At 39.6% G+C, this 112,412-nt stretch overlaps 3 protein-coding genes and 1 long non-coding RNA gene across 10 annotated transcripts; 3 read left to right on the forward strand and 1 right to left on the reverse strand.

The window, feature by feature from the left end:
* Nucleotides 1–1,030: 1,030 nt before the first annotated feature.
* HIBCH (3-hydroxyisobutyryl-CoA hydrolase) lies at nt 1,031–40,620 on the forward strand. Of its 3 annotated transcripts, XM_051622965.1 has the most exons (14): nt 1,031–1,073; nt 1,980–2,022; nt 2,749–2,889; nt 4,347–4,431; nt 5,267–5,347; nt 7,161–7,213; nt 20,837–20,915; nt 24,897–25,042; nt 25,995–26,081; nt 28,036–28,094; nt 28,871–28,952; nt 33,617–33,736; nt 34,880–34,913; nt 39,433–40,620. In XM_051622965.1, exons 1-14 carry the CDS (start codon nt 1,042–1,044, stop codon nt 39,546–39,548), a joined length of 1,158 nt encoding a protein of 385 aa, XP_051478925.1. In that variant the 5' UTR covers nt 1,031–1,041; the 3' UTR covers nt 39,549–40,620. The 3 variants fall into 3 exon arrangements, with proteins under 3 accessions (XP_051478925.1, XP_051478926.1, XP_051478927.1); XM_051622966.1 differs by lacking the exon at nt 33,617–33,736; XM_051622967.1 differs by lacking the exons at nt 28,036–28,094; nt 28,871–28,952.
* Nucleotides 10,246–12,174, forward strand: LOC127386251 (uncharacterized). Its single transcript, XR_007889845.1, has 2 exons — nt 10,246–10,306; nt 11,877–12,174. It is a non-coding gene; the product is annotated as an uncharacterized LOC127386251 (long non-coding RNA).
* A 630-nt stretch (nt 40,621–41,250) lies between the features above and the next one.
* On the reverse strand, nt 41,251–69,419 carry LOC127386250 (small membrane A-kinase anchor protein-like). Of its 4 annotated transcripts, XM_051622980.1 has the most exons (5): nt 69,381–69,419; nt 65,314–65,384; nt 60,126–60,200; nt 49,535–49,608; nt 41,251–45,050 (listed from the first exon to the last, which is right to left on the reverse strand). In XM_051622980.1, the coding sequence occupies exon 5, from the start codon at nt 44,882–44,884 to the stop codon at nt 44,633–44,635; it is 252 nt and encodes an 83-aa protein (XP_051478940.1). In that variant the 5' UTR covers nt 44,885–45,050; nt 49,535–49,608; nt 60,126–60,200; nt 65,314–65,384; nt 69,381–69,419; the 3' UTR covers nt 41,251–44,632. The 4 variants fall into 4 exon arrangements, with proteins under 4 accessions (XP_051478940.1, XP_051478941.1, XP_051478942.1 ...); XM_051622981.1 differs by lacking the exons at nt 60,126–60,200; nt 65,314–65,384; nt 69,381–69,419 and adding an exon at nt 54,340–54,503; XM_051622982.1 differs by lacking the exons at nt 49,535–49,608; nt 60,126–60,200; nt 65,314–65,384; nt 69,381–69,419 and adding an exon at nt 54,340–54,503.
* Nucleotides 69,420–81,813: 12,394 nt separating this feature from the next.
* On the forward strand, nt 81,814–88,868 carry MSTN (myostatin). 2 transcript variants are annotated; one of them, XM_051622969.1, is made up of 3 exons: nt 81,814–82,321; nt 84,303–84,676; nt 86,963–88,868. In XM_051622969.1, the coding sequence occupies exons 1-3, from the start codon at nt 81,949–81,951 to the stop codon at nt 87,341–87,343; spliced, it is 1,128 nt and encodes a 375-aa protein (XP_051478929.1). In that variant the 5' UTR covers nt 81,814–81,948; the 3' UTR covers nt 87,344–88,868. The 2 variants fall into 2 exon arrangements, with proteins under 2 accessions (XP_051478929.1, XP_051478930.1); XM_051622970.1 differs by having other exon boundaries at nt 84,600–84,676.
* The last annotated feature ends 23,544 nt before the right edge of the window (nt 88,869–112,412 follow it).

The following is a 112,412-nucleotide window of genomic DNA, read 5'->3' on the forward strand; positions in this document are numbered from 1 at the left end:
CTACATTCAGGGCCAGGTTGGATGGGGCTCGGAGCCACCTGGTCTAGTGGGAGGTGTCCCCGCCCATGCAGGGGCGTTGGAACCAGATGATTTTAGAGGTGCCTTCCAACCCAAACCGTTCTACATTTCTACCTAAAGCACTGTATTGTTATTTACTCCATGGCTCATCACACTTCTCACTATCAGTCTCATGCTGGTACGTGTCAGCCTAAAAAAAAACCAATTTGGTCTGACACAGGTGCTGAAATAAAAGCGAATTTAGTGTTATGGACTCCTACTATGATGTCCGTAAATTCTCAAATGCCTTTTTTAACCGGCAGTTTTTCCTGGCTGCAATTCCTGAGTACACTGACCCAGAACACAGGCCCCGTTGGAGCTCACAGTTCTGCCCCAGCTGCTCTGGGGCAGCACGCGCGTTGGCTGCTTAGTCCCTGGATTTATTCTCCCCGATGCCCAGTTTTTGGCGGGATCTTAGGTTAGAGCAGCTCCTCACCCCTGGCCTGTGTGTCAGGAGGGCGGGACGTGCGCGGCAGCAGGTGCAGAGGATGAGGAGAAACAACAGGAGCGGGGGGAAGGGGGCAGACATTAAGGAGCAGGTGCTGGTGCTGCAAGCAAAGCACCACCCGAGAAGACACAGCTTCACCTCGCGCCCTCACACCCTCCGGCCTCGCCGCTCCGGCCCACAGCCCGTCCGGGGAAGGAAAACTCCTCGGGTAACTACCGGGAAGGGGCCCGCAGCCCGCCTCGGTCCTGCACGGGGCGGGAAAGGGCTGCTCGGGGAGGGGGTCGGGGAGGGGGTCGGGCAGCCGCCCCCGGGACCTCCCGCCCGCCCTCAGGGACGTCAGAGAGCGGGGAGGGGGGACACCCAGGGTCGGGCTGCTCCGCAGCGCGGGTCCCGCAGGGAGGAGCAGCCTCTCAGAGCCCCCGCTCCCCGCGGCAGGACGACCCGCAGGGCGGAGGGGCAGGGCTCCCGGCAGGGCTCCCGGCCCGGCGCACGCGTCCTGCCCCGCCCCGCAGCCCCGCCCGCCGCCATCGCTCGCCATGGCGGCCCGCGCCGTGGGGCGGCTGCGCAGGTAACGGGGCGCGGGGCCGCCCTGAGGCGGGGAAGCTGCTCCCGGTGGCGGCTCCGGGGCGGGGAGCGGGGTCTGGGCAGGGCCTCGGAGGTCGGGGATGGTAACACCCCCCCCCCCCCCCCCCCCCGAACTGGTGTAAAATAAAATACAGGCCTGGGTTCGCGTTCCCGCTCCAAAGCGAGCGTGGAAGCAGAGTCCTCGGGCGCCAGGGTGCGGGCCCGGGAGGCGGCGGGGCCTTGTGCTCTGGCGCAGCTGGAAGGTGCGGCTTCTCTTCTAACGTTGAGGCAAGGCAGGTATTTCAGGCCCAGCAGATGCCGTCGTTACCTGCCTTCCTTAACAGAGTACACTAGTACTTCATAAATAACAGCCTCATTACTTAGATTGGCTGATGTGCTCCCAAAACGCCTCAGCCGGGGTGCAGCTGGTACACAAACCTTTCCCGCTGGAGAAACATACAAGGGCAGGAGGGCAGGCCTGGTGTCGTGGAAGCTTTGGAAATGTACCAGTGTTTGACAAGATTTTTGTTTGTTTGTGTTTTAAATGCTAGTATTTAAATGCCCAGGGAAAGGCTGTAAATGTTTACGTTACACACCGTGCTAAGTGGAAAACGTATCCCCGAAATTATCTGTGGTGTTATTTCCAGGTTCTCCTAAACTGGAATTGAACACACAAAAAAACGTTGGTAGTTTTCAGTGCTATCTGCTGTTTGCTAGTAAGCAAAGAAGTTTCCAACTGTTTTGATATAAAGATTGTGCTCTATTTTTACTTGATTTTCAAAAAGAGAATGTAAAACTGTTGTGTTCAGCAGTTTTTCTCACAAAGGTTTGCTTAGCTCAGCAGTCATACATTTGTGGGTTATGTGGCTGGCTTATGGTTTTAGCTGTCTTTTAAATATTTCTTTTTCAGGCTGAAGCCATTCAACAGGCTGCAAGTAATATTGCAACATTTGGTAAGAACAGCATTTTGTTTTGGCTGAGCTGGAAGTTTTTAGGACTCTTAACTCCCGAGACAGACAGTACATGTAACTACTGTGTATGCTCACAGTGATTTTGAGTAATTTCTTGCTCAGGCATGATGTTGATCACATCTTTAAACATTTTGTCACATGTTTCTGTTATACTGCAAGTTACATTATCTTGGCCTTACCTACTCTTACAGTTAATTTCTATCTTGGTTTCCATATATTCCTTAAGCATAATTCAATAGTGAGATTGATATCTATTGTGAAAATAGTATAGTGATTTGTTCTCTTACTGTTAAAAGTTGCAGACAAAGCAATGTGCACATTTGGTTTTGCAGTGTGAAACTGCAAGTGGGGATGCCTGGAACTAATATTGTCGCAGGCATTTTCAGAATACCAGATCTTAAAAAAACATGGGTTTGTGTTTTGTTTTATTGTTAAATTATCTCAGATGTCATTGTCAAAGAGTGTGTGGCTTAAACACTTGTCTGAGGGTTGTAACTCTGAAGGACTCGAAGTGATTTCAAAAGAGCTATTTAGGGAATGCAAATAAATCTCGAAATACAGTGGGAAAGCCTTAGCATACAATTCTAAAATGCTTGTTTTATGATCTGAAAGTAGTGTGTTTGGGGAGTCTATTTTCCTAAACACTCTTGTAACTATATTACCCAAGGTGTCTAGCTGATTACGTTTGCTTTGTTTTTTCATCTACAGAAAATGTCTAAGCATACAGATTTGACAGGTGAAGTGTTGTTGGAAAAGAAAGGAGGTGCGGGAATAATAACTTTGAATAGACCCAAGGCTCTCAATGCACTGAATCATTCTATGATCCAACAAATTTATCCACAGATAAAGGTTAGTAGCTCTGCTTCTACCCATCTACTATACATAGGTTATCAGAAACCAATTTTAAACTTCAGTCTGAAGCTCCTTAGTGTACTGATTTAAAGAGAGAAAGTCATTACGGGTACATTGGCCAATGAGCTCAGTTTTGTAGACAGAGAAAGAACAGTTTCAAGCAAGTTTAATGTGTTTTCTCCTATTTCTAAGAAAAAAGCTGCCAGACAAAGTTAAATTTATCATCTGGATACATAAGAGACACCTATATTAAACCCAGGACTGAATTAAAAGTGCTCAGAGTTCTTACCTTTTGGCAACAGCCAGCTGGTCAGTCAGCGCACACCAGTTCCGGCCTGTCCAGGGCTGGTGTCTTCTTGATTTGGTACATTTTGTGGGGAGGCTGCATGGCTGAAATAAAAAATACAAATCATGAGGAAGCAAGGTGCTGTCAGTGTCATTTCTTGTGAAGATCATTATGGATTTAGAAGCACTATTTCCACAAAGTAGTGAAGTAATGTGTCTAAATTTAGGCATGCAAACAGACCTTTTTAATGTAATGATATTATTTATCATATGCAAAAGGTCAAACTTATTAGATACCAGTACTGGATGGATAGTTGCTTGTCTTTTGGTATTTTCATTGATAGTTGTGCTGCAAAGCCATGCATTCTTTGAAGAACATTTAAAGAAAAAAAATAACTTAATCTGTAGCGCTGAGTACCAGGCTTTCTTTGAAGCACAATCTTGTAAGGTGGCATAATTTTAAGTACAGTGCTTGTATATAGAAATGTCTTGTCTCTCTTTTACCTGATTCACTTACTTGAAAAAGGGATATACAAGCATAGTTTAAGGAGGGGGAGGAAGCCTGGAGAAGGCCTCTTTTTCTCAATATGGTTGCACCACTGCTGAAATCTTTTAACAGTGTATTTAATTCAGACCACGCCCCTCCATGGCCTTTGTAGCTAGAAAAACATCTGGACACAAAATTGATTTGATCCGGTCTTCGATGAGCATCAATTGCAGTCATTTTAACAAAATCCATCAACAACTTAAATGCTGTGTTCCTTGCCATGCGTCTTAGGTTTATGCAACTTTCATTATTTGGCCTGAAGCATTGTTGTTATATCTTCCCTATTCCCAGCTTTCTGCCTCACTATTGTGTTCTCATTGAGATTTAAGTCAGACCCTGTTTTAGGGAGCGAGTGCTACCTTTCTTCAGAGGTCAGGAGCTCTGCATAGGCATTTTTCTGAAATGTGCAAAGCAGCTCTGCTGATCTCTGATGTCAAGACTGAGTATCATGCGGGAGAGGCAGCCAGACATTTGGTTTTCCAATTTCAGCTTAAGACAAACTCCTTTAAGTATGGTTTAATCTGCTTTTTCAAAAAGCAAGAGAAGAATTATAGGCAGTATATGGAGAAAGCATTTTTTGCACAGGCTTTAATCTTACCTGGAAACATTTCCTTCATTTTAGACTTGGGAGCAAGATCCTGAAACTTTTCTAATAATTATAAAAGGAACTGGAGGAAAAGCTTTTTGTGCTGGGGGTGACATCAGAGGTAAGGACTGTAGTCAGTTTAACATTTGGCATATCTTTTGCATTGATTTCCTTTATTTACTGTGACTTGGGTAAACAGAGGCTTGCTACACAACAGCAAGAGATTAGTTATGCTAGCTTCTGCTAACACCTTGGTGTGTAGATGCTATTTATTTCTCAGGAGACAGCTGTTGGAACATTATATAAAAGAGTAAGAATTTGGTTTTATTAATAACTGGCAATAGCAGGCAGTCATTCCTGGGAAGAGAGAGTTCTTGTCTTTACCACCTTCTGAGATTTTCATGACTGACAGCTTCTTTACAAGAAATTTGAAGGGTGGTTGGTCTGTTATTACTGGATAATTTGTGTGTGATGTTTGAATTAGAGCTGGCTAGATAGAGAGCTGACAATGGTGATCAATGTATCTGTGATTGCTTTGTAACTACAAACTGTAGGAAGTCTACAAACAAAGTTAGCAGTTGTTTTAAATTTTAGGTGAACAAGCAGCACAGGTTATTGTTAAATTATGCTTTGCTTTAATTGACTTCTCATTTTTAGTATTCAGAGTCTTCAGTATAAACAGTTTTAAATGCCTGTTGTATATATATGTATGAAATGTCACAAACAAGATTACCAGACATTAGAAGGGGTTCCATAGTATAGAAAATGCACAGCACTTTCACAAGTACATGACACACAAAGTCTCCAGCATAATAGAATTGACTCAAATTTGAAAGCAGGATGAAGTTGCTATTTGATTACTGAAGGAAAAAAACTAATGTGATATTAATTTTATACATGTTATTGTATTTTCTATTGAACTTACAGTTATCTGTAGAATTTTTATTTCTCTTAAGCCATCACAGATGCAGGAAAAGCTGGAGACAGACTGGCACAAGATTTCTTCAGAGGAGAATATACCCTGAACAATGCCATTGGTATGTTTAATAGCAAATTGTGAAGCAGTACAGTTTTCGTAATAGTGGCTTTGAATGTAAATTTCTCTCTTTGCTGGTCTATAAAAGACTGTGATAGCATAAAGGTAATTTTTTTTTACCAAGTTCAGTAGCGGTGGTCTAGCATATTTTTATACCTTGCGCGCAGAATTTGTTTCTTTTGTTTAAGCTAATATTACAGCTTCCTTATCCCATCCCATTGTTCTGGGTAGTTACCTGTCCACTATGGATGTCTTAGCTACAGACAGTGCAGTTCTGCACCAAGTGTCATTGATGTGCTTCAGAGAAGACCTGAGATAGAAACAGATGCTCAGAAAATAATGACTCAGAAAGCAGATCAAATTATATTAAAGCTTTCAATTTAAATAAATTGCAGAAATGAATACTCAAGCTAGGAGTTAACTGCCTTAGCTTATTGCAAAGAACCTAGGAGTATGTGTTCTTAAAGAATCTAACAGCAAAGACACTGGGTAAAGGATATTAAGGAAGGATATTAATGCTTTAGGGTGAAAGTCAAGAATTGAATGTTTTGGTGAGAAGAAACTTCTCTAAACCTACTTTAATTTAATACAGTGTGAGTTTTTAAACATTTTATCTGGTATTACTAGGAGAGGTGAAAATGTTGCATATCAACTTAGGTTGACAGAAGATTATGGAGAGTAATTTCTGCAAAGTTGTTTTTACATTATTGGACAGAGTTTCCAGTTTTAGTATGTTTATCATGTATACTTCTTGCCTTCATCACGAAAAAACAGTTTTAATGTTTCATGTGCTTGGGAAAAATTCGCACTGTGTGGCAGTTGGACTAGATTATTGTTGTAGGTCCCTTCCAACTAACTATTCTGGTCTGTTCAAATATTGCAAGGGTACATACTTCTCTAGAAATTTAGTTCAAGTACTAGCATCTAGAGCCCATGCATTAGCTTATATGTTCAGCTAAGAACAAAGTTAAAAATGGAATTCTGTTTAATTTTCTAGCTATGAATTTGAAAGCTTGAAGTGCCTTTTAGTAGAGTACTTTTTCTAAACAAGGATCTGTAGTTTCTGCAGAAAAGCCAGCAACATGGTTACAGGGGATACCCATATCAGCAGTCTGATTGAACTTTTAAGACTGATCTGAAAACATTGAGAATGAGGCAGCAGTTTCATTCCCAGTGAACTTCGGCATCTTTCTGTGAATGGTAACTAAAAGCATCACATCTTTAGTTTCATGCCTCCTAAAGGCCCCAACATACAAAGTTGATAGGCAGAATTCTGGCACTTCAGGACATAATCATCTTGACCTGCCTGCACCATATTCAGGGTTTTAACATGCAACAGAGTTGGCAAGACAGAACATGTTTGCATTGCAGTAGTTCACTGGCACATTTTGGCTGAAACCTACCAATGCGCCTGGCTTTGTAGTCAAGTACTGGAGTGCAGTACACACTGTTGGGTGTGGGATGGGGTGAAATCTTTTGTACCCCAGTGTCCTACAGAGCTATTTCTAATAGCCAAATGTGGCAACTCTGTCAGGTGATCACCCAGCAAGCAACCTGGCATTTAATGGTTGTATAATGTTCTCCTACAACACTCAGAATGCAGTAAGTCAGTAACTGGTTTTTCTTTTAATTACTTGAGAATTACATGAAGTATCTTCATTGTAAGTTGAAATTTTGCAGTTTAATTTAATTTACTATTTATTTTCTGTTGCTCTTGCTGAAGGAGCACTTGAGGAAGTGTGGCATGCATGCAGTTAGTCACAGGTCCAGTCTTTTGAAAAAAAAATCTACAATTCTTTTTACATTTTTTACAGGCACTTGCAGGAAGCCCTATGTGGCACTTATTGATGGCATTACAATGGGAGGGGTAAGTTAAGTGCCTTGGTGTGATATAATTTGTTTTAAAGTAATATTCTGTACTTGAGTTGAATGAAGTGCACACATGACATTTCAAACAATTCAAGAGCAGTCATTGCAATGTGAACCTTTGTCTCTTGCTTGTCAGGGTAGATGGCTGCTCTTCTGATGCTCCTGCTGTTCTGTGGTAGCTAGAGCAACTGCTTTCTCAGAGGGTCTGGCATTTGTGTTGAAAACCAGAGCAGAATCCTGTAACTGTAGGAAAAACCCCTCACAAAGGTTTTCCAAACAGCAAAGTGTGAGTTTGTAGATCATACAAGAGCTGAGAATTTTCCACTCAATTTGTATGAAAAAATGTAACTATATAAAAATACACCCAAAGTATGACTCCTTCAAAAATTGGAAAAATACTGTTCTAATCTATAACAGACATTTGTAAGATCAGTTCTGTATTTGTCAACAGATTCTCTGGAAATAGATCTACTTTCTCACTTCTACAGTACTCCTAAAACATGAATGAAATCCTGGTTCTTCCCCAACCCCTGAAGGCTGCACCTTACTACTAAAGCAACATGGAGAAGGCTTCATCACATGGCTAGTTATATACTTAGTGCTAATAATTTTTTCAGCAGTTGTTGGCTTTAAACACCATGAGTAGGTAGTTAGAAGGGCAATACCATGCTTTTCTACATGCCAAAGTGCTGTTCTCTTCAGTTTGACATCTGTTGGATAAATTTGTATCATAGCAGGGAATAGAATGTTATTTTGAACAATGAGTTTGACAGTAAAGTCCATCTGCCATGTTGTCATTTAGATTTATATTGTTTTCTTGCATGTCAGTATGATATGGGTGTACAGTCTATTTAAATGAAGTTTGTCAAAGACAGCATGGAAGAAATGGAACACAACATGATCCATCACCTGTCATGACACTTCCCTTTCCATCTTGCCTTACATATTTTGTTTGTGGTCTTTTCAACTTGTGATCTAAACATGCAATAGCTCTCTTCCCCTTTGCTACCAAGCCACAAAAGTCTCAGCCAGATAAAGGCCTTCCTAAAAACAAAGATTACATTCAAGACCTTGGCTTTAGAAGCAAACGGTTTCAGCTTGGGCTTGTAAGTCTCAGAGCACCTCTTAAACACTGGTTTCACTACAGACCAATTACCTATTAGTGGAAGTGCAAGCAAGTCAATCTCAACCTTGCTCAGAAAAACAGCAGAATGCACGTGGAGTGATGTTGTTCTAATTTAAATTAAAACCAAACAGCATATTAGAAACTCAGCTATTATGTGCTAGGTAGTGAAAGTTGCTACTGGTGCTCAACGGTGAAACTTGGAATTGTATGAAAAAATAAGCTGGTTTCCCTTCAGCATTGTGGGCTGGAGGCTGTTAGGTGGCTTTCTTGGGAGCTTAATTAGCCAACAGATGGGGCTGTGGAGCTTGTTTTCTGCAGCCCTGTAGCTTGTAAAAAATTATATTCAATATAAATGTATCTTTTAATCTTTTTGTACTTGTTCAGAGCACTAGGCTCAAGTCACAAGTATGTTTGATGAACCAGATTACTCAAATTTACTAAAAAAAGGGAAATAAGTTACAAATACCGTGTTTACTGCTAAAGGGTGTATACTGTTGAAGGTCATACCAGCAGATACTCTCATGTTGCTAAAAACTACTGTTCAAACTATTTTGGTTGACTTCTATCACAGATTTTTATTTCATTGAAATTAAGTACCTGGAGCAGCAGACAAGAAATGCAGAGTACTTAAACATACTCCTTCAAAAATGGTCTTAAAAATTATTGTCTGTAAATGAGGTCCTAAACTTGGGCTTCTTGGTTCTAGGAAAGTCCCAGTCTTTTCCTGAGTTCTTTGCAGATTAATATTATAAGCTCAGTCCAATCTGTGGTTTAAACAGAGCTTTAGCACAAAATATATTACTGTGTCACATAATCTCTTAAGAAACAGAGGATTAATAAATCTGTTTCAGAGCCAAATAAAGGACACTGGACAGATTTAAGTGATGACTTTCAGATTATTTGGCTTAGAATTCAAGGTGAATATTTGACAGAGGGGGAAACAACAAGAAAACAGGGCATAGATTTTTTGAAGTTAATATGGTCCAGGGTGCTGGGATACCTTTATGCAAAGCACACTTAATACTTCTGTGGCGTATTGCCAAAGCAGAAGTACATAATTTTCAGGGGCCAAAGACCATTGCCTTTAGGTTAGAGAGGAATCTGAAACTCCATGTACAAAGTATCTCCTTCCTTAGTATTATATTCTAGAGCATGTATGATATAGAAGCTTCCTGAGCTAGGTTTTATTTCAGAGCCACTGTGCTAAATAACTGTCAGTAATTGTACTCACCTCTCTATTCATGTAGTATTTTTTGACATTAAATAGGCTTGATTTTCAGAAAGGCCTTTGGCAGTTGGTTTCACAGCTGCATTTTCTGCTGTGTGTAAAGCATTTTCTTGCTGTTTCAGGCCTATTGGCCAATATTATGGACAATGCTTACATGCTTATTTGCTAATAAGGCCAAAATAAGCCCTATTACTGATGAGTAAAGACTGTCACTCAAATGTATGAATTCTTGGCTTTGGACAGTTAAATACAGGATTTAATCCTTTAGTCTGACCTCTTACACAGTGTGTTTGCTAAGTTTGTTTTAGCAGGTTATGAATTTATAAAAGTTATGCCCTTGTGTTACATGTCTTGCTTTAACAATTAATGCTTTGAGTTTTAGGATTAGGAAAAAATCTTGCTGCAGGGCAAGTAGCTTTTAACTTAATATAGTAAGATTTTAACATAGTACTGCACAACACTTTTAATACAGAAATAGAATTCAGTGGAGTTGCTTGTTCCCTTAAATCCTTTGCAAAGCCCTATGCTTTGAGTTATTGCAAGAACCTGATTTTTTAATCTTCGTGTTTAGGGGGAGCAATAGGAAGTTTGAACTTTAATACAGTTTGCAATTTAAAAAGATAAAGGTCAGCTGATGTTATTTCAGCCCAACTCCCTCACATTCTAGGCCCCAGTCTATGAGAGTGCAGTACTGGCTGCTTTGATCTTTGTAGAGAAGAACCTGGAGTAGATGGACTGTGAGTATAAGAATACAACCTGTTAATTGGTCTTTGGATTCATCAGTGGCTTTCCATTTGTTCTGTCAACACATCTAGCAGTACAGGTTTTTTAGGCAAGTATTTTTACTTAAAATGAGAGTCTACATCTAAGTTACTTACATAGAGTATCTTTAAAGTGACTGTTAGAGGGTAGAATTTTTAAGTACCTGACTGTATTAGTCAGTCAGGTAGTAGTATCAAATATGTTAAGCTTTAAACTACACAGAAGTATAGAGGTGAAAGGAGCCTCAGAATTATTCTTTTGCTCTTGAAATATGGTTAACTATAGTTAGATGATTGCTTAGGTATTTGCCTAATACATTCAGAACTCTCTAGCAGCAGGAATTCTGTTTAATCTTCATATCCCACCTGAGTGCTTAGTTGTTCTTTCACATTAAGATTCCCTAGTGTCTAATTTAAGTCTTCAGTATGTGTAATCAATATATTCCTATCTTAGTCACAGCTCTCTAAGAACATTTTGAGATATTTCATTCCTTGCTCCCAGCCATCTCTCTTTAATAGGGATGAGGATAGTTACTCAGCCTTTGCTATAGACAAGTCTCTTGGTCTGCTTGCAATCCTCTGGAATCTTTCCAGTTTGTGTACTTTACAGTTCATTACCAGAGAGCAGACAATATTTCAGCTGGAGGACTCATCAGCACCAAGTAGAGCAGAATAATTATCCCCCATATATTACAGAGATAGTCTGTCACAAATAGGTCATGTAAAGAGTAGCCTCTCAAAGCATCAGGTGCTAGGAGGCCACGACTGTAGTTATTCTTAAAGCTTCACACCTTTTTCCTCCTTGCATAACAAGCTCCAATCACAGTACATTTCTATATCACAGAATGGGCTTACCTTTTATCAATTTTTAAATCTTCTTCCTCAAACAGAACTTGTTTGTCAAAGAGTCAGTGTTGTGGAGCTCCCCTTTTCCTCGAAGACTACACAGAAAAAAACCAATCAGCACTCATTTCCTCTTTCAAGAAACCCAAGTGCTGTATCAGCTGCCTTTGCCTTTTATAGCTAGTATCAGGCTGCTGAGGCTTCTCAGGTGTATTGAATGTGGGCTGGGTGGATACCATCAGCCTTGTGGTGCCTGCTGCTGGAGACTGCTGTAGCATCACACCTGAAGTAGTTCTTTTTCAGCAGCATTGCATTATTATTTGTATTTAGTTCATGGTTTCTGTAAACCCCTGATAAATCTGTAGGCATTTGCTGCACAGAAAACATGCTTGTAACCTCTGCATTTGATTTTGCTCTCCTAAGTGTAGTTCTTTTCATTGTGTTAGTTTCTATCTGAGCTTCAAATTGAGGTGGTTTTGAATTTGGATCTTGCCCTTCAAAGCGTCTGCCTTCCCCGAAAGTCATCTGTCATTTCTAGAAATCCTTCTTATTTCATCATCCAAACAGATAATAAAAATAGCCAATGAAGATTCATTAGTGATTGACTTCTGTAAGAGTTCAGCTAGGGTGCCCTCTCCTTTTGACTGCAAACTGCTGGTAACTCTTAACATACTTTCAGATGTTTGTGCCCTCTGTTTCACAGTGCTACCACCTACGCCCTGCTTCCCCAGCTTGGTTATGAGAGGACACTACACGGTGCACGGGGAAGCATCAGAAACATCACAACCTTGCTTAGTTGAAGTTTGCATCTTTCCTCTCTCATTATTCTCTGTTGCATCATGTAAAGTCCATTTGTCTTATCAAGGGTTTAAGAAGAATTTGAGTTTTGGGAAGGATGACTTGTTAATCCTCTTCAGGAAAAAGTGGAACACTTCTCTGCTTTAAGCTTTTACTCTGCTTTAATCAATAAAGACTTGTCAAAATGTGAATTAATAATTTTCTGGAGGGAGTTCACAGTGTTTTATTTCAATTTCAGCCTCACATATTTTTGAAATTTTACCTCACAACATTCTGGAAAAGTTTTATAATTGTAAAAGTTTGTTCAGTAATGCTTTGTGTATTTCCAGTGTTAACTCTTTATAATAATGTTCTGAGACCTATGGGGAAAGACTTGCTAGAGATTTATAACAGATGTGTGATTTTTCTTGGTAGCAAAGTTCTTACATAGGTGCAAGTAAAGGCTTGATGTGCAAAATATTAGATTAACTGCAAGCACTTGTGAAATCAATCAGCAGTCTTTGAAAACAGTTCTAAAAAGTCCCCTGTGCTCTTGTATGTGTTTAGGGATATTTGCTGCCAAAAAATACATGTTGGCATGTCACAGTGGGAATTGGCCTATTTCCCATGGTTGCCCTCTATGGAAAAAAAAAAAATAGGCATATTTGTGTATTTCTTAACTGTTTGAAGTTCTGGCATGGAATAAATAGCTTCAAGCTGTGGAGGAGTTTGCTCCAAAGGTATCATATGAGGTGGTTGTATTTTAGAGGAATCAGTATTTCTAATAGAAATCATTCTCAGTTATAGAAATAAGAATTAGGTGAAAAGAATTCCAAATAAAGGAATTTCTTATAAGGAGAGGTGAAGTAAATTTTCAAGAGTATTTTAGGAGTTATTTTTACACTTTGCACTGCTTGCATGTAATTTAAGCAGTAACACTTTTTTATAATGCTTATTTTAGTAGAAAAAAATATCTAAGAAGTTTCCTAGTTCAATATCTAAAATCCCATCTGCATCTTGCATTTTTCTAAACTATTTAAATTTGAAATGCTATAATGGGGAAGATGTTCAGTCAGTATTTTGTTTACTTAATATATTTGTTATTTATTTTCACATCTGTATATTACCTTATGTAACATTGCCTATATATGAGTGCTCCGACAGATCTGGAACACATTCATCAAATAAAGTGAGGGATTAGATATACAGTAATAGTTTAAGAGAGTTCACTGTAACTAGAAATTTAATTCACAGTGAACACTTTCCAGCAGCTAAATTAATATGTTTTCTTGAATGATGTTGTTAGAGGCTCTCTACAGATTCAAGAGGGATTCTTCCAGTATAGTTGCAAATGTCTAAACCTATACTTGATCAGGATTTGGTCAGCAGCTCTTATACATTATAGTTCTTATCTTGTAAATTAGTAGTGATGTCATAAGCAGCTTGTATGTTTACATTTTAGTCAACAGAATTCCAGTACTCAAAGGAGCTGGAGTTGAGCAATAGCTGTCCTTACCTCCTGTCCCCTTTTCCTTCAGACTGTGTAGCTGTAACTCTTAAGAATGTTCTTTTCAGCATGAACATACATGTGAAATTGGTATGCAAAATATATTTTTGTCCTTGTTTCTTCCAAAATATGTTTAAAAAAAGTGAACATCAGTGCTGAATTTAAATTCCATATTTGTAAAATGGCATTATTTGGGGTTTTTTGTTTGCCTGATGTTCTGCAGTCAGGACCACAGCAGCCTAAGGAAAAACACCTTTCTTACTGCTGCAGATAAAACCCACAAAACTCTTGATTCCCAGGCTTCCCAAGTTAGCCTCTGAGTTACAACCAGCTGGACTGCTGTCGAAGGTGGGAGGAGGAAAGAGAGGGAATATCTCAGAGTATCAGTGGTCCACAGCCTGAATCTGCCCACTGCCAAAACCAGTTCCCAGTGATGTAAAAGGAGGAGAGAGGGGTCAGCCCTTGCTCTCGGTGCCACTTATGGGTATGGACACCTATGCAGACAGAGGCTTTCCTTCTGAGCAACTTGCTTGGCATTACTGTCTTCTATTGCAGAGTGGTGAAACAAAATACTTGCGAACATAACACCTGATGTTTGCCTCTTCTTTTCCTTAAGAAGTACTTAAACAAAACTTGTGAGCGTGTATCTACAACCGAAGTTAAAAAAAAAAATAATTAAATATTGGCATTTCAATATGTTTAGTTGACGTGACTGAAGCCTGAAAGAGGAAGGTGGGAAGTGTGAAGACAACCAGCTGCTTTACTTTGTCATGATCTCACTTGAACTATGAGCCGTTAGTAGAGAATCTCCAGAAAAAGAAGCCAGGCAAATATCACAGCCTGCAATAATCGCAGCTGCTTACATGAATGTTTGAGTTAGGTGTTTTCTGATTCTCCTCAGGTGTATAAAGCACAATGACAGGGGGGAAGCTGCTCCCTGTTCTCCTCCACAATGTGTCTTTCCATCATGTATTTTTTTAAATTTATTCACTTTTAGGATGTATTCACTTTTAGGATGTATTCACATGAGTTGTGTGCATACAGCTTTTATATAGAGGTGTAGATGGCAGCGTCTGAGGCTAATCTTCAAAAACTAGGAAACATTAGAATTAACCATATCAGTAAAATCTCACATTTTTTGCCCACTTATGATACAAATTTAATTAGAGAAGTGTGCATTCATGAGGTGCACAGGTGGGTATTGCTCACAGAACAAACAGCTATTCATTTCTTGTTTAATGTGCTGCAGAATTTATTGCAAACTATAGAAATTCTGCTTATTAGTCAATATAAATATATACATATCATGCACTTTGCATGACTAACTGTAGTGTAGAAAAGTTTGTGAAAAATTACTGTTTTACATAACATAGCACAGCTCTTCTAGACTGCAGTGAACATGATTATCCCTTTAACCCCTTTTTACAGCTAGGAAACTGGAACTAGAAATGTCAATGCTTCTTGGGACTTTTCCTGATTCTTCTTTTTCTGACTTCTTATAAATACGTCGTGCCTCTTGTCAGTCATCATGCCCTGAAACTTGAATATCTTTGGTTTTGCTTTAATTTATGCTCTAAAATCTGCCCTGAAGTAAAAGTAATTTGTCACACTAAACCTAGATAAGCGGCTTTCCGATTTTCTCTCTTCCTCTCCCTGCCTCTGGAAGCTCATGCATGTGTACCATGTAGAAGCTTGTTGCCAATGCTCCCAAGCTGACAGCTGCTTTTACTATAAAACAGAACACAGATTTTGCAGCTGTTGCACTTGGAAACCAATCTTTGCGAGATTGACTTATGCACCACTTTGCTTTTGTATTACAGGGTGTTGAAACCAGTGCCGAGGCAAAACTAAGAAAGGATTCTCCCTTTGCTGTTGTTGCAGTGCATTTACCATCTGGCACTCTGGGCTGCCTGCTAAGCTCCTGGGTATCAGCCTAGGGACAAATGGTGCCCTTCATTTTGCAGCTAATCCGACTATAGTATCAGCAGCTCTTGACATCAACAGAAAAATAACCACTGAATCACATGATGTGCATGTGATGTTATTCCCCAAAGGGCTGTCTTGAAAACAAGTGCTTTGAATTATGGATCAGTACTGGTGCAGTAAGTAAAATTCCCCTCCCTCTCCCAAATCCAAGTTGTTTAACGTACACCACGAACAGGAATGGAGGCTACTCTCTTGCACCCAGAAAAGACAGGCAGAGTTCCTGAACATACATTGTACGGATGTTGGTATTATACAATCGTCCTGCACTTAGTATTTTAGAATGACAGAGCAAGTGTTTGTGTTCCTGCACAATATACTGACATACAGATCACATCACAGTGCAAACATCATTTGTCCTCTCTGAGACTGAAGCTGAAGTTTTAAGCTGCATTTTCTAGATTTTTTTTTTTTCCTGAAACCTGTGCACGTTTAAGGGAGGTTTTATTTATGGCTTCAAGGGAAGCGTTCCTACCCCTGCACTGTTGACTGTAATTGCAGAGATTTCTGCAGGCTTCTGCACAGATTTGTTCTTTCCATTTAACACCAGACTCTCTTGATAAAAGCTCCACTATTTTTCTCCAATTCTAGGCCTTCATGTAGATGCCTGATCTGATATTTAGAGTTCTTTCATTAGTCCCCTCTCATCTCCTTTATTATAGGTCAAGGACAAAAAGTTCAGAAGATAATTATCTTTTGTCTGCTTCTGCTTCCTTTCATATTTCTGCTAATTTTTTTTCTCATTTCCAGAAGAATTTGAATGCTCATTTTCTCCTTGAATTAGTTATAATCTCTTACACTTTTAAAGCACTTTTTTCCCTGAGAAATAGATCATTACAAAATCTCCTCCATTTGGTCTTGTCATCCCGTATAACTGCCTTTGTAAATAAAATTCTGTTGCACGTGACTGTCTTTAAGAACAAGAGGTGTTTCTTAAGTTTTAAGATAAACCCTAAAATCTCGGTATGTGTTGACACAAGTTGCTGAAACGTTCTCTTCCACCTGCCAGCCCTCCCAGCAGACATTCAGATGTGGTACCAAGAGCTGGACATAGAGATTTATTGATGTAGCTACATTTTTAGGTGATGGAGAGGGACAAAAGGGACAGAGCTTGTCTTCCAGAATTTTAGAAATAATAAATCCCCACACTTCTTACCTTTTTCTGAACATACCTGGCCAGTTAGGTATAGCAAAACATTAGGAAACACCATGGGGGAAAAAAGAATGCTTTCAAATGTAATACTAGAAAAAGTTTCACTTGCCAGTGATTCATTACTTTTGTTACAACCTTTTCAGATCTAAGTCTTCTTACATCTCTTTATGTTGCAGCAGAAATCTTGTGTCCTTAAAATTTCTACTTCCTCTGACATGAAAGAGTATTTTTTTAAGAGACATAGCTGTTGATGCCAGGAAGTTTTGTATGCTTACTAAATTTAAGTCTTAGAAAGTAATAAATACCAGGTAGTGAAAAAGGAAGAAGGAAAACAAACATTCTTAATTCTGGAAATAAGTTATTTCAGAAAATTCTGAGTAATCAGAAGGAACTCTTGGTAGAAGTTTTTATATTTGCTTGTTGTTTTTGAGCTGCAGTGCCTGTAGGCCAGACTGGACCATGAGACCAAATTGTCCAGTCTACTCTTTTTTGCCTTGGAGAAGGCAACATGCTTGGGAAGAGAGGACATGGAGCTGCAGGCACTCAATCCCTTCTGGGGAGGCCTGTGTGGAACTGCCACTGTGGCTTCTGTCTGGCCCAGCAGCTGGAATCACAACACTGGTGTGGGTGCTCACCTTCAGACGGCTGGATCAGACCCTGCAGGTAATGCAGGGGAAAAATTCAGCTATTGCACATAACTATCCTAGTACAGCCCATTTGGGATCTTTGATAAATTTTGGCTGTAGAAAAATCAAACACGAAAATTTCAACCTAAATTCTATTGATAAAGGGCACTCATTGTAGTAGCACTGGTGCACAAGAATGGCCTAGGGTTTTTTTGTGGTTTTTTTTGTGGTGGTTTTTTTTGTTTGTTTGTTTTTTGGCTAAATTTCACTGTAGAAAGAACCTGACCTAAATGATGATCATTAACATAGAATCACAGAATCCTTTTGGTAGAATGAAGATCATCAAGTCCAGATGTTAACCCAGCACTGCCAAATCCACCACTAAACCATATCCCTCAGCACCATATCTACACAGCTTTTAAATACCTCCAGGTCGGGTTAGTTTAAATAATTAGGGGTCATGAGAACACGATTGAAACATCAGCTGTTATTACAAATAATCTTTCTCCTGTCAGCTCAGTGTGCTTCTGTAGATATTTGGACTGAGAATCTCTAATACTTAATGGAAATGCTTACTGGAAATACTTACATGGAAATAAATATTTTATATTTAAGTTATATTACATTAATATTTTATAATAATATGTTACATTTTAAAATACCACACTAAATAATTGAAAAGTTCAGAAAAAGCACTGTCTTTAATGATATTTTTAAAACACTTGTATAGAGTTGATTTGCTCCAAGTCATCTTTCTCAAGTGGTGCATAACATTAATGATAAAGATTAATTTCGATCCAGTTTAAGATTTTCTATGTTGAGATGCAGAGGGTAAGGCTCTTACATCAGTGATTTTTGATCTAATACAGCTATAACCTCCTGCTGCTTCCTTAATCAATTCCACCAGCTTACTTCACCATCTAATGCTTTTGAAAACATTTTTCTGCACCTGGGCTATTTTTATACATCTGTATTCAGATATATTGTTGTGTTATGCTCAGTTTGTTTGTTGGTTACCACATGTCTTCTGTGGTTCTAGCCCTGCCTGGAACTTCATTCTCATGCAGTTAAAAATTAGTGTAGTAATTGAATTTGAACTGTTACAACAGGACTTTCACTGTAGACAATGTTAATATTCACATTACTATAAAATTGTTTGCTTGCACAGCTAAAAATATTTATTAGCCTAGTGAAGATGGTACAAGCAACATTCCTGAAGGCCTTTTCTGTTTGTGTTTCTTTTATTCTGTCATTTCTACCTTCCTTGGCAGTGATTCTTTTACAGTCTGAGTTGGTTATTTACTAAATAGACAAGTGTGATTTATGGTTTTGCTGTGACACAGATCCACTTTTCTGTGTGTGAACAGATCTTTATGTATGTGATTCAGAAAGACCCTATTTAGTTTGCTCTGTATCATTCTCTGTTGTGGTGGCCTCTCAATTTCTTAATAACTCCCATAGACGTGATAAATTCTCTGATTTACCAACATAGGTCATTCTCAATTTAAGGTAATACAACTTAACTTAAGATTTATAGGAGCTGTGTTCCATTTCTTCATCTCCTTGTAATTTGTTTTTAATTTGAAAAATTATTTTAATAAGGTTCTTTATCCATCATGGGGAAAAAATGGAAATAAATGATACATTTTCTGTACGGAGTCATATAATGAATTTTGGAATATGACACTGAGTAGGAAATTATGTGTGTGGGAAGTAAAATTCAGAAGTTTGTTGATGAATTCAGATGAAACTGCCTATATTATGTGCCTTCTGGAGGTGTACTGAGTCTACACTGTTTTTAAGAATAGGATCTTAATATCCATGCAGTAATTAATCTTTAATTTGTAACCAAACACCTTCGTGGCCAATCTGTCTCTAGTGACACAGTCAGACCACCATTTCTGCTCTTATCCATGTTTTTTATTACTATATAAGCCCTACAGAAAGATTGTTTAAATTAATTGCTTGTTAATTTCTTAACTTCTAGCCTTGTTCTTTAAGTATCCTTTACAAAATTCAAACATTCAGGTGTTAGTGGAAAAAAAGTTTCATGCCAGTATTAAGATAAATTACCTGGATTAAAAACCAAGCCTGACTCAACCATAGGAATCTATTATCTTGGAAATGTCTGAAGGAAGACATTAGCTTTAATATATATTTGAAGTTTATGAAAGGTAGGACTCTAACAGTGCAGGATATAGTGTATTTTAATAAAGACATTATAGCATCATGACTTGTGTGTAATTGGTGGGACTATTTGGTTTAGTGAGCACAGCCCAACTGCAGATATTTTAATAGTGTGAAAGGCCTGCTAGGTGAGACTTGCCCAGCCTAAGATTTCAGTTACAATTTAAAAAGTAAATTAAGAAATCCAGAAACAGAGGAGGCATGCATTTAGCTTCTGACTGGAAGAGTTTGTTCTTTACAAAGGATACTATTGAAGTAATACAAGAATCTGTCCTCTGTATCAGATGGAGGATGCTAAGCACATGCAGTGAATGTATTAAAATAACCCTTTGGGAAGTTGCAAATACATGAAAGCATATGATTACCAGTTGAATAAATTACTGGGGTTTGTACTCACAAAGCATCAACTCATTTTTATCTCTTAATTTTATCTTAATGCTGGATTATTTAGAAATGTTCTTCAAAGAAGTAAGGACATATTTCCACCATTTTTTATAATGGATAAGAAGAAAATACAGTTTTAGTCATTTGAATATACATATGAAACTAAGCTCTTTTCTATAGTATAAAACTTGAAGGCTGTCTAGGAAACAAATCCAATTATGGCTTCAGTGCTTGAGAAAGTTAAATCTGATTTAATTATTTCAAAAGAAAATTACCTCTTTCAACTTTTTATTCTTAAAAACCTGCAGTTATTTTTATGACTATAAAAAGGAACAAGCTTGGAAGAGAAGCTCTCTTCATGGAGTTCACAGAAGCTCTTCTGCTCTTGAGGGAAATGTCTCATCAGGAAAGACTGCTAGAGTGGAGGGCTAGATACTCAGAAATATGAATTCTGTTTCTAACTTTGAGAACAAAGTTCCCCAGGTTAAATGAGTTTCTAACCACAAACTTTGAATTTTAATCAGTAATGCTGAAGGCTGTTCCTGCTTCAAATATTGATAAAGTAGGTAATTATCACATTACAATAATAGTTATTTATTATTTCTTTTGAAACTAGTGTAGTTACAGCTTTGTGCAATTCATACGTGTTCCAGAAGTATTGGTGTATTTGCTGTTGGTTCTTTGAAGTATCTGCAAAAATAACGTGAGCAAGAGGATGTCAGCTCCCTTCAGAGTCTGATGTAGAAAATGGGGTCATTTGTTTCTGTTGTTGCTGTCACTCGTGGGTGTTTGAAGTTAATCTCTGTGTGACTCATCAATCTTTTAAAGCATAGAATGCTATTTCAGCCAAATTATAATGGTCATATGATGCTTCATTAGTGTTTGAACCATAAAAAGCCTTTTAATATTTTGTTGAGATGTTCATGGTAAGTATATTATCGTTCAATTGTAGAGCAAAGCAAGAGGTGCATTACATAGTATTATGGTTATGATTATTTTTACTGGTAACTTTATAACTGTATTTTTTGCTTGTACTTCTTGCACAGGGAGTTGGCCTCTCAGTCCATGGACACTTCCGAGTTGCTACAGAAAAGACACTTTTTGCAATGCCAGAAACAGCAATAGGTAAGTATTTCAACAGCTTATCACTTGTTCATGTGTTTAAAGTGACACTGTTTGTGTAATCAGGATGAAATGTCTTTGCCTGAAAGCAGTGGCAGTAATGAAAGAATTTGAAAAAGGAATTAAGAGATCACCATGTATGTAAAGTATTTTCTAATAAATTAATAGAAACTTGCCTGCATTATGGGAGGCTGATCACTGAGGTTCTTAACCTGGAGTTTACTATTTAGAATGATACAAAGACAGTCAGGATACTTTTTCTTTCTTTTTTTTTTTTTTTAAAAATGGAAGTAGATCTGAGAAACTGGAGTCTTTACTACAGATGTAGGCAAATAGTCTGAAGAACCCAGTGCTGATATGTCAGCTTTTCATTTGGAACTCAGTGCATCAAACTGCCTGTACTACAAACTGATCTACGGTGTTAATGGGACAGATTTTGGAATTCCAGTTTTTCTCATATTAATATATTCATTAATGTTAGTTCTCATATTAACATATTAATATAATAGATATTAATATATACCATTATAATTGCGTACAGATGGTGTGCAGGTTAGATCACAGTGTCATCTTTTCTGTTTTTTTTTAAATAGCAACATGTACTTTGTGCTTTTTGATATTTGATCCTACAGCTTCTAAGTCAACTCTGAGATGTAAAAAAAAAACCCACAAAAATGTGTCTCTCAGAGCTACATGAAGGTGGTAGTATGGCTCAAGAAAAGTCAGACTAAAATGAACCCTCCTGTGTCATCATTCACGTTTCTCTTCAAGACATTCCTGGCACCAACAGGGTATCCACACAGAGCCTATTATTGTCCATATTGTCCATATATACTCCATTTGTGCTTTCATTAATGTCCAAGTCCCTTGTCCTTACTTATCAACAGTGTTTACAAAGAGTGCTCAAAGCCTAGAAACTATCCTTCAGTTCCCGTCTGCAAAATTTCTAGTTTATACGCAGCAAGGCAGCTGAAGGATTGTTACATAGTTCTTATCTTTATGTCCTCAAGCAGGAGAATGAGGCAAGTCTGTAGTATGTGGTTCTGTTGAACACATCTGTTCAGAATAGAGAACCTTATCTGGTGGTTTAACAGCTTAAATAGCACCAGCCATGGTGCTCTTAGGTTCAATCCTAGTTTCACCTCAAAGAATTAGTTGTAAGGAGTGGTGACCATTGTTTTCTTCAAAGAATTTCCAAATAGTTACATAATGTTGAAACTAAGACAATGTAAAAAATAATTTAAAAATCAGGACTCAGTTTTGAATAGAGAATAGAAGTTAAAATGATTCAGCTTTTGATGAGACTGTTTTAAGTAAAAAAATGTCATTATAACTGAAGTTTAAATGCATGCTTAGGTAATGATTGGATATTTGTAGTGCCCCCTGCTAGTCATGCTTTTTTGTATTTGTAAAGGGTGTCTTACACATTATCTACTGTTTATTGCTATCCAGCCTGTATGAAACATTGCACAAGGCTTATTCTGACATTCTTAAAGTATTATATGAGCTGTATCAAGTAAAATAAAACATAATAAACACCCCAAATGTAAGCAAGCTCATTATAATTTTGAATCCTGAACACAATATTAGAGCAATTCCTGCTAGCTGATAAATGCCCTGCAGTTTTTCTGAACACATAAGTTTGTGATGAGAAAAAAAACTATTGCAACCCTCTACATATTTTTATCTGCTGAAGGAGAACGTAGTAAACTAAATAACTCAAGAGTTAATACAACGTGAATTTGCTAAACTCCTGAAGTTCATAATCAGATGTTAGAAAACCATTTGAAGGAAGCTACTGTTTTGGGTTTTTTGAAAACTAAACAGGTAATGGAATTATTCTAATAATAAATATACCTTCTTTGCTTTATTATTCAAAGGTAAAGATACAAGCAGTTTTATATTGAAAAAATACATATGCTTTACATGGATTCCTTGTGTTAACAAAGACTTATTTAAAGAAAAATAGACTGTGAAGACATATAAAGGAAAAGCTTAGAACTTGCATGGGAAAGGAAGTAATTAAAACCCTTTTAGGATCAGTTGGAAATAAAATCTCTGAAATCTGTATGGATTTAAGGGCTTAGCTGTTTGGATCCCTGTGCTGTATGTTTGAAATGTCTAGCTATCCAGATATGGTATTAATGGATTTTTTTCATATGATTGCTTATCGCAGTAGGCATTACACCTTTTCTGTGACATGAAAACAAAGCACTATTTCAGCTGCTACATTTTCACACAATTATTCTGCAGTCATACACCACCATGAACAAAAAGATATAGATAGATATGCCACTTTGCAAGAAGAGATAAAAGGCAGTTCTAGATCATAGGGTTGGAAACATCAAGATAAAGCACTGGAATGCAGTTTAGGTGTAAGAGGGTGTGGAAAAATCACTGATGGGAAAAACAAAAGATGAAAGCATATGGCAAGAAGTGGGCTTGAAGGTAATGTTATAATAATAGTGGACACTTTCTTGTATGTCCCTCTATGTTTTTGTCTTCCTATAAGTCATGTACCGATAAATCCCCAACCACCTCTGCATGATAAGGTAGGAATACAGTAGTGCTACCTTTATTTTATGCTTGGCATAAGAGTTTTACAGTTGGGGTTACAGTGAAGTGTGTTGCATCCCTCTTGGAGCACAGACTGCAAGTCAGCATTGCAGGCATAGGCTGTTAGCCTGGTCAGCCCAGCAGACATTCAGTTCTTATTCAAGTAGGGATTTGAGAATTAATATCGAGGGACCAGTAATTTTCCACATCTACTTGTAATAGGGTCTTTCTATAATACATGCATTGACTCTTTTGTGACTAAAAGCAATTACTGGTGAGTGAAAAATTACCACCTACTGTCAGAACTCCATTTAAACTGCTTATGTACATCTTAATCTTCCCAGTGAATCTCTCTCCTTTGGCAAGTATTTACTGTTTCTTATTGCTCATTTGTATTCTTTTAAAATTTATTTCAATGTGTCATTTATACTCTCAAAGTGAAAAAACCCAACACCACAGCTTTAATCTCTTAAAAAATCTTTCAGTTTCATTAATGCACCATTGGTGATTATTGAAGTAGTAATTGGACACTGCTTCTTTCCATTTTGATTTTGGAGATTGAGACAGCTAAGCTGAAGTTTTCGTAAGTATATTAAAAGTTAGAAAGTGTTTCAATTTACTTTGTAGGTAATTAATGTATATAACACAGTAAGGATATATTTTAACTAAGTTTAATCATTTAAAATACCAACTTCGATAACAATAGTTGTATTTTTCAATAACGACTTTTAGAAGTCTTTTAAATTTTATTCACAACTTTTTATTTTTAAAAATTACCCTACTCTGTAGATTTAAAAAATGTATATTAATGTAGGGGAGTCACTAAGCTGGAAAGTTTTAAATTTTTCCAAAATGCAGGTTAGTCATAGAGCCAGGTAATAGGTCAGCATCTCGTGCCTTCACCTTAAGGAAGTCCCTGGCAATATTATCGATCTATTAATGATTTCTCAGCCCCCAATTTTGTTCAAACTTAGACATGCAAGAGGTACTTCATCACTGTTGGATATTTTTATCGTAATAAAAGATTTCAGAGTAAAAGCAGCATCCAGTTTGAGTTTGCACAAGTTATTTCAAAATTCTTTGTGTCGCTTCTGGTTTTTGCCAAGAGCAGACTTGATTCTTCAGGCATCTAAAAATGTCTCAGTTGTTGGCAAACAGAGTGAACACTGTTGTCTGGTATATGTTTGTAAATCATGTGCCAGTGGAAAGGATACAGTTTGGAAAGTGATCAAGAGTTTGCTTTAAGGAAGAGTTTTGATGACAGAGAAATATCAAACCAAGTCAAGGAGAAACTTGGGCAAGAGATCAGTGCCTAAGCCAGGGAGATGAAAGTGAGACAAGAAGAAATAGCAACTGAATTACATGCGTGGTTAGGACAGGTTCTTTCCCTTTCATTTTTATTTGTTTGTTTTATTCTGTTTATTACAGGCCTTTTTCCTGATGTAGGTGGAGGATATTTCTTGCCAAGACTATCAGGAAAGATGGGCTATTATCTTGCACTCACAGGGTTTAGGCTGAAAGGAAGAGATGTACTGAAAGCTGGCATTGCTACACATTTTGTAGAGTCTGAAAAGGTAAGGAGCTCACCAGCACCAGCAAGGGCACAGCCTGCAGCCCCAGTGACATGTCTGACTTGTGTATCACACCAAGACACATTTACAAACTTGAGTGTGTGCAGAGGTGCCATTACATCAGCTGGCCAGGCACTGTGAATGGGTTTTGTAAGGTACTCTCGAACTGTCATTTCAACACTTGCCAGCTAGTGACAGGTTTGCTTAGAAGAGGGAGCAAATGTTGCTGTCTTCATGATTCAATTGTTGAAGGGCATGATTTACTGAGCATAGCTGAAGTTGCTTGAAAAATGATACAATTTAGACAACAGTGCCTGAAATTAGAGAGTATTGATACATCTGCAGAGTTTTTAACCTAGGTAACACCCCATTCATCTGTTATCAGTCTCCTTAACAGATAACCTGTTTGTTTCTTACAGTGACTCAAAAAGTGTAAAAATTAGTATATTTGATAAAGCCAGAGTCACACTGTTCCAGTGTGACTGCACGGCCACAAGTGAAGGAGAAACAATGACTTGCTTTCCTTTCTGTCTGAAAACTCAGGAGCTGCTTAGCTACTATTTTCAGCACAGCATGGTTGCCAGGCTCCTGCTGTTCCCTCTTGGACTGCTGTAGGCTGGCCTTACCTGCAGCAGCTGTAGCACTGCTTTGGAGGTCTGCTTGGGAAGCAGAGTTCTTTGCTGATCACTGCAGACTTAATTAAGTCCAGAAGGTTCAACACTGAAAAGTGAACTCTGGCTCTTTGTACTTTTAATTTGGTACCTCATTAAGATCTGTCCAGAAGTTGGGGGGTGGGGGGATGTTTATATACATACTATATAGTATCATAGAATCATAGAGTGGTTTGAGTTGGAAGGCACCTTAAAGGTCATCTAGTTGCAACCTATCGGGGCAGTAATAATCCAAGAAGTACATTTTGGTTTACATGTTTTTAATGAAATCTTATTTTTAATAGCTACCTGCCTTAGAGAAAGACCTGATAGCACTGAAATCACCTTCAAAAGAAAACATTGCAGACTTACTGAACTCTTACCATGTGAAGGTAATCTGATCAGCTACTGAAATAAAGCAAAATTGTTACATATATGTAAATACAAATTCTTTTTTATCTATGCTACTGATAATTTGGCTGTGGTTAAAAAATGATGAGTCTCCAAACTCTGCACTCCATAAAATACTAACTTACAACTTTTCCACTGTAGGCATTAGTGCTACAAGTCTTTATTCACTTTTTATTCATTTTGGATAACCCTGTAATTCCTATTGTGATCAGCTATCTCTATGCGTTTGTGTAAGTTTCCAGCCAGTAGCATGATGATGATGCAGAAAATATATTGCTGCTTACTTTTTTCCCCTGCTATTGAATTTCTAGCCCCTTTCAGCAAGCAAAACAGCCACTAGCAGACTGGGAGTTGTACACCATGGCAAGTGCAATCTGGGGTGTTTGCCTGAAATTCAGGGATTCTGACAAACACAAACAGCAAGGTAGAACTACTGGCCTATTCCAAAGGCTTCAGAAGTTGCAGTGCCAATTATTAAATGCTACCCTGCTCACTTGGAAATAGATGTTTTATTTCCAACCCAGAAACTCTCTCTTCATTGATCTGAAAAAATGTTTTGCTAGCTTGATGCGTTGGATATATATTGGAGCATTATTTTTAATGCAGACCATCTGTAGTCCACATTTGAAGCCTGAATTTAAAGCCTTAGGTTGTTCCCTTAATTTTCCAAAGATTTTATATATTTATAACCTTGAAGTAATTGAAAGACTGTGAATAAGCACAGCAGTTATCAATAGGGTAAGTATTAGCAGAGTGCAGGTATGTTTTAGGGAAAGCATCTGAGGTCTTAAAGCAGTATTTTTGGGAGGAGAAAGGTGCTGTTTTCCAAGAGGACAAACCTGTAGTTTTCTGTTGTGATTTTGGAGGTGAATGCAACTGTATTGGTAATACAGAATTAGTATTTGTATTAGCCCCATGTAAGAGTGGGCATGACATGAAAAGGTTTGGGCTTTACAGTCAGCTCATTCAGTGGCTATTTGAGCTGTTTAAGAAAGGGAGCCTCTGGAATCAAATCAAGATTCATTGATTCAGTCAATCACAGTATTACTCCCCAGTTGTTTGGCTTTAAAACAAGCAGTGTTTACTCTTGTTATGTCTGTTTTGGAATTACTAGGTTGACATATATAAAAATTAATTAGAAAAATAAATGGGATAAGCTAATTTACATAGTAGTACTGATTATTTTGACAAAATAGCTATGCAGTAGGAGTGCTTGTATCTTGCAGTATACTGCTTTACAGGAAGACACTGACTAGAAAAGAGAGCTGTGTATTTTTAGTTATCAGAGCTGAAATGACAGGGGCCCTTTCACAGCTTTAGCTGCTCTTACTGAAACATCTGCTTATGTCCTAAACCCCTTAATACCAGAAAATCTGGAACGTTTGACAGCCTTTCCACATCAGGTCAATAGATCTTTCACACACTTTAGTTCCCTAAATATGTATTTTTAAATTACAGAGAAAATATAATGAAGATAAATGCAATTTTTGTTTTGTTGTTTTGCCTTTTTAAAAAAAAAATACATATATACATGCATGTGTATTTTTAAAGAAAACCTTTTTTTTAAAAAAAAAAGCATTCTCAGGTTTTTGAGTAGATTTATCTACACTGACTTTCTTAGTGCACTTGATAGATGTGTCTTGATAGCATAATCATGATTATTTGTGTACAAAATAACCACCCAGTCAAACATGCATACCTAGTAGCTCAGAGAAAGCACTGCATTATGAGGTGGCATCTTTAACATTCACAGGATGCAGTGACATGTTCATTATAAATTCTGCAAAATTGTAATTCATTAAAATTGTCAGTGTCTTAGGAATATGAAATGTTCATTTATGGTATTATATTTCTGTAACACAAGTCACTGATGTTTTCACTACTAATAAGCTTTTTAGTCTAAAATAACCAAGTATGTATTTGCTTTTTAAATAGAGCAAAGTTGATCAGGAAAAGAACTTTGTACTTGATGAACATATGGAGAAGATTAACAGGTATTCAGCAATCTTTCTTCTTTGTTATTCTTTTGGATAGAGAACATGAAGTAACAGTATCAGTGTTCCACAGATAAGGTTATGGAAATGACATTCAAGTTAGCAATTAAAAGTCTTTTTGTCTTTAGAGAGCTTTATCTGAAGCTTATTCAGTATTTCCCTCATTGGTGTATTAAATACTTGAGTATATTTGCCTGATTCATACAACATTCTATTAAGCAACTACCCTGTGGCACATTAAAATAAACTTTTCCTATAGAAATTGAGTGGGATCTGTGAGAGTAATTGTTCAGTTGGACAGAAAAATGTTACTTGGGGCATTTATACTCATTGGTATAAAGCCATTTCTATTATTGTTTGGAACTTCCATGTATCAAAAAGGGAAGGAGAAATAAATGAGGATGATAAGAAGCAGCTAAAAATTTGGAAGGATGGCAGTATCTGAATTTAGAGACAAAAGATGTTGACACCAAACCTATGGAATGGAGCTGATAGCTGAAGATTCCATGGGTTCTAAAAATACAGATAAGACTGATGGTAGTAATTAAAGTTTCTGGATAAATACCAGAGCTTGTAAGTGAGATTTATTGCAGTGCTAGAGATCTGTCAAGGAAGAGGAGATGCCTGTCAACTGAGTTGCTTAAAACTGAACCACAGAGAACACACTGATAAGAAAAGCAACATCACCCAGTTACATTCTGTTTCTAATTTCTGTGTAACTCCAGCACTTCATAGAGACGAGGAAGGCTGACACAGTTAATTTTTTTTTCTTTTAGTCTTTTTTCAGCAGATAGTATGGAAGAAATTGTTAAAAAATTAAAGCAAGATGGTTCTCCTTTTGCCACTAAGCAACTAGAGGTAATGTCTTCTATGTGATTTTTGTTAGAGATTTTAAGTTTGGTTCTGTACTTTCTTATAATGGCACAGACTTTAGTCATCTTATTATATTAACATAACTAATACTACTAACTCTAGTAGGAGATCCTCATGTTCTCACATACAGTCCTTTGGGATTGTCAGTAGTTCTACTCAGACAAGAATAGTACTCTATAAAACCACACAATGTGAATACCATCATATGTTGCATGTGATTGTAACCTAATAAAAAAACAACCAACCACCCTTTCCCCCTCTCCAGGATCAGGGGGTTGTTGGTGACAGTTTCCTTAGGTTGGAATAAAACAGTGCCAGAACACTGTTGTTCATTTTATTTTGTTCCAGATTATCTAATTTGGGTAAAGAGCAAGCAATTTGTCATCACAAAGTATTATTTGACCTTTTTAATGCATTTCTGAATGTTGGATATAGTCACTACTCAAAACACACACAGTAACACTACACACTTAATGCAAACTTCAGCCTGAAAAGCAAGAAGCAACTTATATTCATTTACAAGTAACATGTGTCTTCCCTCTTTTTCCTTTGAAGTATCTGTATTCAGATGCCTTGTAAAAGTTTGTCTTGGAGCTGTTCAGTTGTCACTCACAATTGGATAGAACACAAGAATTTCTCCAACAAAAACTTAGTTTTAACTTTGGTTACAGCTCACGGAAGAAATCCTGCTCTTGTAATGAGATAAAACGTCCATCACCTTTGGACTTTCATTTGAACAGAACTGTCATTTACATTAGGCATCCTGTCTCAGATAGAGAGACACATTTTTGGTTCAGTTTTTTCTTAAAGATTTAACATTTTGTCACCAGAAGCCTCAAACAGTTTGTGTGAAAGGAAGTTTTAAAAATTACCTTAGTTTCAACCCGTACACTAGTACACTCTGAGACATTTAGCATGTGCATTACAAAAGCAAAACTGAAAGGGAAAGGTAGTGTTTTTTCTCTACTTACATTCAAGTTTCATTGAATAAAGCAGTCAAATGAGCTAGTGCCAGAATAATAATTTCATGTGTTTGTAGAGCTAAATTCTACCACAGGCTGCCATAGTGGCTTTCCCCTGACATACACAGGCTCTGTGATTTCCTTCTTCACTTTTTCCCTATGTCCCAGGTAGCTGGGGAATTAGTTACAGTAAGGTCTGTTGAGACAGTTTAGTAGCATGTTAATAGCAGTTACTTTTGGTGGCTCTTCTTTCTTTATGGTATTTCTAGATTTTATGAAGTTCAATGTAATTCTTCAGGGATATTACATTGATTAGCTGCAGTGGAAGTTGAAAGTGATCAAGAATTATTTACATATAGTTTTTCCTAAGTTAATTTCATACAACTTTATGGTACTTCAAAACACAGTCAGAGCCTTGTGGAACTTTAAAAAATACCACATAGTCTTTAAAGGGTGCTTTGTTCAAAAGAGTTTCTGCTACAAAAGATGGAAGGAGTCTGGAAACACTGTGTTACTGAAATGCACTAACTAGATTGTTGTGCCACATTTGCTCCAGTAACCCAGACCTGCTCAGCTTGCTTCCTTCATCTGCAGCCTCAAAACTCAGATCTCCCATATTTAAAAAACAAAACAACAGATACGTTTCATGTTCCATGTTGTTTGGGGGAAGGAGGCCAGGAGAGGGTACATTTATTTTATAGTTTTAATTTAGAACTTTAAAACTATGTCATCTACATAAAAGTTAAGATTTTGTGTAACTGATTTTTCTTTAATCTCTAAAAAGAAAATGTTTTTTTTTGTTGCTGCTTCAGTTTTCTTATTTAATGTCTTTAATAGGACTTTATAGCAACTTTTTTCTTTCATATGATTAGTAAATGAAACACCATCCTTGGAGGAGACAGAATTTCCTCAACAATTGTCTCTTGTCTGCTCTGTTCAAGAGATGAGATTGTGTTAATATGAATTGCTTCTGTCCATATGGAAATTTGTGGGGGAAAAAAAACCCAAACACCCAACAGTTTCTATCAGGCACAAGACTTATTAGTGTGACCATGTATTTAAGTTTCAGACAAGTTTCTAACAGCACCCATTCTGTGCAAAGCAGTGAGCGAGCTTGTAGGATCAGATACTTGATTTCCCCTGTGATAAGAACCACAAAACTGAAGAAGGAAAATGCATTTCTGGGGGGGAAAAGTTAAAAAGGAATTGAGGTATAAATCTGGCTTTCTCCATGAAACGCTTGCCAGTTAAAGTGGAGGTTTTGTTTTACTAGGAAAGCAGAATTGTAATGAATTGCAGCTGGAGGAAGAATGGCAACTTGCACTCTGGCAGTTGGGCATTTTACACCACCTAGAGACAGAGCCCTGGCCTGCTGGCACTTTGTTGGGAGGAGCAGAGCTCAAAGAACTGGACAGAGCAGGGAACATGTAGTAAGAGATTATCAGACATTATCCTTGATAGCAGTTTGCTATCCCCCCACAAGCATCCTAAGCAGCTCAGAAACTTCAATGAACCTTGGAGACAAAAGATGCAGCCACTTTTCTAGCTGCTAGTCTTGTAAGGAGCTTCATTCAGTGCTGCTTAATTTGGTCACCTCCTGTTAGTATCTTGTTGGAATTTGGGTTTATTGCAAATTCAGCTTGTAGCTTTCAGGATCATTATGTTTAAATCAAGATGATCTCAAAGGTACTGGAACAGATACAAAATAACTTCGATGAGGGTTTCTTTGCATTTTAATACTCACTTCAGCCTATCCTGTCTGCTTTTCAGGCTTGTTCCCTAGCACCCATCCTTTCCTCCTCTTTGTACAGAGAATTTATTTATAGATACACCAGTGACTCATTTTTCTGCAATTACACCTACCCATTTTCTTTGCTTTTTCCTCTTCCTTCAGCTTGATTTATGACAGTGCCTCCTCCACCTTCAACCTCATTGATATGCCAAGTTGAGGTAGCTGCTGGATGCACTAGGCTAGTTAAGTGCTGTTCTCAGGTCTTCCCTGTTTCAGTGCTTTCTTTGACCAGAAGGAACTTGCCATTACCATTTCACCTGGGGAACCATCTGGTTCCCATTTAACCTGGTTTGAGCAAAGAATTTTCTAATCTAGATGACAGAGTGGGAAACTCAAAGGAGAAAAGGTCTAGTTCAAAGGTAGAGCCAGCAAGATCAGATGATGGGAAATAAGGGGTCCAGTTAAGAGTTGCCATCCATCTGAGACCGAAACAGTGATGTAATTAAAGGTGTAACTGTTTCTTTATCTGCTGAAAGGCAGCTCATTGTTAGAGAACTTGGTCAGACAGAACTCAGGAAACACTGTCAGTTTGAACCAGCATTAGTTCTATCTAAACAAGCTTCTCTCTCAAGCAAAGTGGTCAACATGCAAATAACAGAACGACAGAACCAGTGCTTTTAAGGTACAGTTGCACAGCCTCCTGCTTGTGTAGCAACTGCAGGTTCTCCAGCTTAACTAGGCAAAATGGGTCACTGCTGTATCAGCTGGTGTCTGGAGAGGGATGAAGAGTAACTGGGAGCCAGAGAAAATGTTAATGTTGATGACTGGAAACCTGCCATTTCAGTCTGTGGGTAAGGATTTCAATGTCTGGAATGAAAATAATGAAAAGAGGCAAATCTCAGCATCTGCCACTCTTCAGTAGTGGTGAAAATGTTCTAATTTACAGGAAATGGCTATTGTACTATGAATAATGGAGCTTTTAGTTGAATTTATAGGGGAAGAAGTGTCTTTTTTAGAGTAAGACAACAAAGATCAGCAACAGTAAGATTTAGCTCCTTTCCCCCACAACCCTGAAAGCTTTAAAACTCAGTTTTTTTTTCTGAAGTAGGTTTTTGTCTTTCTCCCCACCTCCCCCTACAGTTCACTGGCATGCTGTTAATTAAAGGATAGTCATGAGAGCCAGATTTACAGCATTTGTTTGTGTGCCTCAAACAGATCATGTCCATTGCATAATATTTATAGCTTGCAGTTCCATCAAAAAAAGGAAGGCAACACCTCCAAGGCTTCCTGTCAGCAGGGCAATGCAGGGCTAAATTACTGCAGCATCTGTTGATCCCAGACAAGAAGTCTGGACAAATGTGTTCATGTTTGATTTCTTTTAATATTTTTTTTTCTTCCAGTTTTCCTCTTAGTATATTTTCTAGTCTTTGCAGATGATCATGAAGCAGCTACTTAGTTTGTGGCTAATCTCACTACTATTACCTTACTACTCTGAGCATTGTACCAAATAAAAATAAGATGCTGTATAATAGTAGTACCAGCTACAATATCAGTAACATCTTAGAGCACTTCAGACTAGATATGTGGTACTAAAAAAAATGGAGTAAAATTGCTTGTAACACTCATGTTCAATTCTCAGAAGAATGTTTGGAAATGGCTTTCAAGCTGCATTAGATTCTCTGGCTAGTAATTTGATCATAGATGTGACCTCAGGGGTTCTAGGCCTTCTCCAAGTGATGGCATACACCCCAGAGATCTTGCTGGTCAAAGTTGATGCAAGCAAGTTCACTAAATGCCAGCATGGTGGGAAGGAGCAGGAGAAGCAGGTATCACACGTGAGCTCAAGGAGGAGATTGCCTTCATTTACTTTACAAAGTTTAAAATGCAAAAAAAGACAGGCTTACAAATGTGTCTAAGCTGAAGAGAATAAAAATAATTGTTAATGTCTTCCCCAGACTATTAGTAAGATGTCACCTACCTCCTTAAAGATAACTCTCAGACAGCTCAGAGAAGGAGCTTCCATGAGCTTACAAGACGTACTCACCATGGAATACAGACTGAGCCAAGCGTGCATGGTAAGCAGGCAGCTGAGCCCTGTGTCTCTTTCCAGCACAGAGGGGAAGTGAGTCTGTCAGAGATTAAGTTCCATATGATCCAGGGCTCACAATGTCTAGGTTTCCATTTTCAGTATATTCTCTGTTAGGCCATAACTTTCCTTTTTCCAGTTCAACATCCTTATATGCATCTTGAAGGAGACCACATTAGTGACAGTCAGATGGGAGGGGTAGAAGGCTTTTGTAAAGAAATCTGATCATGTTGCAATATTAAAGTTTTGTATTTGGACCATAATTTTAAAATTCTGGTGTTCTTGAAGAGAGTTCCTCTTTAAATTGCTTAATTCTCAGTGCCTCTGTTGCCATCAGCAGGATGGGAATAGAATAGTTGTACATCACTGCCTTTTGGGACTGATATTCTGAATTTATTGAAGAAAATGAGATTTTAGTACTGTTTGTAGTAAGTGCTGAGTACTTGGGTAACATCTAAGGATGTGATTCAGTGGAACAGAGTTGCTAACTGAATTACCTGAACAAATGCCTCCTAAAGCTTCCCCATGGCATCCTTGTTAGTTTCATCACCTTGTAAAATAAGGAATTTGTGTATCTGATTAAATTGCTTGTGAGAGTTGAAGTAAATGCTCTAAAAAGAAGTATGAGTGAAAATGTATCCAATCTGATACGTTGTGGTGCTTGACAGTATCCTTGCCATGTCTTTCCTGGAGCTGGTGGTGTTGCTCCATTGCTAGTGAAGCATTGTTAGGGATTTAAATGTTATGCTTTCCTTTATCAAAAAGCATTGGACCTTTCCAAGATTCTGTCTAACTGCAAAGTGGTTCAAGGAGGCAGAATGCATCACAACTCCTGAAGACTGGCCTTTCTCCAAAGATTTTCTGATCCTACACACCTTAGTCTCCATCATGTAAAGCTCTTTAGAAGAATCTATGAGAGGGGGCTTGCACTGCATAAAAGCTGGCTGATCAGGTGCAGTTCAAGAGGCTGATTTTAAGAGCTGTGCCTGCATTTAAGTAAGAGGATATAGATGAGAACAGCACCAGGGGGGATTTAACTGGATTTGAGAACTTGCCTTTCAAGCAGAAGTGGAATAGGGGAAGATGGGATAAATAAAATCTGTCACATTCCAGCTTGTTTTTTGTTTTTCAGAAAGGCCATGACTTCTATGAAGGGGTTCGAGCAGGTAAGCGTGCACCCCAGAAACTCAAGAATATGCAGTCACTGTTGTTTTGCTTCTCTGGAGGTTAAGACAAGTATATGCAGTAACAACCCAGAGTACGTTCCCCAGCTTGCTATAGGTTTTGCTTACTGGACTCCAGGATGGCCAGAATTCATTATTTGTTCCCAAGTGTAACAGACATCTTGTTCCCTTTGTGTAACCTCAGTCTCTCAACATTGTTTATCCAGTTGGTAAGGAAGCACCATGAAAACATTTCAGCAGTTCATTGGGAAAGTCCAAAATGCAGTTAATGCTGACAGTAGTGAGCAGCAATGTCATTTGTCTATCCAGATTTAGTGTTACAACAAAGCTGGCTCAGCCAGCCATAAGAGGGTTTAAGAGTCAGTCAAGAACAACCATTTTATAGAAAATTCTTAGAGACTACTTTCACCCACGTCCAGAATCTCTCTGTATACAGCTGTCTTCCTATTAAAAAACCCTGTGTGTAAACTTGATGTTAAATAATTCAGCATTTTAAGACAATGCTCAAGATAAGTAATGGTAAAAGAGCAACAGCTCAGCAAGACAGACTGTCCTTGATTCTACTGCTGATTCACCATGCAGTTTGTCAAACCCAATGTCACATCTGTTAGGAACAGTAATAATTATTTATGTACTATTCAGCACATGATGAAACAAAGCAGAGGCATTTCCTTTTCCAAAAAGCTTATGGTACAAGACATTTGGATGAATAACACTTTGATGTTGAGGGAACCTGGCTGTTAATCCACACAGTTAGACATCTAGTGTGCCTAATCACCTCCTCCGCCTTTTTTATACCTGCATTTTTCAAGTACTTTAGAATCCATTTCAGTAGTGGATATTAGTTTGAAAGTTCACTTTTAGTAACACTGTGTTTCAGATAGCTTGGGATGAGAAATGCAAAGTTTGTTTGTACAGCCTGGAAAGTTTCTGATTTTAATTAATTAAACTTTAGCATTCATTAGCAGAGACTCCTTTGAAGAATTTACTGCACGTGTTAGGAAGTAGATGGTTTTCATTCTGTTGGCAATGGGGACAGAGATATCTAAAAAAGATTATTACTAGGATACATTCTAAATCACCAAATAAGATGCTGAAATGTAGTTATTAGGGAAGTGACAAACTTGAAGTCTGAGTCAGATGAACACCAGACTCTCGGGTGTAGTGCACAAGGTCATTAAACCACCTGAGGGTGCAGTGGAGGACAAAAGCAAATCACTTGTCAGTATGTCTAGTAAATTACACACGAAGCTGCAACAGCAGCAGTTGGGAAGCTTCTCTTTTAGATAGGGTGATGTAGTAAAGGCTTAACTATATCAGGGGAAGAAGAAACAAAAACCACCAGAAATGCAGCTGCTCTAAGGGGATTGCTAATAATAATAATTTGTTCTTGAAGCACTTTTGCTCTTTACTTACTGTGTATGTGTTAGTGTATTTGTCACCTCAAAATTGTTTCTCTTGTTTATGACTGCTGCAGAATCTGACTCTAGATTTTTTTTAAGGGGTCTAATCTCATAAAAATCATTATCCAACAATGTGCTCAACTTCCTTTTTAATAGGAAGTAAGATTATTAAGTACTTCACAGGCTCAATGATAGTGAATAAAAGATTAAAATGATAAAGATGTTAATTTCAGTATTAGCTTTTTGGTTATTAAAACATTACATTCCAAACATTTAAGAGCCAGCTGTTTACCCTGTCTAACACAAGAGGCTCTACCATAAAGTAAAGATATAATAATCAGATTTTAGTTTTTTAAGATGTTATTTCAGCAGCAATGGCCATAGTTCAGGTTTAATAACAGCTTTTATCTGCTTCAAATCATAATTTTAATAGTTATGCTAGGAAAGTAGTTTGTTTAAAAGCTTTTTAATCCTGCTTTGACCCGAGGTCAGAATTTTATTTTTCTTTCTGCCAGTTTCCTTTCAACCAGACTGAAAAATCTGCTGGTAAACAACCTTCCTCATTTATGATACTTGTGATTTGAGCTGCTAAATTAAAAACCAAAACTGATGAAGCACAGAATACACAGACCATATTTCATCACTTGATTTAGAGAATAATACATAAACTAAGAAATTCACGGCCCTGGGTCATTTCCAAGAATTTTGGTTTTTAATTCTTACTGCAGAGAAACACTTGGAGTCTGTGCTCAAACACACCCAGGTAGACTGCAGTCTTAGCAACTTGAGGGGCAAAAATCTGTTGAATGTAGCCCCTTAACTATTTGTGCAGACAGGTAGACTTCAAATGGGATGGCTGAGAGCCTCAGCCTGTTGCTGACCCTGCAAAGATCTGATTTCTGGGTGGCTTCTGCCCTCTCTCCTGCAGGTGAGGCAGCTGGCAGCCTCACCCAGGCACACAGACCCCCTGTGCTCAGTGAGAATCTCGACATTTCCTTGTGACTGACCATTTCAGGTGCTCAGAAATACCAGTATTTTTGCTGTGCTGGATGAAGCTAAGCAAGAGAACACTCACTGAAGTCCAGTGAGGTCACTGGTACTGAGCAGAGGGGATTGGGAATTTAATTTTTATCTTGTTTTGTAAGACAAAAGCCACAAGAACAAACCCTTACCACAATGTCAATGTTCAGTTACATTTATCTTAATTAGCTTCCCTACCTTAGAAGCCTTTGGAATTTTTGTTCTGTTCTTGTAGTGATCCATATCTCAAGCTGGATAAACAGAAAATACACAGGAGTTAATGCAGAAAGGAGGCATTTGCACATGACTATTAGAAACAAATACTTTAACTCATGCAAGATTGAAGATTATACTGGAGGGATCATTATGATAATTCCATTTACCTGCCAGAATAAAACGGGCCACAGATCCACACAGAAGGATGAACTCAATTACACAGTAGTGCCATAGAGTGGAGAATTATCAGCCATTGCAGCTGTATTTCAGAATTGAAGCTGTTATAGTGTATACATGGACTTTTTTTTCCCTTTCTAATTTAAAGCATCTCTAGTCAGTGTTGTCTTTTGTGGATAACAGTTAAGATTATTTTGGCAAGATTGTGAACTTCAACTAAAGTTGAAGAAAATCATTAGGTAAGTACTAATCCAGTGGAATAAATATGGTTGATTTGGAAGATTTATATATTCTGATCCAAACCAATCAATGCCTTGACATCACAATGTTTAAAATGAACTTGTAGGATCATTACTTATCAGTAAATTACCCCGTTGAATGACCTAGTAAATACACTCTTTTACAGCACGTTTCCTTTAAAAAATTGCCCACATGGATTCTATTATCTCTAGAATTGCAGCCTCTATCTACATAATGAGCTTCTTTTAAAAATCAGTGTTTATTTGTATCCAAGGAGTCCTGTATTTGCAGGTAAATGATGCAGGGCCCTGATTCTTCTCTCTCTTTGGAGATGCAAGCCAAGGAGCTGTGATGCCTCTATGTCTTCAGCTACAGAAATACTAATTTATGCAGTTGTAACTTGAATGGTATTTATTCTCTAGGCATTTTCCAAGTGTTAGTTATAGAGGGAAAAGTTAAAATTCAAGTCATATTTTTTACCACAAACTGCCATAATGCCTGGCTTTTGATAAGACACAATTCTTAAGTGGGCATTCTTGCCACTGAACTTAAAGTCCATCTCCTTTGCACACTTTTCATCCTGGATGGTTTTAGCTCAGTCACCAAGAACAATGTCTGGTTAGAAAAACATGGCAACTTACCAAAAGCAGTTGTTACTCTTCCAAATAGTTAGTCTCTGTGTCTTCTGTCCACATGCCTGTAGAACCATTCTGCTCTGAAACTTGTCAGAAAGAAACAAGTCCTGTTGGCAGCCCCACCGTCTCTTGTATGCTGTGGGCTGTGCTGGTCTCCCAGGACACAGGTGCCTCTCCTGATCAGGCACTGATACCACACATCTGAAGGGAATGTTGGTTGAGGAGGGATGTTGGGGAGTCAGTCAGTGCATCCTAGAGAGCCACACGTACTATAGCTGTTGTGTTTGGGTTTTTTTTTAAATTATAAACATTTCACATTTTAAATGGTGCCTTTATGGGCTTTCTTGAGGACAAAAAGGTGCTCAGAAGGATGCTCTGGAATTCCATTCACGTTGGTCGTTTCTGCACACAAATGAGCTGCCTCATGTCTTACTGCTCTTTGGTAGTGCAGCTGTTCTTGCTGACATGCCCTCAACATTCCTGTGATACAAGGAATGCTTTTTGAGAATTGGTATATTCTTTCCCACACACATACTCTGCTTTAGTCTTTCCTCATCAGTTATTTCATTATGAGTTTATATGATGTTTAAATTAGCTCAGCTCCCAGATACATCTCTAGGCAGGTCACAAAGCAAGAATTTTTATCAGATTAAACACATATGTGTTATCAAAACTCTTTCTTCACCTGATCATACTGATTTTTTCTCCCCAATGTATTCACTGCACCTGTCTGTGTTGATGCTGTCTGAAGTCAACCTCATTAGATAAAGTTTACAAGTAACTTTTCTGTTGTTACACTCCACCTGACAGTGCTTGTTGACAAAGACCACTCCCCCAGATGGAAGCCAGCTGCTCTAGAAGAAGTCAGTGATGAATTTGTGGACAATTGTTTTAAGCCACTGGGAAACAACGATCTCAAGTTGTAAAGCTCAAGCCTGGGGACCTGCTTATACACCTGCTTAATTCTGTGATATAAAACATCATAGTAGTACGATAAGAGTTTGACAAGACTTTGCTAGCCTGAGATTTGCAAGTCTTAATTTTTTGCATTCAGAAACACTCTCTTTTGTTACACTGCCACAATAACAAAATAATCATATCTCTGGTTAATACAGGGAAAAAATGACTTCAGGGCAAGTTGTTATTTTTACTGCTTTGCACAAGGATTAATATTTTATTTTTTGCGTCAGCTCTTAGTGTAGGAGGAGCCAAAGGAAAATGCAAGACATGCTGGTGTTGAGTAGTCTTAACTAAAAGGTCAGCCTGACACATCGTTAATCTGAGAGCAAGAAATTGTTCTATTGATTTAACATTTGGTCAGTGTTCAGTCTCACTGATGTAGACATTGTTGCAAATGTCATAACACTCCCAGAGCACCAGTGAGCCCAGAGCACACTTCTGTTTGTTCGTAAAACCATGGTCTTTTTTTTTTTTTTTTAAATGCCATTAAGTTGAATTGAATTACATAATTAGTTTTTCATGATTTAAAAAATGGCTAGTTGTTCTTCGTTGAACAGTACTTAAGAAAAAAACTGTCTCTGACCTTCCTCTGGGCTCTAAACAGCACATTTCCTGTTGAGGTGAGGGATTCTGGTTGTTGTTGTGGCAGAGGTGTCAGCAGGACTGCAGTGGCTGGAGTCTGTACCAGCTGGTCTGGGTTCCTGTTGGCTTCTGCCCATGAACATCCTCTCTGCTGGGTGGAGGATTTGTGGGAAGTAGGGGGAGCACAGCAGTATGCCCAGTCATAGGTAACAAATAGAGGAGAACATGATGTGGCTGCTGCTCTGTGGATTGTCTGGTTCCTTAACATATCCTGACAGATGTATTTGTTGGGATCAAAAGTTAAATGTACATCATATCCCTGTCACTGTATGTGCAGTAAAGGTTGCTGGCTTCTGATACTAATAATGCTTGAAGGTATATGGCATAACCAGAGACCCTGGATGAAAACATAATCTTTTTGGGGGGGTAAAATAAATTTTTCTATTGGGGCTACAACACGTGGCTACTAATCCTTCTTCACCGTTAAGACTGCATGTGGTTTTTATCACGTACCAGTATCTCTTCCTACTTGTGTCTACAATTACAGGCAGGTCACAAACACAAATATTGGCTTTTCTGAAGATGAAGCAAAAAGAATGAGACTAAAGGAAGAAAGCTTTTGTTCAAATAACATCATCAGAAACCAGCACTAGGGAATCAAAAAGTCAGAGCTACAGCAGAACTCTTATGGTGTTTTCAACACTGAGCAAGTATTCATTACTGACAGGAATGGTCTACACTGGCTCAAGGCTTCTTCCTTCCCAGAAGCTGTTGCCTGGAAACAAAGTCCAGGACATTCAGGCATCAAGGTGAATTGCTAGAGTGACTTTCAGATACATGGAGGTGAGCAAAATGGAGAGAAAAATCAACATGGCTTTGTCACTAGAATCTTAAAGATAAAATTGGTAAAATTTCAATTACCAGTTCAGGTTATCATGTATGTCCTTGTTATGAGACAGTTCCTGGGTTTATTTTCCAAGCAGTTGAGAGATTTCATTAATATCTCTAGGGTAACTTCTGAAAATATTACTTGAATTTCTACCTCATGCTGGTTCTGTAAGAAATTTAAACTTCCCCCATAATTTGTTAAAATTAGTGTTAAGCTTCAGATCCTTAAAGCAATGGCTGTTCTTAATTTATGTTTTTTCAATTGGTTCATTCAATTATTTTTGTACAGAAGAAGCCATCTTCAGTGCACAGTAATCCCCAGGGAGTAGGCATTATGCCTTCTGTGACTGAAGTGGATTTAAAACATTTTAGCAGGTTTACTTCTCTATCAATAAACTTTGACCTGTGTTTAATTGCTTCCAATACTCACATGAATGGGAATTATCCCAAGCTCATGGTATGAAGCCCTTGTCCAGTCTCCCTGCATTTTTTGTCAAAGAAAAAGGCTTACAAGCAGATGGGAAGTTTAATTTTATTTGGTCCACAAGAAAATATTTTCCACAAAAAATATTGTAAAAATATATTGTTGTGTGTCTTATTTGGGAATACTGATGTTGTCTCACTTCAGAAATGTCAGTTTTACAGAGTTGTGCGGAAGTTAGTATGTTTTGAACCATGATTAGAATATCAAGTCAGTCACACACTAGTGCCCACTCAGACTATACTTACGTTTCCTGGAGAAAATAGAAAGCAAATGTATTTTTAACTCCTAAATAGAAGTAAATGGTTTTGCAGAGCATGCCAGTCCCATACTGGAGTGCCTTTATTCCACAAAATCAAGCCAAAGAACCAGTGGCCACTTAGCTGGAAAGCCACTGTAAGGGGCTTTCTAAGACTACAGCACAGTTTAGAGTAAGCTAATGATAAGTAAACACGTATTGTTTTATGTAGGTAAAGAAGTATTTTTATTATGCATTACTATTGTGTCTGTTAAAAACATAGCAGAACTCTGGAATGGCCTTTGATCTCCCACCATATTGTAGCACTGAACAGGTGCTTTTAAAATTATTTTTTAGTAAGGGTAAGTTCATTATTTATTAAGGACAGTGTCTTGTAAAAGAGATTGTTTTCCTGGTGAGAAGCTGCCTCCCTCTGGTTTGCAAGCTCGTTTGCTTTCCCTGAAGTTCCAGTGTCACAGGAAGCATCATAAACCAGCTGGAGTGACACTTCAGGCCATACTGAAGCTGCTGTGATCTCCAAGCTTTAGGGAGGGCAGAGGAGCTTTGTGGTGCAGGTGAGTGACAGGCTGGGCTGACCCAGCAGCAGGAGAGCACTGGGTGTCTGGGCAGCCCCCAGACCGGGGCTCACAGCTTCAGTTATAGCCAGGTAACCTCCTTTGGGTGTGCATCAGTGCAGATGCTGTGATTTCACTTCAGGCTGTTTGATCTGACATCCCTGCTTGCTGCTGGACAGTGCAGTGGCAGCCTGCCAACCCAGAAGCTGCTTTCAAAGTGCCTCTGCTGTGCTGACTCCAGAGGAGTGCAGATGTGAGGCTGCATCCAGAGAGAGGACCTGAGACACTGCAACAGCCAGCACTGCAGAACCTTCTCCCCAGGGCAGCCACTACAGCTTTTGTACAAGGGTCAAGGCAGACACACCTAAATGCACTCTTAAAACAAACCCAGTTTTCTGCAGCTATCTGCCTACCTGGCAAATAATGACTATGGATTTTGGGCCTTACTTCAGCTATAATAAGAACAGGAATCTTTTTTAATACTGTGGTTAAGCAATATCCAATGAATATGTACTGATCTGATTAGTGTTTTGGTTTTGCTTTTTAATTCACCCTACTATATGGCATGGAGTTTTTTTAAATGGAGCAAATGCAGGGTATGATTTCATGTCTTACATGCTTTAGAGCTTCAAGGAACAGCCCTCTTAGCAGTAGAATTTAAATGGGCCATAATACTGAAGTCCCATTTTACACATGGCTTCAAAGATGACTACGTTACTTCAAAGAAAAAGACTTTACAACAACAGCAGATTTTTCTCCCTTTTTCTGCAAAAGCCTGAGAACAGTCTTACTAGAAGGGTCTGGACAGTGTGAATTAGTGGTAGTCTTGTGCTATGTTACAAATAAGTGTTTTTCACCTTTAAATTCCTGATACAACCACCTCCTGACACAGGTGAGTTTCAAATAACTAAGTTAATGTCACAAAGTTTGCAAAACAGCTCAATATTATGTCTGAGAATAAGCTAAAAATAACAATTTGCAGTCCTGTCTCTGCTTACCATGGCTTGAAAATCATGCTTTGTATCACTACTAGAACTGTGTGTACTTTAAAAAAATAGTAACAGGTTTTGCCAGTATGGAAATGTTTTTCCATAAAACAAAAACATAAAATGGAAAGCACTTTGATTTAGGAAGAAAAAACAACCCTACATCTTTTAAACTGGCCATAACAGAAAAAGGAACAAACAGGTTGCTAAAACCCAAGTTGCTACCAAGGCAAGATGACTATAATTAATTCATCATTTTCTTGACATCTCAAGTGCTAGTTAGGAGTAGAGCAGGTCACGCTGCAAGTCGTGGAGAAGCAGGGTGCAGTGTGTGGGTGCAAGCTGGATAAAATGGGTAAAGAATGTAGCCCTTTAGCTTTGGGCCTAAGGCTTATTCACTAATACAGTGCACTGCTCAGGCTTTAGGTTTCTGTAGCTCCTCTGTGCATCCCTGCACACAGCCCTGCCAGCAGGTGAGCCTGCAGAGGCTGAAGGAAGGTGTTTGTCCCAAGGGTGTTACTTCAGAGTGACATCTGAGTGTAATGCAGCCATAGTTCCCCTGATTTTAGAGAACAGCCTTCATGCATTTCCAGAAGCCAGAGCACCTGTTGATTATAATGCACTGTTTAACAATATTGTCATGTTTCTCACTGGCTCACTTAAGAATGGCAGTTGAATAATATCATGAACTATATGGTTCCCTGAATACTACTTGGTTTTGTAAAAAGCTTTTCATTGCCTTAAGTATTTTGTGGCTTACAGGTTCAGCCTACTCAATAAATCAAAGCAAAATTTCTGACAACAGTTACCTTTGCTACATGTAGACCCTTGGCTTCACTAGCAAAACGTGGACAGATTTACCAAGCACAAAGAGTTACTCTCTTGTCACCTACAGACAGACCACTGATTTTTTTTATGCAGTGTGTAAAAATCCACCCTTTGTCCTTGAGCATCTCTGGGGCCTCTGTGGCAGTGCTTGCAGAGTTGCTAGGCAGCCACGTTCTTCTCATCCTCTCTTTATAACACTAATTTCTGATCACATTCAACACATGAAGACAGAATATACTCAACATACGGCTGATAACAAATGACACTTGATTGAGATTCTACTGCAATCCAATTAGTTTCTCAGCAATATCGATCCAAAGGCAAATTTTTTCAGCCTCTCCTTGCAAACACATCCAACTGGTGGCATTGTGCTCAAATCATGGATGGTGTTACTTCATCTGCACAACCACCAAAGACAGACTGCTGGGCAGAGAGGACACTGGGTGTGAGGACAGTCCTTGGCAGCTAGGGCTCAGGGCACATCACTCTCAATGTAAGGGATGTCACTGTATTTGCTCTCAGTCACTGCCAGCTGTTGCATGGCCTGATCCAGGATCTCCCGGGAGAACCGGTCGGCATAGTCTTGCACTATGATGCTTGGTGGACCTTTCACATCCACCCCTGTGATCAGGGATGACTTCTCCCCAGTGCACACTTCCCCGATATCTTCATCCTGGATAGCATTTGAATGTGGAAAGGCATACTTGGATTTGAAGCATCCCATGGTACGTTGGAAAATGCAGCTGCAGAAATTCAGTTCAACAGCATGTTTTGGTAACCTGGAAGTGGTTTCCGTGTTTGGGCACAGTGTTGCTGCTTCTTGCCAGTGGTCCCAGTTGCTTTCAAAGAACACAACCTCTCCTTTTGTGCTTCTTCACTTCTGAAGGAACCTGTCAAAAGAGTGTTTCATATAATTGCAATAAGTAGTTGGCCATTCTCAGCTCAAGGGAAAGCTACATTCACGCAGATGCTTGTAGAAGCAACTTCAGTAAATCTCTGCATGATGCACATGAAATGTATTTATCAGCAACATCCATCTACTACAAGCAAAGTTTGAACCGAATTCAAGCAGCCTTTGAATGCAATTCCCAGCACGTGATGTAAGCCACCCAGGACCCTAAAGATCTTAGGAAAAAAAATGAACTGTCTCTTCCAGAAGGACAAAGCAGTACTGTTTTCCCAAATATGTAAACAAATACCATCTAACTCCAGTGACTGCTGCTGCTAAAGGAAAGAAAGAAAACCCACCCCCTCCCCAGAAGCAGCACACAGCCACCACCTCACAACAGCCTTGTGCCATGGCTGTTGAACACCTTTTGGGCAGGAGCCACACAAATTCCCAGTGTCACAGGATCACAGAATGCCAGGTTCTGCTGTTGCCCAAGGAGGCCTGAGCCTGCAGTCCTGAGAAACAGAGCTGCTTTTTGACTTTTCCCTTGAGAGGTTAGGAAAAGCAGCAGTGGGCTGTTGTGTTCCATGCAGGTCTGGCAGAACTAGAGCACCATTCTTACTGAAGAAGGACAACTCTAGACAAGAGGGAGTGAGGAACAAAGCACCTCACGGGGTCCTTTTGTCAAACTCCTCAAGAATCAGAATTGGTCAGCCCAAAATTCTCATATGTGTTTTTTTTCATTTACCAGCCTACAAAGCTGTCTCTCTACAAACAAAGCAGAGTATCATGATATGCCTGACTTTGCTTGGCGTGAGTTTGCCCACTTATCAGAGTTAATAGACTGCCAGCCAAAATAAAGACTGTGCTGCAGAGGAACCAACTGTTCCCTACAGCTTCACCCATGACGCTGTACTAAGGTCAGCCAAAGTTAAAAGATTTTTTTGTAAATAGCCTCTGAGACCATAATCATGGCAAAGATGTTAAGCCTTATTTACTTGCTTTATGTACTGGGGGAAACAGGGGCTGCAATCGGGTAACCTGATCATAAGCAGAGGAATATTTGCAAATATTTGCAGAGGAAATAAATCCCATTTGCAAGCAGATGGTGCTTCACAGGTAGGATGGGACTTCCCCAGACCAGCAGATGACTCATGAGAACTAGGGTCATGGTGACAAGCTTCTCTCCTCCTGCTGCTCATTCATCAAAACATTGCTACCTGTTCAGAAAACAGTAGGACTGAAGTGCCAGTTCTCCAAAGTGGGGGTTGCTGTTCCTGGCAGAAAGTCAGCCCTAAAGGGCTTCTGAAACCACCAAGCACATACAAACATTTTCATACCTGTAGCTTTGTATCACAGCGTTTCAGTGGTTTAGATGAGTGTTTGTAAATCACTTCAATAACATGCAGTAAGTCACTCTGGTGTGCAGTGACACCCTGCAGCATGTGCCGGTGCGTTGTAGAGCAGGGAAGGTAGTTAACAAGCCTGTAACATAAACCCTGCTGCTAGCATCCATAGTTTTACTCCACACAGAGGAGAGCTAAGCTATCAGATTTTATAATAACTTGCTATCAAATGAGTAAAAGGAAGGATTCCCTTCACTGCAAAAGCAACCACATGTATCCCTATGGTGGTTTATAAAAACCCCATGAGCTTTATACCCATGTCTATCAACTGCATCCAGTGATGAAACTTAAAATGCTGACAGAACATGCTTACAGACCAGAGGCCAAGGAGATGTCTGAAAGCAATTCAGACTTCTGAATAATTAAAACCTTTATAATAGTCATATCTTATACATGTCTAATTTCAATATACACCATTAATAAAACATTCATCAAAATTGTTTCCACTTGCTCTTCAGAAAGCTCCGGTCTATAATTACCTGGGTCCTCCTTCTTGCCCTTTTTGTAGACTGGGGTGACATTTCCTGTCCTCCAGTCCTCAGGCACCTCTCCTGTTGCCTACGGCTTACCAAAGATGATGGAGAGTGGCCTAGCAATGACCCCCACCAGCTCCCTCAGCTTCATCAGTGGGATAGGGTCTCCCCATCCAATGCCATGTTCCCAGGATCAAAGAAACCAAAATTCTCCTTGTGGCACCAGCCCCTGAGCCACATGTTAAGCAGCTGTGTTTTCCTGTTCCTCTCAGTGTACAAGGTAGTCTTCCCTGCCACTGAAGGGATTGAAGAAAACACTACCTGTGCTCCTGATCCTTCAGCCAATCATCCCAGGGCCTTAAAGTGCTTTTTAATTGCTCTCCCTGCAGCTGGACACTTGCACAGCTACATTTTTACAGGGAAGTTCCATTTGTGTTCCCACATTCCTCCTAGCAATGGCTTTTGACCATGAGGTCACCATGATATATAGAGATATATATGTATATACACTGCCTGAAATATATAATGTATATAACAGCCTGAAAGTAACTGCCCGGAGCGTTTGAATCTCCTGTGCGGCTCCTGTTTCATCTCTGACACTTCATGTAAAGACTATTCAGATTTTGATTTTTTATCTAAGTTTGGACCATATTATTTCATGTTATTTTTTTGTGTGCTTTATAAAGAGGTCTATTAAAGAGCAGCCAGCTTTGGTTAGTACTTTACTATTGTTTTAAGATCTTTCCATCCTACAGCTGGAGATCTCTTCTGTTAGGGGACACCAGCAGATGAGTTAGTGCCTAGCAGAAAGCAGGAGGGAATGTGAGCAGAAGGAGAACAAACATCTCCTAAATCAGGTAGACAGAAATTACCAAAGTCAGCATCTTCCTCTGCAGGACTCCCCTCTGTTCCCACCTTCTTACCTCTGCCTTTTCATTTGGACTAAACCAAACTTGTGTGTGACTGTCCTACACGGAGGTAGGGGCAGGCTATAGAACTTCTAGATAGCAAGGCATGCAAGACAACTAAATTGTTCCAAATTGATTACTAGTTGAGCTTAAAAGCCAAGTTATCAACCCTTGGTTAAATTCTTGACTGTTGCTCATGTTATTATTTACAGAGCACAGTTCTTTCCAAGTCACTGCAGTTTTACAGTCTGCCCACTGTACTTGAGTTAATAATTGTTGGCACATAAGCGATGGCAAATGAAGCTGCCCTCAGTCTCTGACTGCTTTCCTGTTTTTCTGACAGTCATTGCTTGCACGAACATGGTGAAGTGCTGTTTAAATCCTCTCCACCTAACTCATCTCCAGAGTGTAAAGTTCTGACTGGGATTTTAACATCTCTAGCTTTCCTTACAATACTTGTACCTTCAGAGGGGGAAAAAAACCAAAAAAACAAGTAACAACAACAACGCTCATTTTACTCCCAGGATGGTGTTTCATTCATTAGCAGCACAAGGCAAAACTGTCTGCTAGGAGTCTGTTTTTTTCAGTGTCCAAGCTCTAATCTGTAGCCAGTCGTCTCAGAAACCACTGCTTAGATGGTTGGAGGCTCAGGCCAAAACCTCCACAGATGCAGTTCCTGATGTGTCAAGCTGCTGTGCTCAGCTGCAGGCAGAGGTCAGGGAGCTGCAATCTGCTCTGTTACACTGCCAGCCAGGAGTCAGAGCAGCACCACCACAAACCTTAACCTAACTTCTCTTTTAAAAGACCAATTTTACAGTTAGTGAAATGTTGATATAGTTAATCTGAAAAATACAAGTGCCTAGTTGTGCTCATTTTCAGTGGACATAGAGTCAATATGCTTTTAAATATCTTGTTTAATTTCAGTACTATAAACACAATGTATAATTTTAAGAAGAGTCCTGAAAACAATCAATCCCCTTCCATACCCCTGAAATTGGAAGTTCCAAAGGAAAAAAAATCAGGTGTTGTTTCACCTGTTAGGTTATTTACTACACACATGTCCTCTAGAACTGCAAGGACAGAGAAAATACTGAGGCAGTCGCTGAGCTGAACTCACCTGGCATGAGAGGGCTAAGCAGTCTCTTGGCCAGCCTGGCTGTTTCCTGCCAAGGCACATTCATTTCTAACCACTGCAGGAAACAAACAATGAAAGTTATGATGTCAGGAAACATTTGGCCAGACTGGCCGAGAGACTGCTTAGCTCTCTCATGCCTGCCTCTCTGGAATACATCTTATTGTGATTAAGACGGGCGTAAGAGCAAGAGTTTTGCTGTTACACAACATTTCTAGCTATCACAGGCAAGTAAGTTCCTGCTACCATTTAAACAGTCTCTATCCATAAGACCTTTGAAAAAATTGCCTTGAAGTTCAAAGCTGTACTGCAAGGAATGACTTTTTATAACACTTTCCCCATTACAGAAGTCCCCAGATTAAAAACAAGTCATTTTTTAAAAAAAGAGCTTACTGCAGCTGTGCCCAGCTGAACACAGTAATTTCTGCTGTGACAGAGGCAGACTCCTCACTTTCCAAACTTTTAGGTTCAAATATGACTCCCTGTAGCCCTCCTCCAGCCAGGGGGGCTTTTAGGCATTATTTTTTCCCTTGGTATCCACAAGAGAAGCTCAGTGTACTACTTACCAAAAACGTGTCTGCTTTTAGCAAGTTGTCTCACTTGTCTGCAGCACAGCACAGACAACTGCACACCTGGGACTCTGCAAAGGGAACCAATAAATGAAACTCAGCACTCACCAAGATGTCAAAGTTGCACATTATCACAGTGAGATGAAATCTGTAGTGCTGGCCTTGCAAAAGTCTGCTTGCCTGAATTTGACCTTGACAAAGGTAAAAGGATGATACAGCACTTGAGAAATCAGATTGAATGGCAGGCTTCAACAATTTATACACTGCACCTAATCCTGGGTCTACTGTGGGGCCACCACTTGGGCAAGTGGCTCCTGTACTATGTGCAGGATGCCAACCTTCTTCCACAGCACAGCCCAGTTAAGGACAATTTCAGCAAGGACACAGGAAGGGTAACACACCAGCACCTGGAGCGCCTCATCATCTGGCTAAGCTTAAAAGTTCTCTCCTGTTTTCCCTTTTCCCTTTCAGAGCTTCTACTGAGACCTGGACCTTTATTATCCAAATGCATAAGGAGAATAGTTGGATAATCACAGTGCTGTCATTATCATGGGAACAATAAACATTACTCTTTGTAACAAGATATTCAGACTCAAGGCAGGTGACCCAGCTGATGTACCAGCAGAGGTAAATCAAACAACATTTAGGCATCCAGACCTGTGAACTGTACATAATCATGTTAAATATTTGTCCTCCATGTAATGATGGGGAGAAACAGAAACCCAGAACATCTTACGCCTGCCACTCCTGTCCGTAACAAGGTGGGATTTTATTCAAGAGGATACATGATACGATGCCTTTGGATACTCTGCAGGTTTGGACAGAGCAGCAGCAGCTCAATGGTAGAGGCATAAATCACTGACTTAGGGCACTGCATCACCTCCACTGCTGCAGGACTCGGAGGCTCCCTGTGCAGAGCAGCCCCAGGAAGGGGCTCTCAAAGCCACCAGTTTTCTCTTCTGCCTCTCCTTAACACCTGCAAATCCCACAGAGGAGATGCACTGTAGCAACATTTATTACAAAGTCTCCTAATGGCAGGAACTTTTCAAAAGCTAGAGTTATCTTAAGACAAGCATGATTCCCAAGATTCACGATACCTCAGGCAATCACTGAAACACCTCAACATCCTGAAACAACTCAGCACCCAAGAGCAAAAATGGAGCCTTCATTCCTGCAGGGCCATCCCCTCCCTCTCCCATCGCCTACTGCCAACAGGAGATAAGAGCTGCAGGCTGGGAAGGGCTGGATGCAGGAACCACAAACAGCTGCTGTGCAGGATTAGCACATCAGTGAAAGTCTCCTGGCTCTCTCTCTTGGGGTACATGCTGGAATTTCAAAGACCTGGGTTCTTCTGCCCCTCCAATGCCAGAACTGATAAAACTTTGGCAGGCTTCAAAGCCAGTTTGCAACTGAATGTGGAAACAAGACACTCACTTTTCCGAATCAGGCATGACCTCCAGCTTGCTTTAAAAGGCTTTTCACTAAGAGGCCAACTGATGTAGCAAGCAAAGGTTAAGTACAGCAAAGAACCTTTAGGTGAAAATACCAATAGTCCAGAAAACAGCAATGCCAGAAGGTACAGCTCTCAGCAGCCACAAAAAGAAAGGGGAAAAAAAAAAAAGTCCTGTTAAAAGTAACTAACACTGTGTGTTTGATAGCTGCTTAATTTCATGAAAGCAAAATATTACCCAGTCAGCCTGTCTAGAAACCCCCCCTCCTTCCTCCAGTACAGTGGTTTATCTACCTGAATCCTATACAGCTCAGAGAGCAGCCTGAAGGCAAGAGGGGAAGGTGATGCTGAAAACTTCTCATTTAACTTAGCTGCTTGTCCAAAGAACTGTGCATAGAATCACAAAATGGTTTAGGTTGGAAGGGACTTAAAGACCATCTAGTTCCAACCCCCCTACAATAGTACTATTTTAGATAAAATGTGTACAAAGTATTAATTGTACATGATTTTTCAATGCCTGCTGTTCCCTCCCCAGTGCCTCAGAATACAAGCTAGCAGACATTTATCAGTATACTCTCTACCAGACCATGGACAAGGGAGAGTCACTCACTTAATTTGCCCTCACAAAAACAAGAGTGGGATGCTTCATGTTTATGAAAGCCTATTTTCTGGATGAATAAGAGCAGACCAGAGGAGTTTCCTTAGCAAGTGAGGCCTCAGAGCAAGGCTGTAGGAGAAAGGGCATGAAGAAGAATCAGAGATTCTCAGAAACCCATCTGCAGAAAGTTTAGCCAAAATTGAAGGAACTCAAGTACAGAAACTATAGAGAAATGCCTTGGTTCAGAGGAAGGAAAAGCTAATGGTCATGGAATAGATGCAAAACTCTAAGAACCTGGACCCATATACAAGATAAAGCTCAGAACTGGTGAGCAAACAGAGAAAAGCCATAACAAATGGTTTTATAGTAACATAGACATATAGATGTTTCCCTACCCATGGAAAGACACTGGTTCAACACTTCCTTCAGCAAAACCCACAGTTGTTACAATTATCAGCCCACACCCCCACATGTTCTAGCTGCAAATCTAATGCCTGTAGAAGATCTCCACAAACACTTTCCCCACAGCAGAGGAAAATGCAAGGTGTACCACCAAAGGGTGTCAGAAACCACCACAGCCCCAAAGCAACGTTACACTGCTTTAAAGCATAGCAATGGGTCAAAATGAAGCAGCCTGTCGGTTAATTACAATGCTGTGACACTGTTCTGAATGAACTAGAGCAGAAACCAGTATGTTCCTATGTATCCCACAAAACTTCCATCCCAACAAGTTAACTGTGGAGTTGCAGCCTACCTAGTAACACCTCATCCTCAGGAACACACTGAAACATCAAGCTACTTATACTTGTGCTAAAACTTAGGATCTGGCCTTGCTTATAAAGGCATATCACTGTTTGTAAAGGTATATTACTGTCCTCCACGGGTGCCAGCCAAAGACAGACTGCTGCAGACAACAAATGGGAATGCACAAATCTTTCTAAGCAGGAAAGCTCCTCCTTCCATTGTTGCTGGCTGCTGTCCAGCCCAGGGATTCTGCCAGTGAGAACTAACGAGTAGCAGCAGGTAAAACAGTGGATCAGTACCTCAGCCTGACAGGGTCATGTTTTACTGTGGTATCTGTCACAACATTCAGCTGTGAACATATGGAGCTGCAGATCAGAAGTACAAACGAGGTACGTTGGTTTGCTTTGTGATGCCCTTATGAAGTCAAAGGCCCCACCAGATCAACACAGATGAAAGTCAGGGGGAAGCAGATGGCCAGGATCTGCCCAAGATCAACCACAGAAGAGCACAAGAAAAGCAGCACCATGACCCCATTCTCTTCTTTAATCTCCCTATACAGAAGACAATTGTAAAACTCGGAATCAGAGTCAGAAACACAGCAGAAGACTAATTTTTCCATGTCTCATGCAGGCAGGAAAACATGGCCTCATGTTTTAAAATCACAACTACGTTACAAACGAGTGGCAGAGATCAGCCCAGGAGAACAAAGTGAGGAGTTAACAACCCGATGATCCACCTGAATGAAAGCTGCCCAGAATTGCAATGATCACGTCCATCAGCCATGAAAATCACTCTGTCTCCCAGCTCTCCCCCAGTATTTTGTTTTCTTTGATTCCATCACTCCTAAAGTACTAGCTTCTGCTGCTCAGGGAGCTGCTGCCCTCAGGCCTGAGACATGGAGCAGCTGGAGAGTCGTGTCCCCTGCAACCTGGCAGCACTGACACCCCCTGGGCCCTCCCACCAAAACAGCCTGACCTCACAGACAGGGGCACCACCAGGCTCTACCCAACCCCTCCTGCGAGCTGTACAAATCACAGTCAAAGAATGTCAGGGGTTGGAAGGGACCTCTAGAGATCCCCCAGGCCAACCCCCCTGCCAGTGTGGGATCGCCCAGGGCTGGCCACCTGCAAACTGCTGAGCAAACAGAGCAGTTCATCTTGGAAACTACAGCCTGATTCCCTGCCCCACTGCCCACCACAAAATCACAGTGACTTCAAAGAATCTTCTGAACATCATGTTCTGAGGAAAATTAATTTCTGTGCACTTGAAAGTTAAAAATGCCACTTTATTAAGACTGTAGTATAAATCCCTGTATTTTCCCTTAAAAAAAAAAAAGACTATATTTAGAAACCTGACTTGAACTCCTACTTCCTGAACTATGAGAAAGCATGAGATATTTCTAAATGTTTCACAATTTTTCCCATGGCTGATCTTACGCTACTAAACCTGTCATTTTCATGCTAGATCAAGGCAATCTTCCCAGCAGGAGCTTGTGCTGCAGCTTGGAGAAGGAACCCAGAGCAGAGCAGGAGCAGAGAAGAAACCCCCGCACCACCTCGGCCAGCAGAGACACTTGTTTGACGCTGCCCCTACAGCAGGAACAGCTGAGAGAGAAGGCAGCCACGCCGCTGCCTTCCCACCCCACCCCACCCCACCGACGGCGCTTCAGGCGGCACAGCCTCTCCTCAGGCCACCCCACAGGTGCCCAACCCGAGCAGCACCTCTGCTTTGCTCAGATCTGGGGACTTTACTGCTAGCGCCCTCAGGGTGAGGGAATGGGAGGAGTAAGGCATCACCACTGCCTGTCCGGAGAAACCCCACCTCAAAGCTCTCCCTGCTCTCCTCCACGGCACAAACTGGGGATGCTGAAGGCCAGTCCTGCCCGTGGCCACTGCTCGCCCCGCGGCTCACCCAGCCCATCCCCTCCCGGAGCGCCGCGACAGGCCACCCCAGAACCCCTTTTAGGTCCTAAGCACAGCCAGATGTAACCAAGAGACCCGCCAGACATACCAGCACGGCGGGGGCGGTTTCAGTGCAACGAGCATGTTGCAGACGCGGTCCCTCACGCACGCCTCCCTCCATCGAGCAGGAGCTCCCGCAGAGCGCAGCTCCTTCCTCCCCAGGTGCCCGCACGACCAGCCCGCTCGTCCCACCGCCGCGGCCCCTCCCGGATCCTGCCCGCGAACCAGAAGGACGCGAAAACATCGCCGAAGTCCACGGCAACAACACTTGGGGGGAACCGCCCGCCAGCCCACCCGCAGCCGCGGGCACGGCGGGGGCTGCGGGCAGCACCGCCCCGGCCCCGCCTCCCGCACGGAGCCCCGGGCCCGGCCCCGCTCGCACGGGGAGCGGCCGGGAGGGGCCGCTCGGCAGCCTCCGCGCCGGGGCTGCGGGGGAAGCAGGGCCGGAGGGGCTGCGGGATGGAGGGGTCGGGGCTGCGGGGGGAGCGGGGCCGGAGGGGCTGCGGGATGGAGGGGTCGGGGCTGCGGGGGGAGCGGGGCCGGAGGGGCTGCGGGATGGAGGAGCCGGGGCCGGAGGGGCTGCGGGATGGAGGGGCCGGGGCCCCGCCGAGCCCTTCAGCAGCCCCGCAGCCGCACCTGCCGCCCCGCCCGCTCCCCGCAGGGCCAGGGGCAGCGGGGGCCCCGGCGCCGTGGGGCCTGCGGTTTAAAAATGTGATCGCCTCTGGTTGGCTTCTCCTTCGTTGAGATGATGAGGGGAAGCGCTGCTTCAAGGCCGGAGTCACCCCCCCGAAGGTGATGGTGATGGAAACGGCAGAGGGGCTCGGCCCTTTGGGGCGAAGGCGGCACGTTGCAGCCCTGGGAAGCGGAGGTACTGCTGGACACAGGGAAGGGAGCTGCGGGACAGGCTGGGGCTGAGCTCTGGGCTGCCTGCTCTCCTGTGCTACCCTGCCCGACAGCATCAAATCATGTACAACTACAGAAAAATACTGATGACACCAAAGCTTTAAAAAATGAAAACAAAAATGCCCCCACCCCAAAAGGAAGCTTCCTGAATGAAGGAGCTGAGCAAACAAATAACATTTTTAATTTTTCTAAAATAAAAATCGATTTCTCAGTAGAGGCTGTGAACAGACAATATATTTAAGTCAGCTGTTAGGAAGAAATTCCTTCCTGTGAGAGCACTGAGAGACTAGTGGAGGTTGCCCAGGGAAGTTGTGCCTGTTCCATCCCTGGAAGTGTTCAAGGGCAGGTTGGATGAGGCTTGGAGCAACCTGGTCTAGTGGGAGCTGTTCCTGCCTGTGCAGGGAGGCTGGAACTTGGTCATCTTTAAGGTCCCTTCACACGCAAACTGTTCTATGATAAAGCATCCCTGCCTTTGGCAAGTCCTGACATCAAAGCTACTACATGACACACACGTGCCTGCAGGGCCCTGGTTCCTCCTGCAGCAACAGGCTAAAGGCCCCAGCCCTGTGCTCCTGCCCTGCAGTGGGGGCAGCACTCACTCTAAATGCCTGTGCTAACCCACAGCTTCCAGTGTATTGAGGTAACAGTTGCTTTGCCAAGCAGGTTTCTAATATATTTACAGCTCGGCTTCAGTCATCCAGCAGTTACTGTGGTGGGATCAAAGCCAAAAAAACCACAACACTGGGGACATCAGTCAATAAAAATGCTATTGCAGAGGTGGCTGCCGGGTGACAGGCAGTCAAATGCACAGCTGTTCCCAAGCCCTGGCAGGCCAGGGAGAGCCAGGGGCTGTAGGGGCATGGAAAGACACCTGTCACGTCCCCCCATTGGTGGCACTGCCAAGGGCTCACCCCAGCCCTGGGGGCAGCAGGCAGGCAGACACCCCTCTGCTGCTCCACAAAACCCAGCAGCTGATGCCAAGGGGCCCTGTCAGCAGCGTTTGTGGCCACCTGACAACAGCTGGTGGTATCACACTCCTTACCTGCAAACAGTCCATCATGAGCCTGAATTCAAAAATACATAATTTACTAATTGCTGCCTGCGGAGCCCAGAGGGAGCATTTAGGTGACAAGTGCTGTGAGGAAGGTTTGTCTGCGCTGCATTTGCTGCATGACTCCACCTAAGCACTAAGAGACCAAAAGGAGAGTTTTGGGGCCTGGGGTGCAAGCAAGGGGACAAAGCTCAACCCTCCCTGGAGCAGGAGTCCCCAGGGCAGGCAACCACAGGTACCAACATCAGCTCCATCACCCGATTTTCAAGCCATGGGTTCTCCTGGCAGGAGCAATCCCCTCAGGAGCTAAGCACGAGCATGCCAGTGTTTGCATGAGCAGGTTTTAGGAGCTTGGCCTGTTAAAGCCAGTGGTGCTACAACCTTTGGTTTCAAGGAGCTTTGACTTGGGACCTGCTGACCTGGGTAGATTTTGGTCAAATGTTTTTATTGCTAATTTAGTTTGCTTTTGAGGGTGGGGAGGAGCAAAGCAAATAAAATCATAGCCCTGAGAATTAAAACCAGCAGGGTACTGGAAAGGCAAGGTTACCTTGCATTAACACTGTGCTATTGTCACAACCGTGAATTCTCAAAATATATACAAATATATATGTTTTAAATAATAATTTCATAACTAATTTATGAATACCTTTGTAGGAGTTTATGTGGTTACTGTGCTCATTTTTACTCTAGCCTGGTTCCTAAGACAAGGTGCTTGTTTGGTCTTATGTGGGGGGAGAGAAGATGGACTGTTCCCCACAGTGCCACTTTTAATTTCAGCTTTTAAGCGAGCGCAGTTACCACTGAGCAACTTGGAAAGGCGTGGCAGACATGTCACAGGCTGCCAGCACAGCAGCAGCACCCGATTTTATCCTGCCTGTCATTACATCCCAACAGAGAGGAGCCCTAGGGCATCGTGCCCCACTCCCTCCCGTGTCACCACCCGACAACAAAGCGTTTAGTCTGAGCAGCAGCACTTCAGTGTAAAGCAAGGGGAAACAGGGACTAAAGGAGAGGGAGATATGCCCAAGGAGAATTTTGAGCTGATATTTATTTATGCGTGCCAAAAGGTTTTTAAATATTTCATTAGCTGTGCAGCATGCAAGACAGCTTATTATTGTTTGTCTCAAGCAAAGCAGTCACTTTTCTTAAATGCGGAGTGTCCGTTTGAAATGACTCCCACCAGGCACAGTCAATGAAATATTTAGTTTGTAAAGCACTTCAGTGTGAAAGGCTGGGACCAAACACAGGTGCTGTGATGTTAAAAACAACAATGCCTAAACTCTGAGCTGTCCCAGCACGGAGGCCTCAGAGGTGCAGGGCTGCAGGGTCCCCAGGGTATCCTACCCCTTCCAGGATGCAGGAGGCCCTGCTGCACACTGACCTCTTTGGGAGGACACAGGCACCAAAGCCTTTCCTGAGACTCAAGTTTCCCAGATCATGCTGCCTCTTGTACCCCTCTCCCCACTCTAAGTGGCTGAAAGCACTTCCTTGTAGGGGTAAGAAAGGCACTCATCCTCCAGAAGAAATTATCTGGGATGGAGTTTGACATTTTTTGCTGTCACAATATTTTATTAGCTATCTTTATTAGTTATTTGCTTATGAGAGTTTTTTAGATCTTCCTGTGGTGTAGACCAAACCCTCCAAATGCTCAGTGTGTCCAGGTGTGTGTACATGAGTTCACCTTGGCATGGGACAACCACTCAGGTGTCCCCAGAGTGATACAAGCACTTTCCAATAGTAAAGTGCATGCAGCATAAATATATTTGCAACAGGAGGAAGATGGTACAAACTGAACCATGGAAGTTGGCTAATAGTGCTAGTTGGCTAATTGGCATTGTTGGAACCATAACCAGACTAGGTAATAACTATGCTGAAGTTTCAGAGGAACTTGGGTAAAAAATTGCTAACCTACTCCTTTTGGTGTAAAAAACATCTCTTACCAACCTCTGTATGGGAGGAATGGGACATAATGAATTTTGAATGGGTTTGTTCAAGAACAACAGAATAAATGAAATCTGGTTTCTCCCTCCCTCTGATACACTTTCACAGTTGCTGTCCATCCCACTACCCATCACAACTTTTCTGTGCATGAAAGCTCTTCCTTCTCCAAGCCTTCAGTTCCTTCTCTATTTCCCACAAACCCACAAAATCCTGCACTAATTTCTGTACTACTTGTATCCTCTTCTGCCTGGCAGTATCTCAGGTTCTTCCCATTTCCTCTGTACCCCATTTACAATAACCCAGCTTTCCTCCACATCTCCTGACCCATGCTGTGTGGCTGGCCAGCTGGGCAAAAACCAGCACTCATCCTGGTCTGACTGGGTGCTGCCCAGATGGCCAGTCCATCAGCCCTGCACGCTGACAAATGCTGGGTCAGATTCTCCCTCTCCTTCCATCAGAAAGCAGAGGGGGAAAACCAAAAAAGAAACCCTTTTCCCAAGCAGTTAAGTAGTACTTAAGCTAATTCAAGATCTCATTGACCTTGGGAAGGGGAATTCAAAAAAGGGCTACAAAACTGCATGGAGAAGCACTGGGTCTGACCAAATCCAACAACTGAGTCCCTAGTCATCACTTGCTTCCTCTCTTTCTCATTTATTATTATTTTTTTAACATACAAAAATACACCTGTATAACAGAGCTTGTTACTGAGGCACAGATTTCTAATTCAGTTGAAGAGTTAAAGAAGGGAAAATGTGATGGAGTATCCTCTGCCCCAGTATCTCCCCTTCTGGCATGCCTGGGGTCACATGGTGACTTTACAAAATCTATTTATATGTGCAGTAATCCACTAACAGTACAGGCTGGAAAATGTTATGCAGTCTGAAAAGAATCAATATAGAGTCTGAAGAGCTTAAACCCCCCCAAAGTTTTCTCATCAACTAAAATCTCCTCATAATCTAATAATCCAAAAGCCTTAAAGTTTTCCCCAATGTGCTCTGAGCACATTGCTCAATTTCCCCAGTGTGTTCTGTGCCCCTTGCAACAAAGGGACTCGGGTAAGAGTTTCAGAGTCAAAACCGTGATGCAAAGGAGGTCTGCTTCTCTGCAGCCACCAGCTTTGTAGACTAAGTAACCACCTTTTAAATAACTGCTCTATTTTCAAAAACTTTGTGGCTGGGAAAGATGTGCCTTTCCTCAGCTATGGTTTTTTTTTTCCCTCTTTTTTTAACCTAATACTTGTTTTATTATGCACTGCTCTCCTAAGTCTGTACACAACTGAAGTCTACCAAAGCCTTTTCTCAGAGCTTATATTTTCTTAAAATACTTCCTTGATGTTTGCAACCACATGGATTAAAAGCAAGGAGAAGTATGACTAGAGCATGCCCAAGTATGGGCCACAGAAATCACTCAGTGCTGCCCTAGTTTTCAACTCTGTTACTACAAAAGTACATGACAGTGGTGATCACACATTTGCTCCAAACCTTAGGGCACAACATTGATTTCTAGATCACGATTATTTTTGGAACCTCCCATCCTCCTTCTTTGAAAAAGGATTTGATAGCTTTTAACTTCAAGTGTAAAACATGAGTGTAAATCCACTTTCTCATCCAAAGATGTCTTGTGTATTTAAAATATACGTGTAAACACATTTATATTAATTTGATTTCTTGTTGTTACTTGGCTATAGCATATACTGCTACAGCTCAGAGAAGAAAACAACATTAACCAACAGTATATTCACTGAACTCTGTATACATTAATGAATCCTCAGCACTATATGAGACAAGCTTACTGTTATTATCAATCTTATAATGAGGAAATATTTGGAGAAAGACCTGTTTGTTTGGATTTAGTTTTGTTTTGTTTCAAAAAATGGGTGAAACACCCCATTTAGCAGCAGAACTTGGAGCAACTGTGTTCAGTTTTATAGAGGTACTTACACTTAAGCATGTCCTCCAGTATTTCAGTGGAGAGGGGCTGTGTTGCAGGAATTCCTTTCATCCAGTCACCAACACCTGTACAGGGACATGTGCAACTATTTAAGCCACCGTATTTACAAACTTTTCTGTGAGAAAACAGCACTATTTATGTAAAGCTTGCCTACTTAAAGATGTCCTAAAAAGTTAATTACAACAGTATGCTACACTATAGAGGCACTCTGCCCAAACAAAAATGAGATATCAAGTGTGTGGGTATTATTTTCTCCCATAGAACAATTATACTTCAAAGTGACTTAAAGAAGAAACCAGAAGAGTGTTCATAAAATAAATACACATTCTTACACAGCACAGGTATTTAGACAATTGAATGTAATATTAGTTAGATTCTTTTGTTTCTACAGGCACTAGCCACTAATCCAAAAATTAATAGAAAGTTTGTAGTCAAAGTCTATCTGGGTGATTTTATTAATTCTTAAAACAAGTTAATTCCCAAAATGGGTCTTGGTTGTTTGATAAAACCTGTACCATTTTCAAGAACTTACATCATACTGCATCACATCTCATCAAAATGTTATTAAAAGGACTCCATTAAGAAAATGTGTTGGGTTTTTTTTTTTTTAGAACAGAGAAGACAAAGTATACAAGAAAACATGAAGTCAGAGAAAGCCCAGTACAGGCTTTTGTCCAACATTCTCTACAAGGTAAGGCCTGAAAGCACTTTCCTTATTTCTGCTTTTGAGAAACCTGATCCTGTTTGTGATAAATCTCCTCTTGTCCATTCTCAACCAGTTTTGTACATGTCCCATCTTACACCTTTGTTTAGCAGATTTATCAAGAAAGGTTAGTAAGACAGAGTAAATATTAAGCACTGAAAAATATAGCTATCTAACCTAGGTTACAACTTGTACGTATTACAATAGCCCATATATAGTGAGGACCAGAGTCTAGCCCAAGGATATAGAGGAAAGAGATTTTAGGACTCAAGGAGGCCACAACACAGAAAGCTAGTTCTGCAAGAGAAAGAATGGGATTAACAGACTTTCAGATTATTAGTCACACCAGAATACAAGCACACCTTTCTTACTTTCATAATGTAAATGCTAATTTTATATGCACCATATGGTCTAGAAGTGTGACTCAAAGAAAAATTGTTTTCAAGCTAAAAAACCCAAGTTACTAAAACTTTTGTAACTAGCTGGTGGCTGATATGAAGTAGTTTCACTAACCTGGATTCTCCCAGGTTGCTCTAAAGATCAAAAATCATCATATTATAAAAGCCTAATGCTTTCCTAATGCTCTTGGACCTTTTCAGGTGTTTTGTTCCACAAGAGGGAGTGGTGCTGACTCCCTGGGACTCCCTAAACTACCCTCACTCCCCAGAGGCAGCATAGTCCGTGTTTTCAAGTAAAGGCAGAGCAAAGACTCCTGAGGAATTCAGAAGCAGTCAAGAAAACATTTTAAGAAAACAATCCTGTGTATTAATTCTCATTTGAGATGACAGTTCTTCAGAATAGAGGAATTTCTTCCAGCAGAAGGAGGTTGACCCTTTCAGCTAACAAAGACTCCCTGGCAGTGAGCCCTGACCTGGCATGTGTACTAGCCGAGAAGTAAACTGTTTCCCAGGGCACTGTGAACACTGGCCTCAAGTCTATGGCTCTTTGTGGTGCCATGGGAATGACTAGGGAGATTTTAAGAAACATTTCTAAATGATTGCTCCTTCTGTGGTGTGTACAGAAACTGAGCACTAAATCACCAAAGCAACATTGCATGTTCGTCGATGAAGGAAAACCACAGGAATAAAAACTCCCCAGGCACTTTGGGGAAAGAGGCAGCTGTATTTCTTGCTTCTCTCTATATAAGAAACTGGAGATTGTGCTTGGCAGAAGGTTGGCAGTGAGTCTGAACATAAATTGTCTATGAGAGGCAACGTGGACACATGGCTTCAGCCACCCCAGTGTCTGGCAGCAGCTCAGGTGTGGTTTGCATACAGCTCCTGCAGTCAGGCACTGCCCTGCTTGCAAATGGACACCATCCTTACCCCATGCAGACTATTAGAAAACATAAACCAGGAAAAGAGTAACACCAAATATTTACATTTTTGCTAATAGTACCAGCCAGAGAAATATTCCTAATTTATATGCAAGTGTTGTTATTTTTTTTTATCAGCATCTAACAGCAGTAAGTCACAAAGCACAGGAGAACATGCAAGCTGCAGCCCCGAAAACACCAGGCAGCAGCACAGCCAGGGGATTAACCAAGCATGAGGCATTAGAATATTGCAAAGAGGATCAGAAGAGATTTGCTACTGAAAAGCCACCCACCAGAATTACAGTCAGCTGAGAAGCAGGACAGACAGAAAGAGTGTAAATCTCTTAAACTGAGATCTCTCCTAGAATAAACTCGGATTCTGGCAAAGGCAGTGCGATACATCTCATTAGGCTGACACCATCTTCTTTCTATGCTGAAAATTATAGCTTTGTGATAGTAAGACATTATCTAGCCAAAAAAATAATATTAAAAAATCACATTGACTGTGGTAACCGATATACCAAAAAACTAAGAGCCCTGAGGACAGCAATAAAGCAGGACCCACACAAAAATTGCCACATAAGGGAAAATATGACAGAAGAATAACAGGAATTTAAAGACCTAATGTTCCCACAACATTCCATTACTCCCAGGGTTCCCAATCCAAAAGATACTAAAATAAAATATTAAATAGGACACTGCTTCTAAGTGGAGATGAAGAGACATGTCACTGTGGATGAAGCCATGGAGCAGCAGAGCAGTGACACGCCAAGACCCTCCTAGTCTTGTTGCATCTGTGGACATTCATGTCCCTAATATGAGGTAACATGTTTCAGAGGAATGCTCTTCCAGCATCCATGCCTTCAAAGTTTCATGCTAAGATCAACATCATTATGGGCAACATCTAAAGAGGTTAAGGGGTATGGAACATGAGTACGAGGCTTTGCATTTGTCCTGGGTCTGGTGGGGATGGAGCTGACTTTGTCCAGAGTGCTGCCATTAGGGTTTGTTTGGCTGCCAGCCAGGGTCAACACACCACTTTATTTCACCCCAGCTTTGTGCAGAGTAAATCAGCTTGCCCCTAAGAACAAAATGCACTCTTCGTGTGCTTTTATGGGCAAGGTGAAAGATGCTTGAAGGGTATGAAATGGGGAGGTTTTCCTTAGTACTTGTAGCAACCCCCAAAACTATCTTTGCCTAGAAGATCAGTTTTCTCAACCTGGAGAACTTCAGCCATGCAGACAAACTTGTGAAAGCGTGGACTCCTGTTGCCATGAGAGCAGCTGTAATGTCTCTTGCTTTTTTAAGAGCCTGGCCCACTTCTCTCCTTTTTCCTTGAGGGCAGGCATGTTTTCCCCCTCACTTACAAGACTGCCTTTTATTTCATTTGCTGTTCAGCTGCCTGCCCAGCACAGGCAGCCCATGGGGAGACCACCAGAGACTCACCCTGTGGTGCAGGCTGAACTAGTCAGGGCATTAAATGAAGCAGGCAGAAAAAACTGGCTCCTTTTGAGCACAGAGCAAGTGGATTTTCAAATAGGAAAGGAGCCAGAAGATGCCTTAAAAAGAAGCCAGGGTAGAGCTTCCCTCAGAGGCTGCATTAGGACAGAAGTGAAGGGTACAGATGCTGTGGATGCGCATCCCGTAGGGAGATTTATGGGTGACTGAATCAGAGCTACTGCTGCTAAGACTGTTTCATGTCTCTAAATGGCCTTGCTGGCAGAGACCAACTCCTGTGCACTTTCTCTCAAAACCAACATCACCTTTTGCAGCACAAATGTTAAATAAATTCCTTTATAAAAAGTCACAAAATTACTTAAACTGCCGCTGAAATGAAAGATAAACTTGAAATTCGTTTTCAGAAGATTCTAATTTACTGACAACTGTCACAATGATTACCACACATAATAGGTATGTTGATACCCTCAAATATTATCCAATACCTCAGATATTATCCAATACCCAAATAAGCCAGTTATTTAATCTCATCTGAGCTACTATCCAATATTAGATATCCTTTCCACTGTCTAGAGAGGTTTTTAGCTGCACAATCTTATAACCAGATCTCTCGTACACAGAGAAATTTATGGCAGTAACAGATCAAAGAGCGAGATGCAATACATATTTTGGGGTCATACACAGAAATATTATCTGTAACTGCAAAACGGCAAAGAAAATCAATTTAGTTAATGGTATACACAGACCCTGATACCCCTAACTTTGTAGTTTCATTTCAAGAGGAAAAAATAACCTTTACCATGGTACAAGTAATTTATCTTGGGGGGAAAACTGTTTTGAGGACATCACGAGCATCACAGAAAAAAAACAGTTGAACTGAGAGATTCAGCAGAGTGTGAGTGCATGTTTCAGAAGCCCTTTTTTAGGATATGGCCTGCTGTTCTCTCAAGTCTCAGTTTTCCCAGCTCCTAGTTAATTTTATGAGACTTGCTCCTACTGTAAATATAGCAGTGGAAAGAATATTTTAGTTGCAAAACCAAGTTAGACAGCATAAGCTTGCTTTGAAGAAAAGCTAATTTTGATCACATGTGGAAGAGTTCTTATGACTGAAAGGACTAAAAATACTTGATCTGATAATATGCAAGAACCTATTGATGCTTATGATCAGCTACTGCTAAAGAAAAAACCAAACCAACAAAAAAAACCAACTAAAAATTGAGCTGGTATGCCACTAGCATATGATTTGAACTAGTAGAGGATTTGTGGAATACGCTTTGGGATAGGATAAAGCCAGGATTAAACCTAGGCTTTACTGGACAGTGCTAATTGAGATCTTGCCTTCACCTTGGACAGGTGGTGGGTGCACTTGTAAGTTTGGGACTGAGAGGGGCTGCTGTGCTAAGCTAACTAACGTCCAAAGGACAGGACAAAGTGCACTGAGAGGTGATATCTAAGCACTGGCCTGCAAATAGGGTTTAGACTGGAAAAAACCCAGGCAAAATCAAGTTTATATGGGCCTGTCAAAAAACAACCAACCAACCAACCCCAAAGCTACAGATTTTGCCACTGGAAGTTTGATGTTGGTGTTTGCAATTAGCCTCCACTTTCCAAGTAAGCTTTGGTGTACAAATCCACACATCTCAGTTGGTGTTAACATGCACAAGAAAAATGTCATAAACAAGTATATGAGAATTAAGCCCACCTGGTTAAGTCTTTAGCTCTTGTAGAACACATTTTCCAAGAAGCATCAGATGTCTCATATCATATCAGTTTCTGCAAGATATCATACACAGATATTTTGTTTTCTACATGTATACACTTACAGTTTCATGCTCATATAATCTATGATGATCCAATAGCTCATAAACCTAAGAGCTGTCTTAGTTTCAGCACATGATATGAAAACAGTTTTCTGTTTGATCAAATAATTAACATAGGAAATGCAATATAATCTCAGGGAGACAAATGGATCACCAGAAATTCCTGCAAGGCCATGCTATTCCGGGTGGTCTGCCAACAATCCTACAGCTTAATACTGGAAATTCACTCCTACTAACTTGAGTAACTTTTCACACTCCTTCTGGCTCTCCTTTCTTCCCCTCGCCCCCAAGTCTGCTTTTTGATGTCTGAATTAAACACTGTTCATCTTGCATAGTTTGAAGTTCAAGATCCTACTTGTATGTGGCATGACATCTTACTGGCTGGAAAACCTTAGTCAAATACAGACTCTGTGATGAGAGGCCAACAACTGGATGCAATTCCCCCAGCAAAACTTATGTCACTTAGCTCCAAAACAAGCCTGCATTTAGTAAACTAAAGGAGCTGTTCAGCAGCTCTGCCAAGAGCTCACAAACACACATGGTCTGACAAATTCTTTTCAGCAAGCGTCAACAGTACACAGACATACATCTCAAGCCTCAGTTCTTCTGAATCTGAGAGGATGAATCAGGATGAAGAGTTTCAGCCAAACAAGAATATTTAGTATTTTTATCTGTCTCGTCTATGAACAGCATCACACACTATGGGTGGTTAAATAACTGCTCAATGTCTGCAACCTGTACCACTTGTCCTCTCCTTACCCAGCTGCCTGCACACTTGGTGCAGGTCTCATCTTGCAACATTACACATTTTGTTCTCACAACTACCCTCCAAGTGGAAAATTCTGTTTGCTTTTTAACCATGGGGAAATGAGGGGGAACTGGCAGGGAACTTTGGAAAACGTGTAGGCTTAAGGTGTGCAGACAGCAAAGGGCTGTGCAGGGAGCTGAGAGCTGGCTCTAACTAAGCTGGGCTACAGCACTAGGACCATGTCCTCATCATGTGTTGCACTGGCTGTAGGGATGTGTCAACTCCTGTGGAGGTGCCTGTGGTGTCTTAACACAGCAGTGGCTTTGTAGGGTGCAGGCGTGCCCAGCAACTGGGCAGGCAGACAGCTGCTTGTATTGGCAGAAAGAATTAGGTAAATAATGACAGGGCCAGGGAAAATGGCCTGAACTCAACCCAGGGAAGGTTCAGATTGGATATTAGGAAGAACTTCTAATACTGAAAGGGGTGGTCAGGCATTGAACAGCCTGCCCAGGGAGGTGGCTGAGTCACCATCCCTGGAGGTGTTCAAGAAAAGATGTGACACTTCAGGGCATGCTCTAGTGGCTGAGGCTGTGGGGTTATTCTGAGGGTGTTTTTTGGTGGGGTGTGGGCTTAGTTGTTTGTTTGTTTCTTGTTTTTGTTTTGTATTGATGGCTGGATTCTGTGATCTCAGAGGTCCTTTCCAGCCAGGACAATTCTGTGATTCTGTCTCTCTTTAACAAAGAGTCCTCTTACTGCTGTTGGTATTGTATAGGAAATACTAAATTGATGTGTCCAAGGTCATCCAAACTACCTGGAGAACAGAACCAGAAAATTGCCCTTCACTTTGCCTTAGTCACTCCTTAGAGCAAGATTTCATATGATGAAGAGATTAACTCATATTTGCATAAGTGAGTGACAGAATCATCAATGAGTTCAGTGGAGCCAAGAACTGAGTTTTAAGATTTTAAAAGCAAATAACATTTTTTCATTACTTTCATTCATCATTTGAGCTTTGCCAGTCACATTTTCCTATCCTGAAATAAAGATCTCAGGCCACTAAAACTTGTTCATGTCTGTACACAAGTTGTTACCCAACTTACAATTGGCATTATTTTAATTAATTAGTTTTTATTATTTTTTTCCTAAAGTCTTTTGACACAATTGATTTAAAATATGCTAGATAGAAACCTACTATAAGTACAAATAACTTTGAATTAAGACTGATCTATTGAATTGACTTCTGACATTTCCTGCACACTTACAATCCAAGCACTCTATTTCAAACATAAAGACAGTGACAATAAATTAATGACTGAATTATAACTGAATATAACATTATTTCATGGATATCACATACACACTTATGACAGCATACTGCCATAATATTTGTTTGATGTTCATATAATGACACAGGTAAGAAGAGATTGTTCATCACCTTTTGATTAAGGTGAGGAAAAAAATGAGAAACATCTCTTGCTTGGAAGATGCTTGTTTGGAAATAATTTTGAAACACTAGCCCTCTCAGGAGAGGCAGCAAAAATATCTCTTCTATCATCTTACAAGAGTAGCCTGTGAGCCATGTTAATCATCTCAGGCTGAAATTTATAACAACATATGGAAGACTTGCTTCACTATTATTAGAAGTTGCAAGTTTCTTAAGGTTCACTTCTGCTTCGAACATTATACCCCAAGTAATAAGAGCTATAACAGGTCATTTGCATTTAGGAAATTATTTTTGGAAGAAGCTCCTGCTTGATGCAAAAGGGCAAAGGCCACTGGAATTTAAAGTCAAGAATTGACTTATCCTAGGGCTTGATCCACACAGCCCTTAGGAGTCAACATGATCTTTTAATTCAGCTTCAAAAGATTTCAATAACCCTGTCTTTGGAATATTTTGTTCTTAAGTAATGTATTTTGCCAGGTTTTATTAGTATTTACTAATGGCTTTGAGTATGTGCCTGCTAGAGAATAGTATTGCACATAAGATTTGGTCTTTTCAACCAGTGATGTGGTTTTTTGAAACTTTACTATGCTTTAAATTTAATATTGCTATTTCAGCCTTTGAAAGAGGAAAGCCACTTCATGCTATAAAATCTATGCATCTGTCAGAATTACAGATATGAATAAAGAACTTTGTCAAAAAACCCTTGTATATCCTGGGATACTGATACAGCTTACTTCTTCTCTCTAGCAGAAACCTAGAAGCAAGACTTCCCCCCCACTGGAGTTCATGGTGTTAGAAATGTTTACATAGGCAGGTTGATGAACATTCCACTGCAATAGTATCCATGCCACACCCTCACCCCCAAAATCAAGACCCCAAAGACCCAGTGCTACAGCAGCCACAAGAGAATGATTTGGAAGCTCCTCAGCCACTTCTCTAAATTGTCTCTGAGTGTCAGTCAAGTGAAGTCTGTTTATTTAGGTTCTGAAACTTTTTTCCTCTTTTTCTTTAAATAGGCTTCTGCCACTCCTACAGTCATGCATGCAGCAGATGGCAAGTAAATTTATTCTAACTTAGTTTCTGAAGTCTTAGCTATGCAGCTGGCAATATCATAGGCAATATTAAGTATAAACATCACTGGACAGTAGTAAAATGTTAGCTTTTTCTGATTTTTACCTGGTAAGGAAAGGTAGATTTAGAATCTCACATAGAAACATACAATGGCACCTTTGAGCAATTTTGGGTTCTTATTCACTGATAAATTACACTTCAGAGATTTCACTGATGAAGTATTTAGTAATTATCACTTCAGCAAACTTATGTACACTATTTAAAACTACTCCATGATTTTTAAAACCTAATATTCCAGTGCATCGTTTAGGCAAATTTAAACTGTGCCAATTTATTTTTACACACAGGAAACTTCCATGTAATGGAAGTAGCCAGAAGCACCCAAAGTGAAACAATTTAGTGTTGCTGTTAAGAGGTGCAGTTCTCCTGAGGTTCCATGGCTAAACTGGAAGTGTTGGGAAAAACACTTTCAATTCTGTCTTTGTATCAAACAGATGTACAGAGAAAACTGTTCAGATGGGATTCCTGAATAAGCTGCCAGCCAGAAGGAAGATCTGAATTACTTGCAAACCTTACAGGGTTCATGTTTATTATATTTTTTTTAAATTATGATTTAAAGAGAGTGCCACTGTGAATAGCTCTGTTAAAAACTTCTATTCAATGTGCAGGTGTTTCTTGCCACTTACCAATATTGCTGTGCAGAAAGGGTGAATATAAGACTACTGTAGTGTATCTACAGCTGTATAATCTGTTATCTTACTTGAAATATTGTAGACGTTGTTGATTGCTCCATCTTAAAATTAACTTCTCATGAAGTAACCCTAGAGAAGGGAAACAAAAATTATACAGGTGTGAAACACTGAGAAGTGTGGCTATTTACTATAGAAAAAAACCCAAGATAAATCATTTAAAGTTATGCACAGAACAGAGGCACAGAAGAAATGGCTGTTTCCTATTTCTCATAGAAAAAGTACAATAGACTTTTTAATGGAAGGGAAGGAAACGCCTTAGTGATAAAAACAGAGATGTCTTTACCTAATTCACAATCAGTCTCCAGGAGATGCTACCCTTATAACAGATCCAGAACAGCTGGGTTTACTGTAATGCATGTCTTAAAGCTTGGAAAGGATTTTTGATCTCACATTTTGAGGCTGAAGCAGAGCTCAAGGTGGAGAGCTGTGGGGTAGCAGAGTATTTTGCAGGCTCCTGAGATTCCTTGAGGATTATACAGTTTCCCTGTGTCCAGGATTTTGGTAAAGAAAAGGAATTTTTGAGCAGACTTGAAGGACTTGGGTTATATGTTAAGTACATGCATATTATCTCTGATTTCACAGTCTCAACCAAAAGTAGTGAATTATTAGTTAAGCAGCAGAAAACAGAAAAGGACATTTTTCATAGAACATGCAGCCTAACATCAGTTTCACTGGAAAACAAGAAATCAGTGAAAACCAGAGGAGAGAACAGAAAGACAAGTTGAGGAACAGGGTTTCAAGAAGCAGAGTTTGCTTTCCTTGTAGCCCTGTTTCTCGTTACACCTCTGGGTAAAGCCATATGAATGTGTTGAAATAGGTGCCCATAAATATTAAGGAACTAGCTATTAATAAGCACAAAAATATAAATTAACTGAATGCTTAGGATGCTGAGTGGCTGAACTAGATCCAAGAAAATAACCCTGGCAGTCAGCACTGAGACATTTAAAAGATATTTGCATAGCATCTTTACCAAAGCAGAGAAAGCTTACCAGGCTTGTTTAAGTTAGAATGAAAATAACCTGAATTCTTGGGCCCTAACTGATTTTGTCATAGGGATGCAAAACCAGCTCTGGAGGTGTGCAGATTCTCTGACACTCACAAGAACTGTTCCGAGCCTCGTTAGCTTTCTTATTGATTACTACTCATTAACCAGATTTGTGTTTTGTTGTGGTTCTCTATTAAAACACCTGCTCTGCCTCTGATCATTTGCAGATCAGATCATTTGCTTTGCTGCAGGAGGCAAATAAACCAGTGTACACAACAAACCCAGTTCAGCTCTTTAGCCATATCTTGAAACCAACCTTCAACTCTAGCTGAAATGAGGCAGCACCAGTGCATTCAGGCAAGCTGGTTCCAGTTTCTCACCCTTCCCTGCCTTTGGCACCACTTGGTAGTTCTGGGAAAGGAAAAGAAAAAAAAGGTGAGTAAAGTTTCTCCCAAGGCAAAGCTTGGCTACACACCTTATCCCAGGAGGACATCTGACCTCCCCCAAAGTAAAGGTTAAATTAAAACCCTTCAGGTTCAATCCATTGCTGGAAAATAAGAAATGTGTGTTTACCATCAGCACAGTTTGTGGCTGGAAGAAAAGGAGCTGCTGTTCCTGTGCTCAGTAGCTACAACTTCAGATACCAGGGAGCTGCAGATTGCCTGCTGGTCTCTCCTCACCCTCCACAAATTCCTGAGACAGGGATGCTTGTGTGGTGTGCTCTGTGTGTTGTCTACTTTCATATTGAATTAGAAATTCCACAGGGACCACACTGTAAGAAAGCTGAAGAGAAAAAAAACAACAATCCTGGACCATCAGCTGATTTTTCATCTTCTGTATGGAAAGAGGAAAATTTTCGCCAGGCCACTATGACTCTAAAGCAAATGCTCCTCATGTCAGGAGCTCCATCAGCACAATCTCAGTCATGCTTTGATCCCAGTGACCAATGCCTTGAAGTTACCTTCCTAACAGAAAAGATTAGATTCTCTCTAAAAAATAAAATCCTGTGCTGTGCTTTGGCAGTTGCTGATATAAAGACCCTGTGAGTTTGTACCTGTGCTGCCTTGTTTCATTTCACTCTGGCCTAACAGTGCTTGAGATCATCCAAAGAGCTTCTTGGAACACAGAGCACTTGCCTGGCATGGCAGGGCTCTCCCATGTATTACCAAATCATGCCCTTTGAAAACATGCTTGTGTGTTCAGAATCATTCACAGCAAAAAATTGGCAGCTAATTTTGTAGCATCTGCTTTTTACTACACTTTAGTACTGCTGAGTCACTGAGAGAGAAAAATAAATGTAGCCCTGTCTAGTAATGCTCAGCTGTTAGTTTGATGCATGATTAATGAGATTATTAATTTATATCAGTATCAGCTGACACCAAATCTTCACCCAAAGTGTAAAAAGATACACCTGTCACTAAAAAATTAGCATTTCCTAGCATAGCATTCTTCCCATATGAGCAAAAAATACACATTTCATACAATTTCAAATATATGCTGAAATAAGTACTTCCTTATTGTTTTGATATACCTTATTTCTTACAAGAAATGTATACCATTCATTGTGTAGCACAGTTATGGAAAGGATTTAGTGACATTTTGGTCCTACTAGCTAATGCCTGATGGACTGATAGGAGGGAAAAAAGAAAGAAAGAATCTCTTTTATTGAGGCAACCTGTTTAGCAAGTAACAATGAGCAAGCTTTTGAGCAGAGAACCTGCTCTTTTGGTTGAATGTCTAATTAAAACATATAAATATAAAATATATATGTATGTTCACACACACACTATAGCTACAGGCATACAAACAGTATTTTTAACAGTTTAGGAGCTAGTGAAGCAATTTCTCTCTACCAAGTTGTTACTGGGATATTAAAATTTACCACACTGCTTTCTTAAGAGTTATTCATAGAATCATAGAACGGTTATGGTTGGAAGGGACCTTAAAGATCATCAGGTTCCAGCCTCCCTGCTGTGAGCAGGGACACCTCACACTACACCCGGCTGCACAAAGTCTCATCCAACCTGGCCTTGAACACCTCCAGGGAGGGGGCGTCCACAACCTCCCTGTGCAACCTGTGCCAGTGCCTTCCTACCCTCATGGTGAAGAATTTCTTCTTTATTGACATAAATCATTAGATACATCAGTCAAACTTTAGAATTAGCAAGGCAGGCAACTGCACAATTCAATAGTTATTAATTAACTTTCCTTGGCTCTAGAGGCTTTGGACAAAAATACTTCAGTTTCTGAATGCTGAGCTACTTTGATAATTTGTAGAAAATATAACAAAGTAATTTATTATAATCAATTTTATTTCCATTTTGCAGTACCATCCATCTCTGTTAATCAATATATGTTAGAAAGCCTTAAAGGTTCCATCAGACTACCATATTTTTAATAAATCCTAAGCTTTTGTATGCAGCAATGCAGCAAGACACTTTTCCCTTTACTTGTTAAGATTTCAGAAACAGCTCTGAACCACTGCTTGAAGTTCCTCAGATTTATATCAGGATATCTGGAGTACACAGAGTTCACTTGACACAAAAAAAAGCTTTGTGCAGTTATCACAAAGTCAGTAGCATACAAATAAATCTGTATCTATGGATCTGGCTACCCCAGGAATACTTTTTCTATTCACTCTGCCAGATCTACTCACTAAAAGCCATTCTCTAGCCTTCATTAACAGGAGTATGCCTATTCCAGCTAACATTACATCAGCACACCTTAAAGCTAAACTCTGAAGCAACACACACTGTAACATTTCAGATCTATTCTATTATGTTTTGCAAGCACCCTTTTGATTATTTGCATATTCAATAAAGAACATGAAATCTTTACATCATTTTCATGAGTAGAGGGCAATTGATGCGATAGGCAGGTCCTTTGCTACAAGACTACGAAGAGTTAAATCCTAAGTGGTTTCATATATCTGCAAAATTATAGAGGGGGTTAGAAAGCCTGTTGCTGAAAGTAAAAAAAAACACTCCAGAGAGTCAATTGTTTTGTGGTTTATCTTTGTTTTGCATCAGCCAGTTGGCTCATGCTGCCGATTAGTGGGGCCGATGGGAGAGAAAAGTTTGCAAGCCCCAAGAAAACAAACAAACAAACAAAACAAAATAAAACATGTAAAGTTTTAAAGCATCAGCATTTAAATTGTGAGGAAAATGTCTGGTAAAAGAACCAGACACTACACAAGAGAAAAGGGCAGCAAAGCAAATGTTGTAGCCAGTAGAGGACCCTTTCTTTCAGCTGGTGCTTTTATGTGATGCTTCATAATGGAGCTCAGAAATACAAAACATCTTTGCTGCATTGACAGGGAGCAAACAGGAAATAAGGAAAGATACAAAAACAAAGAGGGAGGAAAATCTGTTTCTTCTTCCCCTAGATGCCCCAACACCTTTTAACAGTCACATTAGTTACATGAAAATCTTCCAAAGGTACCTAATTTATTACAAAACTTAACTTTTATGTTTTTCTCCAAATGAGAATCAAAATCCTCTTTGTCTTCTAAAAACCTGAAGTAGCTTATGTGATTTCCTGCCTCTGCATTATTTTGTACAGGGTTTTTCACAGATACCACCTCATTCTTTGGGGTCTTACTTTAATAGAAGCAGCTTCATCAGAATCAATTGCTTTTTGTGCCTGTTTTTTTTTGCCATTACACTTTTGTACACTTTCATTATTAAATGGCTTTGAAAGCTTTAATATGTTATATTTAATAATTTAAAAATAGTTATTTTTTGGTTGTTTGTTTTGTTGTGTTGTGTTTTTTTTCCTACAGGGTTTTTGAAAATTTACATTACTGGCATTTTTAGCCCCAGGGTCAAATCAGGTAACCTAGGTCTAAATTGTTTATTAAACAACTCCTTTGCTGATGAACATGCTGGATTCAAAGGCCTTGTTGGATAATTGTGGATCTGAATATTGTTCTTTTATTTATTTGAGAACGTTACCACTGCTTTTCATTCTTGCCTCAGATTAGCCTAAAAGTGACCCTAGATCAGCATGTAGCAGAAAGAAAAGGAGAAGCTGTACAATCATTTCATCTTATTCTTTCTCCTTGCTCAGAGTAATGACAGAAGATCAACTAGTGTGATTCATGTATTCCCAAATTAGCTTTGTAAACAGGAAAAACCAGTACCCCCTCTATCAGTCCTGTGTCTCTATGAGGTATAAACTAGCATCTTATAAAGGAAAAAGTTGGTATCACTTCTCTTTACTGTATTTTCATTACTGAACATTTTTGAAAAATGTTGCATGGACAAAATCTTGTTCCGTGTCTCATCATCTCCCTTTCTCCCAGTATATATTTTAAACAACCTGCCACTCCCAGTTTGAAATATTATCTTCTTTTTCTTTAGGTTTAAAGTAGATTCCTAAAAAAGTTAACAAATGCAACTACAAATTCTTAAACTCATACCAAATAGACCGCATTTAAAGTATTCCACAAGAAGTATCTAACAACTTCTGCAGCTATTTTGAGTTTTCTGGAATATGTGTGTTTATAACACTGAAACATGGGTCTAAACACTATATATAAAGACTTCAGACTAACATTTTTGGGGTGTTTGCAGAAATCAATGCATGGTGTAAGTACTGTTGGCCAATCTCTATAGGTATGGCAGGAACCAAGACAGAGCATTTTATATTATATTTTTAAGAGCATTTTTAAGATATATTTTTATTATCTCTTTGATTGTGAAATAATTATTCTGTGTTACTAACAGAAATACTACAGTGTGACTGATTATGTCTCACTCCAAAAGGAGTTCAGTGAATGCTTTGCCACTGCAGGTGCACACCCTGCTGGAAACGTGCCAGGCTTGCAATCCCAGGAAATCAGTTTTATTTTAACCATTAGAGATTAATGTATTCATTCATTGTCCCAAATTCTAAGAATTTAACAAGATTTCACTTCAAAGCCAGCTCCTCCCCTGCTTGCAAGAATCAAAAGAGGGGGGGGAAGCTATTCTTATCCCTGCTATCATGACACTGCTGTGATTTTACTTATCACTTATAGACAAGTTGATACCAGGTGTTGGAGGTTGTTCCCATCCAGCCTGTGTCCATATTCAGTAGAGAGAAAACCACAGAGTAGAACCAGAGCAAAGGAGGCACACAGGTTGTAGGAAGCGCAGCAAAAGGATAGTTCCAACTTAAGAGCCAATTCTATCCCACTTCAATCTTCTTGATCCAAAAGAGTTAATTCAGTCCATGATGGCATCAGGCAAGGTCAAGCAGAGTCAGACTCACCCCATTTTGCAAACCCGCGTTTTTCTGGATCTGTCAGAATATCTGTTAACTTTTAGCCACTCATGTACTAAAAAAAAAAACACAACCCAACAAACAAAACAAACCCTCTCCCGAGTGGTGTCCAGCCCCTGTCATTTCCCAGCGGATGCCGTTCCCGAACAACCCAGCAGAGGACAGGCCGCTCATACCAAATCAGTGACCTTCAGGGCCGAAAACCCCCTTCAAAGAATTGGGCCTTAGTAAAAATACAAATATCCTTGTAGCCAGTAATACCAAAGAAAAAAAAATTAAAGTATTTTGGTATTTCGAGAGCTTTGGATATGCAAATGCAGAAACAAAGCCTCTCCAAGTACTGTAACAGCTCCTTAGAGGAATTCAAGGTTTCTCATCAGTGATGCAGTGGCTGATGCAGCTATTTTAGAAGATATTGAAGATTAATTTCAGGAATTCTGGGTAAAAGTACAAAGGCTACAACTCAAAAAAAAAAAAGAGTATCCTCTAACAAGGATAGAGCCTTTAGAATTAAACAGGGCTCTTTTGTAAAGACTTATTATAGGAACAGTAATTAGATGCCATATTGGAGGCTGTGGAATAAAATTCTGAACACAGAAGAACTCAGAAAATTTGACAGCTTTTACTCTAATTGCATCCTTCCTTGCATGTTTTTAGTGAGCCTAATGGGAATACATTGCCTGATCTGTTTCTAAAATTCATTTCCATTAGTATATTTGCTTAGTTCTGGAGCAACGTGAATTAATGAGTACTGGGATATGTAGGAGAGAAAAAAGCAAGGGTGCAGTTTTGGTCCACTCCACCTGTGCAGTTATGCATAGCAGCACAAAAGCTGTAGGCAGGAAGGAGCTGGTCAGACAGGCAAGATGAAGCCAGAATGGACCCCATATGACCTCCCTGAAGACCACATTCAGCAGCATCTCTTGGGCAAGCTGAGGTGCAACAAAGGCTGAAACAGCCACAGCACCAGTTTTACACATTTCTCCCATTTTGTCGCTTGCATGCTTACATACCCTGGCTTGTGAGAAGCTCCTCAGCAGGTAGGGCGCACTGCTGTCTCCTGTAGCTCCTGAGTTGAGGGAATCATCCACCAGACAGGGCGATACTTGGTCCTGGCACTCAACCTGCAGACACTAGACCCAAGTGCACCTTGGGGGAGACTACTCAAAATCCTGAATCCCTGAACATCGTGGCTTTCCTGGGGAAACAACATGCCAGCAGGGTTTGAGAAAAAGTTGCAGCATATGCCAGATGCCAGTGTATCAGGGCATCCATGCCCTGCACCGTGCATGCTCCTCTCCCGCTCCTTGGAATTGCTCTCCAATACCTGGAACTCAAAACTGCTGAAAAAAAAAATAAAAAGACAAACTTATTTTTGACAAGTCAGAGGACTTAAATGTCCATAACATCAAAACAAAGGAATAAAGTTGACTTCCAGCAGCTGGAATGCACAATGTTTAGAAAGCTCTACAGAGCTACTTTTGTAGGAAAAAATACGGCAATGGACAAACTGGTTTAGGGTGTTCATTACTGAGCAGGAATTCATAGTAGTTACAGATTTAATGTTTTAGTTCATGGTCACAAGTTTAATTTAAAAAATGGTTACTTTTGCCTTGCTGCAGCTTTAGTTTACATAATGTGATTGTGACTCTGCTTTCATAGGATCTTTGTTATTGCAGGATTACTTTCCAGGGGTTTTATAGACATGTTCTTCTATCTGCTTCAAGGTTCAAAGGAATGCATTTTATCTTGCAATTCAGGTGGCTAACAGCAAGCAACTGGTGTATTAGGACAGCTGGGCTCGTAGTTAAGCACTTAAAAACCCAAACTCCATTGCATTTCATTATATGCCTCAACTTTTCTATTCAAATGTCCCTCTTCTAACCAAAATGACTACATGATCATTATTCCCAGCATACTGCAGTTAAGTGAGAGTTGAATCCAGTCTGAAAGTAATTTAAATTTACTTTTCTATCCATTCCAATATTCTATGCTAGAAATTGGGCTCTGTGCTGACAAAAGTGAGGGAAAAGGTGATTCAGAGAGTATCTTTCTTATAATAAAACCAAGGGAAAGAAACCAGATGGTTCTGAGGTGTAAACAGCAACCACAGATGGACAGTGCATTTCACAACACCTGATTCTTTCTTCAAGTTCTGCCTTTTGAGGTGAATCCATTCTGGGAACTGCTTCATTTAACAGAAAAAAAAAAAAAAAGAAAAAGGTGAATTCCTGGTCCTGGAGGCTGTAAGAGAGCAGTTGAAAAGCTAGCCTACAACAGGAAAATGCTGTCTGATTTCTGGCAGGGTTATAGCCCCAGTCCCTCTCCTTCCCTGCCACGAGAGCAGCTTCTTCATAGCCCCTCTCTCCCTTTTCTCAGAAATGTCCTGGTTCTCTTCCATATCGACTTGGTCCACCCCCAAAACAAGCTCTGCTCCCTATCTATTTTTCCTGGGCTGCTGGCCCAGCAAGGGATGACACCATTCTAGATGGTCCAGAGCTATCAGCATGCTGACTAATGACAAAGAAGCACAACCAGATTGGCTAATTAGAGGCTGCCAAAAAGAATGGGTAATGGTTGGGCTCTGTTTGCCTTCTCCTCAGGGAGGCCATTAGTAATCTCCTTTGCCTCTACACAGTCACTGTTTTCCTATAAAACTGGCAGTAACACAGTGTCTTTGAAACCTCTGTATTGCTCAGATTGTTTGGGGGTGGGTTTGGAGGTTTTTTTCCTTTTTTTTTTTTTTCCTTCTGTTTTTCAAAGAGTACAAAAGCTCCTGGTGGAAGAGGGAAAGGAGAAGCTGACAGGTGGACAGATGTCTGCCTTTTTCCTTTAGAAAGGAACATTCTTACATTGCTTGATTTTGGGGGCCTGAGTCATGATCTTTGAATAGTTAGGACTGGGAATACTATTCATTATTGGCAGCCATGGTGGGCAGAATGACACAAATCCCAAAGATAATATTAAAATGCCATAAAGTTCAGGAATATGTGCATTTCATTTTTAACTCTTCTTTAGTTTTGCTGGTGGTAATGTGTTGGCTGTGGTTTTGTTTGGTGTTCTTTTGCTGGGCTTTTTTTTTCCAAATAAACTTTTGGAACAAGTTTTACCTGGTCACTTTATCACTTACTTTTCTCACCTCTGTCACCTATTTCTGTAGTCATCACTTTCCAAAAACACTACAATGAAAGTCAGACAGAAATACAAACTGCATATTGTAGTATGATTATTATAATAATGAAAGAAATTAGATCTTTTAATACCTCCTGATCAAGTGCAACTATTTACGATTTCTTCCAAATTCTTGCAGTTTCATAGAAAAAGCCAACGACAACAAAAGATGAAGAGAAATATATTCCACTAACAGCCTAGAGTTATTCAGAGTATGTGGATATCAAGTGCATTTTATGAGGGAAATGGAAAAATATTGCTCTTGGTTATGCAAGCTGCTGGTGAATTCTGGGACACTTTTGTCATCCATGGTCAGTTGTCCCTGTGTCACTGCCCCAGTTGCTATTATTGCCTCCTAGTTCTAAATATCATGAAGCAGAGGCAGGGTGCTCAGGAGGATCTGTTTGCCACCATGTGTCACCTTGGTGACCAAGAAGCAGCTCAGCTCTCACTTGGAGCTCCATGGGGTTTCAGGCTTACAGGAGAGGACTTTGATCCTGCAGCCATAAACAAATGCCTTTTTTGCAGATTAACGAAGTTGTTGCAGATCGGAAAAAAAAAATAATAAATGAAGTTCTGGATGCTCATGGTGAGCCACAGAGTGGGAAGACCTTGGAGGAGAAGGTGCAGGCCAAGTACCAGCATGGCTGCTGAGCACCAGGTAGGGGGCTACAGAGCACATGCAGAGAAGCCACAGTGCTAGAGGCACTGCTTTGCTGACTGCTTCTCTTCTCCCCACTACAGCATTTAATTATTCTGCTATTAGTGACTGCATCATTATTTGCACCCATTTACTGATGGATCATCGTTCTCTTTAAAACTGTTTCTAGTGTGAAACCTGGTACCTGCCAGGGTTTCCACTTGGGGGTAGATTCCCTTTAATACCTAACTGGTTAAGTCATTCTGGTTTAAAAAAATAAAATGGTTTTATTACGATATTCACTGTCATAATAGTAAAGAACAAAAAAAATCCCAACCTGAACCCCCCACAAATTCAACAACAGGGTCTGTGTGTATCAAGAAGATTCCTAGTGTGAATCAACTATGCATCAGTTCCAGCACTTGAAATGCATTAGAAATCTGTTTAAAATATATTCTAGACATGCCGGCAGCCTTTATCCTGACTTCTGGTTGCACTGAACCACAAGCCCATTTATGTTACCACACACTGAGAAAAGCTGCACTGGTATCTTGTCTTAAACGCAAATGCTCAGGAGCTAAGAAGTCAAACTGCTTGCCTGACACAGGGATTTTGGCTGAACTGAGAATATCAGGGTCTGACCCTAAAACCATAGGCCTGGAATGTGAGAGTGTGATCCATCTATTGCTTGCATTAACTTTACACCAGGGCAGGACAATCAGTTTCAATTGAATGCTCATGATTTACGTCACTTCTCATATGAGCTGAGTATTCATTCTGTGCTACAAAATAATATGAATGATCAGGCAGAAAAAAGCTCTTTAAAATTTCTCTCCCACATCTGTCTATTTATCTATCTATATACCAGTATTTTCCCCACATGAACATATGCAAAAAAACCTTTTTTTTGCCTCCTTTTTAGGTATACTCAGAATAGAAAAACAAAAAAAAAGAGAAACTCGGTGACAAATCAACAATTCATTCCTCACTTAGGCAAACTTTGGTATATTGCATAAAATGCTATAATTTCTATTTGCTATAATGTACAGATTGTGAATAGACAAAACATACACAAATTCCAGGATTTCTGCTTGCCCTAATATACAGCCTATGTGGCCATCCAGCCCCCCCGCCTTCCCAACTAAGTACACATTTCATAGTTCTTGCTAAGAGCACATCAAACGTGAACTACATTGCTGTAAGTTTTTTATAAGCCATAACCTCTATGTGTGAAATAATGTCTAGGTGTATCTCTTAGGCAGAAAGTATATTAAAACTCCAATGTGTATAGAGAACTTACAAATACTCTAATAGAAAGCAAAAGAAGGCATAGAAAGGTATCACTTAAATACAGAAACATTTTAAACAGAAATAAAAGATGACATGGAAAAAGAAGATACACTCACAGCAGAGATTTAGAAGTTTTAATTCTTTCACTACTTATGGAAAAAGCAAGCCTTACTATTTCTGTATACTATTAGAGTCAGTAGCTTAAGATACTCCTTATTAAAAAACCTTTACTACTAAAGATGTCTCAATATTTAATTTATTGCCCAGGATTCTGCTCACCTAGTGATAGTTTGCAGAGGGGACAGACCCATTTTTCATAATTGACTGCTAATTCAGTAAAGGATTTGTTCTGCTGATTTTGATATATGCTAAAGGAACAAACAGGTAAGATATGCATTTACATAGAGTCATATAGGCACCAAATTTTTATTACTGCTTTAGCTAGTACCTAGCAGGAAAACCCATTAAGGTTTTCTGAAATATGAACTGCTCAATATATCTTACTTGTCAAACAACATAAATTAGCACTGTTTGCAGTGCATTTCTAAAGTATTTTCCCCCTTCCTGCTAACAGTGATCCCCTGGGATTTTCTTTTAAATAGCATGAACATTCAAGTTAAAAAAAAAAATCAACACAACAAAACAAACACAAACAAACTGGTAGAAGTTGAAAAAGTTTAGAGAGAGGTCTGTCTTGATTCACAGCACAAGTACACAGTTGGTATATATTTTAAGAATGACAGTGCTGTCTTTCAGTACTGCTGCCCACAATACTTGGAAATATAACCTTTCAGTATGCAAAGGCATATCCTCAACAAAGTGCCCAGATAAATCAGTTCACTCTTGGCTGTAACTAAACGCTGTCTAGTGACTTGTGATCGACAGGGCTTTACCCTCTGACAGCCAGATTCATTGTTGGGACAGCAACCAATCGTCGGGTTTGACGACATGAGCCTAATCGAAGTTGGAGTATAAAAAGCCCCCTTGGAATATATAAGGTACACCAGTGTGGCAAGCTGTCTCTCAGATTGCATTTGCTTTCACGGATCTGTTTAGTACTAAAACAAAAAGGGAAAAGGGAAGGGAGGGGAGGAAAAAAAAAAAAAAAAGGAAAAAGGAAAAAAAAAGGGAAAAAAGCTGAATGTGAGATCATGCAAAAGCTTGCAATCTATGCTTATATTTACCTGTTCATGCTGATTTCAGTTGATCCGGTGGCTCTGGATGATGGTAGTCAGCCCACAGAGAGTGCTGAAAAAGATGGACTGTGCAATGCTTGTACGTGGAGACAGAATACAAAATCTTCCAGAATAGAAGCCATAAAAATTCAAATCCTCAGCAAACTGCGCCTGGAACAAGCTCCAAACATTAGCAGGGATGTTATTAAACAACTTTTACCCAAAGCTCCTCCACTACAGGAACTGATTGATCAGTATGATGTCCAGAGAGACGACAGTAGCGATGGCTCTTTGGAAGATGATGACTATCATGCCACCACCGAAACGATTATCACAATGCCTACGGAGTGTAAGTAACCCTGCTGCTTTCAACCTCCTGCTGCTCCTCCGAGAGAGTTGTCTCCCTGCTGTAGAGCCACACAACTCCTCCTCGGGCTCTCCCAACAGGCTGCTGGCTGAAGTCTGCTAGAGGGAGGGAGAGGAGCCTTGTTTCTAAAGAATTCCAGCCAGGTTCAGATGACCATGTTGCGATCCTTTGTTTTACTGTTCGGTTTTTGGCTCCTTAGAACGGGTGTGCTCTGTAGCACTGAGGATTTGCCTATTGCCTTAGAAAGCAAAGGGAGATCTGCAGTTTAGTTGACTTTGTTATCTGCAGTGCTCAGGGCATTTCCACTCACAAATATTAAATGCAAGTGCAGATAACGAGATAACTATATTTTTCTGAGGGAGTTTTCACTGGCCAGTGTTTTTAGAAGCAATGCAAATCAGCAGAAATACAGCCTGGAGCACTGAGACCTACCTAACTGCAACACGTTACAGCAAGTGCAAGCAGAGAGTTAAATTCTTGCTTCTTTGCTGATCCCATAAACTAGCACCACCCACCTCTGAGTTAAAACTGTATGTTTAAAGCAAATGTGTGTGTAACAGATTTAAATGTTAGAATGTCCACGCTATAGCAATCAGCTCCAGTAGTCGTGCCAAGGAAGAAAGAAGGCATTTACTGAATGAGCAGATTCTGAGTTATCTTCTGAGTGCTAAACATCTGCTATAGCTCCTATCAAGTATCTTTTGCACAGCTAATACTATAGTATCTTATGTTCTTCATCAGCTTAAGTATTTGGCTATGGCAGCTGCTTTTTTAAATAACACTCACGAATATGATGTCAAAAAGGAAAAAGATGACAGGACATATAAGGCATGTCAGCAGTTACAGATATCATTACAATGTACATACTAGAATAATATATCAGCTGCTCTAGCCAGCTAAAAATGTATGCATCAATGAAAATAACTTAATCTGCAATATTTTTTGTTTTATCAATTGATAAGATGTGTACTTAATAGCAATATATTACTGCAGGCTTATTACAAAGTTGTGGTCTGCCAGCAGTTTCATTCCAGCCTGTTGTATCTGAGGATTTCCAAATATTTTTAATTAATCAGTTACATAATTACAGTGGCTGAATAAAAGTGATTGAACTTCATTGATTTTGAGTTAATTTCCTACTTCTTATAAAAAGCCCTTTAACTATTTTAAATGCACTAAAGTGACAGTTATCTTAAGTGGTGAGATTTATGAATGTCAAAGCCCTGTACCATTTAAGATTAGTATTACCCATTTTATCCTGGCATGGAAAGATACTGCCATGACTAGGTATGACAGCTGCATCTTAGGCTACAGGAAGGAGGAACGCAGCAGTACACGTGACTGCTATAATATTGTTCAAAGGAAAACAAAATGATCCTTAGATTAATCCCTCAAATTGTTGTTTTTTTTTCCCCAGTGAAAATATAAATTAAAGTATTGGTGGAGTTTTCCCATGGCTGCCTCCATTTGTATGGTGTGCAGCACACTAAGGCAATTTAGTAAGTTGGAAATAGCTGGATCACACGTGTTGAGTCAGCCTATGCAAAGTTGCTATTCTGCATGTTCTATCAAGGTCCTCAGGAGATGACCAGCAGAAGTGAGTTGGTAGTGGTCACTATCAAGTGGAATAAGCTGTACCCTCTCCCCAGATAGTTTTTGGTTGGGGAAGAGGCTTCACTGCAGTTGTGCAAGTCAGCCAACAGCACTGGTACCAGTACCAGTGGTTCCTTGCCACATGACGTTACCTTTAGGTGATTAGCATAATGATTTTGTTGACATTCATTAAATTTGCTGTAGAGCATAAACCACAGAAAATTAATTAAAGTCCACTTTGCTACTGGGACTGGTGATAATGTGTTGTAAGACTTCTACATGGTCTGGAAAAAAATTAAAAAGTTGGTTTATAAATGCATATTTCTTTTTGTTCCCTGTTGAGTAATCTATTCTTTCCATTCATTTATAGCTGATTTTCTTGTACAAATGGAGGGAAAACCAAAATGTTGCTTCTTTAAGTTTAGCTCTAAGATACAATATAACAAAGTAGTAAAGGCACAATTGTGGATATACTTGAGGCAAGTCCAAAAACCTACAACGGTGTTTGTGCAGATCCTGAGACTCATTAAACCCATGAAAGACGGTACAAGATATACTGGAATTCGATCTTTGAAACTTGACATGAACCCTGGCACTGGTATTTGGCAGAGTATTGATGTGAAGACAGTGTTGCAAAATTGGCTCAAACAGCCTGAATCCAATTTAGGCATCGAAATAAAAGCTTTTGATGAGAATGGACGAGATCTTGCTGTAACTTTCCCAGGACCTGGCGAAGATGGATTGGTAAGTGTATTTAGAAAAATCCCATTTAAATATTTTGCATTTTCTTGAAAAGCATTTGTGTTTTAAGGATAAAATGGAAGCATTGTTTAGGGAATGGAAGATAAACATTCTCTATATCCAGTTTTTCCATCCTTTGCTTTCTGATCGCATCAAAATCCATAGCATTCCTGTGCCTCTGTTTCCCTATTTGAAAAATCAAGACAAATTGCAGTACTTGAGAGGGATGTTGAAAGGCATTAACTAGAAAATGTTTCAGTAATTACTGATGGATGGTAATGTCACAGGAACATTGTTTTCAACTCTGAGAGCAAACAGTGCTTAATAAGCAGTTATTTTACATAAAGCTAAAAGAATAGTCATTAGATTCTTTCCTGGATAGAAAAGTTTCCTCTTATATTGCTGAGAAAGCAAGGGAGTTTCTCCCTACTCTGTATGCATATATTTTATGCATACAGCAAGAATTTTACATGTTTAGGAAGGTGAGAAGAGATCTTCATAATGTTTAGTTCTGTACCTTAGTATGTGATACAGTGCATAATTGCACTTTTTAGAAATGTTTAGACAGTAAGAGTCACAATGATGAGGAAAAATGTAATATTTTTGTAAGTATAGATGAACAAATTAAGCCTAAAGAGTACCAAACTATCAAACTACAGCATTTTCATTTTGTTTCTGCAAATCACTAGTCATCTACAACCTATACAAGTTCCCAAACCTATCACAGCTGAAACAATCACAACCACAAAGTTCCTCCTTCTGAATAAAGAATGTTTTACATTGTTCTATGCATTAGATCACTCTGCTTATCATAGAATCATTTAGGTTGAAAAAGACCTTTAAAATCATTGCGTCCAAATGTACTCATGTAGCTAAGTCATGATTACCTTTCTTAGCAGTATAATGAAGCTAAAGGAAATTAAGGACAAACACTGTGATATCCTAACTGTAGATCCAGTATCGATGGATATCAATGTGGATCTCCCATACTTGAAACAGGCTGGCTGGATTTTATGATAAGGAACATCCTCACCATCTCCATACCCAGAGCTGCATTTTCACACATGTAGATAAACCCACAGTGATCATAATCTGTAAAAACAAACCGACTCAGCAGCAGGACAGGGTTAGATGCATAGCTGATAACAGGAGAGGAAATTTCTCTTCCCTACAGCTCCTCCCTGGGATGGGGATGCTCCTGTCTCCAAGCCCCTCCTCATATAATTTACCTTTGGGAGGAGCATCTCCAGCAGCAGGACAACTTACAGCTGTAAAGGCTGGTATCTCAGAAGGGACAAACCCACATAACAAAGTTTGCTGGGCTGTTATTTACTCCTGAGGAACGATAGTCCTTCATGGGACACCCTGGTCAAGCCAACACATGGGGCTAAAACCAGTGCTTGGAGGGGAGGAAACTTGAGGAACTTTCCCAAACTTGTGATCATAAAGGTTGCAACTTCCTTCTATTCTCAGTTGTTGACTGTTGAAACGCACCTTTGGTAGGAAGCACAAGGCTTGGAGATCTGCCAAAAGTACATTCCTGGCCACCGGACTCTTTTGGGAGCCAAAATATTAGCTGCCCCTCCAAATGCAGCACAGCAAACTCAGCCCCTTGCCAGAGGGGAAAACTGTGAGGTATAAGTAACCTGCACTAGCAGGTGAAACGCTAATTTCTACTGCTATTGCAGTCATTCAAAAACATTTGCAATTATGGACTGATTTTTCTCCTTCTTGGTCTGGACAAGGAACCTTCCTTAATACCCAGAAAGCCTGAACTAAGTATTATTTCAATAGAGTGAATTTCAGAATGAACGACAAAAGATAAAATACCACCAGTCAGTCCTGCCCTTGAAAAGTTGTTCGAGTTTGTTGTTTCCTTTTGGGAGTTCTTCTATAGGAAAAAAAAGGTAGCTCTTATCATGGGGTTCAAAAGAAACAAAACCCACAGCAAAAGTAAAAAGCCTCAAAATTTCTGAAATCTTTCAGCATGTCATAGAAATGATGCTAGTGCTGAGATGACAGTGATTTCAGGAAGAGATACTTAGAAACTGAAGTTCTTATAGACAAACAGCAGTGAAATGTTGGTCCTTAGCATGAAAAAAGAGGAATAACCCTTGAGCAGAGATGAAACATCGCAGAGATTTGCAGATGGACAAAGTTTTGTTCATAAACGTTATTTGAGCATATTCATTGGATAGATTTATGTCTGAAATGTTAGATATCTTCATGTTTTTACTGAACTTAGGTCTACCTTGGTAATGCTCCTGATTCCTTCTCCTCTCCTTGCAGAACCCATTCTTAGAGGTCAGAGTTACAGACACACCAAAACGGTCCCGCAGAGATTTCGGCCTCGACTGCGACGAGCACTCGACAGAATCCCGATGTTGTCGCTACCCCCTGACAGTGGATTTTGAAGCCTTCGGGTGGGACTGGATTATTGCCCCTAAAAGATACAAAGCCAATTACTGCTCTGGAGAATGCGAGTTTGTGTTTTTACAAAAATACCCACACACTCACCTCGTGCACCAAGCAAACCCCCGAGGATCAGCAGGCCCCTGCTGCACCCCCACCAAGATGTCCCCCATAAACATGCTGTACTTCAACGGGAAAGAACAAATCATATACGGCAAGATACCAGCCATGGTTGTAGATCGCTGCGGGTGCTCATGAGATGGTCATCAGATCCACCACTATATGAATTCTGGATGCTACCAAAAGAAAAAAAAAACAAACCAAACAACAACCCCCCCCCCAAAAAAAAAAGTTATACCCCCTCACCAGTCTTTGGAACTGTGAAGTTATGTATGCTATGCATTGCCAACATCCTGTTGTGCTGCACGAGAGGCTACCGTGCAGAGTTAGTGCAGCACCAGCTACAGAATGTGAGCTAAAGGATGACACAGTGACCTAAGGGCTGGCTTTGGGCCAGCCAAGAAGAAAAGCTACAATCAAAATCACCGGATTTAACACATTGAGATCTTATATTGTGAGGGAACCAATGTTCAGGCATTCAGACTCAAATTTTCATGCAGGTTTCAATACCCGTTGGTAAGCAAAAGCAAGCTCCTTCTCATGCCAGGACAGAAGGAGCAGGCTTTTAAGTCCATTTCTTCACATATTCACTTAATATTGTATTTACAGGAAAATATATACTGGTCAGCATACACACCACTACACATTACCACCAGAATCATCCTTAAACACTTGAATATATAGTGCAGATTGTGAAATATATCAGACGAAATTCCACATAAATGGACAAATCCTGAAATTAGGGATGGCATAGTGTATTTAGCGTGTTTCCATTCCTTTTTCTCATTAATATGTTAGTAAACAATGGCAATGGTGCTACATAAGCAGGCTGAGTAAAATAGAAAGATAGTTACCTACGTGAAAGAATTTAGACTAATAATGAGTTTGCCCTATCCTCAGGTACACTATTCAACATTCGCAAGAAATAGATATTTTTTAAATGAAAGGGAATACTTTTCTAGACGTAGTAAAACAAAAGGCAGCAGAAAAGTCTTAACATTTTAACCACAATCCCAAAGTACAACCTGCCTTTGCAACATTACCATTTGCACTATGAAAAACCAATGCAAATAGTTGGTTGCTACAGATACTGTTTTAAAAAAACACAACAGTTTTGATATAACTGACTTGTGTAATATGTATGCATCAATATTTTGTAAATAAATGTTTATTTTTTAATCACTGTTGGTATACGTTCATCACAAGAAAGGAATTACTTTAACCTGTACTTTAGTTTAACAAACAAAACCAATATTCTCTTCATAATATAATTTCCTGGATTTTAGCAGAAATGTAGGAACAATGCAACAAAGTAAACCATGTGTTGAAAATAATACTACATTTTATATATATATTTTTTTTTACATTGGTACAAGCCATCTGTGTTAAATGATGGGTGTTGACATGTTTATAAGGTTCTTTGAGTTACTGTTTTTATGGTCATTTCAATCCACAACTGAATTTCCTTGCTTTGAATGTTATGTCCACAAATAATGATTATACCACAAAAGATTGCTATTAAATGCATTTTATTATATTTAAAAGTTTGCAGCAAAGTCTTATTTTAAGTAAACATAGTACCTGGATTTCCACACAAATTCTGTACATTTGCCTTATGATAAGAAATTGTCAATTGAAATTAAAAAAATCTATTTACTATAAAGTCCATTTCATTTCACATGTGAAATACAACTGATAAAACAGGCATTTGTTAAGCCAATGCACTCTCTGTTAAAACATCTTCATGTTAGTATGATATACTCATTTTGTTATACATCAGAATTCAGTTTCCTTTTTTGTAAAACCACTCCGAGATTGCAAAAACTCTTTGATTTTCCCTTTCTTCTATACCTTTCCTTCTCCTTTTATACCTTTTCTGCCTGGATGGTAAATATTTTCTATTGAGCTTTCTACTTTTTTATTTTCATGTAAGGCCATTACAATTTAAAGTTTGAGCTATAAGGTTTTAAAGTGAAAGGTAAACACATTTTCCACAATTTATTTTGAATAATTAGGAGTTCTGCTAAAGCTATGTCCAAGCATCAAGCAGATGCTCAGCTTCTCCTGATGTAGTTCATCAGAGCAGGTCTCTGGGGCCCTTAAATACACTTTCTATTTAGTTTCCCATAAAACACAATCAGGGAAAGTAAAGGATAATTTAAAAACACTTAAAAAGACTTGAGTCTTGGTGAAGCCACAAGAAATAAAAACACAATGCAATTCCTCCATCTCCAAAAAACAAGCTTACAGAATTCAGGGATAAAATCTAGAGTTTGTTGAAGTTAACAGCAAAACCTCTGCTGGCTGTAAGGAAGACCAATGTTTTGCCCTTTGACTTTTAACTTGTGACATTCAGGCACCAGATAGTCCCTGCTCATTTGAGCTATCAATAGCATCTCTCTGCTCAAGGCATACCAAAAGCCTCCCTCTGCTCCAGGCATACCGAAAGCCTCCTAAACTGCTCAGAGATTTCAGCTGGACTTTCACTGTGCACCAGGTAGTTAGCTTTAATATACCAGTTCACTAGCTTTAATTAGGTCCTTTCACACAGCACCACCACAGAAACATGGCAGCAGGGATTTTGGAGCTGAAAGCAAACAGAGTATGTCCCCAGTCTGCACCAAAGTGCTGACACAACACCTGCATGATTATTTTTACTCATGGTAGCTGAACTAAAGCTGATGCAAATTCAGTTACTTCCATGAAAGTGACATCATTGGCTGCCATGTAGTAACTGTGCCCTGCATAAATGCACTGCAAGAATGATCAACCTTTGTTGGTATCAGCAAAAATAAAAATAAACCCAAATCAATAAATTAAGTAATATGAATTCCTAAAAGCATCTACTGCAACCAGCATTCCATCTTGATGTCCAGATAAATTTTATCCCATGTAAATTTTACGCAGTATGTGTCCTTCATATTTTACCAAACTTGAAATGGTCATAGGGCAGTCCTGTCATCAATACTGACCTTGCATACTCAAGCAACACACACTGTGCTTTGATGTTGGTGATTTTAGCTGCTGAATGCTTCATAATTAATGTGTTTATTGAAAAATAATTTGAAATGCCAATAGTTAATTCAGTTCTTATGGTTACATCATTGTATTTCTAAGGCTCAGGTCCTAGAGACTTCAGCAGCATCTGTGAGTGCATCAAGAACTCTCATCTCTTTGTTACACTGGGTACCTAGGAAGCCAGAAATACACATCAAGGGATAACTTCTGAGAATTAACCAGCCTGACTTCCTTGCTTGGCATCTTAAGAAGCTTGCAGGAATGACAGGTAGAATCCAAGCTTTCCAGAGCAGCATTCAAGTCCCCCAAGATGCATATGCATGCCTGCAATGGGGCAGTCCCTCATCTCTATTTTGCTTCAGCTCTTCCTCTTGGCTCTGCTGCCCAGCTCCCACCCTCCCAGCATGAGCCAGTCTCTTTGCCCGTGCTGTTCTACCCCTACCTCCCACCCACCTCCTGTACACTGGGGTTCAAGTCCTGCTTCCCCTCCCATTTTTCTCATCATCTCCCATCCAGATAAGCGAAGTCTATGTCCATCCCCAGCTCCTAGCACACTCCATGCTCTACCCCGTCGCCCCTTTTGCAGGAGAAACGTCCCCCCTATCCCTCCACCAGATCCAACCCAACCTGCTTCTGCTGAATACTGTGAGCTGGGGGAGAAGCGTTCCAGTATGCTCCAGTGGAGCACTGGGGGAATTTAACAGCTGACACAGAAGTCCTCCCCACTAAGCATATGTGAACTGCAATTTTTCACAGATGCACCGTTTTTCTAAATATGAGCAGATTTCAAAGGAACAACTAAAGGCAAAATCCATTTGTGGCTTTAGGTAGCTTTTCCTCAATTCTGTAGAGTCTACATTTGGGTTGTATAGCTGTTCCTTGGTATTTTGGGGTTTTTTTATAAGATTTTTTTGGGTGGTTTCTTTTTTTAATGGGGGAGATTATCGAATTGACTCATTCTTGGATGTGGCTGATCTCCTTTGGCCAAAGGTCTTAAAAAACAATTATCAGCCTGGGACTAGGCTTGGACAGTTCAGTCCAGGCAATTACATTTTGTTAAAGTTACAGCAAGAAAAAGCAGGGTATTATAATGTTAAGTAATGGACAGATAAACTTAACCAAATGATCTTACCTCCACTTATAAATAACTTTTAAAAGTTAGGAACTCATGTGTCACAGAAGGCACTAGTTAGAAACTTTACACATTACGTTTATTTCAAAACAACACTGAACCTATGTAATTCAACAAAAATCTCATGAAGAACCTTAGTTTTCTGTCTTAACTGACCCAAGTTAGCCATGTGTTTGCAGTGTGGCTTCATACTGACAATGTGATCTACAGCAAGTAGGTATCTTTACATTGACTTAACACCAAGACACACGACAAAGAACCACTCAGTAAATTACTAAGGCAACTGCATCTGCTTCTCTGTGCAACCTTCCCCTGCAAGCAGTAAGGCTATAACTCTCCCTTGAAAAGCATGTGTAGCATGTCTGAATCCATAAAAAATAGGATGTTAACAAGCTCTGGAGTTCTCCCTGCTGTTTAGTTTATGAAAGCCTTGATGAAAAGTTAGGGCTACAGGCCAACCTCTGAATTTGAACAGGCAAGAAGTACAGCTCTGTTCGCTCTTGGCTATTTCTAAATAATCACAAAATAAATGATAGCTCCAGCATCTGCTGCAGCAATCTCCTGGGGAAAAAAAGAAATGGAAAAGTGCAAACACACATGTAATTCAAAAGTAAACTACTGCTATTAATTACTAAGTATATTGATAAATTAATAGAATCAGTCTCTTTGGTGGCTGGACAGGGTGAACTTGAGGTATGAACTATTACACTGGGTATTCTACTGTTGTTTTTCAGTACTCCAGATATATGACAACAAACCTTGAACCCCTTTGTAGATGAGGCGTCAAGACCAGCAATGAGCTTTGCAGTATTTTGGGGGTGTAAATCTGGCTGACTTTCACCAGCCTCAACTACTCAGACTTTTTGAGGCTATAGGAAAGACTGTTCCTTTTCTTCAGAAGTGATCACTGTGCACACTAAGTATGCTTTCAAAATTGTAGTTTCCCAAGAAAATAAAATGGCTTAGTCTCCATGAGTCAACGTGATGCATCAGTTTTTAACCTAGAGCCTACCTGCACTCTAAGTCTAATTATGCATCCAAATCAGCCAGTGACCTTAAGAGCTACCACCTTTTCTCCTCATAGAAATGTCTTCCACTAGAAGTCAAAAACCAAATTTAATTTCAAATTTTCAAGATCTGAAAGTATTCTGCTCAAATAAATAGTGCCTGTGGAAATGCAGAAGAACAAGCCCTGGCTCAGCCCTGTGTTTTCTGTTACTCCTGATGAATTCTGCATGATCTTTGGGTGAGATCTGGTCAGCATCTCTGGTTAGGAAAGCATAATAATGCCTGGTTTTGGCAGGAAATGCACCTTAAGTTCCACGTTTCACCAGTAAAATTAACAAGAGCCCTTAAAGATTTTGATGGTATTGGAAGAGTACCTGAGAAAGCATTATGGAGGCATTCAGCTTCCATAAACAGCTCCTGCAAAACTTAAAGCAGATATTCTGGGAGACAAATGCAACACAAACAGAACAATATAGCGAAATAGGTAAGGTGTAACATGTTCACTGTAAAGAAGCCATCTGCAAAGGATGGTCTGCTTCTACATATTTTAAAGAATTGAGCATAATATAAACATTTAAAGGAGTAAAATAGTTATATCCTATAGATAGGATGTGATTGAGACGGTAAGAAACATTTTATCTTCCCTAATCCATGATGATAATGGAGGCATTTGGTAAACTTTGACTTCCTCTGCCATTAGAATGTTTAAATGAAAAAGGTCTGCTCTTTGCCAAGATTAAAAGATGTTTTAAGCAAATCTATCTTAATCATAATCTGTTGCATCATGATATACCACAGTCCAAAATACAATTACTCTTTACTCTGCTTGCAGCTAATAACTTGCAGTTGAGATTATTTGATTAATGAACTCTTCCTGTAGAAACACATACAAAACTTTTATTATCCTCATTAGTTTTTCACCTAGGAGAGGAACAATTACCTTCCCAGCCAAGCAATAGCATCAGGAAGACAGTACTCCAAGTTCAATGCCATAAAGCAGCAGCATTCCTCTAAAGCCACATGACAATATGCAGCCACAGTATCAGAATTTTATAAACTGACCTGCAGTCAGATCTCACAGGTCCAAGACTTCACAAAGCAATGTATCAACAGTTGCCAACAAGCTTGATAAATCAAACTAATAGAATGTATTTAATCTGTTTTTGTTTGCTTGTTTTTTCTCCAGAGGAAGTTCTTAGCTGGCACCCATTCAGACAGAATGTCTCATTTATAGTTAAGTCATTTTCCTAGGGAGATAGAGAAGGCAGCTTCCCAAAATATTATTTTTTGAAGCCACCCTGTTGTCTCTGAAATATTCTCAGGTGACTTGCCTTGCCTTTTATTTATAACTTGTGGCTCACCCCTTTATTAATCTACTCTTTTGTGCAACATCTTATCAAAACTGGAAATACTATTAAAGCATCCTCACAGATTTCTCTTCTGATTTCTTGTTCCCAAACAACTGTCTCAACTTTCCTTATCAACCACCTCAGACCTAGACTCAAGCTCTAGTTGCCACAAAATGATGACAAGCCCAAAAGTGACTGTCGTCTTAGGTTTCTTTGCTTGCCAGAATTTTAAGCTGATATTAAAATTATAATTTTCCATGTTTTTTTAAAGCTTCTTCTTTGTTCATGTAAACATTCACGGAAAAGTTCAAAAAGTGCATAGGTTTTCAGATTCCAAGGGAAAAAGTATTCAGAAAAATGCCCTATATTTTTATAACTTAATCCTCATCAAAAACTTCAGAAAGGTTTTATTTAATTATATAATTTTAAAATAGCAGCCTTACAATAAAAACACCCAAATTTTAAAGAAGTTATTTTTCAGTAAAAGACCTTTTCTGTCTCAACCCTTAATGATTAAGGTGTTTATTGGTGATTTTTCTTACATTTTCTTTCAGCACATGTAATAAGAAAAAGTGAATTACTTTTTACTGGTTCTTATTTTAAAGTGCAAATTTTAGGCAGCACAACCTTGGTTTAGTAAGAGATCCTAGACAGACCTGTGCCTTTTACCACCATTTTCTTCTGGTAACAGTGATGCTCCTGTTATCTTACCTGTTCACTTGTGTGAAAACCACTGACCTCTATAAAACACTTCAGAAACCTGTAGCTGTCTATGACTGCCCACTTCTTTAAATCTCCCACCGCACCTGTGCAAAATCTCATTTTAGTAGATCTGCATTTCTATTACCAATCATCACACACAACAGTTCTTTTTTCTGTTTTTGAGTGGATCAGAAAACAAATTATCACTACAGAAGGTACAACACAATCCTCGGTATTTGTTGTTCAGATTAGATATGGCTAAACTTCAGATCTTGAGCGAAAGGGAGCCAAAAATTGGTTCCACAAATTTGTTTTGGCTGCAATCAAGAAGCAGCTTAGTTAGAACAAAATGCAATTACTCAGTTTTGGCCATGCAGCCTTCACAAGGCTTTTCCAGATCCGCTCCCACGGACTATAATTCTGGTTCGGAAGCCAATTGCTCCTTGGCAGCGTTGCCATGGATCTCACTCAGAGATTTAGCAACATCTTGTCCACTAGCTTCCAGCAAACACCAACGTCTCCAGTATACCCACAGCTTGCTTATACCACAATTTGCAAGTTATCCCTATTAGATCCTGCCCATTACAATGACAGAGAGGGCAGGATGCTGTGCCAGTTGACACTATTTTCACAATTAAAAAGAAAAACTTCTTGCACGTAGAATATGCAGTTACAGACTAGATAGACAGATCTGAGCTAGGCATAACCTAGTCGATGCAAGAGCAATAGTCAAGATGCAACTGCAAAGAGTCGGGTGTATGACTGCAAGTCAGCTGCCTAGCACTGAGGGCTCTTGCTAGAGCTGCTGAGGTTGAATCAGCTTGGGCTGGTCTAAGACCTCTCCCCAAACCTCAGTTTGCTCTTTCTACTAATCCACAGAGAGACAAAACTATTCCTGGTGTATAAGGCACATGTTAAATCCACGACAATGTGGTCAGCACCTCAGCAGCAAGGATGCCTGGTCCCAAACGTGCCACCATATTCAGAAAGGACCCAACTTCCCCCTACACACATACTTGACCTACACAGTTTCTGCGCTGTTCTAGGAGTGACAGCAACTCACATACATGATTTATTAAAAAAAAAAAAGTTATTAAATTTTAAGTGAAACTGTTTGAAGACAATTGCATTTCTATGGGGCAGAACAAGGCACTCTTCTGACATGGAGAAGTAGCAAACACAAAAGACCAGGGACTAGTAGCCCAAAGAAAGACTTTTTATAAGGGCATATAGTGATAGAACAAGGGGTAATGGTTGTAAACTGGAAAGAGGGGAGATTTAGGTTAGAGATTAGGAAGAAATTCTTTGGGGTGAAAGTGATGAGACACTGGAACAGATTGCCCAGGGAAGGTGTGGATGCCCCATCCCTGGAAGTGTTCACAGCCAGGTTGGATGGGGCTTGGAGCAACTTGATCTAGTGGGAGGTGTCCCTGCTCATGCAGGGGTAGCTGGAACTAAATGATCTTAAGGTCTATTCCAACCCAACCCAAACCATTTTGTGACTCTATGTCATGGGGGTAATATAAAGCCAAATCAGAGAGTTTTCATTCTGTGAAAGGATCCCTTGACTGCACTATCTTGCTGCCATAGCCTTTACCACTATCAGACATCTTTTTTCACGTTTGGTCTGTAACCACATTAACACATCACTTAATCTTGGTAAACATTTCCAGGGTTACTGAAGATATGTAGGCATCCATAGCTAAGGCCAAATTTTCTTCTATAAAAGCCAAATACTTATCATAACAAAAGGAAAAACAAAATCACCAAATTCCACACATCGAAGTGAAGCACAACTTCATCAACCCTTGCTTTCCAAAAAGTTTGTGAAACATTGGCAAAAATAAAGACTGTTTGACATTGCCATGAAAACAAGAGTCAGACACCTTGAATTGCCAATGTTCTAGATTATTAATGAAACTATGACAGCAGAAGTCTTTACTGAATCTGAGAAGCTCCTGTTCTACTGGTCTTCCCACTACACAGAGACATCAGCCTTCAAACTTGTGTTCAATGGAAGAACACATTTCACATTCTGCACAAAATGTAAGCTTTCAAATATTCTACAGATACTATCTAAAAGGTCATGTGAAAGAAGTGCAATAAATTATTGAGATAACCAATCACCAACTTTCACCTAAAATTATTAGTTTTCTAAAATCTGGCAAATACCATCTCAAACAGGATGATCTTTTGGAAAATAAGCAACTTGGTAACTTTTCCTCTGGGACTCGAGAAGGTGAAGTATTCATTAATATTCTCTCTCTACTGTAAATTACAGGAGAGGGATACAGTGGATTAGTATTTTCCAAAAAACATCCCTCAAAAATCCCTTTTTCAACACAACATTTGAAGAGTTTTTATATAGTTAATTTTAACACATAGGTGCCACTCACAAGCATCTACATTTCTGTGTCAGGATCCACAACTGCCTGAGTCTTGTTATCCCCAACACCAAACCTGACCTACAAAGGTACAACTACATACCACAAAATTGACTCGGCCCTCCTTTGCTGTTACCTGTGTTGTGCTGCTGTTGGTTTTTTTCGTGTGTTGTTTTTTGTTTGTTTTTGTTTTGTTTTGTGATTTGGTTGAGTTTTGGTTGTTGTTGTTTATTTTGCATGTGCGTGTTTGGTGTTCTGAAAGAGATGGAAAACCTTCTAAATACTGTGTTTCTTTTCTTCTGGCGGAATGCACTCTCAAGCTATGGGGTAATTCTACTAAAGCCCTACCACCTAACATGGAAGAAGAAACAATATATTATTTGGGGTAAGGAAAGAACAGTATAGACTCATTCACCAGGTACGAGGAGGAACATTCTTTTCATCCTTTGCTCCAGGTTATTAAGTCTTCTCTCACCATTCATCAGTGGTTCAGGCCATGAGAGTTCCAGCAAGCCCTCCAGTCTCTGAGCTGTGTGGGTTTCAGATAGCAAACAATGGTTGGTAATTTTTTTTCTTTTTTTTAAAAAGAAAAATTTTGAAACTCTTCCAGTGAATTTTTTCAAGTCTAGTTCTTTGACTTTTCAAGTCACTGTTCTTTAATGATTTTTTTTTATTTATTTATTTTAATATTTAACCTTTTTCAGTAATGCTTGGCCAGCATGAATAACTGGAATAGCTCTTGGCATTATAAAAAAAAAGTCACAGAAAGATCCTTTCTTTTGTCTGTCCATGGTCATATTTAAGCAAACAGTAAAACAAGAAAAAAAAACCCTTGGACTCAGTGACAAAATCACAGTCTGGAATCTGAATTTCCTTGCAATTGTTTCATAAGTGAGATTAAAGTCTTCAATTCCAGATTTCAGTTGTGCTAAAATACTCAAGTAATCTTTACTCTATACATGTGGAAAAATGTAAGAATGTTGCCATTACAGTGGTTTGCTTCAGCACACTACAGAGACTACTATGAATAAATGTATTTTCTCCCAGGAATTTAGTTGGGAAAAACCAAGAAAGCTCCATGAGCAATTGGATGGAAGTAAACAAACATTTATTTGACCTGCTAGCCAGGATTTTGTGTTTGAATGCTTTGTTTACCCATTTCTACCCATCTTTCCTTTAACTTCGGGTACACCTACAAAAAAAAGGAAGTTTTACTCATTCTTGCTGTCAGTAAGACAGTGGAATTTGGCTGTTCAAAGTAAAAAATAAAATAAGATTGGTTGAATATTTTTAATATTTTTTGATATTTGACATACTTGGGTTTAAAGGGAAGTCTGACTGCACATAAACCTCTGGGTGGGGAAGTGAAACTTCCACTTCTTCATTATTCCATATTCTTGCTTAAGAGTTCAACCCAGGACAGGCTAAAATTTATATGAAATTACTCTTAGAGTGCAAAATTCTGTCAGTTTTACTTGTGCTGTTCAATGCACTGTGACCCTATTCTGAGACTGACCAAGCACCCCTTGAGAACTGCAGAAGACTTTTCTCAGCTAACATACAGCCTCACTCATCAGTGCATGGCTTACTCTAAAAATGGAAGAACAAGGAACTCTTGTTCCCATTGCCTTGAATAGTGCTACACAAATAAAATCAGAAGGACTCACTTTACAGTTGAAATAAGTATTGCAAGAAAATTATGATAGTGTAATATTTGTCACTCAGAAGTCTCATTTGCACTAAAACTGTGTATTGTAAAGTAGAACAATTATTCCACCGTAACATAAACACAATTAGTTGCATATATCAAGGATCTATTTTTCATGCCATCGTGAGCATGAACTCCCATTGCCACAGACTGGGTTATACATGCATTTTGACCAAAGGGATACCCTGTTATCTTCTGTACCACTGTTCAAAAACTCCATGCTACTGCCAGCAGCTAAAAGGAGTCTTTATATGCCTTTCTACTGGTGATAGCAGAGCCACATGAAGCACCATACCAAGAAACAGAGATGTAACTTGACAGATAACTTAACTGGATTATTCTCTTTACCAGCAATTAACCTAATAATTTCCCTGCTTAAAACCAAAACTACTAGATACTTAGATTTTGATTAATATATAGAACATTTGTAATTTACACATTTAGAAAGTCCATCTTTTCTAGATGTGTGACAATGATACATAATTGTGCCTACATGACAAGGTGGCACTAATGAAAATTGTTAAAATTAATCCTAAAGCAATGCCATGGTCACTGTAATATTTTACTGAAAATTTTCCATTCCCTGCAGGGAAGTGATGAGGTCTGGAAATGCACCTCTGGCTACAGCAGCTGGTTTTAACCCCATCAGTAGTGTTAAGAACTTAGATGCAGCATCCCTTGCATTATTCAGATTCACACTTTGATTCCCAGCTAACTCCTAAAACAAAACTATGCAAAAGTCTACCTTCAAGATTAAATCATAGAAACATTTGAAATTATCACGACCACAGGGTAGTGAAAGATAGGTTAAGAGCTAATATATCCTCCAGACTTCATTTTTTTTGGGGGTCATAAGATCTTTTTGGGTGACTGTGACACTCTGGGACACACACAGAGCCTCTCATCTTCCTGCAGTTTCTGGCTATAAACTCAATAGGTTTCCCAGGATAACTCCTGCCCTCCAACAGGCAAGTCAGAAACCTCTCCTAAAACTAAAGAAAGTATCTGTGCATACAGAACACTTTATCCTAATTAACTATTTCTCAATACATTTCCATTCCTATTGGTGCTTGGTAAAATGAGGAAGCAATATAAAGGAAGACAGAAAAGCTGCCATGAAAAGATCTGAGAAACATTAAGCGTTGTCAAACATCAAATATTAGTGAGCCTTCTTATCTTCAAGACAGTAGAGGATAGGCAACAAAAAAATCATCCTTCCAGAATTAAATTAAAATTACCAATTAAAATATTGGTAATAAAAAGACCCCATCATGAAATGCATACAGCTCTTAAAACCTGTATGACAGCAGGTATGTGCACATCTGTAAAAATTCCAGAGCAAAGAAGTTGTAAAAACAGCACAGTGACTTAAACATCTTAGGAACAGATCTGCAATACCACATGATATCTAATATAACTTCATAATACCTCAACATTATAAAAACTCTATAGAAATAAAAGTCTCTACAGCATATTTATGATTTTCTAGTTTTGACTAGCTCTATAGTCCTGGACTAATTTTCCCTACTGAATCTACATACCACTATGGCAGAAGGATCCTACACCACTGGATGCCTTTGAGAAAAATGAAAATTCCTATCATAGAACATTTCAGAAAGGTATCATTAAGGATACACCAATAATGGAAATACGTTTGCTTTTGAAAGTACTATTCCAGAAGGTGAATTGTCTCCAAGAGCAGTAGGAAACTGCAATAACCTGGCTAAAACATTTTTCTTTTTCTCCTCCTCCCTCCACATCAGTAGAGGTTACAAGGATGTACCTATCCTGTAGGGCAATGTACCAGTGTGGAATGGGGACTCTGTAGAAATACAATTTCAAATCAAGTAACCTGAAGCAAGTCATGACTGGGGCAAGCCCAACACTTCACCTTGAAGCAATAGAGCTACTCTGAGCACACCAGCACAAAGATTCCACCAGGATTTTCACTGTCTCCAAATGCTCCTTTGAGATTTAGATAAAAACCTGTGCATTTTCTCGGAGACTTCACATCACCCCAAAGGAATGCTGTTGACACCTCATCTCATAGCATGGAGTGCCAGACATTTTACAATCTATCCATTCTTCTGAAGCTGTTTGTGATCACAATCCTATATTCAATTGGAGATTCAATTTCCATCCCTAGAGCTAAAAACTCAAATCAAGTGATAAAAAACCAAACCCCACTGCTTCAAGAACACTGTCACAAGTGGTTTACTCAGAGCAGGGATTCGGTGCTACTTGTCAAGACAACAAATTGCAAACCCACCTTCAGAACAAAATACTACCAAAGGGCTATTGCAGAATGACCTCTGCAGGCAGACGCTTGTTTATAAGACATAATGCACTTTAATTCAGGAATAAATACTCCTCTCAAATGTAACATACCTAGGAAAGGGAAAAATATCCAGGAAATATGAAAGCCTACTTTGATGGGACATGGGTGAATAACACATCATGGTCATCCTCTCCATAACGTACACAAAGAGGAGCCATGAAACACAAGGTACCTTTTGTACTATTGCCAGCTTCATCACCTTTCCCCAGGACCTTAAGAGCGTGTTTGGTAATTCTTGCCTTGCCATGAAGACACCCACAATTAGTTTTATGTGGACCTCCAACAGACTCTCAATAGTGATCTGCTGCTTTTAGCTCCTCTCAATTTACTATCTACCATGGTTGATACAGGAGAGCCACACTCCAGCAACCTCCTCTGTTGGGTAGTGCAGGCTTGGGAAACTATGTGATCCCTACAGCATCCCCCATGAGGCCATCACCACTAGACACCTCCCAGACTTCATGGACTAGGTCAGCACAGAATTTATTTAAATCTGGTTAACACAGAAGAAATGGTTTTATCACTACACCCTGTGCATTAACGAAGAAACGACAGTAAAAAAGCACAACACATGAATGTTCAAATTATCACCAAAAAGCTGAAGTCTCCCAAAATTATTTTAAAGAGACTGCAGTTTTGCTATTAAAGTGAAAAAAAAAAACAACCTCCAGTAAACATGATTTTGCTGTATCTTGTAAAAGGTTGTTGTCAAGGATGTAAAATAGCAGGAAACAAAGCTTTTTAGGATCCTGAGGGCATCCATGTGTTGCTCTAAATCCTGTTTCTAGTGAAAGGAGACACCTGCTTTTCCATAGCACACATAGTTCCCCTATGGGCCATGAATAATCTGCTGCACTTCAGCAGTGGTTTTCATCCTGAATCCAGCAGTAATCCAATTTTAAATACAGAATGGGTTTTCCAAGGTAATAAATTATAGCTATTATTAACATAAGATTTTTGGAAAAATTATCTTTAAAAAATTAGAGTTTTCTAAACACCTGGATAGTTGGTCAGTACTATTATTTTGACATTATACTATTCAGGCTGAAATCCAACTCAGAAAAAGGGCAACATAACACATTAAAAAGACTGTTTACCTTTGATATGTTCACATTGTTATATGTTGAATCAAACACTTAAGAAACAGCTGGGAAGCAAAAGACATTGGTGGAAAGATAACCATATCATATGTTTAGTGCTGGCACATTAATGCATTTCCCAAGTCCAAAAGCTCAAGGCTAGAAGAAATATGATTAAGGATTTTCTCTACTTAGGCTTTTAAACAAAGTGATCCTGTTCATGTTTTTTATGCATGCTATACTGAACTAATAAACAATAACCCTCAGTTAGCTAAAGATGCCTTTGCTTTCTTGCTCTCCTTCTAGCCTGAGGAATACTGTAATCTTTGCTGTGAAAGCATTTAAAAGACACAGTGTGTTAGACACATAAAAATAGATGCACCCAATATAAGGCAATGACAGCAAGAAGCGACCTTATCCTTATGATCACATTAAAACAAAACGTTTCCAGGCACCTGAAGTGTGAAACTAGTGAAACCAAGAATGCAGTTTAAAAAAAAAAATAATTACTGCTGATTTTCTAATTAGCATTAATCTAGCAACTGTCACTAACTGTCCTAGATTAGGGATTACAGTTCTGCTGCAAGTTTATGCAGCGTCTACAACAGAAGTCTAGTGCTAGAACAGTAAACCTGGAAAACAACCTTGAGCTGACATTGGACTGTCCTGGTGAGTGGTTCACCTTCAAGGGCCACTTGCCACATCAGATTTGAGGTAAGGCCTTTTATAACTGTAGCTCAGGGCTTCAAGTGAAACAGGTTTAAAAAAATTACCTGAAAACTCAATCATCAGCCCAGAGCTCTTTTGAAGAGTTTCCACAAATGTAGCTTTATTTATGAAAAAAATCCTTTTTTTGTTAAGCTTTTTTGGAAAGTCTATTTGATGAGTTTGCTTTAGTATAATTTTACATGGGCACATTAATTTCAGCAGCACAGAACGGATAATGAAAATAATTCAGTATCATTGCCTTTCCAGCTGTAGTCCTAGCTAAAATATTAAGCTATCATGTAACAAGTGGCAGCTCTCCAGGCAGGGGAAAAAAAATGTTTTGCACCTGTTTATAAATGTATTTAGTCATTATTCATCACTACCTTGACTCTACATCTGATTAAACACATTCATGCCACACTCATTTTCCTTTACAACCGCTCCAAAGCCTTTTACAGTCAAGCTTAAATCTTTACTTTCAAAATGACAGGGAACCCCAAAGGCACTTGCCATTTTGTTTTCCTGCATCAGTCCAATCTTCTGTGATTTAAAGAAAACCTTATGTGCGTTCTTTCAACATTTTCTTGAAGATCTTTGAAGCTACCCATCTGCCAACCCATGCCAACTGTACTTCCCTCAGGTTTCCTACAGAAACCTCATCACTGGAGATCATCAGTTGCTACTGATCTCACTCCCAGCTTCAGTAACTTACACAAGCATCCTTCCAAGTGTGGAGGCAAACAGCAGTTTTATTTACACCCTCACTAGTCCCTCTTCCCTGTTTTACTACTGCAGTTGCTCTAGGCTTTTGATCTAGGGATTTTGAAAGAGTTACACAACTGGGGAATTGAAATGAAAAGCACAAACCAAACATGATGACAATATTTAGTTATTTTGGAGCCATAATACGATGTAAGGAACTACTGGGAGAATTTAAAACAAATATAGTTCCTTTGCTGAAGTTAGTCCAAGATACTGACATCACTGTTAAAACTAAAAAAAAATATATAGGAGGTTATTCAAGGAAAAAATAAGGAAAATACATCAATTTCACCATACCAAGGCTCTGATTCATTTCACTCACCTTTTACCAGCTATAGTCAATGTCAGACTGTCTGCTGCTCTTAAGGAATGTTATAAAAAATTATACTTATGAAGAATAGAGCTTGAAAACATTTTTTTCCCCACACAGATCTGTGTAAGATGCATATTTGCTATAAGCCTGCAATAAAATTTTTTTTGAATGCATTACTTTAGGAGTCACTGTACCTTGTTCGCCCTCCTTATTGATTTAAAGGGCAGCAGAACCTTAACTGCACTTCAGCAGGGCTGGTTGTTCGGACTTTTTTGTAACCTAGGCTTCAGAGTTTTGAATCTGTATTTTTTCAGCTAATTGGGATGGGTACGGTGAGACAATGAGGATCATTGCAACTATACTCAAATTTACTTTGAAGCTATATACACATTTCAGCATAAATGAAATTTATTCCCCAATAATTGCCCACACAGACTCTCAACTGTGTGATTCAAAGGTATTCTATGTTGATCTCGAAGACAGAAAAGTGCTTCTATTTGAAGAGCAAGGACAGCAAATTATCAATCCTTTTACAACTTTGCAGTAACAGGTAGAGGAAATTAATGCATGAATCTAACTCTAAACAGTAATACCTGGAATAAACAAGGAACTGCTGTAGTTCCTAAGGAAGCAGCAGGGACTGTCTAAGCCTCAGAGGAACAGGGCTTTAACATGTTCCTTGTTATTTGATAGCTAGTCTTAATATAGTTAGAAGAGCCTGAATCAGATGAAAGTTGGCTTTATCAAGGCAGGATTGACAAAACCTGTTACTTTTATGGAGCAGGCACTAAGACACTGAGGGTATGATAAAGGTCTAGGAAATAATGGAAACAATTAATTTCACTCTGAGTCACAAAAACCTTTTTACACAGAGAGGGTGGTTGAGAATATAACATGGGCTTTGAGAGGAAAAACAGAAGATAAATCCTTTGGTTACGTAGAAAGTCTAAAACTGCCTTTCACAGAAAGTTAAAGACATACCTAAATCTTCTTACAACATTGGATATGAGAGATTTTTCCACAAGATCATTCCTGTATCGTCTCTTCCAGATGAAGCAATAGCCATACAGAGGGCTATATTAATTTAAAATTCCCAGTATTGAGTAGCTGTTTTCTCAGTGTGGGTCCAATGACACAACAGACATGTGAGGGTCCTTGCAAGCTCCCAACCTCTGATGGAGCTGTGGCTTCCCAGAGGACCATCATCAGGGGCACAGAACAGCACATCACTGAAGCATCTGGAAAAAGACATGGACAGCTGGGACTCTTGTCCTATACCTACACTGGTCAGAAGGGGAAAAAAACAAAATAAAACTGCAAAAAAAAAAAAAAAAAAAAAAAGGGGCTGAATGGAAGATTAGAAGCCATTCAGGGAACATTTCCTTGAGGTGGTCTATGGGACAGAGCCAAGAGAGTTAACAGCTGTGCTAGAAAGTGATTCGTTGCCAGAATAACCCATGAAGACAAGATCAGGACCATTAAGGAGGTGGTCAGACCTGACAGCAAGGCAGCCCATAATGTTCTTCCAAGCAGGGAACGTGAAATATTGTGAAACTGGGTTGGAGGAGAGGGTGTTATGGTTGAAGCTACTTATCTTTAGTTCTTCAGATATAAAGGTGAAGAGGGCACCCACAGGGTAGGTGGTGGCAGCATTGTTTGAAATAATCAAACCTTCCATCTCTAGGGCTCACACAGAAAATTACATTAGCACATAAAATAACAGAAGAAATTTCATTTTTCCAGAATGACGTGTGCATTGCTATACATTTATATATAGCTTCTCTGTGTATTTTTCACTTATTCCAAGTTACATCTTCAGCTTTAGGCGTCCAAGAGCATCACAACACACTTCATTAGTCACACAGAGTTTTCACATTGTCTTGAGGCCACACATGCGCTGGAAGCCCAAGCAGATGCAAAGAACAAGGCTGTATCATCCTTTAGATACACACCTCAACAAACCACTGCTGTGTTTCAGAACAAACCAGAAAGCATAAAGAGCATATTTCAGTAACAGAGTGATTTACCACACTTCCACAACTTGAGCTAAGGGAGAATGGATAATTGAGGCATCTGAGAGGAACAAATGGAAGCTAAGTTCCGTTTTATTGATGCTTTTGTACAAAAAAATATTTGAGGGTAAATGTAGGACTTTGGGTCATCCGTTAAGAAAAAACATCGATACTCTACTGGAGATAAAGGTCTAGAATAACTAGTAGGCAAACTTTACTTGATACCACTATGTTTGTGATGTAGTCTGAAGAGCATGACTTCTCTCTGAGACAAAGCAAAAGTAGAGGTTTCTAAGGGAAACAACAAAGGCAATTTAAATATGAGAACATTTTGAGGAATTCACATATACAGCTCATCATCTTTATAACTACTTAAAAGGAAGAAAAAACAAATTCAGATCTGACATCGTGTGAGATTAATAGTGTGAGAACCAGTTACAGGTGTCTACTTCTGCTCCTGAGCACATGCAAGCAACATTGCCGCAGCTGACACCCCTCCACCAGTCATATGCTTCATTTGATATCACTGATTGACGCCGGACTGGCAAAGAGGGGGGAAAAAAGCCTCCCAGACTCGTGCTCCACTGTGCATCAATCAGCAGGAGAGCCAGGAGAGCTGCAGCAAGGAGAGGGAGCCTGGGGGCTCAGCCATGTGAGAGGCCCTGGCCAAGCTGCTGCTCCCACTGCTGCAGTTGAGGGCCCGTGGCCGCTGCTTGCCCCCCGTGGGAAGTTAACACGACAGAGTGAGAAGAAACAGGGAAGTTTTGCATCATGCTCTTACTTGTGCTGCCAGCAACGGCCAAAACAGATTAGTTGGTGTCCAAATTCATAAGCACGTGCTTCAGAGCCAGCTTCCCAGTTGTTCCCCATTTATCTACCCCCTCATCTCCTCCTAAGAGAGCATTAACTGTTTCAAAACTTGAGTAAGTCACCCTCAAATTATTTCTCTCAGTTTCAGCTACAGCGAGTATTCCTGGTGTGGCTGGTTTGCCCAAGAGCATAAGGAAATTTTTGCGTAAACAGCCACCTGTCTCCACAACCAGGTTAACAAAATAATTGTAAAAAAACCCTGAATTTAGAGTACCCACTAAAGACAAACTCCCATAATTATGATGAATTTTTGGAGTATGTACAGATACTGCTCCAGTTTCATATCAATGAGGAGCAATAATAATCTGCTCTTCTGGAGAGACTATGCAACCTCCTATACATGAGGAGCCTGGGGCACTGAGAAAAACTGCTTTAAAGTACTTTAGGAAGCTTTTAAATTATGTTTCCCACCTTGACTAGAACACTAGTACTGAAAATCATTTTTCTCCCAGAAAAAGCTTAACGCAAATTCACTTGACTGAACTTTAGTACATATTTTGGAATATTTAATTATCAAGACTGTCTCTTTAATTTTGCATAACCACAGAAAGGAATTTTAAGCCTGGAATGTTAAACAGACACATTGAGGAAGAAAAAAATTAATATCAATGAGGAAAAAGAAAAATAAGAAATAGGTAGGAAACTGTGGAATAGAAAAAAACTAAATCTTTTTCTTTCAACCTTAAATATGAAAGTTTCTCCTGAGTCCTATGAAATTGAATTACAGTGCAACAAAAAGGCATTTCTAACCAAATTTAAATTGTTCATGAGAGCAGTGAGTGCTAGGGGGAAAAGAAGCTGTAGATGTGGAGTTTAAAAAAAACTATAGCAGACAGTTGTGGGTGATAAAAAAGAAAGACAGTGAACAAGCCATGCATGAGTAGAAGAAAAGAGCACATTCCTCTTTTCAAAAGAGAAGATACAAGAAGTAGCAGAAAAACAATGAAGGAGAGAATTTAATGGAGAAGGATGAAGTGTGATACTGGGGGTCTGGGGGGCGTGAAACACAGCAGGGACTATTTGCTGGAAGAGCAGAAAATCAGAATGAAAAAGAATTAAAAAATAGATATATTTAATAGTGGTCTTTAACAATAATTTCAGCAAAAAATTAAATTTGATACATTAATGGAAAACAGATTCTTTGAAAGTTACAACAATGTCAGATTAAAAAGAAAGATACAAAGACAAGCTAGAGAGATCAGAGACAGAATTACGGGGTATGCATCTCCAAGATATCTAGCTATGAATCATATTTCATTTAAATAAATCCTTTGCTGAGATATTCTATCAGAATATCTTCACCTAGTAGTACTATTTGATAAAATGAATGTTCTTATAGGTTTAAAATACATGGGGGTTTTTCCTGCATGAAAGTTTCCATGAATTTGTTTCTCAACTTGGAAACAGAAGCTAGTATAAAATGTAAAATCCTGCTGATTTGCCAGAGCTCAAGCAAATAATATAAACAGTTTAGGATGCTTACAAGACATCAGTGCATGTGAGACTTGATGGCAAGGGAGTGTACATTGCCTCTTAGGAGACAGTCAGTATGAATAATGCTATTTATATTTACTTACACATAAGCTAATTAAAAAAAAGACCCCACATTTCCTTCTGTAATAGAATTACAGAACCAATTTTTAGACTCCACTGGTAATGCTACCTATAACTGATCATAAGCGAAAAACTTCACAGCAGAGCCTCAATTTTATGCAAATATTTGCTATTTTGTATTGCAATTTTAAAAGTACATTCTTAAAGTTTACAGTACTAAAACCATACAAATGGCTTATTTCAATTCTAAACAGCAAACTGGTTTAAAATAAGAATATGCCTGAATTGATGATAGGCAAGAGAACTAAGTTAAAATCCATCAAAGCCTTACTGAGTGTGATGATACAGGTTTAACTCAGTAACATCTGGCTATGTAGTTAGTATAGGCTCCTTTCTAAGCAATAAGCAGTAGAGCACATTGAGCCAAATTTAGTGTCAAATATTTCAATAAATTTATTTCAGCTTTCATCAGAGGGCAAAGAGAAAGAAATCTTATGTTCACGATAGTGCAGTTTTTCACTGAAACACTATGAAAGGCCTTGCAAGGATGTTCTAAGCTTCAAGCTTTCAGAATTATTGTATTATAATAGGCTTTTTTTTTTTTTCCCCACATAGGGGTTTTACAGCTTGTTCATTGGTTGGTTTTGCTTTTTTTTAACCTTCCTCAGAAGCACCAGAGAGCAACTGTCCAATACAGAGGTCAAGACACTTGGGGATCTGCACTGACTTGAAAAGTAATGCTAAGAATCCCCTCAGGGGCTCAGGTAGTGCATCATACTCACTTGCATAGGGTCATATATTGATGTTTTCCATCTGGGACTGGAAATAAATTCCTTAAGCTTCTGGACAAGTCACCTGCAAAACCTTCAGCTTTCCCTGCAGAAGCAGTTCCCTTTTTCCCCTGCATGGCAAGCAGTTCACCTGCTTAGACCACCTTGAAGGATCTCACTTCATTAGTGAGGACATTATGGCACAGATGAGCAGTCATTAAATATTTAGGCTTGACACTAATACCAAGTGAAATGCAATGGCTGTCATACATGGCAGACCAGACTAAGTGATCTCATGAAAAACAAGTTTAGTTCATTCAAGTTAGTGTTTGTAAAAAGATTTCCTGTGTAGTAGTTAGGCTTAGTATGAGTCACTCTAGAAGAAAAGAGAGAAACTTAACATTAAACTCAATATGAAGATGTCCCCCAGGATCACTTTACCCTATTTGTATTGCTGATACACGATAGCAAATCCCACATTTGGAGAATATTGTATTTTAAGTCTTTGTATATTTGGCACAGAGATATTCCCTTACTCTCTTGTTAAACTTTGAGTACTAACTCCATAGCTGTCTGTTTACAGGCAATGTTCATATTTACATGTAATTTTTTCTACTTCAAATAAAGATGCAATATCTTTAATAAAAATCACAGTGTTTTCATAATAAAAAGCATTTATAGAATAAGTGGTAGAAAAAGAGCAACTTTTAGGACATGAATGTTCAGATGTTGCTCTTAAGGTTAAAACAGAATTCCTAAGCAGAGGGAACTTCATATATATGTGTGCATGTATACATATACACACACATCCAAGTGTATATACACACACACTTCAATATGTACTTCAATTGAAAAGCAAATCACATTAGCCTTACTAAATAGTTCATGTTCTTCCAGTCTTTTACTGAATCCTTTAGAAAAGCCTTCCTGTATTTTCAGTTGGGTCTGCTACTTCTTCTGTCTAAAAATCCCTGGGAAGAAGTTCAACTAGGAAGGAGAACAGTTGTTGATCCTGTTTTGTCCCAGGCCTGTTACACACAGTTCACATGCATTCAAGGCTCAGATTAACCTAGTCCATTCTAAGCAGCAGATAATTAAAAAAAAAAAAAAAAGCAGCAAGCATCATAAATTACATTTAGTCCAAAAGGCTCTTAAAATGCTTTATGGGCTCTACACACAGATCACTCCATCAGTCACCGAAAGCAAGTACGTCTGGGATGAAATGCAACAACTGTTCCAGAGGGCGCGGCCGAGGAGAGGAAGTGAGGAATACCAGCACATCGAATTGCAATTGCAGGGGGAATTTAGGTAGGAAGAATGTAATTACCCTGTTTGGAGCCTGGCCAGACCACGGGGGTTAATGTCTTATAAAGAGCCCTATGAGAATTTTAACAACCCCTAGTGCTCAGGACCTTTAATTTATACGAGCCCTCAGGAGCAAGGCTAACAGCTCTGCTCAACTAGTTTCGTATGCTGCTACAGGAAGAGGGGGGACAAAATCAACCTCTAGTTGTTCCCTGTGGTTTCTACCTAACTACATAGCAGATTAATACCACTTAGGCTGCAATATCTGATGAAAATGCAGCAGAAGGCAACATGATTGAAAGCTGCACCGAGTCAGAGCAATTCTTACTGATCCCTCAAAAGTCGTACAGGAGGAAAATGTTTCCTACTCCAGTGACTCCTCATAAAGAAAGAATTCAGGATCAACTCAGCACTTAAAACAATAAATGTCATAAAGATCCACAGATATGAAGATAACATCAGAAATACCTATTCCCTCTCCCAGAGAAACGTGAGGAAGAGCAAGAAACTAAGGCATGTATACACATATGAAATACACCAAAGTAAGCAAATGTCATCAATTATACTTATTAACGTATCTTCTGTTAGATGTGTGCGCATTTTCATTCTTTTTGCTCAAGACTTTCTTACTTTCATTGTTGCCTTTAAATTAAAGATGAGCAGTTAGAGAGAAATATAAGCATGTGGCTCACCTTATTTTTTCCACTGTCACCTTTAAGCAATTTAAAAAAAAGTAGACTAGCTTCCAAGTTTCCTTCCTCCAAAATAAAATATCAAGCAAGGCTATAATGGAATGTAGCTTTTTACTCCCATTGAACCAAAAGCATTTGGAGCAAATTCCAAGAGACTGCCAAATACTCTTTGAAATTATTTACATTAGGTATCCATACCCCATAATAGTATCTGATTCCAACTAGGTTACACAACATTTAGAGCCATTTAACTTCTTTGCCATAGTCTAATGTAATATCTGCACCGCAGATATTTTAGTTCATTGTTTTTAAACTTCTGAAAGTCCATAGGGGTGAATTTTATTTTCCATTGGCTAATTAATTTTGTTCACATCAGACATACATAAAACTATCAAGGTATTCTATGTGTTTTTCTTTTAAAGACCCATATTCATTCTATCTCATAACCAGAATTACTCATTAGGAAGCAAAAACTGCGCGACAAGAAACAATGAAAGCCAAGTGGAGGACTCTGGGTTGTAACTACTCCTTGGCTGCAGCAGAGATGCTGTATATCACATGGACAATGCTACTGCTGCAGGAGCTTTGTGATTTATGCTAATGAGAAAAGCCACCTTGACAAACAGAAAACAAAGGACAGAATGGTTCAGTGCTGATGTACATTTCAAACATTAGGTTTAAGTTTCACAGGAAATACCAAAGACCAGTGGTTACAGGAATCTCACCACACTAGTACATATCTGGGAGTCTTCACTGGGGAGATGTCAGTCAGAGGCACAAATCACTTAAGAGTGATTTGTACCATGCAGTTTTATTCATCGTCCTAGCAGCTCTGCCGCATGCTCTGGTGAAGAGCAGATTCACAGAACACTAACTACAAAAACACCTCTGGAAAAGCACATAATTTGGGCTTTTAGGTGAGACCATCAGGCAAGAGTGCTCTGTCTCCTTCCAGCTATAAGGAAGAAGTTATCTTGCTACAAGCTTATGTTTTAGCAAGTCTCAGCACTGGACTGCTGTGATCCTCTCCTCCTACCCAAACAGTTCTGGCACATTTTTTAATGCTAAGCAAGTGTTTAGAAGCCTAATTTTTCACTGACTTTCAAGATTAAACTAACTTCTCTGAATCCCTAAGAACTAGATTTTGAAAAGCATTTAGGTGTGTACAATGTTTTCTCACGTGCACATTCCTCATTGACTTCTGAACACTTAGGAAAACTGTAGCATTGGTTAAGAAACTGTGTGTCCTTATTCCGTTCAAAGATAATCAAATCCAACACTGCAAGGTCTTTGAAAGGCCATAAAAAGCAGAAATTCATACTTAACTTAGAACTTGCTACAGAAGACACATACCTGCTCTGCTTGAAGGTCTGAGTTCATTCTACAGAAACTGATGTAAATAGGTAGGTTACTTTTAGGGGATAACGTGTGTCTTTTTGACCATATAAAGAATTGGTCTAGGGTTTCAAACTCATTTCTTATTCTCATCTGCTAAGCAGAAGT

This window comes from Apus apus, chromosome 6 (genome assembly GCF_020740795.1).
Source record: "Apus apus isolate bApuApu2 chromosome 6, bApuApu2.pri.cur, whole genome shotgun sequence".
Classification (NCBI taxonomy): Eukaryota; Metazoa; Chordata; class Aves; order Apodiformes; family Apodidae; genus Apus; species Apus apus.

Bases quoted from the DNA above. Each gene is read 5' to 3' on its own strand.
- HIBCH (XM_051622965.1), top strand. From the start codon at position 1,042: ATGGCGGCCCGCGCCGTGGGGCGGCTGCGCAG. The intron at 2,023-2,748 runs GTAAGAACAGCA...TTTCATCTACAG, and splicing joins AAGTAATATTGCAACATTTG to AAAATGTCTAAGCATACAGA. The intron at 28,953-33,616 runs GTAATGTCTTCT...TGTCTTCCCCAG, and splicing joins TTGCCACTAAGCAACTAGAG to ACTATTAGTAAGATGTCACC.
- LOC127386250 (XM_051622980.1), bottom strand. From the start codon at position 44,884: ATGGGATGCTTCAAATCCAAGTATGCCTTTCCACATTCAAATGCTATC.
- MSTN (XM_051622969.1), top strand. From the start codon at position 81,949: ATGCAAAAGCTTGCAATCTATGCTTATATTTACCTGTTCATGCTGATT. The intron at 82,322-84,302 runs GTAAGTAACCCT...ATTCATTTATAG, and splicing joins TATCACAATGCCTACGGAGT to CTGATTTTCTTGTACAAATG. The intron at 84,677-86,962 runs GTAAGTGTATTT...CTCTCCTTGCAG, and splicing joins GACCTGGCGAAGATGGATTG to AACCCATTCTTAGAGGTCAG.